General features: G+C 45.7%; 3 protein-coding genes, 2 long non-coding RNA genes and 1 pseudogene across 6 annotated transcripts; 5 read left to right on the top strand and 1 right to left on the bottom strand.

Moving 5' to 3' along the window:
- Positions 1-25697: 25697 nt before the first annotated feature.
- On the top strand, positions 25698-77591 carry LOC123411888 (probable RNA-dependent RNA polymerase SHL2). Its single transcript, XM_045104847.1, has 3 exons — positions 25698-27830; positions 28869-29346; positions 76885-77591. Exons 1-3 carry the CDS (start codon positions 25698-25700, stop codon positions 77262-77264), a joined length of 2991 nt encoding a protein of 996 aa, XP_044960782.1. The 3' UTR covers positions 77265-77591.
- LOC123411889 lies at positions 73873-76229 on the top strand. Of its 2 annotated transcripts, none has more exons than XR_006613349.1 (4): positions 73873-74217; positions 74353-74566; positions 75133-75259; positions 75432-76229. It is a non-coding gene; the product is annotated as an uncharacterized LOC123411889 (long non-coding RNA). The 2 variants fall into 2 exon arrangements; XR_006613348.1 differs by having other exon boundaries at positions 73874-74217; positions 75154-75259.
- Positions 77592-92335: 14744 nt separating the features above from the next.
- LOC123411140 (late embryogenesis abundant protein 6-like) lies at positions 92336-92834 on the top strand. Its single transcript, XM_045104069.1, has one exon. It carries the CDS (start codon positions 92352-92354, stop codon positions 92622-92624), a length of 273 nt encoding a protein of 90 aa, XP_044960004.1. The 5' UTR covers positions 92336-92351; the 3' UTR covers positions 92625-92834.
- Positions 92835-97690: 4856 nt separating this feature from the next.
- LOC123410719 (late embryogenesis abundant protein 6-like) lies at positions 97691-98260 on the top strand. Its single transcript, XM_045103654.1, has one exon. It carries the CDS (start codon positions 97749-97751, stop codon positions 98007-98009), a length of 261 nt encoding a protein of 86 aa, XP_044959589.1. The 5' UTR covers positions 97691-97748; the 3' UTR covers positions 98010-98260.
- Positions 98261-99219: 959 nt separating this feature from the next.
- On the bottom strand, positions 99220-100279 carry LOC123410720 (annotated as a pseudogene).
- A 30810-nt stretch (positions 100280-131089) lies between these two features.
- LOC123411475 lies at positions 131090-132984 on the top strand. The gene is made up of 2 exons (XR_006613271.1): positions 131090-131329; positions 132696-132984. It is a non-coding gene; the product is annotated as an uncharacterized LOC123411475 (long non-coding RNA).
- The last annotated feature ends 11195 nt before the right edge of the window (positions 132985-144179 follow it).

A 144179-nucleotide genomic window follows, 5' to 3' on the forward strand; every position in this document is an offset into this window, starting at 1 on the left:
TTCGTGTGTAATTCTGACTACTGATTCTTCTACTCGCACATATATTAGCAGATAAGAGAGATAGCAAAAACATAGACAGGGGAATACAGGGTAAAAAAAGGAGATATATATATATATGTATGTATGTACGTATTGGAATATAAGAGATAGCTAGGTTCTCGGATGAGTTTTCCCTCCTTGTCCTAGTACTAATAGATTAGATAGACATGAAATTGGCCAGCTCGTTTTTGGTTGAGTCTATATGGAGTTGCCATAGAATGAGTTCAATAGTTTTGAGTTGGGTGTTGGGATTTAGTTTTTTGTGTTGTGTTGCGTCGGTTTGTCGTTGCACATTGTGTATTGCCTGCAAAATTCTAGGCAGGCCACACTGTGTTATCCTGTAACACTTTGGGAACTGGATCCATGATGTGTTACAAGATCATGCTAATTGTAATGTGGAGTGAAGAACGAAAAGGACGGTCCGGTACAGTGGCGAGCTTAGAAATCATGCAAGAGAAAATTCAAAACGGTCAGACATGATATGTTTTATGTAATCATGTCGAAGGCTAACATCTTGCGAATTTGCCAATATAGGATAAGAATTCCAACTAAAACCAGTATGAATAGCAACGAGATCACTAATTTACTACCTATGTTCCGTGTCACACGACAGAGTCAGATAGACTTTTTTTCCAACAAAACAGTTGGTTTTGCCCCTACTGCGACCCAAGGAAACCAAATAAGTGCTAGTATTTGCCTACTTCATTAGAGATTGATGAACTAACTTATTTTAACTCCTATTTGGAGTTTAAAATGACAATAAAATAGTAGAACTCAATACTTGAGCTCCAAGCTGTTACATTTCTTTTGGTTTAATTATTTTCTCCTAGAAGATGGAAGCTCATTTTGTGTCTATGATTCGTGAGGGAAGGGGGTTAATCATGGGATTGTTAACTAAGCAAGCCATATCGGGCTAGTAAGTACAACATAAGATTGCTCTTCCTGAGTTAAGTCACTAATGCGTTGACATTGGTTGTGCCGTAAAATAAGATGGTTGAGGTGGGCAGCAAAATTAGGCTCTGAATGATGTAGTCGTACTGGAAAGCGAGATAGTATTGTGCTCACTGAATGCATCTTCTCTTTGTCTTGTCCAATAAAAGAAATAATCACCTCTTCCTTAGGCTGGCCATAGTGGGAAGTAACATATAGTACTATCATGCATATGATACTATTGTATGATGCTACCTTTATAGTGCACAATATCATAAACTAGTATCATATGTGATCTTATTTATTGCCATGCATGACACAAAGTAGCATTGCATTTAACATGATACGGTATCTACCTATGTTACTCTAACCTTCTCTTTCTTTTTTAATTCTCTGCCACATCAGCATGTTTGCTATTTCCGAGTATATGTTACTAGCTAAGGCTGCCCGTAATGAGAGTATCATAGCTAGTATCATACATGCCAACTAAGCAATTTCGATGAGGTGACATAGAATTAAATGAAGAAAGAGAGGGTTGAGTATCATATTATGATACTGTATCATATTAAATGATGTGCTACTATGTGTCTTGCATGACAATAAATGAACTACCCTATGATACTACCATATAATACTATGCATTACGGATGTGGTATCATACACTAGTATCATATGCATGATACTAGTATATGATACTACCCATTACAACCAGCCTAAGATACCACCACTATGGCTAGCCTAAACGACCTCAACAATCTTATGTGTAGTATCAACTTCCATCCTTCGAGGATTGTGGCCTATTAACTCCCATACTCAAAATATGTGAACTCTTCATACAGTATTCATTGTATAATTCTTGCATGAGTCTTTATGCTACTCATCATTTTCAACACAGAAGGGTAGCTCAAGACTCACACCTATAGGCAATAGCAGGCTGTGTGCATTCATCTCATGGAGAAGGAATAAAGACTCCACCTAACTCTGACACTTGTGTGAGTTATGTTCTCTCCCCATCTCGCCCTTTACATATACCACTCCCAAACTCACCAAACCATGTTGTTCCTCCATGCACAGGTTCTAATCAGTGATTCTCTTTCTGGGCATATATTAGAGTCAATAAGATAGATGGCAACCACGAAACAAAGAGTACACCATGACAAAATAACCAGAGACATATGTATGAATATAATGCAGGAATTGGAGACATCAGGACATTACCAAACACTTTCTGATTGACTCTATCTCCGAGTTGGGTAACTCATGCCTGCCACAGAAACAAAACTGGACGGGAGTGCTACGCTCCATAGGAACCTCAAGCTCAATATCTTTACTAGTACACCTAAACTATTAGTCTCCCACAAGTATCAAGTGGTGGCGGGGAAACAAATTAAGGTTCAAAATGTGGAAAGGGGAGAGAGAATGCTATGGTCATCTAAAAATCATCTGCTGGACTCATAATTGTCAAATTGTGATCCAAATTCTACCGTATTGGACTAGACGTAGTACAAACGGTGTGGGCCTTTGCGTTGGTACCGACGCGTACGAGTACAACTCGTTTACTTGTCCTCCAAGGACTCTCATGTATTGTCCCTCATATATACTCCATGTAGTCGCACCTAAAGACGGCATGTCGTCTCGTGCTTGTAATACTCCTCCTCATAGTGATTGCGCCTTCGTGCGTCCGTGGTTTTCTCCCGCAAGGGTTTCCACGTAAAAATTCGTGTCTCTCGTGTCTCGTTGATCTCGTTTTATCTAACAAGTGGTATACAGAGCTGAGGTTTTACGCATACGAGATTTGTTTGAGACGAGAGATTAGGGTTGTGTCTGGCCGCCGGACGCGACCTAGCGATCGATCCGAAGCCGGATCGATTTAGAAGCCGAGTTCGACTACTGCTGCTGTCGCCGTTCGCTGCGTCATAAGCAGAGCCGCTGCAGCCGCAAGAAGCCGTGCGCTATTCCGCTGTATCGTTGAGTTGTTGCTGCGTGCTGCGTCGACTTGGCCAGAAGCCGAGTTCTGCTGGAGTACCGAGCCGCCGCTATTACTCTGGTCCACAAGCTGCTGTTGCTCCATCTGCCAACGCGAGGCTGTTGCTCCTGCTTTGAGATTTTTGACCGATCCATCTATCCATCAGCACGCACAGGAAGTCAGCATCCCATCAATCTCTCTCTCACGTGAAGGTTACTAGTAGTAATCAGATTTGTTTTCTTCCCTCAAATTGCTACATCTACCGAAGCTACCAGGTGCTACTATTCTTAGTTCTTTGCTCCGCATATTAATTCTATCAAGAATATTTTTTTGCCGGCTTGTACTACTTTGTGTATACAGATTTATCTACTCATGGCATCCATGAAGTACGATCTTCCGCTGCTGGACCGTGACACAAGGTTTACCCTATGGCAAGTCAAGATGCGGGCGTTGTTGGCGCAGGCCGACTATGATGATGCACTGGATAGTTTTGGGAAGAATAGAATTGAGGATTGGATTGCTGAGGAGAAAAGAAGGGATCGTAAGGCTTTGTCACAAATTCAACTCCATTTGCATAATAATATTTTGCAGGAAGTTTTGAGCGAGACAACTGCCGCCGCTCTATGGTTAAAGCTGGAAGGGATTTGCATGTCAAAAGATCTCACCAGCAAGATGCATCTGAAGCAAAAATTATTCATGCACAGGTTACCCGAGGGAGGTAACGTTTTGAATCATATTTCAGAATTTAAAGAGATCATATCCGATCTAGCTGCAATGGAGGTTACGTATGATGAAGAAGATACTGCTTTAATGTTACTTTGTTCGCTGCCAAGTTCTTATACCAATTTTCGAGACACCATATTATACAGTCGTGATACTCTCACGCTTAATGAAGTTTATGAAGCTTTGAACTCTAAGGAGAAGATGAAATTAATGGTGCCTCATGATGGTTCGAGTTCATCCCAAGCCGAGGGATTATCTGTTCGTGGCAGGACAAAGGAGAAGAGCTCACATAATGGAAACCGTGGCAAAAGTAAGAACGGCCAGAGGGGCCGGTCGCAATCTAGAGACAAGAAGCAGTCTTGCAGGTATTGCAAGAGAGACGGGCATGACATCTCAGAATGTTTCAAGTTGCAGAACAAGGAAAAGAGGAATGGCACATACAAACCGAAAGGTAACAAACAAGGTGAAAATTCTGCTAATGTTGCTCGTGATGAAAGTTCTGATAATGCTCTTGTTGTTATTGCTGGATGTGCTGAGACCAATGATGAGTGGGTACTTGACACTGCGTGTACTTTTCATATGTGCCCGCATAGAGATTGGTTTACTACTTTTGATTCTACTACCGCTGCCGATTCCGTTTTGGGTTTTGATAATTCACCATGCAAGATTGAAGGCATTGGTTCCATTCGAATCAAGATGTTTGATGGCACAATCAGAACTTTGACAGATGTTCGGTATATTCCGAAGATGAAGAGAAATCTTATCTCTGTGAGTGCCCTTGATGCAAAGGGGTACAAGTATTCAGGTGGAGATAGCGTTTTGAAGGTCACCAAAGGTTCTCTCATTGTGATGAAAGGTGACTTAAGTTCGACCAATGGTCTTTATTACCTTCGAGGTTCTACCGTTTCAGGTAACGCTACTCCAGTTATTTCAAAGAATTCTGGTTGTGATGCTTTTAATCTTTGGCATATGCGTCTTGGACATATGAGTGAACTTGGTTTGGCAGAGTTAAATAAGAGAGGTCTTCTTAAAGGATACCAAACTGGTAAATTGAAATTTTGTGAGCATTGTATCTTCGACAAGCACAAGAGGGTGAAGTTCAACACTTCGACTCATACAACTGAAGGTATTCTTGATTATGTGCATTCTGATTTATGGGGACCATCTCGCAAAAGGTCATTAGGTGGTGCTCGTTACATGTTGACTATTATTGATGATTATTCGAGAAAGGTTTGGCCTTATTTCTTGAAGCATAAATGGCAAGCTTTCTCAGCTTTTAAGGAGTGGAAGATTATGATTGAGAGACAAACTGAAAAGAATGTAAAAATACTTCGCACTGATAATGGTATGGAATTTTGTTCTAAGCAATTTGGGAATTATTGCAAGTCTGAAGGCATTGTCAGACACCACACCGTTCCTTATACTCCTCAACAAAACGGTGTTGCTGAGCGTATGAACAGGACCATTATTTCCAGAGCCCGTTGCATGTTTCCAATGCAGGTTTGCATAGGCGTTTTTGGGCTGAGGCCGCTTCCACTGCTTGTTATCTCATCAACCGTTCACCATCTATTCCTCTTAATAAGAAAACTCCAATTGAGGTATGGTCTAGTTCAGGTGCTGATTATTCACAGTTGAGAGTTTTTGGTTGCACTGCTTATGCTCATGTTGATAATGGAAAGTTGGAGCCTAGGGCTGTTAAGTGCATCTTTCTTGGTTACAAATCTGGTGTTAAAGGTTTTAAATTGTGGAATCCTGAAACACAAAAGATTGTTATTAGCAGGAACGTTATCTTTAATGAATCTGCTATGTTACATGATATTGCATCTACTAATGTTCCAATTGAGAGTGAACAGCAGTCTACTGTTCAACAGCCTACTGTTAAGGTGGAGCATGTTATTGATTCAGGTGATACTTCTGATAAGGAAAATGCTGATGCACATGATGAACCCGTCTTTGATGATGAACATGTCACTCCAAATCAGCCTATTGTTCCACCCAGTTGGAATCTCGCACGTGCCAGAGTTAGGCGGGGTATTAATGCACCTGAGAGGTTAATTGAGGAGTGCAATATTGTTTCTTTTGCTTTATCTGTTGCAGAAGAAATTGAAGGTAATGCTGAGCCTTCTTCATATTCCGAGGCTATTATTTCTGGTGATAGTAATAAGTGGATGACTGCTATGCATGATGAGATGGAATCACTTGAAAAGAATGGCACTTGGGATTTGGTAAGATTACCTAGAGAGAAGAAACCTATTCGTTGTAAGTGGGTTTTCAAGATAAAAGAAGGTGTTTCTCCCAATGATGAGACAAGATATAAAGCAAGGTTAGTTGCTAAAGGTTATAGCCAAATTCCAGGTATTGACTATAACGAAGTCTTTTCTCCGGTTGTGAAGCATAGCTCTATTCGCACTTTACTTAGTATTGTTGCCAAGAATGATTTTGAGCTTGAACAATTGGATGTTAAAACTGCATTCTTACATGGAGAATTAGAAGAGGATATTTATATGGAACAACCTAAAGGTTTTGCTATTCCTGGAAAAGAAAAGCTTGTCTGTAAGTTAAAGAAATCTCTTTATGGATTGAAGCAATCCCCTCGACAGTGGTACAAGAGATTTGACACCTTTATGCTCTCTCAAGGTTTCAATCGGTCTAATTGTGATAGTTGTGTTTATTTGAAAACAGTCAATGGTTCAGCTATTTATTTGCTCCTTTATGTTGATGATATGTTAATTGCTGCAAAGAGCATGTCAGAGATTGATGAACTAAAGAAGCAATTGAGTAATGAATTTGAGATGAAGGATTTGGGTGCAGCAAAGAAAATACTTGGCATGGAAATATCCAGAGATAGACCATTTGGAAAATTATATCTCAGTCAGAAGGGATATATTGATAAAGTTCTTCGTCGTTTTAATATGCATAATGCCAAGCCAGTAAGTACTCCGTTAGCTGCACACTTCAAATTATCATCAGCCTTATGTCCTGAGTCAGATGCAGATATTGAGTACATGTCTAGAGTTCCCTATTCAAGTGCAGTTGGTTCACTTATGTATGCCATGGTTTGTTCTCGTCCGGATTTATCTTATGCACTGAGTGTTGTTAGTAGATACATGGCTAATCCTGGAAAAGAGCATTGGAATGCAGTTCAGTGGATTTTCAGATACATGCGAGGTACTTTTAATGCTTATTTGCAGTTTGGGAAAACTGGAGATGGACTTGTTGGTTTTGTTGATTCTGATTTTGCTCGTGATTTGGATAAGAGAAGATCGCTCACAGGTTATGTTTTCACCATTGATGGTTGTGCTGTGAGTTGGAGAGCAACTTTGCAGTCTATTGTGGCTTGTTCCACTACTGATGCCGAGTATATGGCTATTTCTGAGGCATGCAAAGAAGTTGTCTGGTTGAGAGGTTTGTACGCTGAGCTTTGTGGAGATTCATCTTGCCCTACCATATTTTCTGACAGTCAAAGTGTTATATATCTTACAAAGAATCCAATGTATCACGAGAGAACAAAACACATTGATGTCAGATTTCACTATGTTCGAGATGTTGTTGCTAAAGGTGATTTAAAGGTATGCAAGATAAGTACACATGATAATCCAGCTGATATGATGACAAAGCCAGTTTTTACCAATACGTTTGAGCTTTGCTCAGGCTTAGTTGGTATTTCTCACTAGTCCTATGGACTTTGACGCACAAGGTGTTTATGCTGATTTGAATGGAGTTATTCACTTTCTTCGACTACTGGAGGGAATTTGGCTCAAGGTGAAGATTGTTAAATTGTGATCCAAATTCTACCGTATTGGACTAGACGTTGTACAAACGGTGTGGGCCTTTGCGTTGGTACCGACGCGTACAAGTACAACTCGTTTACTTGTCCTCCAAGGACTCTCATGTATTGTCCCTCATATATACTCCATGTAGTCGCACCTAAAGACGGCCTGTCGTCTCGTGCTTGTAATACTCCTCCTCATAGTGATTGCGCCTTCGTGCGTTCGTGGTTTTCTCCCGCAAGGGTTTCCACGTAAAAATTCGTGTCTCTCATGTCTCGTTGATCTCGTTTTATCTAACAATAATCTCGTGTTCTCTGTGTAAACTCTAATCATGCAAACACGCGAGTTCTTTTTTTGATCAAAAGGGGTTCCTCTGCCAAAGTCCGGGAATAGTTTCACATTCAGACCAAAGGCAACCCAATCCATATAACGAGAAACCCAGGATCCAAACTAAATCGAACAAAAAAAAGTTTAGCTAGAACCCAAATCAAACTCTATTGAAACAGGTTCTCAATATTGGATTGATTATTTGATTGCTAACAATCAGTTTTTGGTTGTAAAACCTGTTATGTTTCTGTCGTCAGAAAAAAACTAGCAGTGTCCCAGCAACCCGTCCCAGCCAAACTAGTGGTAACTTGGGGGTCAAACAGAGAAACAAAATGAGACTCAGCTCTTAGCCAGAAACACAAGCTGAACGGACAGAAAATATCAGAAAGGGAGCGCTACGCCCCCAGCCGGATACAGCAAGGTTATGTCCTCAAGCTGGCCGGCGAGGCGAAGAAGACATGTATCCTAGTTTTATAGGTACCCTATTGTTTTGTTCCCCGTATGGGGAATACGAAGGATTCAGGCAAAACTGTTCACAGGAAACGAAACCTTATTATATTTTTTTAGGTAGTAGAGATATCGGGAGGTGGACGCCGGACTTTTTTCTCTTCTCTTTAGATATTTTTTATTTTTTGCGACTTCAATTTAGCCTAAAATAACATCTCTATTTTATCATATTATAAGTGGGTAATATGTTGTTCCATTGAACTAGAACGATCTGTTACAACAATTTACACAACTTGATTCGTGTTTTCGCTCGTGGAATATAATCATGTTTTTCGTGTTTGTCGCTTGGAAGAATCTGCCGTTTTAGTAACCTTTAAAAAATTCATGGTATTTTATGTTTACTTTTTTCCTTTTCCTAATTCCAATTTTCTAGTTTATTTCATTTGTTTAAATTTCATCGGATTTCTATGTCTCGTCTAGATAAAATTTAGTAATGTGTCGTCTAAGTTTTGACTGTTCATCTAGATATGTTCTCTGTAAATATCATGCAAATCTTGATTGTGTGTTGTTTTATTGCACACGCCTCATCTTGCTCACTGGGTCTGGTGTCTCGTTAATGCGTGCTTTTTTTGTTCTTTAGTATGTGTCGCAATTTATGTGTAACTTGTCTCTAATTCTTCACATGTTCAGTTCTATATGCACACTCGCACACATGTCTTGCCAATTCCGACCTAGTTGCATATCCATCGTCTACATGCAAATAGACCCTCCCTAGCTCAACCATATGCTGACACGCAACTCCATCGACCCATTTCATGTCCACCCTCTATATGCAACTTGCATCGATCCGGCTCATGCAACTGGAACTGACCTATTTTTTGCATGTCCACCCTTACATGCAACTTCCACCCCCTCGTGACCCCGACCCAGTTGCATGGCCATCATCCATGCACAACTATGTGTCCCGCCCCAGTTGTATATCCACCCGCCAGATGCAACTCGTCGTTCGATCTTTTGTTGCCGTCCGATTTGCTAAACCTTATCTAGATGAAATTTAATCATGTCTCATTTAACTACTTCATTGTTTGATCTTTTGTTTTGTTTTTCGTGTGAGCACTTCATTTCATGTCGTTGGCCGCATCTGATGTCGTTGTTCCTCGCTTCGGCTCATTTTGTTTTCTTGCACATTTTTTTGTTGGACTGCTATCCTTAACCCGGACTTTTGGCCATTTTTGTTTTTTCTGTTTGTTTTCCAACTGGAATATTGCATTGCATGAGAAACTCTGAGACAAAAGGAGGCGCATTTGTGTGTTCCTTTGCACACGCTCTCTCTCTCTTCCTCTGTCTCTCCTTACCATGGTGCATTTCGCATCTATTTGCGAATGATAAGAACCCTTTTGAAATTTTAATTGGGCCTGCCGAGTTACAAGTCCATCGTTAACTTGTCGGAAGGTACAGTTCACATTAATTAGCCACTACAGTCAGTGACCAATTCTTATACTAGTTATAATTCCATTTTCAGTATGCAAAATGTGAGATCCGACCCTTATATTTAGTGGCCCACTTTTCATTTTCCCTTTTTCGATGCTCAATATTCTTTTGTTGTGTATTATTCGAGATCAACATTGTAGTTTGTTTTCATCCTAGTTGCAAGCCCATTTTTGACCGGCAGCCGGGACTATAGTTTGTTTTCCATCCCAGTTGCTGCTCCACACTCGACTCGCAACTAGGGCTCAAATGGAACAATCTATGTTGTATGCATCAACCAATGACTAGTCCAATTTGTGGCTTCTGCTTCTGCATTCACATGGAGAATTCATAAAGTGCGGCAAAAACCATATAGCAACAAGATAAAATATTCAAATTGGGTCAAGAAGTAAAAGTAATTCGGACCAAGCTAGCTAAATGATCGTTACTCCAAACTAAAAAGACTAACCTGGAATATTGAAGCGGACATAACTACAACCATGAGTAAAAACATTTAGCCTATTAACTAGGTTATTTAAACTTATCAGCAAACTATATTTGATTACAATGTATTTTGCGTTACTTTATTTGATGACGATGTACTTTGTAGACAATCTTAATGTACTTCTCGTTCTTTATTTTGAGTTATTACCACTAGTTTTATCCTTGATTTGCTCCCATTTATTGAGAATTGTTCTTTATTTGAGTTAGCTAATGTTGTCGTCGTAGCATAGTATATGATGCCATGGCATCGATTTTTATTCTAGACTGGTGCAATAATCAGCAGCGGGTATTAATATATCCCCCGTGCACATACATCACACAACGGTGACGGGAGTTTGAAGTCGCCGTTGCGGACCTGAGTCTTGAAATACATATTGGCTTGCCCGCTCCTAGGAACGCCTGGGGGGTGAGGGGACAATAGTCCCCGCCCCTTCACGGTATGGATCAATACTGATGTAGGTCACCACGTCTACATATATACTTTGTAAGCCGCCACATGGGATAAGTTCATCATTGTAAATCGCCGGGGGTAACCATGCCTCGAGTGGAGTTCTCCATGACATCCTGTTACCCGACGTGATCGCCCTAGCTTGAACGTCATGATGACCTAGATGGTTGGATGGCCGTCGATTGCGTGCCCTCACATGGCCGTCTTGGCCACACTCGTCAAAAAACTATACATCGACTGGACTCCGGCGATGATACGGTCGGCACCGACGATGACTGCCAAGACCGAGGATAACACCAGGCATGCATGGTGGACAGCGGGGTCGAGAACGTCGTGAACGTGACTACGCTGGTGGACCATGTCGGGCTCGTCCTCCCGCCTCTCTCCTAGCATCATGACTTCGGCACGCGGGACTACTGGACTTCCTCTGCAGCCTCCAGTACAAGGCGCGACAGAATTGGCAGTTCGACCTTGAGTTCACCAACTGCACGTGGGCCCTTCCTCGCGGTGCGGCGAATCTAAACTATCCAACTATTGTGATGATCTTCAACGGAAGCGTCTGCGTGCACATGCTGACCAGGACCCTGATGATGGTCCCTGTCCTCAACTGAGGGTGGACTAACATTGCAGCCGCATACACGGGGGAGACTTCTGTGGGGTCGCACATTAGGTGAGATTAATGAGATTGCTTTTTAATGCATGTTCAAACATTCTGAAATTTTTTGTAGACACACCTCAATGTTTGATGTACATTCTCAAAACAATTTGCTCCCAATTCAACTTACATTAATCAGAGCAAAAATAACCAAATCGGGCATGTATAGTGTCAAAATACTATTCACTCAAAGCTGCCATTATATTCACATTCAAATTTATCTTTTTTGAATCTCTAAATGTACAATGGGTTTTGAGCTGATTTTCGTTGGAGTTACATACCTCGCATGAATGTTGTCAAATAATTCTGGCTTTTCAAAATGTATAAATATGAATTTTTGATCTCACGATCTCACATATGAAATCTTATACCGCGCACATTCTGCAACTTCATTTTTACAAGAGTAGCACGTACATCCCTTTGACAAGAAGAACAGAGAATTCGTCCTACACCACACGTATGGAAATTGAAAAACAAGGCAACCGATAAACTTTTGCAAACCGTAATGATGAATGCCACTATGGCAGCCACTCCATGCGTGCTCTCTCCGTCCTGTAAATGGCACTATGGCAGCATCTCCATGTGTGCTCTCTCCGTGCCGTGAATGGCAGCCACTCAATGCCGCACTCGTTTCACAATCGAGAGCCGAGAACCTCCCATGCTTTCCCTCTTTGATCCTAGAGAAATCGCCTCAGCTGTCCATCGACAGCACCGTAAGGAGCAAGCTTCCTACCGGATTTCTTATCATCTACCTCACCATGGACAGAACAACGGGGCGCTGACGCCGCTGACGCCGGACTTTTTTCTCTTCTCTTTAGATATTTTTTATTTTTTGCGACTTCAATTTCGCCTAAAATAACATCTCTGTTTTATCATATTATAAGCGGGTAATATGTTGTTCTATTGAACTAGAAATATCTGTTACAACAATTTACACAACTTGATTCGTGTTTTCGCTCGTGGAATATAATCATGTTTTTCGTGTTTGTCGCTTGGAAGAATCTGCCGTTTTAGTAACCTTTAAAAAATTCATGGTATTTTATGTTTACTTTTTTCCTTTTCCTAATTCCAATTTTCTACTTTATTTCATTTGTTTAAATTTCAACGGATTTGCTATGTCTCGTCTAGATAAAATTTAGTAATGTGTCGTCTAAGTTTTGACTGTTCATCTAGATATGTTCTCTGTAAATATCATGCAAATCTTGATTGTGTGTTGTTTTATTGCACACGCCTCATCTTGCTCACTGGGTCTGGTGTCTCGTTAATGCGTGCTTTTTTTGTTCTTTAGTATGTGTCGCAATTTATGTGTAACTTGTCTCTAATTCTTCACATGTTCAGTTCTATATGCACACTCGCACACATGTCTTGCCAATTCCGACCTAGTTGCATATCCATCGTCTACATGCAAATAGACCCTCCCTAGCTCAACCTTGAGTTCACCAACTGCACGTGGGCCCTTCCTCGCGGTGCGGCGAATCTAAACTATCCAACTATTGTGATGATCTTCAACGGAAGCGTCTGTGTGCACATCCTGACCAGGACCCTGATGATGGTCCCTGTCCTCAACTGAGGGTGGACTAACATTGCAGCCGCATACGCGGGGGAGACTTCTGTGGGGTCGCACATTAGGTGAGATTAGTGAGATTGCTTTTTAATGCATGTTCAAACATTCTGAAATTTTTTGTAGACACACCTCAATGTTTGATGTACATTCTCAAAACAATTTGCTCCCAATTCAACTTACAGTAATCAGAGCAAAAATAACCAAATCGGGCATGTATAGTGTCAAAATACTATTCACTCAAAGCTGCCATTATATTCACGTTCAAATTTATCTTTTTTGAATCTCTAAATCTACAATGGGTTTTGAGCTGATTTTTGTTGGAGTTACATACCTCGCATGAATGTTGTCAAATAATTCTGGCTTTTCAAAATGTCTAAATATGAATTTTTGATCTCACGATCTCACGCCAATCAGTTCAATCAAACTTCATAGGAAAGATGAGCAACTGAGCCTGAAACAGACATCTCTGCCTAAGACGTGTAATCAGGACGTACATCGGGGTGACATGGAATTTTCGAAGCATACTGATACTTCGGCCGGGCTGATGGGAAACAGTAGCAACGATGTGAGAAGTACAAGCCACTATTCTCACAGTATGTCCCAGGGTGACATGCAATATACGAAGCAAAAGGATGCTTCGGCTGGTCTCAGCGACATAACATGCGCAGCCAGCCATTATAAGTCAGCTCTGTCAGAGAGGGACATGCAAGCCATGCAGCAAAACGTTGCTTCAGCTGGGCTGGTGAGCAACAGCAGCAATGTAAAGGCTGCTTCTGATGGACCGAATCAAAATACAAAGTCTGAATCTTGCTTGTTGAATCAGCAGCAGCAAGACAGCAGTTTCGCAATACTGAAACAGACTTCCGCACCGTCTTCTGGGCAGGACAAGGTTGCTGCTGATTGTAAGGTAAAAGGACGAACACATACAGCTATATCCTCACAAGATGTGATTTCTTTTGGAGGAATTCCAGATCCTTCTTGCGGAGATTTAAGGTTCAGTCAACGTATCCAGGAGCAGCCGGATGCCGATGACATGTTACTCGCGCGTGCTACGAGGGCAGCAAAGCTTTGAGATGTCGAGGCAGCTACAGGTATGCAAATTGATCATAATGCTTCAATACTGCATCTCACCGAATCTGAGATTATGCAAAATGCTAGCGACATAGGAATTACTCTAGGTTCTTCCAGCAAACAATTAGCGAAAACTATTAATGATATTCTTGATATAGAAACGGATAGAACTATAGAGTTTATTCAAAATCTTGCATCGGTCAAGCCTATGAATGAAAAAGATATTAATGAATTAGGAGGGGTAAAATTACAAAAAGTATGTCAAAGTTTATTACACATAGACGGAGAGGAAGAGGAGGGGGATGATACGGGATTGGAGGGGTATACGGCCTCTTTAATTCCGGGTACCCATTCACCATCAATTAATCAAGAAGGTATCACTCAAATGATTTTGGAAAAACCAAAGCGACCTTGGAAAAGGAAGGTTTTTCCCGAATCAGCGGTTAGGAGAAGTGCCAGAGTGAAACAAAAGAAAAAATTCCATGATGATATATGAAAGGAATATTCTGGAATAGCAGAGGTCTAGCAGACTTGGCTAAAAGAAGGTTCCTTAGAGACACATCGATAGAATATAAACTAGATTTTATGGCTCTACAAGAAACTGGAAGAGATAATTTCACACCTCAATTTTTAAATAATTTATCAGGAGGGGTTGAATTTGACTGGCACTGTTTGCCACCAAGGGGTAGATCTGGAGGAATCTTACTTGGTGTCAAATGTGAGACATTGGAGGTGATGAGTGTGGTTTACAGCGAGTTTACCGTTAAGTTTCGAGTGAGATCGAAAATTGATGGGTTCAGATGGGCTTTGATAGCTGTATATGGTGCAGCTCAACCAGAACTAAAACCTAACTTCCTTGCTGATTTAGTAAGAATTTGTGGAGAAGAAACAATCCCAATTATGGTGGGGGGAGATTTTAATATTATCAGGAGGTCTGAGGAAAAAAATAATGATAACTATGATGAACGATGGTCAGTCATGTTCAATATGGTTATTGAGAGTCTCGATCTGAGGGAGATTGACCTTACTGGTAGACAATTTACATGGGCGAATTCTCTACCGGTACCAACATATGAGAAGTTGGACCGAGTACTAACTAGTGTCGACTGGGAACAGAAGTACCCCTTTGTCACAGTACGGGCATTACAGAGAGCCATCTCATACCACACACCCCTCATGGTTGACTCAGGGGAGGCCAATCATGTAGGTAATAAAAAAGCCTTCTCATTTGAATTAAGTTGGTTTGAAAGAGAAGGCTTCATGGATCTCATAGCTCGTGAATGGGCTAGAAAAGTTGGTGGCTCTACGAATATTGAAAGATGGCAGAACAAAATAAGACATCTTCGCCAATTTCTGAGAGGATGGGCGAAAAATCAAAGTGGTATTTATAAAATAGAAAAAGAAAAACTGACTCGTCTGATTGATGATTTAGACATCAAAGCCGAGTCGGCACAGTTAAACATGACAGATAGGAATAATAAGATAAATGCTGAAAAAGAATTGCAAAAATTGTTAAGAGAAGAGGAAATGAAATGGGCACAAAGAGCTAAGGTGAACAAGGTAGTTCATGGAGATGATAATACTAAATTCTTTCACATGATTGCAAATGGCAAGCATAGAAAGAAAAAAATAATTCAACTGGAGCAAGATGAAGGAACAATAGTAGGTCATGAAAACTTAAAATTATACATATCTGAATATTACAAGAAATTATTTGGACCTTAAAAAGAGACGTTGGTCTCACTGGATGAGAGCTTGAATCATGATATACCTCAACTAAATGCAGATGAGAATGAGGTTTTATCTGCTCCCTTTACAGAGAAGGAGGTTTATGATTCAATAGCACAGATGAAACAGAATAAGGCACCGGGACCAGATGGGTTCCCAGCAGAATTTTATAAGAAGTGTTGGTATATTATTAAAGGTGATCTCATGCCTATGTTCCAAGATTTATTCGAGGGCCGGTTGCAGCTTTTCCACCTCAACTTTGGAACAATTACGTTGTTGCCAAAAAAGGTGGAAGCAACACGCATTGAACAGTTTAGACCAATTTGTTTGCTGAATGTGTGCTTCAAGATTTTCACAAAGGTTGGCACAAATAGGTTGACACAGATAGCACATTATGTAGTCCAACCGACACAGACGGCGTTTATGCCTGGGAGACATATCCTTGAGGGGGTTGTCGTTCTTCATGAAACGTTGCACGAAATCCATACAAAGAAATTAGATGGAATTATCTTTAAAGTAGATTTCGAAAAGGCTTACGATAAGGTAAATTGGTCATTCCTTCAACAGGCCTTACGAATGAAAGGTTTTAATGAAAGGTGGAGAGATCAGGTTGATGCTTCCATACAGAAAGGGAGCATAGGTGTTAAAGTAAACGATGACATAGGACATTATTTTCAAACACACAAAGGGTTAAGACAGGGGGACTCAATGTCCCCAGTATTATTCAACATAGTTGTTGATATGTTGACAATACTCATTACGCGAGCCAAAGACAAAGACCAAGTTGGTGGACTTATTCCACACCTTGTAGATGGGGGTGTGTCTATATTACAATATGCGGATGATACAATTCTTTTTCTGGAACACGATATGGCTAAAGCAAGGAACATGAAATTATTATTGTGTTTATTTGAACAATTATCAGGGCTCAAAATTAACTTTAACAAAAGCGAAATCTTATGCTTTGGAAAGGCAAAAGAAGAGCAACACGCGTATAGCCAGCTATTTGGTTGTGAACTAGGATCACTTCCGTTTAGCTACCTTGGAATACCTATTCATCATAGGCGTCTCACAAATAAAGAATGGAAATGTATCGAAGAAAGAATTGAGAAAAAATTAAGCTGCTGGAAGGGTAAACTAATGTCATATGGAGGGAGGCTTGTCTTAATTAACTCGGTGTTAACAAGCTTACCTATGTTTCTATTGTCTTTCTTTGAAATACCAGTAGGGGTACGAAAAAGACTAGACTTTTACAAATCTCGGTTTTTCTGGCAAAGTGATGAAGCTAGAAAGAAATACAGATTAGCTCGGTGGGATATTATATGCTCTCCTAAAGATCAGGGGGGTTTGGGCATTGAGAATCTAGAAGTGAAAAACAAATGTTTGCTTAGCAAATGGCTATATAGATTATCTACAGAATCTGAAGGAACGTGGATTCAGATACTTCAGAACAAATACCTAAATTCTAAAACTTTAGCTCAGGTTACAGCTAGACCAAATGATTCCCCATTTTGGAAAGGGCTAATGAAGATAAAGTTGAAGTTTTACCAGAGGGTAAAATTTATAGTGGGTAATGGTGCCTCAACAAGGTTTTGGGAAGATACTTGGCTTGGGGACACACCACTTGCACTTCAATACCCAATGTTATATAATATAGTACAACGTAAAGAGGATTATGTATCCACGATACTACAATCTACACCGCTTAATATACAGTTCAGAAGGGCTTTAGTAGGAGCTCGCTGGGATGCATGGTTGCATTTGGTTGAAATAATCATGCAGGTGCATTTAGCTGAACAATCAGATAGTATTAGGTGGATATTAACTAAGAATGGAGTACTCTCAGTCAAGTCCATGTATTCACATCTGATAAATACAGGAATTTTACCAACATCTGTACCTATTTGGAGGATCAAGGTGCCCCTGAGAATTAAAATATTTATGTGGTTTATACACAAAGGGGTCATACTAACCAAAGATAACTTACTTAAGCGTAGTTGGAGAGGAAGCCTAACTGTTGCTATTGTGAGCAAAATGAAACAATTAAACACCTTTTTATAGAATGTCCTCTTGCAAAACTGTTATGGAGAACTATTCAAATAGCTTTTAATATCAGCCCACCTATATGTGTTGGTTCAATATTTACAACGTGGCTCAATGGAGTTGACGCTAAAATATCGAAACTTATCGGTGTTGGGATATGTGCTTTGTTTTGGGCAATATGGAATACCAGGAATGACATGATCTTTAATGGCAAGAACTTCAACAATTTTTTGCAGGTTATATACAGAGCAACGTCTTGGATCCGTACGTGGTCGTTACTCAGTCATGCGGAGTACAGGGATCTTATGGATATTGGGTGCAACCGATGGGAGATGGCCGCACGGGTTATCTTCAACCGATTTGGATGGCGTGCTAATAATAGACTAGATGTATAGGCATCGTAGTCTAAGTTTACATACGCCGGATGTGGCTTTTTTCGTGCTTTCTTTTACACTTTCGGCTTTTTCAGCTATTTGGATCTAAGATACTATTTTATCTATCTTTAATAATATGGCTGCATGCATCGATTGATGCAGAGGCCGGGGGCTCGCTTCCTCCTTATAAAAAAAAAACGATCTCACATATGAAATCTTATACCGCGCACATTCTGCAACTTCATTTTTACAAGAGTAGCACGTACATCCCTTTGACAAGAAGAACAGAGCATTCGTCCTACACCACACGTATGGAAATTGAAAAACAAGGCAACCGATAAACTTTTGCAAACCGTAATGATGAATGCCACTATGGCAGCCGCTCCATGCATGCTCTCTCCGTCCCGTGAATGGCACTATGGCAGCATCTCCATGCGTGCTCTCTCCGTGCCGTGAATGGCAGCCACTCAATGCCGCACTCGTTTCACGATCGAGAGCCGACAATCTCCCATGCTTCCCCTCTTTGATCCTAGAGAAATCGCCTCACCTGTGCATCGACAACACGGTAAGGAGCAAGCTTCCTACCGGATTTATTATCATCTACCTCACCATGGACAGAACAACGGGGCGCTGACGCCGCGACCAATTGAAGGTTTCCATCGGGGAATAGAGCACAACGTCTTAGCCTTCCAAATGCTACCTGCAAAGTTGTAGGCAAAGAGGTTAAACATTTTGGCATGTGTAATAAAAGAACAAATTTGAACACAAAATCTTAGCCTAAATTTGTTTTTTCCCAACGAGACACCAATGCTCCGTTTCGTATAAAAGTTGTCAAGCATCCTCAAGACATTAACCCAAACATCCAAAAAATAATTCAGATTTTTCAAAAAACATTTTAACAATTTTTTGTGGCATGTTCATTTGGGGCAAATGCTACCGGGAGCGAAAACACCCCTCATGTCTCCATGCACCAACTAATCTTCAATGTTCCCTCCTCGAGATTGTGAACACGAGTCGGATTCTGTTTATTCTCCACCACTAATTAAGTTCTGAACTTAACTATTTCATGGTCATATCTGAAAAGAAAAGACAGCATGACGCATGTAAATATCATTACCGTCAAGCCTAGCACTATGAGTTCAAAGTTCATCAGCATTTATTTATAGCCAGATGTATTAAATTAAACTTTGCAATCATGAAACCACTTTCAAAAATGAAAAAGAAGAACAGTACTGCAAGTTGTCCATGGAGTAGCAAAACGTAATTGCCTTGTTGTACTTCAAACAAATGCAGTCTATCTTACATTTAGGGAACCAATATGACTTAAAGAACAAAAACAATAATTAAGAATACGCGGTGGTCACATTAGTGCTTAGTGGTGCTATTCAGATGACATGAATGGGTTGTGAAAAGCGACTATTGCTGCCAGCACCAGCTAGAGGGCAGGATGGAAGAGAAGGGCGCCATGTCTGTAAGGACTACCGTATACCTCCTCCTCATCACCGATCTCAGTCCTCCCAGATCTCTCTCCATTGAGCTGCCAGGGATAAGCTCGGTCAGATTAGAAATCACTATGGCTGGCAGCCCAGCGTCACCACCAACTCACCATGGCTTGTCCAGATCGGATGCACCATAGAAGAAGAAATGTAGTGTATTTTAATGTTGTGAATTTTAAATGTGTTTCAATGTAGTGAATTTTAAATGTGTTTCATTTTAAGTGTATTTCATATTTGCTTGCGCTGGCGCCAGATTATTCGGGATCTGATGGCTCGCGAGGCGGTGGATCTTGTAAAAAGATTCGCCAACCGACGCATAGCATACCCCTAACAGAAAATATTGCCAAATAAGAGATTCATGGTACGGTGAAGAAAGAATTGTAAATAATGATGACTGAATGATAGTGTGGAATAAAAATTAAGACGATTGAATCACTACTTGATCGTTGATGGGAATAACATACCTTACGGGCAGGGCGTGGACCAATAAAAACCAATGGAGTATGTCCTTAAAAGAAGAAGGAAGGACTGGAGTTCTAGACGAACGATTGAAGCAAAGCTATTTTCCCGGGAGTGGAAACCTTATTCTTTTATTAAGTAGTAGAGATATCAGGAGGTGGTGGTTGGACTCTCTTCTCTTCTCTTTAGTTTTTTTAGCAGAGTACAATCAAAGTTGCTCACATACACGAGCGTACACTTACCTCTATGAACACTTAGGGGTAAGTATTTTACGAAAATTAAATAATCCCAAAACACTTAGGCGCGATGCATCAACTTTTGCCTTGTTTTTAGTTTTTTGACATAAATAAATGAATCAACTAATAAGAGACGTGGGACGTGTATGTTTTTAATGACTTGAGACAAACTTGCATGACATGCAGTGATCAATTCATTGCATGCAATGATATTAATTAGTAAATTAGTATTTATTTCTCTCGTTTTCTTGTCCGTCTTAGTCACGGTGCACAACCTAAGATGACTTATACATCAGGACGGAGGGAGTATACTCGGTTTATAGGGCATTCACGTGGTTTTAGGTTATTGATTTGACTAACTAAATATGTGTTATATGTCACAAAATTGATATGATTAGTTTCTTAAACGGATGTAGTTTCCAAACATATACTTTTCATATACATATTTAGCTAGTGAAATTATCAACCTAGAACTACATGTATGCCATGTAAACTGAGACGGAGGGAGTATATAAGTGCTCCAGTAAATCAGAACAATAAATACGAGCACAATTTATTTCCAAAAAAAAGCTGAACAATAAATACGATGCTATTGCATTTTTGAGGTTCCCTTTACTAGTTAGTATAATACAGATACTATCCATGGGCCACCTTAGTACATAGAGTTTATTTTTAAACAATTTCAGCACAATAGTACAATGTTCTTGTTTCCATGCGTCACATTACAAGTTAATATAATACTCCCTCCGTTCTTAAATATAAGTCTTTAAAGAGGTATCATTAGTGGACTACATACGGATGTATATAGACATACTATAGAGTGTAGACTCATTTATTTTGTTCTGTATGTAGACTCCTAATGAAATATCTTAAAAGACTTATATTTAGGAACGAAGGGAGTACAATAGATAGACATTCCGACCTTTCCAGTTATTAGCCTCACAGATGGATAGATAGATAGATAGATATGAGATCAACATTGCATTTACTTCCTGCAGCAGAACATGTAACATCTGCCAGCCTCTCAATATATATTCATCCGACGGGTCTCGTCAGCTACGCACGGCTAACAACAAATTAACCCTAACACGGAACAAGAGGGAGGTGGGAAGGAAGGGACTCCTTCTCCAAACCGAATTGGAGTTGGAGTCCCTCCTCTCCCACTTCGGCCGGCGCCCTGGGGGCTCCCTTGAGTCCCAAGGCTATCCCCTCCCCTCCTCCGATATATACTAGCGGTTTTAGGGTTTTTAAGACACAACTTTTGCCACGTGCAACCCTAAACCTCTACCTCATAGTTCTTCCTCTAGATCGGTTTTCTTTCAGAGCTCGGATGGAGCCCTGCAGGAATAGATCATCACCGGCGTGCCGTCACGTTGCCGGAGAACTCATCTACTTCCACGTCTCTCTTGCTGGATCAAGAAGGCGGATATCATCATCGATCTGTACGTGTGCTGAACGCGGAGGTGTCGTCCGTTCGGTGCTACATTGGGACGGATTGTGGGACAACGGTGATTTGAATCACGAATTTGTTCCACTACATCAACCGCTTTTCTTAACGCTTCCCGCTTAGCGATCTACAAGGGTATGTGGATCCGATCTCCCTCTCGTAGATAAACATCACCATGATAGGTCTTGTGTGAGTAGGAAATTTTTTGTTTCCCATGCAACGTTCCCGAACAGCTACTACATATAAAAAGAACTCGACGCTAGCTAGTATAGAAATTAAGAAACCATTCATTACATAACATTGTGATCATGAACATATATAGAGAGAAGTGACCTCTCTTTCTTCGTTTTTGGTCGAACAACAATTTTTCGTATACCTATCTCACGCTACTACACATATACAATACAACATCCCTGACATCATCAAGCTCCAAACTCCCATTGAATTTATGTATGGCATTCTCCCTTTTCATTTATGACGTGGTCAAGAAAGAATCCCGTAAATTCCTCTTGAATTTCTCGTAGTTCATCCCGCATCTGCCAGATCTAGGGGTAGATACGTATATATGAATGAAATTCAACACAATTGATGGTAATAAAATAGAATTGTGAATATTTTTTACGTACTTCCAATTGTTGTGGAGTTATGCCCCGCCGAATGGTCGAGTTGCGAATGAACTCGCAAACGTAGTATCCACATAAATTATTTCCGGAGGCCTGCCACAAACACTTTACCAGAATAGAGTTCAATCAAACTGATAATCAAGCATGATAATAGTATTGAAACTAGAATCAATGAGAGATGCACGGAACTAGCTAGTACTACTTACTTTGGGGTGTATAAATCACAGCTCGTTCTTCAGACCCGGAACCATTCCGGTGAACTTACAGACAGTAGCAAGTCAGGAGTTGTTTGTCGAGGGTCTTTTGATTGAATAACTGAAATAATTGAAGTGAGTCATCCTATATATCTTTTGAGAGAGGATACTTTGTGGACAACCTCTCTCATGCATGTCCTACGTCCCCCCTCATGTCGAAGTTAACGGGGCAATACTTTCAGGAGAGTACACTACGTAACAATGACACTCTTTCTTCTATGGTTTGGGTGGCCTCGATAGTTGGTCAGGCGAGCGGACCGCCTCTCTCTCATGCGTGTCCGACGTCCCCCCTCATGTCCAAGTTATCAGGGAGGGGGGATATCGACAACTACGATGTTTCTTCTAGGGTTTGGGTGGCCTCGATAGTTGGTCGGGCGAGCAGACCGCCTCTCTCTCATGCATGTCCGGCGTCCCCCTCATGTGGAAGTTATCGGGGAGGGGGTAGATCGACAGCGATGCTCTTTCTTCTAGGGTTTGGATGGCATCGATAGTTGGTCGGGCAAGCGGACCGCCTCTCTCTCATGCATGTCCGACGTCCCCCCTCATGTCAAAGTTATCGGGGAGGTGGTAAATTTTAACTTAGTGAGTCTTTTAATTAACCCATTTTAAATATATGAACATTTTAACCTAGTAACATGGTAGCTTGGTAAATTTGAACTAATTTCTATGACCATTTTCTATATATATATATATACATCCGTCCATCCATCCATCCATACATACATACACATACATATGATCATTTTCTATATATATATACATCCGTCCATCCATCCATACATACACATACATATATACATGACCAAAATGCTATGAACAAAAAAATATTCTGTGAACAAAAAAAAAATCATCATATGAACAAAAAACATCGTGGGGGACTCCTCCGGCGATCGTCGGCCAGGACTCATGAATTGAGTGAAGTTTTTGTATATCATAGCAGCAACTTTGACCGAGAAAAAATGCTAGCAGGATCAAACAACAATAAAATTATAGTGCCTGCATACAATGTAACAGGTTTCTTGGAGGACTATGCTTAATAACATTGTTTACTTTTGCTAGGTTGTTAAATGTCCGGTTTGAAACACTAGAAAAAATATCTACAAAAGTAAGTTTTTTCGGTCTCTGTCCTAGTGCACATTCTCTTGTAGGTTCGATAACCCAGGGACACTCTTTGGGAATAAGGGACCTAAACCTTCTGCTATCTAAATCAGATTTCAAAGGAAATTAATGTCCCGGCCTTATGTCATGTATTCAGTCGGTGCTTGTATTCGGTAGATCTGTTTGGATCTAGCTTTCTTCCGTCTTTGTTTTTGTCTTTATAAGTTTGATCATCCCATTCTAGTATTTTTTTTTTCATGGGCGACGGTTGATGATGTGGTGCGCAGGTCATGTGGGAGCCTTAGGACGGCGACAACCCAAACGTTTCCTACATGTTTTGCTCGGCTCCGATGAGGAAGGGGCGACGACAAGGATGCGCCTTTGGGTCACTCCTGTTCTCGTAATCGTCGCTTGGTTATGCACAACCTAGTTATAATCTTCGTTGCATATGATGTTCTACGTACTACCACGATCGATTATGAATAGATGGATAGTTGTTTTTTGAAAAAAGGCCCTTTTGGTTACGGACATTCCATTCCGTTGCCGAATGTTTTTTCTATGATATTTCGAAGACGACTCTATTTGTCCTTTGCCCACGAAAAGGACATTATACTGATCGCGCTACTACTAATAAGTAGTAGCGTAAGTAGTAGTTAAACCGTGCTACTGCTAAAGTCCTATATGTAAGCATTATCCTAGTAGTGATCCTAATAGTGATTGCATATACTGTTCTCCCTACTACCACGATTGATTGTGAATAGATCGAAAGTTGTTTTCTGAAAAAAATGGCCCTTTTGGCTACGCACATTCCATTGTATTGCCAAATGTTTTTTCTATGGTATGCGGGCAACGACTCTATTTGTCCCGTGCCCACCGAAAAGGAGATTATATATACTGATGTATGCTTCATCTATTCTTAAATATAAGTCTATTTAGAGGTTTCATTAAAAGACTACATACGGATATATACATATAGGCATATTTAGAGTATAGATTTACTCATTTTGCTCCGTATATAGTCCTTTAATAAAATTTATAAAAAAAACTTATATTTAGGAAAGGAGGTAGAACCCTGGAGCTTTTTTTCCGGTAGACCTGTAGTGAATGCATGCAGCCTGTTTTCTTCAATGTTATTTCCACCTTTTGTTTGCCGTTTTATCTACTTTTTCACGAAACTGTCTTAGTGTGTACACGCAATAGAAATATGTGGTGAAACAAGCACAGGTACACACTAGCTAGTTAATTACTGGTGTGTACAGGAGGCGCAAGTACTGGTCACTCAAAACCGAGTCGGAGTAGTAGTCAAAACTCAAAACCGAAGCGGCTCGCGATCTCCGTTGATAGGCTGCATGCAACGCGTCGTTAGTTGAAAAAGATCGACCAACGCCAAACGTACACACAAGACACAGCAACGGCCTCTTCATCTCCTCGCCCAACCGCATACCCTCGGCCATGGCATCGCCGGCCGAACCCCCGGTGACGACGCAAGTGATCGTCGCAGGCTTTGACGGCAGCGTCTCGGCGGGCAGCCTCGCCGGCTTCCTGGAGTACATGGATATCGGCCAGGTCTGGCGATGCCGCGTCAAGACCTCCTGGACCCCGCCGGGCTCCTACCCCGACTTCCTCCTTCCAGCACCGTCCCCGCTCCGTTCAACGCCGTCGCCGTCCTGCCGCCGAGCGCCCCCGCACGCGTTCGTCCACTTTGCGCTCCCGCAGGCGGTGCGACGCGCGACGGACGCCGCGGCGAGGTCCGAGCTTCTTCTCCACGGGAGGCCCCTGCGCATCGCCGCAGCCACTGCGTCCTGCCGCGGCAGAACCAACCCATTCCGCTTCCCCGACGCCGGCCTGGAGGTCGGCACACTCTCGTCGCCGGACACCTTCCTCGTCGCCTGGCGCGGACCTGATCAGGGGCTCCAGTTCTCGGTCGACCCGTTCGACCCTTGCTGCCGGCTGGTCTTCGCCCGAGACACCGCGTTCGTGCTTCCCCCGTCGCGGTCCAACTACGGCAACGGCAAGGCCTCCGTCGTCATGCGCTGCGACGTAAAGCTCGAGTTCCCGGTGCGCGACGTCGCCGAGGTACGGGTCTACCGGAGCGACTGCGCGCTGCTCGTCCGGCTGTCGGCCTCGCCCCTGGTGCATTACCGCACGGCAGACGGCGATGACATCCATACTCCGGTGCCGGTCGACTTCGACCTGCCGGACGACGACGACCCATGGATACGGACCGGTGACTTCACGCGGAGCGGCGCTATCGGGCGGTGCTGGGTGTACAGGATCAAGATCTCGCCACGTCGATTAATGAAGATGGACCGCGCACTGGCGTACTTGGAGCAGCAGGGGGTAGCGATCATGGAGTGCGGTTCATGCTACTCAGGGTTGCCCCTCACCGTACGCGCCGAGCATCCAGACTTCTTCTGCTGTGTACAGGAGGCAGAGGGGCTCACGTTCCCGGTGTTGTTCCTGGTGAATGTATTGGTGCACAAGGGGATCATCAACCAGCACCAGCTCACGCCGGAGTTCCTCGGCTTGTTGAGGGGAAGCAGAGACGATGATGACAATGTGGCCGCTTTGAAGGATTTCTGGGGGGACAAGCTGCCAGTGTTTGACGCATGCCGGAGGCTAACCAAAGCCCTAGACAGAGTTAGCCCTAAGCTTCTCGGGCGTGGCATGGATGCGTGTCACAATCACACTGTGGGGGTTCGGCGGCTGGTGATCACGCCCACCAGGGCCTACTGCTTACCACCAGAAGAAGAGCTTTCAAACCGATTGCTACGGCATTACCACCATGTGGCGGACAGGTTCTTGAGAGTTACGTTCATGGACGAGGCGATGGAGCCGCTCAACAACAACTCACTCAACTTTTACGCCGCGCCGATCCTCCGGGAGTTGATGTCGGACTCATTCAAGGAGAAGACCACGGTGCAAATGCGGGTCAGGACGGTCATGACAAAAGGTTTCCAAATGTGTGGGAGAAAGTACTCCCTGCTCGCCTTCTCGCCGAACCAGCTGAGGGATAGATCAGCGTGGTTCTTCGCCGAGGACGGTAACACTACGGTGGAGAGCATCAGGGGGTGGATGGGAAGGTTCACTTGCAGAAACGTAGCCAAGCATGCCGCTCGGATGGGGCAGTGCTTCTCATCCTCCTATGCCACCGTCACCGTTCAGCCGCATGAGGTGAACGAGAATCTTGCCGACGTTGAGCGCAATGGCTACACTTTCTCAGACGGAATCGGCAAGATTGTGCCAGACCTTGCAATGGAGGTCGCCCAGAGGCTGCAGCTCACGGCCGACCCTCCACCATCTGCTTACCAGATCAGGTTTGGTGGCTACAAGGGCGTGATAGCAGTGTGGCAGGGAGATAGTGATGACGGGATACGCTTGTCCTTGAGGCCGAGCATGAAGAAGTTCGACTCTCATCATAACGTTATAGAGGTGCTTGCCTGGACAAGGTTCCAGCCAGGGTTCCTTAACCGCCAAATAATTGTGCTGCTCTCGTCAATGGGCGTCTCGGATGCCGTCTTTTGGCGAATGCAGAAGAGCATGGTGGGAAATCTTGAAAAGATCTTCACTGACAGTGAGGTAGCCTTGGAGACAATAACGAGGTCATGTAGTCCTGAGAATGCAAACAAGGCGGCGCGGATGCTAAGCGCCGGGTTTAGTCCCAGAACTGAGCCACACTTGAGGGCCATGCTATCCGCGATCAGATCTGCACAGCTTCATGATCTTCGGGAGAAATCGAGGATCTTCGTGCCAAAAGGAAGGTGGTTGATTGGCTGCCTCGATGAGCTTGGGATCCTCAAATATGGACAGTGCTTCATCCGTGCCTCGGCTCCGTGGCTTGATCCATGTTTTGTCAAGCATGGTCCAAAGATCATCGTTGGCACTGTAGTAGTTGCAAAGAATCCATGCTATCATCCAGGAGATGTCCGGATACTGGAAGCAGTCGATGTGCCTGAGCTGCGCCACCTGGTTGATTGTTTGGTCTTTCCGCAAAATGGTGAGAGGCCACATCCGGATGAAGCATCAGGGAGTGATCTTGATGGCGATATCTACTTCGTCACATGGGATGAACAACTTATACCTCCACGCAAACAGAGCTGGAAACCAATGGACTATTCCCCACCTAAAGTGAAATTGCTCCGACGTGAAGTAACTCAAAATGTAAGTAGTGAAACCCATCACATTTTTATATGGTATCTTCACTATTCTTTGTATTTGTTATTTTCTCTGACGTAAAGTGAAATGCATGTACCAAACTTACCATGCATGTTCAATTCTTTGTCTAATTAATGTCAACCATAACCATGCCTGTTGAAAAAAAAAATTGATCACGCCACAAGGCTAATGTGATCAGTTGGATTTTAGTGTACTTCAATCGGAACGTGGATAGAGAAGTGCACTTCTTTAGCACGCTCAGCCGAAGTTTATCAGCATCTAGGCAATCCTTCTGTTTAATTTGATGGTGAATGTTGTCACCTACCAAAATATTTACACAGGCTGAAATGAAAATGAGTTGACAAGTCCTGGCATTTAGTATAAGGCTACAGCTCTTGCATACCAGATAATTAAACACCTAACTTTTCCCATCGTTTCTCAAGTAGAATGCTTTATTTGGATATGAATGTCCGTATAGGAGCATATATACTTTGCTACTATTGATGTGGTGCTTTTTGTAACAGAAACAACATCATAACTTCTGTAACAGAAACAATATCACAACAGAAACAATATCATAACAGAAACTTCATTTAATTCCCTGATTTTCATAAGTTCTGAATGACTATTCATGTTGTGAAATGTTACAACAAAAATCACATGAGTACATATCAATACAAACTACGAACCTGCAAATATTCCGTGAGAAATATTGTTTTCTTGAGGTGGTGAGAAATATTTTCTTTTGTGGGCGTGCATATAGTTGAGTATAGTATTTTCAAACAGAAATTGCAAGTGTCCATATTGTTTCAATGTTTAGGTGTATGATGTTAATTTTCTGATTTTTTTATAAAGCCCACTTTATTAATTGTCGTCCAGGAGTAGTCAAACTTGGGTGGTTCCTGTGTGCCAAATGTATTTACTCACATGGCCTGTATCTTAACTTCCACTAATTCTGCAAATGCTTCCTTGATTTGTCGTTAATTCAATGCTTTTTGCGTTAATCCATTGCCTTAGTAAACTAACATATTATATTTGTAACAGGATACCGTTGATTTCTTCTTGGAGAACATGGTGAGTGACAATCTTGGTATGATCTCCAATGCTCATGTTGTTCATGCTGATCTCAGTGAACATGGAGCAATGGATGAGAAGTGCATCTTCTTAGCTCAACTAGCAGCAACTGCTGTAGACTTCCCCAAGACAGGGAAATTTGTCGCGATGCCATGTCATCTTAGGCCAAAAATTTACCCAGACTTTCTACTGAAGGAAGATTCGAAATCATATAAATCTGAGAAGATTCTTGGAAGACTTTATCGGTCAATCCAAGAAGCCTCCGGTGCCGATTGGGTTTCTCACGAAGCTTGGACCCTACACGATCTGCCTTATGACACTTGTCTAGAAGTTACCGGGGCATCAGATTTCCTTGTGAGTGCATGGCAGTGCAAATGCTTATATGATAGGCAGCTGAACGCACTGCTAAATCAATACGGGGTCCGCACCGAAGCTGAACTTGTGACAGGGCACACTACAGAAAAAAACTATTTTACCGTGTGTTAAGCCATAAGTCGAGTGTTTTTTTTCGGGCACTCGGCCTATCGGCATATAAGCCGTGTTCCAAAAACAACACCCGGTAACAACAAGGCACTCGGCTTATGCTATTCTATAAGCCGAGTGACCCGAAAAAACTCTCGGCTTATAGGCGACACACGGTATCTACGCAAAAAACACTCGGCTTCTAGCGCGCCACCCGGTAAAAATACCTGCCACGGGTCTCCAACAGAGGCGGCTAACGGTGCCCTCACGCCGTAAGCTGTACCCGAGTGTGATTCTATAGCACACGGCTTATACAGACTATAAGCCGTGTGCTTGACAAAAATACCCGGCTTACACGCACTATAAGCCGTGTGCTTGACAAAAACACCCGGCTTACTTTTTATAAATTTTAATTCAAAAAAAGTTCTAAAGTGATTTCTCTTGCATTTATGTTTAATACTTGAATATTATTTCATTATCCATTTTACCACAAGAATGGCTCTCATGTCGACTATGGATCGTGTGGGCCCTACGATCCCGTGCATCACCGAAAACCGTGCGAGCGAGGGTAGAAAGACCGCACCCACATCGGTTTTATCCAAATATATGTATGAAATGGTGGTGAGATGTTTAAATACTCAATACAACACTTTTGATGTGAGGGTAGAAAGAGCACACCCACCAACATGTGACCCAAATATATTTATGAAAAGGCGGTGTGATGTATACATAACCAATACAAATTTTTGATGTGCACTAGTGGAAAACGGGCCTTTGTCCGGGACCCTTTAGTCCCGGCCTGCCTCTGGGCCGGGACTAAAGGCCCGACCACGTCGCCCCAATTCTCAATGCCTCCCTCGAGGCTTTAGTCCCGGCCTGTAAGGAGCCTTTAGTCCCGGTTCGTGTCCCAAACCGGGACTAAAGGGCTACGCGATGGGCAGCCCGCATGTGCGCCACCTTTAGTCCCGGTTTGTGTCTCAAACCGGGACTAAAGTCCTCTGCCTATATATAGCACAGCCCCCCTCTCCCCTCTTCCTTGCATTTTTCTTGGATGGAGGATTGTGGGTGTGTGCTAGCTCTTCACTTTTTTTTGATGCACTAGAGGTGTTTGTTGAAATGTGTGTTAGAGCGATGCCGCTTCAGTTCACCGAACACAACTACGATATGAGATGCCTGAGCCACGCTTAAACCTCTTACTCTTTATTTCTACTTATTCTAAAAGGTTACCAACTATATTTCCTCGTTTAGACCGTGCGGTACTAATTTTTAGGATCGTGATTGTATTTGATATACTGTCGTATAACACAGATGAGCCATCCATGGATGTACGGTGATCGACGCACAGCCGCTTATAGAGAAGGCGTGCATTCTTTTCGAGATGCAGCCGATGCGAACAAGCATGGTGGTGGCTTTATGTTTTGTCCATGTGTTGAATGTCGGAATGAGAAAGATTACACTTCCTCAAGAGTCATTCAGAGCCACCTGCTTCGGTCCGGTTTTATGTCGGGCTATAATGTTTGGACCAAGCACGGAGAAAGAGGGGTTACGATGGAAGACGGCGATGAAGAAGAAGAGAACGATGATGACAACTACCGATCTATGTTCCCTGAGTATGCTGATACCGCAATGGAAGACAATGAAGAAGAAGATCAGGATGAAGAACGGGAACCAGATGAGCCCGCTGATGATCTTGGCCGGGTCATTTCTGATGCACGCCTTGTAGGTTTGCAATTTCCAGCGCTGAAACCCCATAAGTGCAATAGATGTCTCAAATATTGCAGGTGGGTCAGGAAAATACAGGGGACTGACACGTGTCATTCAATTGCCTCCTTTGAGAGCACGAGAAGTTTCGCGACCAACGGAGCAACATGACCCGCACGTCCGCACCTCCTTCACAAACCTGATATTTCCCTCTCGATACCAATAGATTACCTCAAAGATGGTGCACTTTAGAACCGGCCTCATGTGAGGCCTACTCAGAACGTGTACAAACTTTTACCACACCCTACAGAGCCATGTGATGACGAGGGCCGAAACTTCTCCTCCCTCGTTTCCAAAAGCGAGACGCATCTCGCTAATACATCACATAGGATTTTCCATGCCGCTTCTGGGAATGATTTCATGTGTAGCCTTGCAAATCTGCAATTTCCGACCTGAAACCCTAGAAATGCAATAAATATCTTAAATATTACACGTGTGTCAGAAAAATGCGGGGGCCTAACACGTCTCATTCGATGGCCTCCTCTGAGAGCATGAAAAGTTTCAAGGCTAACGGAGCAGGAGGACCATCACTTCCTTAACAAACTCGACACCTTCCCTCTCGATACCGAGAGACTACCTCGGAGATGGTGCGGTTTACAAGCGGCCTCATGTGAGGCCTATTCGAAACGCGCCCAAACTGTTTCCACACCCTACAAGGGCCATGTGATGACGACGTGCCACATCTCATGGATTTCTGGCATCATACGTTTTTCCGTGAATTCAATCGGTTGGACGAGTCATGCCGTCGAAGCAAAGTCGCCCCGTGATGGACGAAACTGCCGCTCCCTCGTCTGCAAAAGGGAGACACATCTCGCTAGTACATCACATAGGATTTTCCATGCCGCTTCTGGGATGATTTCATGTGTCGCCTTGCAGGTCTGCAATTTTCTAGCCTGAAACCCTAGAAATGCAATAAATGTCTCAAATATTACAAACGGGCCAGGAAAAAGCGGGGGGCTCACATGTCTCATTCGATGGCCTCCTTTGAAAGCACGGAAAGTTTCGAGGCTAACGGAGCAGCAGGACCAACGCTTCCTTAACAAACTTGACAATTTTCCTCTCGATACCGAGAGAACACCTCGGAGATGGTGCGGTTTACAAGCGGCCTCATGTGAGGCCTATTCAAAATGCACCCGAACTTTTACCACACCCTACAGGGGCCATGTGATGACGTCGTGCCAGATCCCGTGGGTTTCTGGCATCATACAATTTTTTGTGGATTCAAACGGTTGGACGAGTCATGTCGTCGAAGTAAATTCGCCACCTGATGGCCGAAACTTCCCCTTCCTCGTCTGCAAAAGGGAGACGCATCTCTCTAATACATCACATAGGATTTTCCATGCCGCTTCTGGGAATGATTTCACGTGTCGCCTTGCAGATCTGCAATTTCCGGCACTGAAATCCTAGAAATGCAATAAATGTCTCAAATATTACAAACGGGCCAGGAAAAAGCGAGGGGCTCACACGTATCATTCGATGGCCTCCTTTGAGAGCACGGAAAGTTTCGAGACCAACGGAGCAGTAGGATCAACACTTCCTTCACAAAACTGACACCTTCCCTCTCAATACCGAGAGAACACCTCGGAGATGGTGCGGTTTACAAGCGGACTCATGTGAGGCCTATTCGAAACGCGCCCAAACTTTTACCACACCCTACAGGGGCCATGTGATGACGTCGTGCCAGATCCCGTGGGTTTCTGGCATCATACGGTTTTCCGTGGATTCAAACGGTTGGACGAGTCATGTCGTCGAAGTAAATTCGCCACCTGATGGCCGAAACTTCCCCTTCCTCGTCTGCAAAAGGGAGACGCATCTCTCTAATACATCACATAGGATTTTCCATGCCGCTTCTGGGAATGATTTCACGTGTCGCCTTGCAGATCTGCAATTTCCGGCACTGAAATCCTAGAAATGCAATAAATGTCTCAAATATTACAAACGGGCCAGGAAAAAGCGGGGGGCTCACACGTATCATTCGATGGCCTCCTTTGAGAGCACGGAAAGTTTCGAGACCAACGGAGCAGTAGGATCAACACTTCCTTCACAAAACTGACACCTTCCCTCTCAATACCGAGAGACTACCACGGAGATGGTGCGGTTTACAAACGGCCTCATGTGAGGCCTATTCGAAACGCGCCCAAACTTTTACCACACCCTACAGGGGCCATGTGATGACGTCGTGCCAGATCCGGAGGATTTCTGACATCATACGGTTTTCCGTGGATTCAAACGGTTGGACGAGTCATGTCGTCGAAGTAAATTCGCCACCTGATGGCCGAAACTTCCCCTTCCTCGTCTGCAAAAGGGAGACGCATCTCTCTAATACATCACATAGGATTTTCCATGCCGCTTCTGGGAATGATTTCACGTGTCGCCTTGCAGATCTGCAATTTCCGGCACTGAAATCCTAGAAATGCAATAAATGTCTCAAATATTACAAACGGGCCAGGAAAAAGCGGGGGGCTCACACGTATCATTCGATGGCCTCCTTTGAGAGCACGGAAAGTTTCGAGACCAACGGAGCAGTAGGATCAACACTTCCTTCACAAAACTGACACCTTCCCTCTCAATACCGAGAGACTACCACGGAGATGGTGCGGTTTACAAGCGGACTCATGTGAGGCCTATTCGAAACGCGCCCAAACTTTTACCACACCCTACAGGGGCCATGTGATGACGTCGTGCCAGATCCCGTGGGTTTCTGGCATCATACGGTTTTCCGTGGATTCAAACGGTTGGACGAGTCATGTCGTCGAAGTAAATTCGCCACCTGATGGCCGAAACTTCCCCTTCCTCGTCTGCAAAAGGGAGACGCATCTCTCTAATACATCACATAGGATTTTCCATGCCGCTTCTGGGAATGATTTCACGTGTCGCCTTGCAGATCTGCAATTTCCGGCACTGAAATCCTAGAAATGCAATAAATGTCTCAAATATTACAAACGGGCCAGGAAAAAGCGGGGGGCTCACACGTATCATTCGATGGCCTCCTTTGAGAGCACGGAAAGTTTCGAGACCAACGGAGCAGTAGGATCAACACTTCCTTCACAAAACTGACACCTTCCCTCTCAATACCGAGAGACTACCACGGAGATGGTGCGGTTTACAAACGGCCTCATGTGAGGCCTATTCGAAACGCGCCCAAACTTTTACCACACCCTACAGGGGCCATGTGATGACGTCGTGCCAGATCCGGAGGATTTCTGACATCATACGGTTTTCCGTGGATTCAAACGGTTGGACGAGTCATGTCGTCGAAGTAAATTCGCCACCTGATGGCCGAAACTTCCCCTTCCTCGTCTGCAAAAGGGAGACGCATCTCTCTAATACATCACATAGGATTTTCCATGCCGCTTCTGGGAATGATTTCACGTGTCGCCTTGCAGATCTGCAATTTCCGGCACTGAAATCCTAGAAATGCAATAAATGTCTCAAATATTACAAACGGGCCAGGAAAAAGCGGGGGGCTCACACGTATCATTCGATGGCCTCCTTTGAGAGCACGGAAAGTTTCGAGACCAACGGAGCAGTAGGATCAACACTTCCTTCACAAAACTGACACCTTCCCTCTCAATACCGAGAGACTACCACGGAGATGGTGCGGTTTACAAACGGCCTCATGTGAGGCCTATTCGAAACGCGCCCAAACTTTTACCACACCCTACAGGGGCCATGTGATGACGTCGTGCCAGATCCGGAGGATTTCTGACATCATACGGTTTTCCGTGGATTCAAACGGTTGGACGAGTCATGTCGTCGAAGTAAATTCGCCACCTGATGGCCGAAACTTCCCCTTCCTCGTCTGCAAAAGGGAGACGCATCTCTCTAATACATCACATAGGATTTTCCATGCCGCTTCTGGGAATGATTTCACGTGTCGCCTTGCAGATCTGCAATTTCCGGCACTGAAATCCTAGAAATGCAATAAATGTCTCAAATATTACAAACGGGCCAGGAAAAAGCGGGGGGCTCACACGTATCATTCGATGGCCTCCTTTGAGAGCACGGAAAGTTTCGAGACCAACGGAGCAGTAGGATCAACACTTCCTTCACAAAACTGACACCTTCCCTCTCAATACCGAGAGAACACCTCGGAGATGGTGCGGTTTACAAGCGGACTCATGTGAGGCCTATTCGAAACGCGCCCGAACTTTTACCACACCCTACAGGGGCCATGTGATGACGTCGTGCCAGATCCCGTGGGTTTCTGGCATCATACGGTTTTCCGTGGATTCAAACGGTTGGACGAGTCATGTCGTCGAAGTAAATTCGCCACCTGATGGCCGAAACTTCCCCTTCCTCGTCTGCAAAAGGGAGACGCATCTCTCTAATACATCACATAGGATTTTCCATGCCGCTTCTGGGAATGATTTCACGTGTCGCCTTGCAGATCTGCAATTTCCGGCACTGAAATCCTAGAAATGCAATAAATGTCTCAAATATTACAAACGGGCCAGGAAAAAGCGGGGGGCTCACACGTATCATTCGATGGCCTCCTTTGAGAGCACGGAAAGTTTCGAGACCAACGGAGCAGTAGGATCAACACTTCCTTCACAAAACTGACACCTTCCCTCTCAATACCGAGAGAACACCTCGGAGATGGTGCGGTTTACAAGCGGACTCATGTGAGGCCTATTCGAAACGCGCCCGAACTTTTACCACACCCTACAGGGGCCATGTGATGACGTCGTGCCAGATCCCGTGGGTTTCTGGCATCATACGGTTTTCCGTGGATTCAAACGGTTGGACGAGTCATGTCGTCGAAGTAAATTCGCCACCTGATGGCCGAAACTTCCCCTTCCTCGTCTGCAAAAGGGAGACGCATCTCTCTAATACATCACATAGGATTTTCCATGCCGCTTCTGGGAATGATTTCACGTGTCGCCTTGCAGATCTGCAATTTCCGGCACTGAAATCCTAGAAATGCAATAAATGTCTCAAATATTACAAACGGGCCAGGAAAAAGCGGGGGGCTCACACGTATCATTCGATGGCCTCCTTTGAGAGCACGGAAAGTTTCGAGACCAACGGAGCAGTAGGATCAACACTTCCTTCACAAAACTGACACCTTCCCTCTCAATACCGAGAGACTACCACGGAGATGGTGCGGTTTACAAACGGCCTCATGTGAGGCCTATTCGAAACGCGCCCAAACTTTTACCACACCCTACAGGGGCCATGTGATGACGTCGTGCCAGATCCGGAGGATTTCTGACATCATACGGTTTTCCGTGGATTCAAACGGTTGGACGAGTCATGTCGTCGAAGTAAATTCGCCACCTGATGGCCGAAACTTCCCCTTCCTCGTCTGCAAAAGGGAGACGCATCTCTCTAATACATCACATAGGATTTTCCATGCCGCTTCTGGGAATGATTTCACGTGTCGCCTTGCAGATCTGCAATTTCCGGCACTGAAATCCTAGAAATGCAATAAATGTCTCAAATATTACAAACGGGCCAGGAAAAAGCGGGGGGCTCACACGTATCATTCGATGGCCTCCTTTGAGAGCACGGAAAGTTTCGAGACCAACGGAGCAGTAGGATCAACACTTCCTTCACAAAACTGACACCTTCCCTCTCAATACCGAGAGACTACCACGGAGATGGTGCGGTTTACAAACGGCCTCATGTGAGGCCTATTCGAAACGCGCCCAAACTTTTACCACACCCTACAGGGGCCATGTGATGACGTCGTGCCAGATCCGGAGGATTTCTGACATCATACGGTTTTCCGTGGATTCAAACGGTTGGACGAGTCATGTCGTCGAAGTAAATTCGCCACCTGATGGCCGAAACTTCCCCTTCCTCGTCTGCAAAAGGGAGACGCATCTCTCTAATACATCACATAGGATTTTCCATGCCGCTTCTGGGAATGATTTCACGTGTCGCCTTGCAGATCTGCAATTTCCGGCACTGAAATCCTAGAAATGCAATAAATGTCTCAAATATTACAAACGGGCCAGGAAAAAGCGGGGGGCTCACACGTATCATTCGATGGCCTCCTTTGAGAGCACGAAAAGTTTCGAGACCAACGGAGCAGTAGGATCAACACTTCCTTCACAAAACTGACACCTTCCCTCTCAATACCGAGAGAACACCTCGGAGATGGTGCGGTTTACAAGCGGACTCATGTGAGGCCTATTCGAAACGCGCCCGAACTTTTACCACACCCTACAGGGGCCATGTGATGACGTCGTGCCAGATCCCGAACGGTTGGACGAGTCATGTCGTCGAAGTAAATTCGCCACCTGATGGCCGAAACTTCCCCTTCCTCGTCTGCAAAAGGGAGACGCATCTCTCTAATACATCACATAGGATTTTCCATGCCGCTTCTGGGAATGATTTCACGTGTCGCCTTGCAGATCTGCAATTTCCGGCACTGAAATCCTAGAAATGCAATAAATGTCTCAAATATTACAAACGGGCCAGGAAAAAGCGGGGGGCTCACACGTATCATTCGATGGCCTCCTTTGAGAGCACGGAAAGTTTCGAGACCAACGGAGCAGTAGGATCAACACTTCCTTCACAAAACTGACACCTTCCCTCTCAATACCGAGAGAACACCTCGGAGATGGTGCGGTTTACAAGCGGACTCATGTGAGGCCTATTCGAAACGCGCCCGAACTTTTACCACACCCTACAGGGGCCATGTGATGACGTCGTGCCAGATCCCGTGGGTTTCTGGCATCATACGGTTTTCCGTGGATTCAAACGGTTGGACGAGTCATGTCGTCGAAGTAAATTCGCCACCTGATGGCCGAAACTTCCCCTTCCTCGTCTGCAAAAGGGAGACGCATCTCTCTAATACATCACATAGGATTTTCCATGCCGCTTCTGGGAATGATTTCACGTGTCGCCTTGCAGATCTGCAATTTCCGGCACTGAAATCCTAGAAATGCAATAAATGTCTCAAATATTACAAACGGGCCAGGAAAAAGCGGGGGGCTCACACGTATCATTCGATGGCCTCCTTTGAGAGCACGGAAAGTTTCGAGACCAACGGAGCAGTAGGATCAACACTTCCTTCACAAAACTGACACCTTCCCTCTCAATACCGAGAGACTACCACGGAGATGGTGCGGTTTACAAACGGCCTCATGTGAGGCCTATTCGAAACGCGCCCAAACTTTTACCACACCCTACAGGGGCCATGTGATGACGTCGTGCCAGATCCGGAGGATTTCTGACATCATACGGTTTTCCGTGGATTCAAACGGTTGGACGAGTCATGTCGTCGAAGTAAATTCGCCACCTGATGGCCGAAACTTCCCCTTCCTCGTCTGCAAAAGGGAGACGCATCTCTCTAATACATCACATAGGATTTTCCATGCCGCTTCTGGGAATGATTTCACGTGTCGCCTTGCAGATCTGCAATTTCCGGCACTGAAATCCTAGAAATGCAATAAATGTCTCAAATATTACAAACGGGCCAGGAAAAAGCGGGGGGCTCACACGTATCATTCGATGGCCTCCTTTGAGAGCACGGAAAGTTTCGAGACCAACGGAGCAGTAGGATCAACACTTCCTTCACAAAACTGACACCTTCCCTCTCAATACCGAGAGACTACCACGGAGATGGTGCGGTTTACAAACGGCCTCATGTGAGGCCTATTCGAAACGCGCCCAAACTTTTACCACACCCTACAGGGGCCATGTGATGACGTCGTGCCAGATCCGGAGGATTTCTGACATCATACGGTTTTCCGTGGATTCAAACGGTTGGACGAGTCATGTCGTCGAAGTAAATTCGCCACCTGATGGCCGAAACTTCCCCTTCCTCGTCTGCAAAAGGGAGACGCATCTCTCTAATACATCACATAGGATTTTCCATGCCGCTTCTGGGAATGATTTCACGTGTCGCCTTGCAGATCTGCAATTTCCGGCACTGAAATCCTAGAAATGCAATAAATGTCTCAAATATTACAAACAGGCCAGGAAAAAGCGGGGGGCTCACACGTATCATTCGATGGCCTCCTTTGAGAGCACGGAAAGTTTCGAGACCAACGGAGCAGTAGGATCAACACTTCCTTCACAAAACTGACACCTTCCCTCTCAATACCGAGAGAACACCTCGGAGATGGTGCGGTTTACAAGCGGACTCATGTGAGGCCTATTCGAAACGCGCCCGAACTTTTACCACACCCTACAGGGGCCATGTGATGACGTCGTGCCAGATCCCGAACGGTTGGACGAGTCATGTCGTCGAAGTAAATTCGCCACCTGATGGCCGAAACTTCCCCTTCCTCGTCTGCAAAAGGGAGACGCATCTCTCTAATACATCACATAGGATTTTCCATGCCGCTTCTGGGAATGATTTCACGTGTCGCCTTGCAGATCTGCAATTTCCGGCACTGAAATCCTAGAAATGCAATAAATGTCTCAAATATTACAAACGGGCCAGGAAAAAGCGGGGGGCTCACACGTATCATTCGATGGCCTCCTTTGAGAGCACGGAAAGTTTCGAGACCAACGGAGCAGTAGGATCAACACTTCCTTCACAAAACTGACACCTTCCCTCTCAATACCGAGAGAACACCTCGGAGATGGTGCGGTTTACAAACGGCCTCATGTGAGGCCTATTCGAAACGCGCCCGAACTTTTACCACACCCTACAGGGGCCATGTGATGACGTCGTGCCAGATCCCGTGGGTTTCTGGCATCATACGGTTTTCCGTGGATTCAAACGGTTGGACGAGTCATGTCGTCGAAGTAAATTCGCCACCTGATGGCCGAAACTTCCCCTTCCTCGTCTGCAAAAGGGAGACGCATCTCTCTAATACATCACATAGGATTTTCCATGCCGCTTCTGGGAATGATTTCACGTGTCGCCTTGCAGATCTGCAATTTCCGGCACTGAAATCCTAGAAATGCAATAAATGTCTCAAATATTACAAACGGGCCAGGAAAAAGCGGGGGGCTCACACGTATCATTCGATGGCCTCCTTTGAGAGCACGGAAAGTTTCGAGACCAACGGAGCAGTAGGATCAACACTTCCTTCACAAAACTGACACCTTCCCTCTCAATACCGAGAGACTACCACGGAGATGGTGCGGTTTACAAACGGCCTCATGTGAGGCCTATTCGAAACGCGCCCAAACTTTTACCACACCCTACAGGGGCCATGTGATGACGTCGTGCCAGATCCGGAGGATTTCTGACATCATACGGTTTTCCGTGGATTCAAACGGTTGGACGAGTCATGTCGTCGAAGTAAATTCGCCACCTGATGGCCGAAACTTCCCCTTCCTCGTCTGCAAAAGGGAGACGCATCTCTCTAATACATCACATAGGATTTTCCATGCCGCTTCTGGGAATGATTTCACGTGTCGCCTTGCAGATCTGCAATTTCCGGCACTGAAATCCTAGAAATGCAATAAATGTCTCAAATATTACAAACGGGCCAGGAAAAAGCGGGGGGCTCACACGTATCATTCGATGGCCTCCTTTGAGAGCACGGAAAGTTTCGAGACCAACGGAGCAGTAGGATCAACACTTCCTTCACAAAACTGACACCTTCCCTCTCAATACCGAGAGAACACCTCGGAGATGGTGCGGTTTACAAGCGGACTCATGTGAGGCCTATTCGAAACGCGCCCGAACTTTTACCACACCCTACAGGGGCCATGTGATGACGTCGTGCCAGATCCCGTGGGTTTCTGGCATCATACGGTTTTCCGTGGATTCAAACGGTTGGACGAGTCATGTCGTCGAAGTAAATTCGCCACCTGATGGCCGAAACTTCCCCTTCCTCGTCTGCAAAAGGGAGACGCATCTCTCTAATACATCACATAGGATTTTCCATGCCGCTTCTGGGAATGATTTCACGTGTCGCCTTGCAGATCTGCAATTTCCGGCACTGAAATCCTAGAAATGCAATAAATGTCTCAAATATTACAAACGGGCCAGGAAAAGCGGGGGGCTCACACGTATCATTCGATGGCCTCCTTTGAGAGCACGGAAAGTTTCGAGACCAACGGAGCAGTAGGATCAACACTTCCTTCACAAAACTGACACCTTCCCTCTCAATACCGAGAGACTACCACGGAGATGGTGCGGTTTACAAACGGCCTCATGTGAGGCCTATTCGAAACGCGCCCAAACTTTTACCACACCCTACAGGGGCCATGTGATGACGTCGTGCCAGATCCGGAGGATTTCTGACATCATACGGTTTTCCGTGGATTCAAACGGTTGGACGAGTCATGTCGTCGAAGTAAATTCGCCACCTGATGGCCGAAACTTCCCCTTCCTCGTCTGCAAAAGGGAGACGCATCTCTCTAATACATCACATAGGATTTTCCATGCCGCTTCTGGGAATGATTTCACGTGTCGCCTTGCAGATCTGCAATTTCCGGCACTGAAATCCTAGAAATGCAATAAATGTCTCAAATATTACAAACGGGCCAGGAAAAAGCGGGGGGCTCACACGTATCATTCGATGGCCTCCTTTGAGAGCACGGAAAGTTTCGAGACCAACGGAGCAGTAGGATCAACACTTCCTTCACAAAACTGACACCTTCCCTCTCAATACCGAGAGAACACCTCGGAGATGGTGCGGTTTACAAGCGGACTCATGTGAGGCCTATTCGAAACGCGCCCGAACTTTTACCACACCCTACAGGGGCCATGTGATGACGTCGTGCCAGATCCCGTGGGTTTCTGGCATCATACGGTTTTCCGTGGATTCAAACGGTTGGACGAGTCATGTCGTCGAAGTAAATTCGCCACCTGATGGCCGAAACTTCCCCTTCCTCGTCTGCAAAAGGGAGACGCATCTCTCTAATACATCACATAGGATTTTCCATGCCGCTTCTGGGAATGATTTCACGTGTCGCCTTGCAGATCTGCAATTTCCGGCACTGAAATCCTAGAAATGCAATAAATGTCTCAAATATTACAAACGGGCCAGGAAAAACGGGGGGCTCACACGTATCATTCGATGGCCTCCTTTGAGAGCACGGAAAGTTTCGAGACCAACGGAGCAGTAGGATCAACACTTCCTTCACAAAACTGACACCTTCCCTCTCAATACCGAGAGACTACCACGGAGATGGTGCGGTTTACAAACGGCCTCATGTGAGGCCTATTCGAAACGCGCCCAAACTTTTACCACACCCTACAGGGGCCATGTGATGACGTCGTGCCAGATCCGGAGGATTTCTGACATCATACGGTTTTCCGTGGATTCAAACGGTTGGACGAGTCATGTCGTCGAAGTAAATTCGCCACCTGATGGCCGAAACTTCCCCTTCCTCGTCTGCAAAAGGGAGACGCATCTCTCTAATACATCACATAGGATTTTCCATGCCGCTTCTGGGAATGATTTCACGTGTCGCCTTGCAGATCTGCAATTTCCGGCACTGAAATCCTAGAAATGCAATAAATGTCTCAAATATTACAAACGGGCCAGGAAAAAGCGGGGGGCTCACACGTATCATTCGATGGCCTCCTTTGAGAGCACGGAAAGTTTCGAGACCAACGGAGCAGTAGGATCAACACTTCCTTCACAAAACTGACACCTTCCCTCTCAATACCGAGAGACTACCACGGAGATGGTGCGGTTTACAAACGGCCTCATGTGAGGCCTATTCGAAACGCGCCCAAACTTTTACCACACCCTACAGGGGCCATGTGATGACGTCGTGCCAGATCCGGAGGATTTCTGACATCATACGGTTTTCCGTGGATTCAAACGGTTGGACGAGTCATGTCGTCGAAGTAAATTCGCCACCTGATGGCCGAAACTTCCCCTTCCTCGTCTGCAAAAGGGAGACGCATCTCTCTAATACATCACATAGGATTTTCCATGCCGCTTCTGGGAATGATTTCACGTGTCGCCTTGCAGATCTGCAATTTCCGGCACTGAAATCCTAGAAATGCAATAAATGTCTCAAATATTACAAACGGGCCAGGAAAAAGCGGGGGGCTCACACGTATCATTCGATGGCCTCCTTTGAGAGCACGGAAAGTTTCGAGACCAACGGAGCAGTAGGATCAACACTTCCTTCACAAAACTGACACCTTCCCTCTCAATACCGAGAGACTACCACGGAGATGGTGCGGTTTACAAACGGCCTCATGTGAGGCCTATTCGAAACGCGCCCAAACTTTTACCACACCCTACAGGGGCCATGTGATGACGTCGTGCCAGATCCGGAGGATTTCTGACATCATACGGTTTTCCGTGGATTCAAACGGTTGGACGAGTCATGTCGTCGAAGTAAATTCGCCACCTGATGGCCGAAACTTCCCCTTCCTCGTCTGCAAAAGGGAGACGCATCTCTCTAATACATCACATAGGATTTTCCATGCCGCTTCTGGGAATGATTTCACGTGTCGCCTTGCAGATCTGCAATTTCCGGCACTGAAATCCTAGAAATGCAATAAATGTCTCAAATATTACAAACGGGCCAGGAAAAAGCGGGGGGCTCACACGTATCATTCGATGGCCTCCTTTGAGAGCACGGAAAGTTTCGAGACCAACGGAGCAGTAGGATCAACACTTCCTTCACAAAACTGACACCTTCCCTCTCAATACCGAGAGACTACCACGGAGATGGTGCGGTTTACAAACGGCCTCATGTGAGGCCTATTCGAAACGCGCCCAAACTTTTACCACACCCTACAGGGGCCATGTGATGACGTCGTGCCAGATCCGGAGGATTTCTGACATCATACGGTTTTCCGTGGATTCAAACGGTTGGACGAGTCATGTCGTCGAAGTAAATTCGCCACCTGATGGCCGAAACTTCCCCTTCCTCGTCTGCAAAAGGGAGACGCATCTCTCTAATACATCACATAGGATTTTCCATGCCGCTTCTGGGAATGATTTCACGTGTCGCCTTGCAGATCTGCAATTTCCGGCACTGAAATCCTAGAAATGCAATAAATGTCTCAAATATTACAAACGGGCCAGGAAAAAGCGGGGGGCTCACACGTATCATTCGATGGCCTCCTTTGAGAGCACGGAAAGTTTCGAGACCAACGGAGCAGTAGGATCAACACTTCCTTCACAAAACTGACACCTTCCCTCTCAATACCGAGAGACTACCACGGAGATGGTGCGGTTTACAAACGGCCTCATGTGAGGCCTATTCGAAACGCGCCCAAACTTTTACCACACCCTACAGGGGCCATGTGATGACGTCGTGCCAGATCCGGAGGATTTCTGACATCATACGGTTTTCCGTGGATTCAAACGGTTGGACGAGTCATGTCGTCGAAGTAAATTCGCCACCTGATGGCCGAAACTTCCCCTTCCTCGTCTGCAAAAGGGAGACGCATCTCTCTAATACATCACATAGGATTTTCCATGCCGCTTCTGGGAATGATTTCACGTGTCGCCTTGCAGATCTGCAATTTCCGGCACTGAAATCCTAGAAATGCAATAAATGTCTCAAATATTACAAACGGGCCAGGAAAAAGCGGGGGGCTCACACGTATCATTCGATGGCCTCCTTTGAGAGCACGGAAAGTTTCGAGACCAACGGAGCAGTAGGATCAACACTTCCTTCACAAAACTGACACCTTCCCTCTCAATACCGAGAGACTACCACGGAGATGGTGCGGTTTACAAACGGCCTCATGTGAGGCCTATTCGAAACGCGCCCAAACTTTTACCACACCCTACAGGGGCCATGTGATGACGTCGTGCCAGATCCGGAGGATTTCTGACATCATACGGTTTTCCGTGGATTCAAACGGTTGGACGAGTCATGTCGTCGAAGTAAATTCGCCACCTGATGGCCGAAACTTCCCCTTCCTCGTCTGCAAAAGGGAGACGCATCTCTCTAATACATCACATAGGATTTTCCATGCCGCTTCTGGGAATGATTTCACGTGTCGCCTTGCAGATCTGCAATTTCCGGCACTGAAATCCTAGAAATGCAATAAATGTCTCAAATATTACAAACGGGCCAGGAAAAAGCGGGGGGCTCACACGTATCATTCGATGGCCTCCTTTGAGAGCACGGAAAGTTTCGAGACCAACGGAGCAGTAGGATCAACACTTCCTTCACAAAACTGACACCTTCCCTCTCAATACCGAGAGACTACCACGGAGATGGTGCGGTTTACAAACGGCCTCATGTGAGGCCTATTCGAAACGCGCCCAAACTTTTACCACACCCTACAGGGGCCATGTGATGACGTCGTGCCAGATCCGGAGGATTTCTGACATCATACGGTTTTCCGTGGATTCAAACGGTTGGACGAGTCATGTCGTCGAAGTAAATTCGCCACCTGATGGCCGAAACTTCCCCTTCCTCGTCTGCAAAAGGGAGACGCATCTCTCTAATACATCACATAGGATTTTCCATGCCGCTTCTGGGAATGATTTCACGTGTCGCCTTGCAGATCTGCAATTTCCGGCACTGAAATCCTAGAAATGCAATAAATGTCTCAAATATTACAAACGGGCCAGGAAAAAGCGGGGGGCTCACACGTATCATTCGATGGCCTCCTTTGAGAGCACGGAAAGTTTCGAGACCAACGGAGCAGTAGGATCAACACTTCCTTCACAAAACTGACACCTTCCCTCTCAATACCGAGAGACTACCACGGAGATGGTGCGGTTTACAAACGGCCTCATGTGAGGCCTATTCGAAACGCGCCCAAACTTTTACCACACCCTACAGGGGCCATGTGATGACGTCGTGCCAGATCCGGAGGATTTCTGACATCATACGGTTTTCCGTGGATTCAAACGGTTGGACGAGTCATGTCGTCGAAGTAAATTCGCCACCTGATGGCCGAAACTTCCCCTTCCTCGTCTGCAAAAGGGAGACGCATCTCTCTAATACATCACATAGGATTTTCCATGCCGCTTCTGGGAATGATTTCACGTGTCGCCTTGCAGATCTGCAATTTCCGGCACTGAAATCCTAGAAATGCAATAAATGTCTCAAATATTACAAACGGGCCAGGAAAAAGCGGGGGGCTCACACGTATCATTCGATGGCCTCCTTTGAGAGCACGGAAAGTTTCGAGACCAACGGAGCAGTAGGATCAACACTTCCTTCACAAAACTGACACCTTCCCTCTCAATACCGAGAGACTACCACGGAGATGGTGCGGTTTACAAACGGCCTCATGTGAGGCCTATTCGAAACGCGCCCAAACTTTTACCACACCCTACAGGGGCCATGTGATGACGTCGTGCCAGATCCGGAGGATTTCTGACATCATACGGTTTTCCGTGGATTCAAACGGTTGGACGAGTCATGTCGTCGAAGTAAATTCGCCACCTGATGGCCGAAACTTCCCCTTCCTCGTCTGCAAAAGGGAGACGCATCTCTCTAATACATCACATAGGATTTTCCATGCCGCTTCTGGGAATGATTTCACGTGTCGCCTTGCAGATCTGCAATTTCCGGCACTGAAATCCTAGAAATGCAATAAATGTCTCAAATATTACAAACGGGCCAGGAAAAAGCGGGGGGCTCACACGTATCATTCGATGGCCTCCTTTGAGAGCACGGAAAGTTTCGAGACCAACGGAGCAGTAGGATCAACACTTCCTTCACAAAACTGACACCTTCCCTCTCAATACCGAGAGACTACCACGGAGATGGTGCGGTTTACAAACGGCCTCATGTGAGGCCTATTCGAAACGCGCCCAAACTTTTACCACACCCTACAGGGGCCATGTGATGACGTCGTGCCAGATCCGGAGGATTTCTGACATCATACGGTTTTCCGTGGATTCAAACGGTTGGACGAGTCATGTCGTCGAAGTAAATTCGCCACCTGATGGCCGAAACTTCCCCTTCCTCGTCTGCAAAAGGGAGACGCATCTCTCTAATACATCACATAGGATTTTCCATGCCGCTTCTGGGAATGATTTCACGTGTCGCCTTGCAGATCTGCAATTTCCGGCACTGAAATCCTAGAAATGCAATAAATGTCTCAAATATTACAAACGGGCCAGGAAAAAGCGGGGGGCTCACACGTATCATTCGATGGCCTCCTTTGAGAGCACGGAAAGTTTCGAGACCAACGGAGCAGTAGGATCAACACTTCCTTCACAAAACTGACACCTTCCCTCTCAATACCGAGAGACTACCACGGAGATGGTGCGGTTTACAAACGGCCTCATGTGAGGCCTATTCGAAACGCGCCCAAACTTTTACCACACCCTACAGGGGCCATGTGATGACGTCGTGCCAGATCCGGAGGATTTCTGACATCATACGGTTTTCCGTGGATTCAAACGGTTGGACGAGTCATGTCGTCGAAGTAAATTCGCCACCTGATGGCCGAAACTTCCCCTTCCTCGTCTGCAAAAGGGAGACGCATCTCTCTAATACATCACATAGGATTTTCCATGCCGCTTCTGGGAATGATTTCACGTGTCGCCTTGCAGATCTGCAATTTCCGGCACTGAAATCCTAGAAATGCAATAAATGTCTCAAATATTACAAACGGGCCAGGAAAAAGCGGGGGGCTCACACGTATCATTCGATGGCCTCCTTTGAGAGCACGGAAAGTTTCGAGACCAACGGAGCAGTAGGATCAACACTTCCTTCACAAAACTGACACCTTCCCTCTCAATACCAAGAGACTACCACGGAGATGGTGCGGTTTACAAACGGCCTCATGTGAGGCCTATTCGAAACGCGCCCAAACTTTTACCACACCCTACAGGGGCCATGTGATGACGTCGTGCCAGATCCGGAGGATTTCTGACATCATACGGTTTTCCGTGGATTCAAACGGTTGGACGAGTCATGTCGTCGAAGTAAATTCGCCACCTGATGGCCGAAACTTCCCCTTCCTCGTCTGCAAAAGGGAGACGCATCTCTCTAATACATCACATAGGATTTTCCATGCCGCTTCTGGGAATGATTTCACGTGTCGCCTTGCAGATCTGCAATTTCCGGCACTGAAATCCTAGAAATGCAATAAATGTCTCAAATATTACAAACGGGCCAGGAAAAAGCGGGGGGCTCACACGTATCATTCGATGGCCTCCTTTGAGAGCACGGAAAGTTTCGAGACCAACGGAGCAGTAGGATCAACACTTCCTTCACAAAACTGACACCTTCCCTCTCAATACCGAGAGACTACCACGGAGATGGTGCGGTTTACAAACGGCCTCATGTGAGGCCTATTCGAAACGCGCCCAAACTTTTACCACACCCTACAGGGGCCATGTGATGACGTCGTGCCAGATCCGGAGGATTTCTGACATCATACGGTTTTCCGTGGATTCAAACGGTTGGACGAGTCATGTCGTCGAAGTAAATTCGCCACCTGATGGCCGAAACTTCCCCTTCCTCGTCTGCAAAAGGGAGACGCATCTCTCTAATACATCACATAGGATTTTCCATGCCGCTTCTGGGAATGATTTCACGTGTCGCCTTGCAGATCTGCAATTTCCGGCACTGAAATCCTAGAAATGCAATAAATGTCTCAAATATTACAAACGGGCCAGGAAAAAGCGGGGGGCTCACACGTATCATTCGATGGCCTCCTTTGAGAGCACGGAAAGTTTCGAGACCAACGGAGCAGTAGGATCAACACTTCCTTCACAAAACTGACACCTTCCCTCTCAATACCGAGAGACTACCACGGAGATGGTGCGGTTTACAAACGGCCTCATGTGAGGCCTATTCGAAACGCGCCCAAACTTTTACCACACCCTACAGGGGCCATGTGATGACGTCGTGCCAGATCCGGAGGATTTCTGACATCATACGGTTTTCCGTGGATTCAAACGGTTGGACGAGTCATGTCGTCGAAGTAAATTCGCCACCTGATGGCCGAAACTTCCCCTTCCTCGTCTGCAAAAGGGAGACGCATCTCTCTAATACATCACATAGGATTTTCCATGCCGCTTCTGGGAATGATTTCACGTGTCGCCTTGCAGATCTGCAATTTCCGGCACTGAAATCCTAGAAATGCAATAAATGTCTCAAATATTACAAACGGGCCAGGAAAAAGCGGGGGGCTCACACGTATCATTCGATGGCCTCCTTTGAGAGCACGGAAAGTTTCGAGACCAACGGAGCAGTAGGATCAACACTTCCTTCACAAAACTGACACCTTCCCTCTCAATACCGAGAGACTACCACGGAGATGGTGCGGTTTACAAACGGCCTCATGTGAGGCCTATTCGAAACGCGCCCAAACTTTTACCACACCCTACAGGGGCCATGTGATGACGTCGTGCCAGATCCGGAGGATTTCTGACATCATACGGTTTTCCGTGGATTCAAACGGTTGGACGAGTCATGTCGTCGAAGTAAATTCGCCACCTGATGGCCGAAACTTCCCCTTCCTCGTCTGCAAAAGGGAGACGCATCTCTCTAATACATCACATAGGATTTTCCATGCCGCTTCTGGGAATGATTTCACGTGTCGCCTTGCAGATCTGCAATTTCCGGCACTGAAATCCTAGAAATGCAATAAATGTCTCAAATATTACAAACGGGCCAGGAAAAAGCGGGGGGCTCACACGTATCATTCGATGGCCTCCTTTGAGAGCACGGAAAGTTTCGAGACCAACGGAGCAGTAGGATCAACACTTCCTTCACAAAACTGACACCTTCCCTCTCAATACCGAGAGACTACCACGGAGATGGTGCGGTTTACAAACGGCCTCATGTGAGGCCTATTCGAAACGCGCCCAAACTTTTACCACACCCTACAGGGGCCATGTGATGACGTCGTGCCAGATCCGGAGGATTTCTGACATCATACGGTTTTCCGTGGATTCAAACGGTTGGACGAGTCATGTCGTCGAAGTAAATTCGCCACCTGATGGCCGAAACTTCCCCTTCCTCGTCTGCAAAAGGGAGACGCATCTCTCTAATACATCACATAGGATTTTCCATGCCGCTTCTGGGAATGATTTCACGTGTCGCCTTGCAGATCTGCAATTTCCGGCACTGAAATCCTAGAAATGCAATAAATGTCTCAAATATTACAAACGGGCCAGGAAAAAGCGGGGGGCTCACACGTATCATTCGATGGCCTCCTTTGAGAGCACGGAAAGTTTCGAGACCAACGGAGCAGTAGGATCAACACTTCCTTCACAAAACTGACACCTTCCCTCTCAATACCGAGAGACTACCACGGAGATGGTGCGGTTTACAAACGGCCTCATGTGAGGCCTATTCGAAACGCGCCCAAACTTTTACCACACCCTACAGGGGCCATGTGATGACGTCGTGCCAGATCCGGAGGATTTCTGACATCATACGGTTTTCCGTGGATTCAAACGGTTGGACGAGTCATGTCGTCGAAGTAAATTCGCCACCTGATGGCCGAAACTTCCCCTTCCTCGTCTGCAAAAGGGAGACGCATCTCTCTAATACATCACATAGGATTTTCCATGCCGCTTCTGGGAATGATTTCACGTGTCGCCTTGCAGATCTGCAATTTCCGGCACTGAAATCCTAGAAATGCAATAAATGTCTCAAATATTACAAACGGGCCAGGAAAAAGCGGGGGGCTCACACGTATCATTCGATGGCCTCCTTTGAGAGCACGGAAAGTTTCGAGACCAACGGAGCAGTAGGATCAACACTTCCTTCACAAAACTGACACCTTCCCTCTCAATACCGAGAGACTACCACGGAGATGGTGCGGTTTACAAACGGCCTCATGTGAGGCCTATTCGAAACGCGCCCAAACTTTTACCACACCCTACAGGGGCCATGTGATGACGTCGTGCCAGATCCGGAGGATTTCTGACATCATACGGTTTTCCGTGGATTCAAACGGTTGGACGAGTCATGTCGTCGAAGTAAATTCGCCACCTGATGGCCGAAACTTCCCCTTCCTCGTCTGCAAAAGGGAGACGCATCTCTCTAATACATCACATAGGATTTTCCATGCCGCTTCTGGGAATGATTTCACGTGTCGCCTTGCAGATCTGCAATTTCCGGCACTGAAATCCTAGAAATGCAATAAATGTCTCAAATATTACAAACGGGCCAGGAAAAAGCGGGGGGCTCACACGTATCATTCGATGGCCTCCTTTGAGAGCACGGAAAGTTTCGAGACCAACGGAGCAGTAGGATCAACACTTCCTTCACAAAACTGACACCTTCCCTCTCAATACCGAGAGACTACCACGGAGATGGTGCGGTTTACAAACGGCCTCATGTGAGGCCTATTCGAAACGCGCCCAAACTTTTACCACACCCTACAGGGGCCATGTGATGACGTCGTGCCAGATCCGGAGGATTTCTGACATCATACGGTTTTCCGTGGATTCAAACGGTTGGACGAGTCATGTCGTCGAAGTAAATTCGCCACCTGATGGCCGAAACTTCCCCTTCCTCGTCTGCAAAAGGGAGACGCATCTCTCTAATACATCACATAGGATTTTCCATGCCGCTTCTGGGAATGATTTCACGTGTCGCCTTGCAGATCTGCAATTTCCGGCACTGAAATCCTAGAAATGCAATAAATGTCTCAAATATTACAAACGGGCCAGGAAAAAGCGGGGGGCTCACACGTATCATTCGATGGCCTCCTTTGAGAGCACGGAAAGTTTCGAGACCAACGGAGCAGTAGGATCAACACTTCCTTCACAAAACTGACACCTTCCCTCTCAATACCGAGAGACTACCACGGAGATGGTGCGGTTTACAAACGGCCTCATGTGAGGCCTATTCGAAACGCGCCCAAACTTTTACCACACCCTACAGGGGCCATGTGATGACGTCGTGCCAGATCCGGAGGATTTCTGACATCATACGGTTTTCCGTGGATTCAAACGGTTGGACGAGTCATGTCGTCGAAGTAAATTCGCCACCTGATGGCCGAAACTTCCCCTTCCTCGTCTGCAAAAGGGAGACGCATCTCTCTAATACATCACATAGGATTTTCCATGCCGCTTCTGGGAATGATTTCACGTGTCGCCTTGCAGATCTGCAATTTCCGGCACTGAAATCCTAGAAATGCAATAAATGTCTCAAATATTACAAACGGGCCAGGAAAAAGCGGGGGGCTCACACGTATCATTCGATGGCCTCCTTTGAGAGCACGGAAAGTTTCGAGACCAACGGAGCAGTAGGATCAACACTTCCTTCACAAAACTGACACCTTCCCTCTCAATACCGAGAGACTACCACGGAGATGGTGCGGTTTACAAACGGCCTCATGTGAGGCCTATTCGAAACGCGCCCAAACTTTTACCACACCCTACAGGGGCCATGTGATGACGTCGTGCCAGATCCGGAGGATTTCTGACATCATACGGTTTTCCGTGGATTCAAACGGTTGGACGAGTCATGTCGTCGAAGTAAATTCGCCACCTGATGGCCGAAACTTCCCCTTCCTCGTCTGCAAAAGGGAGACGCATCTCTCTAATACATCACATAGGATTTTCCATGCCGCTTCTGGGAATGATTTCACGTGTCGCCTTGCAGATCTGCAATTTCCGGCACTGAAATCCTAGAAATGCAATAAATGTCTCAAATATTACAAACGGGCCAGGAAAAAGCGGGGGGCTCACACGTATCATTCGATGGCCTCCTTTGAGAGCACGGAAAGTTTCGAGACCAACGGAGCAGTAGGATCAACACTTCCTTCACAAAACTGACACCTTCCCTCTCAATACCGAGAGACTACCACGGAGATGGTGCGGTTTACAAACGGCCTCATGTGAGGCCTATTCGAAACGCGCCCAAACTTTTACCACACCCTACAGGGGCCATGTGATGACGTCGTGCCAGATCCGGAGGATTTCTGACATCATACGGTTTTCCGTGGATTCAAACGGTTGGACGAGTCATGTCGTCGAAGTAAATTCGCCACCTGATGGCCGAAACTTCCCCTTCCTCGTCTGCAAAAGGGAGACGCATCTCTCTAATACATCACATAGGATTTTCCATGCCGCTTCTGGGAATGATTTCACGTGTCGCCTTGCAGATCTGCAATTTCCGGCACTGAAATCCTAGAAATGCAATAAATGTCTCAAATATTACAAACGGGCCAGGAAAAAGCGGGGGGCTCACACGTATCATTCGATGGCCTCCTTTGAGAGCACGGAAAGTTTCGAGACCAACGGAGCAGTAGGATCAACACTTCCTTCACAAAACTGACACCTTCCCTCTCAATACCGAGAGACTACCACGGAGATGGTGCGGTTTACAAACGGCCTCATGTGAGGCCTATTCGAAACGCGCCCAAACTTTTACCACACCCTACAGGGGCCATGTGATGACGTCGTGCCAGATCCGGAGGATTTCTGACATCATACGGTTTTCCGTGGATTCAAACGGTTGGACGAGTCATGTCGTCGAAGTAAATTCGCCACCTGATGGCCGAAACTTCCCCTTCCTCGTCTGCAAAAGGGAGACGCATCTCTCTAATACATCACATAGGATTTTCCATGCCGCTTCTGGGAATGATTTCACGTGTCGCCTTGCAGATCTGCAATTTCCGGCACTGAAATCCTAGAAATGCAATAAATGTCTCAAATATTACAAACGGGCCAGGAAAAAGCGGGGGGCTCACACGTATCATTCGATGGCCTCCTTTGAGAGCACGGAAAGTTTCGAGACCAACGGAGCAGTAGGATCAACACTTCCTTCACAAAACTGACACCTTCCCTCTCAATACCGAGAGACTACCACGGAGATGGTGCGGTTTACAAACGGCCTCATGTGAGGCCTATTCGAAACGCGCCCAAACTTTTACCACACCCTACAGGGGCCATGTGATGACGTCGTGCCAGATCCGGAGGATTTCTGACATCATACGGTTTTCCGTGGATTCAAACGGTTGGACGAGTCATGTCGTCGAAGTAAATTCGCCACCTGATGGCCGAAACTTCCCCTTCCTCGTCTGCAAAAGGGAGACGCATCTCTCTAATACATCACATAGGATTTTCCATGCCGCTTCTGGGAATGATTTCACGTGTCGCCTTGCAGATCTGCAATTTCCGGCACTGAAATCCTAGAAATGCAATAAATGTCTCAAATATTACAAACGGGCCAGGAAAAAGCGGGGGGCTCACACGTATCATTCGATGGCCTCCTTTGAGAGCACGGAAAGTTTCGAGACCAACGGAGCAGTAGGATCAACACTTCCTTCACAAAACTGACACCTTCCCTCTCAATACCGAGAGACTACCACGGAGATGGTGCGGTTTACAAACGGCCTCATGTGAGGCCTATTCGAAACGCGCCCAAACTTTTACCACACCCTACAGGGGCCATGTGATGACGTCGTGCCAGATCCGGAGGATTTCTGACATCATACGGTTTTCCGTGGATTCAAACGGTTGGACGAGTCATGTCGTCGAAGTAAATTCGCCACCTGATGGCCGAAACTTCCCCTTCCTCGTCTGCAAAAGGGAGACGCATCTCTCTAATACATCACATAGGATTTTCCATGCCGCTTCTGGGAATGATTTCACGTGTCGCCTTGCAGATCTGCAATTTCCGGCACTGAAATCCTAGAAATGCAATAAATGTCTCAAATATTACAAACGGGCCAGGAAAAAGCGGGGGGCTCACACGTATCATTCGATGGCCTCCTTTGAGAGCACGGAAAGTTTCGAGACCAACGGAGCAGTAGGATCAACACTTCCTTCACAAAACTGACACCTTCCCTCTCAATACCGAGAGACTACCACGGAGATGGTGCGGTTTACAAACGGCCTCATGTGAGGCCTATTCGAAACGCGCCCAAACTTTTACCACACCCTACAGGGGCCATGTGATGACGTCGTGCCAGATCCGGAGGATTTCTGACATCATACGGTTTTCCGTGGATTCAAACGGTTGGACGAGTCATGTCGTCGAAGTAAATTCGCCACCTGATGGCCGAAACTTCCCCTTCCTCGTCTGCAAAAGGGAGACGCATCTCTCTAATACATCACATAGGATTTTCCATGCCGCTTCTGGGAATGATTTCACGTGTCGCCTTGCAGATCTGCAATTTCCGGCACTGAAATCCTAGAAATGCAATAAATGTCTCAAATATTACAAACGGGCCAGGAAAAAGCGGGGGGCTCACACGTATCATTCGATGGCCTCCTTTGAGAGCACGGAAAGTTTCGAGACCAACGGAGCAGTAGGATCAACACTTCCTTCACAAAACTGACACCTTCCCTCTCAATACCGAGAGACTACCACGGAGATGGTGCGGTTTACAAACGGCCTCATGTGAGGCCTATTCGAAACGCGCCCAAACTTTTACCACACCCTACAGGGGCCATGTGATGACGTCGTGCCAGATCCGGAGGATTTCTGACATCATACGGTTTTCCGTGGATTCAAACGGTTGGACGAGTCATGTCGTCGAAGTAAATTCGCCACCTGATGGCCGAAACTTCCCCTTCCTCGTCTGCAAAAGGGAGACGCATCTCTCTAATACATCACATAGGATTTTCCATGCCGCTTCTGGGAATGATTTCACGTGTCGCCTTGCAGATCTGCAATTTCCGGCACTGAAATCCTAGAAATGCAATAAATGTCTCAAATATTACAAACGGGCCAGGAAAAAGCGGGGGGCTCACACGTATCATTCGATGGCCTCCTTTGAGAGCACGGAAAGTTTCGAGACCAACGGAGCAGTAGGATCAACACTTCCTTCACAAAACTGACACCTTCCCTCTCAATACCGAGAGACTACCACGGAGATGGTGCGGTTTACAAACGGCCTCATGTGAGGCCTATTCGAAACGCGCCCAAACTTTTACCACACCCTACAGGGGCCATGTGATGACGTCGTGCCAGATCCGGAGGATTTCTGACATCATACGGTTTTCCGTGGATTCAAACGGTTGGACGAGTCATGTCGTCGAAGTAAATTCGCCACCTGATGGCCGAAACTTCCCCTTCCTCGTCTGCAAAAGGGAGACGCATCTCTCTAATACATCACATAGGATTTTCCATGCCGCTTCTGGGAATGATTTCACGTGTCGCCTTGCAGATCTGCAATTTCCGGCACTGAAATCCTAGAAATGCAATAAATGTCTCAAATATTACAAACGGGCCAGGAAAAAGCGGGGGGCTCACACGTATCATTCGATGGCCTCCTTTGAGAGCACGGAAAGTTTCGAGACCAACGGAGCAGTAGGATCAACACTTCCTTCACAAAACTGACACCTTCCCTCTCAATACCGAGAGACTACCACGGAGATGGTGCGGTTTACAAACGGCCTCATGTGAGGCCTATTCGAAACGCGCCCAAACTTTTACCACACCCTACAGGGGCCATGTGATGACGTCGTGCCAGATCCGGAGGATTTCTGACATCATACGGTTTTCCGTGGATTCAAACGGTTGGACGAGTCATGTCGTCGAAGTAAATTCGCCACCTGATGGCCGAAACTTCCCCTTCCTCGTCTGCAAAAGGGAGACGCATCTCTCTAATACATCACATAGGATTTTCCATGCCGCTTCTGGGAATGATTTCACGTGTCGCCTTGCAGATCTGCAATTTCCGGCACTGAAATCCGAGAAATGCAATAAATGTCTCAAATATTACAAACGGGCCAGGAAAAAGCGGGGGGCTCACACGTATCATTCGATGGCCTCCTTTGAGAGCACGGAAAGTTTCGAGACCAACGGAGCAGTAGGATCAACACTTCCTTCACAAAACTGACACCTTCCCTCTCAATACCGAGAGACTACCACGGAGATGGTGCGGTTTACAAACGGCCTCATGTGAGGCCTATTCGAAACGCGCCCAAACTTTTACCACACCCTACAGGGGCCATGTGATGACGTCGTGCCAGATCCGGAGGATTTCTGACATCATACGGTTTTCCGTGGATTCAAACGGTTGGACGAGTCATGTCGTCGAAGTAAATTCGCCACCTGATGGCCGAAACTTCCCCTTCCTCGTCTGCAAAAGGGAGACGCATCTCTCTAATACATCACATAGGATTTTCCATGCCGCTTCTGGGAATGATTTCACGTGTCGCCTTGCAGATCTGCAATTTCCGGCACTGAAATCCTAGAAATGCAATAAATGTCTCAAATATTACAAACGGGCCAGGAAAAAGCGGGGGGCTCACACGTATCATTCGATGGCCTCCTTTGAGAGCACGGAAAGTTTCGAGACCAACGGAGCAGTAGGATCAACACTTCCTTCACAAAACTGACACCTTCCCTCTCAATACCGAGAGACTACCACGGAGATGGTGCGGTTTACAAACGGCCTCATGTGAGGCCTATTCGAAACGCGCCCAAACTTTTACCACACCCTACAGGGGCCATGTGATGACGTCGTGCCAGATCCGGAGGATTTCTGACATCATACGGTTTTCCGTGGATTCAAACGGTTGGACGAGTCATGTCGTCGAAGTAAATTCGCCACCTGATGGCCGAAACTTCCCCTTCCTCGTCTGCAAAAGGGAGACGCATCTCTCTAATACATCACATAGGATTTTCCATGCCGCTTCTGGGAATGATTTCACGTGTCGCCTTGCAGATCTGCAATTTCCGGCACTGAAATCCTAGAAATGCAATAAATGTCTCAAATATTACAAACGGGCCAGGAAAAAGCGGGGGGCTCACACGTATCATTCGATGGCCTCCTTTGAGAGCACGGAAAGTTTCGAGACCAACGGAGCAGTAGGATCAACACTTCCTTCACAAAACTGACACCTTCCCTCTCAATACCGAGAGACTACCACGGAGATGGTGCGGTTTACAAACGGCCTCATGTGAGGCCTATTCGAAACGCGCCCAAACTTTTACCACACCCTACAGGGGCCATGTGATGACGTCGTGCCAGATCCGGAGGATTTCTGACATCATACGGTTTTCCGTGGATTCAAACGGTTGGACGAGTCATGTCGTCGAAGTAAATTCGCCACCTGATGGCCGAAACTTCCCCTTCCTCGTCTGCAAAAGGGAGACGCATCTCTCTAATACATCACATAGGATTTTCCATGCCGCTTCTGGGAATGATTTCACGTGTCGCCTTGCAGATCTGCAATTTCCGGCACTGAAATCCTAGAAATGCAATAAATGTCTCAAATATTACAAACGGGCCAGGAAAAAGCGGGGGGCTCACACGTATCATTCGATGGCCTCCTTTGAGAGCACGGAAAGTTTCGAGACCAACGGAGCAGTAGGATCAACACTTCCTTCACAAAACTGACACCTTCCCTCTCAATACCGAGAGACTACCACGGAGATGGTGCGGTTTACAAACGGCCTCATGTGAGGCCTATTCGAAACGCGCCCAAACTTTTACCACACCCTACAGGGGCCATGTGATGACGTCGTGCCAGATCCGGAGGATTTCTGACATCATACGGTTTTCCGTGGATTCAAACGGTTGGACGAGTCATGTCGTCGAAGTAAATTCGCCACCTGATGGCCGAAACTTCCCCTTCCTCGTCTGCAAAAGGGAGACGCATCTCTCTAATACATCACATAGGATTTTCCATGCCGCTTCTGGGAATGATTTCACGTGTCGCCTTGCAGATCTGCAATTTCCGGCACTGAAATCCTAGAAATGCAATAAATGTCTCAAATATTACAAACGGGCCAGGAAAAAGCGGGGGGCTCACACGTATCATTCGATGGCCTCCTTTGAGAGCACGGAAAGTTTCGAGACCAACGGAGCAGTAGGATCAACACTTCCTTCACAAAACTGACACCTTCCCTCTCAATACCGAGAGACTACCACGGAGATGGTGCGGTTTACAAACGGCCTCATGTGAGGCCTATTCGAAACGCGCCCAAACTTTTACCACACCCTACAGGGGCCATGTGATGACGTCGTGCCAGATCCGGAGGATTTCTGACATCATACGGTTTTCCGTGGATTCAAACGGTTGGACGAGTCATGTCGTCGAAGTAAATTCGCCACCTGATGGCCGAAACTTCCCCTTCCTCGTCTGCAAAAGGGAGACGCATCTCTCTAATACATCACATAGGATTTTCCATGCCGCTTCTGGGAATGATTTCACGTGTCGCCTTGCAGATCTGCAATTTCCGGCACTGAAATCCTAGAAATGCAATAAATGTCTCAAATATTACAAACGGGCCAGGAAAAAGCGGGGGGCTCACACGTATCATTCGATGGCCTCCTTTGAGAGCACGGAAAGTTTCGAGACCAACGGAGCAGTAGGATCAACACTTCCTTCACAAAACTGACACCTTCCCTCTCAATACCGAGAGACTACCACGGAGATGGTGCGGTTTACAAACGGCCTCATGTGAGGCCTATTCGAAACGCGCCCAAACTTTTACCACACCCTACAGGGGCCATGTGATGACGTCGTGCCAGATCCGGAGGATTTCTGACATCATACGGTTTTCCGTGGATTCAAACGGTTGGACGAGTCATGTCGTCGAAGTAAATTCGCCACCTGATGGCCGAAACTTCCCCTTCCTCGTCTGCAAAAGGGAGACGCATCTCTCTAATACATCACATAGGATTTTCCATGCCGCTTCTGGGAATGATTTCACGTGTCGCCTTGCAGATCTGCAATTTCCGGCACTGAAATCCTAGAAATGCAATAAATGTCTCAAATATTACAAACGGGCCAGGAAAAAGCGGGGGGCTCACACGTATCATTCGATGGCCTCCTTTGAGAGCACGGAAAGTTTCGAGACCAACGGAGCAGTAGGATCAACACTTCCTTCACAAAACTGACACCTTCCCTCTCAATACCGAGAGACTACCACGGAGATGGTGCGGTTTACAAACGGCCTCATGTGAGGCCTATTCGAAACGCGCCCAAACTTTTACCACACCCTACAGGGGCCATGTGATGACGTCGTGCCAGATCCGGAGGATTTCTGACATCATACGGTTTTCCGTGGATTCAAACGGTTGGACGAGTCATGTCGTCGAAGTAAATTCGCCACCTGATGGCCGAAACTTCCCCTTCCTCGTCTGCAAAAGGGAGACGCATCTCTCTAATACATCACATAGGATTTTCCATGCCGCTTCTGGGAATGATTTCACGTGTCGCCTTGCAGATCTGCAATTTCCGGCACTGAAATCCTAGAAATGCAATAAATGTCTCAAATATTACAAACGGGCCAGGAAAAAGCGGGGGGCTCACACGTATCATTCGATGGCCTCCTTTGAGAGCACGGAAAGTTTCGAGACCAACGGAGCAGTAGGATCAACACTTCCTTCACAAAACTGACACCTTCCCTCTCAATACCGAGAGACTACCACGGAGATGGTGCGGTTTACAAACGGCCTCATGTGAGGCCTATTCGAAACGCGCCCAAACTTTTACCACACCCTACAGGGGCCATGTGATGACGTCGTGCCAGATCCGGAGGATTTCTGACATCATACGGTTTTCCGTGGATTCAAACGGTTGGACGAGTCATGTCGTCGAAGTAAATTCGCCACCTGATGGCCGAAACTTCCCCTTCCTCGTCTGCAAAAGGGAGACGCATCTCTCTAATACATCACATAGGATTTTCCATGCCGCTTCTGGGAATGATTTCACGTGTCGCCTTGCAGATCTGCAATTTCCGGCACTGAAATCCTAGAAATGCAATAAATGTCTCAAATATTACAAACGGGCCAGGAAAAAGCGGGGGGCTCACACGTATCATTCGATGGCCTCCTTTGAGAGCACGGAAAGTTTCGAGACCAACGGAGCAGTAGGATCAACACTTCCTTCACAAAACTGACACCTTCCCTCTCAATACCGAGAGACTACCACGGAGATGGTGCGGTTTACAAACGGCCTCATGTGAGGCCTATTCGAAACGCGCCCAAACTTTTACCACACCCTACAGGGGCCATGTGATGACGTCGTGCCAGATCCGGAGGATTTCTGACATCATACGGTTTTCCGTGGATTCAAACGGTTGGACGAGTCATGTCGTCGAAGTAAATTCGCCACCTGATGGCCGAAACTTCCCCTTCCTCGTCTGCAAAAGGGAGACGCATCTCTCTAATACATCACATAGGATTTTCCATGCCGCTTCTGGGAATGATTTCACGTGTCGCCTTGCAGATCTGCAATTTCCGGCACTGAAATCCTAGAAATGCAATAAATGTCTCAAATATTACAAACGGGCCAGGAAAAAGCGGGGGGCTCACACGTATCATTCGATGGCCTCCTTTGAGAGCACGGAAAGTTTCGAGACCAACGGAGCAGTAGGATCAACACTTCCTTCACAAAACTGACACCTTCCCTCTCAATACCGAGAGACTACCACGGAGATGGTGCGGTTTACAAACGGCCTCATGTGAGGCCTATTCGAAACGCGCCCAAACTTTTACCACGCCCTACAGGGGCCATGTGATGACGTCGTGCCAGATCCGGAGGATTTCTGACATCATACGGTTTTCCGTGGATTCAAACGGTTGGACGAGTCATGTCGTCGAAGTAAATTCGCCACCTGATGGCCGAAACTTCCCCTTCCTCGTCTGCAAAAGGGAGACGCATCTCTCTAATACATCACATAGGATTTTCCATGCCGCTTCTGGGAATGATTTCACGTGTCGCCTTGCAGATCTGCAATTTCCGGCACTGAAATCCTAGAAATGCAATAAATGTCTCAAATATTACAAACGGGCCAGGAAAAAGCGGGGGGCTCACACGTATCATTCGATGGCCTCCTTTGAGAGCACGGAAAGTTTCGAGACCAACGGAGCAGTAGGATCAACACTTCCTTCACAAAACTGACACCTTCCCTCTCAATACCGAGAGACTACCACGGAGATGGTGCGGTTTACAAACGGCCTCATGTGAGGCCTATTCGAAACGCGCCCAAACTTTTACCACACCCTACAGGGGCCATGTGATGACGTCGTGCCAGATCCGGAGGATTTCTGACATCATACGGTTTTCCGTGGATTCAAACGGTTGGACGAGTCATGTCGTCGAAGTAAATTCGCCACCTGATGGCCGAAACTTCCCCTTCCTCGTCTGCAAAAGGGAGACGCATCTCTCTAATACATCACATAGGATTTTCCATGCCGCTTCTGGGAATGATTTCACGTGTCGCCTTGCAGATCTGCAATTTCCGGCACTGAAATCCTAGAAATGCAATAAATGTCTCAAATATTACAAACGGGCCAGGAAAAAGCGGGGGGCTCACACGTATCATTCGATGGCCTCCTTTGAGAGCACGGAAAGTTTCGAGACCAACGGAGCAGTAGGATCAACACTTCCTTCACAAAACTGACACCTTCCCTCTCAATACCGAGAGACTACCACGGAGATGGTGCGGTTTACAAACGGCCTCATGTGAGGCCTATTCGAAACGCGCCCAAACTTTTACCACACCCTACAGGGGCCATGTGATGACGTCGTGCCAGATCCGGAGGATTTCTGACATCATACGGTTTTCCGTGGATTCAAACGGTTGGACGAGTCATGTCGTCGAAGTAAATTCGCCACCTGATGGCCGAAACTTCCCCTTCCTCGTCTGCAAAAGGGAGACGCATCTCTCTAATACATCACATAGGATTTTCCATGCCGCTTCTGGGAATGATTTCACGTGTCGCCTTGCAGATCTGCAATTTCCGGCACTGAAATCCTAGAAATGCAATAAATGTCTCAAATATTACAAACGGGCCAGGAAAAAGCGGGGGGCTCACACGTATCATTCGATGGCCTCCTTTGAGAGCACGGAAAGTTTCGAGACCAACGGAGCAGTAGGATCAACACTTCCTTCACAAAACTGACACCTTCCCTCTCAATACCGAGAGACTACCACGGAGATGGTGCGGTTTACAAACGGCCTCATGTGAGGCCTATTCGAAATGCACCCAAACTTTTACCACGCCCTACAGGGGCCATGTGATGACGTCGTGCCAGATCCGGAGGATTTCTGACATCATACGGTTTTCCGTGGATTCAAACGGTTGGACGAGTCATGTCGTCGAAGTAAATTCGCCACCTGATGGCCGAAACTTCCCCTTCCTCGTCTGCAAAAGGGAGACGCATCTCTCTAATACATCACATAGGATTTTCCATGCCGCTTCTGGGAATGATTTCACGTGTCGCCTTGCAGATCTGCAATTTCCGGCACTGAAATCCTAGAAATGCAATAAATGTCTCAAATATTACAAACGGGCCAGGAAAAAGCGGGGGGCTCACACGTATCATTCGATGGCCTCCTTTGAGAGCACGGAAAGTTTCGAGACCAACGGAGCAGTAGGATCAACACTTCCTTCACAAAACTGACACCTTCCCTCTCAATACCGAGAGACTACCACGGAGATGGTGCGGTTTACAAACGGCCTCATGTGAGGCCTATTCGAAACGCGCCCAAACTTTTACCACACCCTACAGGGGCCATGTGATGACGTCGTGCCAGATCCGGAGGATTTCTGACATCATACGGTTTTCCGTGGATTCAAACGGTTGGACGAGTCATGTCGTCGAAGTAAATTCGCCACCTGATGGCCGAAACTTCCCCTTCCTCGTATGCAAAAGGGAGACGCATCTCTCTAATACATCACATAGGATTTTCCATGCCGCTTCTGGGAATGATTTCACGTGTCGCCTTGCAGATCTGCAATTTCCGGCACTGAAATCCTAGAAATGCAATAAATGTCTCAAATATTACAAACGGGCCAGGAAAAAGCGGGGGGCTCACACGTATCATTCGATGGCCTCCTTTGAGAGCACGGAAAGTTTCGAGACCAACGGAGCAGTAGGATCAACACTTCCTTCACAAAACTGACACCTTCCCTCTCAATACCGAGAGACTACCACGGAGATGGTGCGGTTTACAAACGGCCTCATGTGAGGCCTATTCGAAACGCGCCCAAACTTTTACCACACCCTACAGGGGCCATGTGATGACGTCGTGCCAGATCCGGAGGATTTCTGACATCATACGGTTTTCCGTGGATTCAAACGGTTGGACGAGTCATGTCGTCGAAGTAAATTCGCCACCTGATGGCCGAAACTTCCCCTTCCTCGTCTGCAAAAGGGAGACGCATCTCTCTAATACATCACATAGGATTTTCCATGCCGCTTCTGGGAATGATTTCACGTGTCGCCTTGCAGATCTGCAATTTCCGGCACTGAAATCCTAGAAATGCAATAAATGTCTCAAATATTACAAACGGGCCAGGAAAAAGCGGGGGGCTCACACGTATCATTCGATGGCCTCCTTTGAGAGCACGGAAAGTTTCGAGACCAACGGAGCAGTAGGATCAACACTTCCTTCACAAAACTGACACCTTCCCTCTCAATACCGAGAGACTACCACGGAGATGGTGCGGTTTACAAACGGCCTCATGTGAGGCCTATTCGAAACGCGCCCAAACTTTTACCACACCCTACAGGGGCCATGTGATGACGTCGTGCCAGATCCGGAGGATTTCTGACATCATACGGTTTTCCGTGGATTCAAACGGTTGGACGAGTCATGTCGTCGAAGTAAATTCGCCACCTGATGGCCGAAACTTCCCCTTCCTCGTCTGCAAAAGGGAGACGCATCTCTCTAATACATCACATAGGATTTTCCATGCCGCTTCTGGGAATGATTTCACGTGTCGCCTTGCAGATCTGCAATTTCCGGCACTGAAATCCTAGAAATGCAATAAATGTCTCAAATATTACAAACGGGCCAGGAAAAAGCGGGGGGCTCACACGTATCATTCGATGGCCTCCTTTGAGAGCACGGAAAGTTTCGAGACCAACGGAGCAGTAGGATCAACACTTCCTTCACAAAACTGACACCTTCCCTCTCAATACCGAGAGACTACCACGGAGATGGTGCGGTTTACAAACGGCCTCATGTGAGGCCTATTCGAAACGCGCCCAAACTTTTACCACACCCTACAGGGGCCATGTGATGACGTCGTGCCAGATCCGGAGGATTTCTGACATCATACGGTTTTCCGTGGATTCAAACGGTTGGACGAGTCATGTCGTCGAAGTAAATTCGCCACCTGATGGCCGAAACTTCCCCTTCCTCGTCTGCAAAAGGGAGACGCATCTCTCTAATACATCACATAGGATTTTCCATGCCGCTTCTGGGAATGATTTCACGTGTCGCCTTGCAGATCTGCAATTTCCGGCACTGAAATCCTAGAAATGCAATAAATGTCTCAAATATTACAAACGGGCCAGGAAAAAGCGGGGGGCTCACACGTATCATTCGATGGCCTCCTTTGAGAGCACGGAAAGTTTCGAGACCAACGGAGCAGTAGGATCAACACTTCCTTCACAAAACTGACACCTTCCCTCTCAATACCGAGAGACTACCACGGAGATGGTGCGGTTTACAAACGGCCTCATGTGAGGCCTATTCGAAACGCGCCCAAACTTTTACCACACCCTACAGGGGCCATGTGATGACGTCGTGCCAGATCCGGAGGATTTCTGACATCATACGGTTTTCCGTGGATTCAAACGGTTGGACGAGTCATGTCGTCGAAGTAAATTCGCCACCTGATGGCCGAAACTTCCCCTTCCTCGTCTGCAAAAGGGAGACGCATCTCTCTAATACATCACATAGGATTTTCCATGCCGCTTCTGGGAATGATTTCACGTGTCGCCTTGCAGATCTGCAATTTCCGGCACTGAAATCCTAGAAATGCAATAAATGTCTCAAATATTACAAACGGGCCAGGAAAAAGCGGGGGGCTCACACGTATCATTCGATGGCCTCCTTTGAGAGCACGGAAAGTTTCGAGACCAACGGAGCAGTAGGATCAACACTTCCTTCACAAAACTGACACCTTCCCTCTCAATACCGAGAGACTACCACGGAGATGGTGCGGTTTACAAACGGCCTCATGTGAGGCCTATTCGAAACGCGCCCAAACTTTTACCACACCCTACAGGGGCCATGTGATGACGTCGTGCCAGATCCGGAGGATTTCTGACATCATACGGTTTTCCGTGGATTCAAACGGTTGGACGAGTCATGTCGTCGAAGTAAATTCGCCACCTGATGGCCGAAACTTCCCCTTCCTCGTCTGCAAAAGGGAGACGCATCTCTCTAATACATCACATAGGATTTTCCATGCCGCTTCTGGGAATGATTTCACGTGTCGCCTTGCAGATCTGCAATTTCCGGCACTGAAATCCTAGAAATGCAATAAATGTCTCAAATATTACAAACGGGCCAGGAAAAAGCGGGGGGCTCACACGTATCATTCGATGGCCTCCTTTGAGAGCACGGAAAGTTTCGAGACCAACGGAGCAGTAGGATCAACACTTCCTTCACAAAACTGACACCTTCCCTCTCAATACCGAGAGACTACCACGGAGATGGTGCGGTTTACAAACGGCCTCATGTGAGGCCTATTCGAAACGCGCCCAAACTTTTACCACACCCTACAGGGGCCATGTGATGACGTCGTGCCAGATCCGGAGGATTTCTGACATCATACGGTTTTCCGTGGATTCAAACGGTTGGACGAGTCATGTCGTCGAAGTAAATTCGCCACCTGATGGCCGAAACTTCCCCTTCCTCGTCTGCAAAAGGGAGACGCATCTCTCTAATACATCACATAGGATTTTCCATGCCGCTTCTGGGAATGATTTCACGTGTCGCCTTGCAGATCTGCAATTTCCGGCACTGAAATCCTAGAAATGCAATAAATGTCTCAAATATTACAAACGGGCCAGGAAAAAGCGGGGGGCTCACACGTATCATTCGATGGCCTCCTTTGAGAGCACGGAAAGTTTCGAGACCAACGGAGCAGTAGGATCAACACTTCCTTCACAAAACTGACACCTTCCCTCTCAATACCGAGAGACTACCACGGAGATGGTGCGGTTTACAAACGGCCTCATGTGAGGCCTATTCGAAACGCGCCCAAACTTTTACCACACCCTACAGGGGCCATGTGATGACGTCGTGCCAGATCCGGAGGATTTCTGACATCATACGGTTTTCCGTGGATTCAAACGGTTGGACGAGTCATGTCGTCGAAGTAAATTCGCCACCTGATGGCCGAAACTTCCCCTTCCTCGTCTGCAAAAGGGAGACGCATCTCTCTAATACATCACATAGGATTTTCCATGCCGCTTCTGGGAATGATTTCACGTGTCGCCTTGCAGATCTGCAATTTCCGGCACTGAAATCCTAGAAATGCAATAAATGTCTCAAATATTACAAACGGGCCAGGAAAAAGCGGGGGGCTCACACGTATCATTCGATGGCCTCCTTTGAGAGCACGGAAAGTTTCGAGACCAACGGAGCAGTAGGATCAACACTTCCTTCACAAAACTGACACCTTCCCTCTCAATACCGAGAGACTACCACGGAGATGGTGCGGTTTACAAACGGCCTCATGTGAGGCCTATTCGAAACGCGCCCAAACTTTTACCACACCCTACAGGGGCCATGTGATGACGTCGTGCCAGATCCGGAGGATTTCTGACATCATACGGTTTTCCGTGGATTCAAACGGTTGGACGAGTCATGTCGTCGAAGTAAATTCGCCACCTGATGGCCGAAACTTCCCCTTCCTCGTATGCAAAAGGGAGACGCATCTCTCTAATACATCACATAGGATTTTCCATGCCGCTTCTGGGAATGATTTCACGTGTCGCCTTGCAGATCTGCAATTTCCGGCACTGAAATCCTAGAAATGCAATAAATGTCTCAAATATTACAAACGGGCCAGGAAAAAGCGGGGGGCTCACACGTATCATTCGATGGCCTCCTTTGAGAGCACGGAAAGTTTCGAGACCAACGGAGCAGTAGGATCAACACTTCCTTCACAAAACTGACACCTTCCCTCTCAATACCGAGAGACTACCACGGAGATGGTGCGGTTTACAAACGGCCTCATGTGAGGCCTATTCGAAACGCGCCCAAACTTTTACCACGCCCTACAGGGGCCATGTGATGACGTCGTGCCAGATCCGGAGGATTTCTGACATCATACGGTTTTCCGTGGATTCAAACGGTTGGACGAGTCATGTCGTCGAAGTAAATTCGCCACCTGATGGCCGAAACTTCCCCTTCCTCGTCTGCAAAAGGGAGACGCATCTCTCTAATACATCACATAGGATTTTCCATGCCGCTTCTGGGAATGATTTCACGTGTCGCCTTGCAGATCTGCAATTTCCGGCACTGAAATCCTAGAAATGCAATAAATGTCTCAAATATTACAAACGGGCCAGGAAAAAGCGGGGGGCTCACACGTATCATTCGATGGCCTCCTTTGAGAGCACGGAAAGTTTCGAGACCAACGGAGCAGTAGGATCAACACTTCCTTCAAAAAACTGACACCTTCCCTCTCAATACCGAGAGACTACCACGGAGATGGTGCGGTTTACAAACGGCCTCATGTGAGGCCTATTCGAAACGCGCCCAAACTTTTACCACGCCCTACAGGGGCCATGTGATGACGTCGTGCCAGATCCGGAGGATTTCTGACATCATACGGTTTTCCGTGGATTCAAACGGTTGGACGAGTCATGTCGTCGAAGTAAATTCGCCACCTGATGGCCGAAACTTCCCCTTCCTCGTCTGCAAAAGGGAGACGCATCTCTCTAATACATCACATAGGATTTTCCATGCCGCTTCTGGGAATGATTTCACGTGTCGCCTTGCAGATCTGCAATTTCCGGCACTGAAATCCTAGAAATGCAATAAATGTCTCAAATATTACAAACGGGCCAGGAAAAAGCGGGGGGCTCACACGTATCATTCGATGGCCTCCTTTGAGAGCACGGAAAGTTTCGAGACCAACGGAGCAGTAGGATCAACACTTCCTTCACAAAACTGACACCTTCCCTCTCAATACCGAGAGACTACCACGGAGATGGTGCGGTTTACAAACGGCCTCATGTGAGGCCTATTCGAAACGCGCCCAAACTTTTACCACGCCCTACAGGGGCCATGTGATGACGTCGTGCCAGATCCGGAGGATTTCTGACATCATACGGTTTTCCGTGGATTCAAACGGTTGGACGAGTCATGTCGTCGAAGTAAATTCGCCACCTGATGGCCGAAACTTCCCCTTCCTCGTCTGCAAAAGGGAGACGCATCTCTCTAATACATCACATAGGATTTTCCATGCCGCTTCTGGGAATGATTTCACGTGTCGCCTTGCAGATCTGCAATTTCCGGCACTGAAATCCTAGAAATGCAATAAATGTCTCAAATATTACAAACGGGCCAGGAAAAAGCGGGGGGCTCACACGTATCATTCGATGGCCTCCTTTGAGAGCACGGAAAGTTTCGAGACCAACGGAGCAGTAGGATCAACACTTCCTTCACAAAACTGACACCTTCCCTCTCAATACCGAGAGACTACCACGGAGATGGTGCGGTTTACAAACGGCCTCATGTGAGGCCTATTCGAAACGCGCCCAAACTTTTACCACGCCCTACAGGGGCCATGTGATGACGTCGTGCCAGATCCGGAGGATTTCTGACATCATACGGTTTTCCGTGGATTCAAACGGTTGGACGAGTCATGTCGTCGAAGTAAATTCGCCACCTGATGGCCGAAACTTCCCCTTCCTCGTCTGCAAAAGGGAGACGCATCTCTCTAATACATCACATAGGATTTTCCATGCCGCTTCTGGGAATGATTTCACGTGTCGCCTTGCAGATCTGCAATTTCCGGCACTGAAATCCTAGAAATGCAATAAATGTCTCAAATATTACAAACGGGCCAGGAAAAAGCGGGGGGCTCACACGTATCATTCGATGGCCTCCTTTGAGAGCACGGAAAGTTTCGAGACCAACGGAGCAGTAGGATCAACACTTCCTTCACAAAACTGACACCTTCCCTCTCAATACCGAGAGACTACCACGGAGATGGTGCGGTTTACAAACGGCCTCATGTGAGGCCTATTCGAAACGCGCCCAAACTTTTACCACGCCCTACAGGGGCCATGTGATGACGTCGTGCCAGATCCGGAGGATTTCTGACATCATACGGTTTTCCGTGGATTCAAACGGTTGGACGAGTCATGTCGTCGAAGTAAATTCGCCACCTGATGGCCGAAACTTCCCCTTCCTCGTCTGCAAAAGGGAGACGCATCTCTCTAATACATCACATAGGATTTTCCATGCCGCTTCTGGGAATGATTTCACGTGTCGCCTTGCAGATCTGCAATTTCCGGCACTGAAATCCTAGAAATGCAATAAATGTCTCAAATATTACAAACGGGCCAGGAAAAAGCGGGGGGCTCACACGTATCATTCGATGGCCTCCTTTGAGAGCACGGAAAGTTTCGAGACCAACGGAGCAGTAGGATCAACACTTCCTTCACAAAACTGACACCTTCCCTCTCAATACCGAGAGACTACCACGGAGATGGTGCGGTTTACAAACGGCCTCATGTGAGGCCTATTCGAAACGCGCCCAAACTTTTACCACGCCCTACAGGGGCCATGTGATGACGTCGTGCCAGATCCGGAGGATTTCTGACATCATACGGTTTTCCGTGGATTCAAACGGTTGGACGAGTCATGTCGTCGAAGTAAATTCGCCACCTGATGGCCGAAACTTCCCCTTCCTCGTCTGCAAAAGGGAGACGCATCTCTCTAATACATCACATAGGATTTTCCATGCCGCTTCTGGGAATGATTTCACGTGTCGCCTTGCAGATCTGCAATTTCCGGCACTGAAATCCTAGAAATGCAATAAATGTCTCAAATATTACAAACGGGCCAGGAAAAAGCGGGGGGCTCACACGTATCATTCGATGGCCTCCTTTGAGAGCACGGAAAGTTTCGAGACCAACGGAGCAGTAGGATCAACACTTCCTTCACAAAACTGACACCTTCCCTCTCAATACCGAGAGACTACCACGGAGATGGTGCGGTTTACAAACGGCCTCATGTGAGGCCTATTCGAAACGCGCCCAAACTTTTACCACGCCCTACAGGGGCCATGTGATGACGTCGTGCCAGATCCGGAGGATTTCTGACATCATACGGTTTTCCGTGGATTCAAACGGTTGGACGAGTCATGTCGTCGAAGTAAATTCGCCACCTGATGGCCGAAACTTCCCCTTCCTCGTCTGCAAAAGGGAGACGCATCTCTCTAATACATCACATAGGATTTTCCATGCCGCTTCTGGGAATGATTTCACGTGTCGCCTTGCAGATCTGCAATTTCCGGCACTGAAATCCTAGAAATGCAATAAATGTCTCAAATATTACAAACGGGCCAGGAAAAAGCGGGGGGCTCACACGTATCATTCGATGGCCTCCTTTGAGAGCACGGAAAGTTTCGAGACCAACGGAGCAGTAGGATCAACACTTCCTTCACAAAACTGACACCTTCCCTCTCAATACCGAGAGACTACCACGGAGATGGTGCGGTTTACAAACGGCCTCATGTGAGGCCTATTCGAAACGCGCCCAAACTTTTACCACGCCCTACAGGGGCCATGTGATGACGTCGTGCCAGATCCGGAGGATTTCTGACATCATACGGTTTTCCGTGGATTCAAACGGTTGGACGAGTCATGTCGTCGAAGTAAATTCGCCACCTGATGGCCGAAACTTCCCCTTCCTCGTATGCAAAAGGGAGACGCATCTCTCTAATACATCACATAGGATTTTCCATGCCGCTTCTGGGAATGATTTCACGTGTCGCCTTGCAGATCTGCAATTTCCGGCACTGAAATCCTAGAAATGCAATAAATGTCTCAAATATTACAAACGGGCCAGGAAAAAGCGGGGGGCTCACACGTATCATTCGATGGCCTCCTTTGAGAGCACGGAAAGTTTCGAGACCAACGGAGCAGTAGGATCAACACTTCCTTCACAAAACTGACACCTTCCCTCTCAATACCGAGAGACTACCACGGAGATGGTGCGGTTTACAAACGGCCTCATGTGAGGCCTATTCGAAACGCGCCCAAACTTTTACCACGCCCTACAGGGGCCATGTGATGACGTCGTGCCAGATCCGGAGGATTTCTGACATCATACGGTTTTCCGTGGATTCAAACGGTTGGACGAGTCATGTCGTCGAAGTAAATTCGCCACCTGATGGCCGAAACTTCCCCTTCCTCGTATGCAAAAGGGAGACGCATCTCTCTAATACATCACATAGGATTTTCCATGCCGCTTCTGGGAATGATTTCACGTGTCGCCTTGCAGATCTGCAATTTCCGGCACTGAAATCCTAGAAATGCAATAAATGTCTCAAATATTACAAACGGGCCAGGAAAAAGCGGGGGGCTCACACGTATCATTCGATGGCCTCCTTTGAGAGCACGGAAAGTTTCGAGACCAACGGAGCAGTAGGATCAACACTTCCTTCACAAAACTGACACCTTCCCTCTCAATACCGAGAGACTACCACGGAGATGGTGCGGTTTACAAACGGCCTCATGTGAGGCCTATTCGAAATGCACCCAAACTTTTACCACGCCCTACAGGGGCCATGTGATGACGTCGTGCCAGATCCGGAGGATTTCTGACATCATACGGTTTTCCGTGGATTCAAACGGTTGGACGAGTCATGTCGTCGAAGTAAATTCGCCACCTGATGGCCGAAACTTCCCCTTCCTCGTATGCAAAAGGGAGACGCATCTCTCTAATACATCACATAGGATTTTCCATGCCGCTTCTGGGAATGATTTCACGTGTCGCCTTGCAGATCTGCAATTTCCGGCACTGAAATCCTAGAAATGCAATAAATGTCTCAAATATTACAAACGGGCCAGGAAAAAGCGGGGGGCTCACACGTATCATTCGATGGCCTCCTTTGAGAGCACGGAAAGTTTCGAGACCAACGGAGCAGTAGGATCAACACTTCCTTCACAAAACTGACACCTTCCCTCTCAATACCGAGAGACTACCACGGAGATGGTGCGGTTTACAAACGGCCTCATGTGAGGCCTATTCGAAATGCGCCCAAACTTTTACCACGCCCTACAGGGGCCATGTGATGACGTCGTGCCAGATCCGGAGGATTTCTGACATCATACGGTTTTCCGTGGATTCAAACGGTTGGACGAGTCATGTCGTCGAAGTAAATTCGCCACCTGATGGCCGAAACTTCCCCTTCCTCGTATGCAAAAGGGAGACGCATCTCTCTAATACATCACATAGGATTTTCCATGCCGCTTCTGGGAATGATTTCACGTGTCGCCTTGCAGATCTGCAATTTCCGGCACTGAAATCCTAGAAATGCAATAAATGTCTCAAATATTACAAACGGGCCAGGAAAAAGCGGGGGGCTCACACGTATCATTCGATGGCCTCCTTTGAGAGCACGGAAAGTTTCGAGACCAACGGAGCAGTAGGATCAACACTTCCTTCACAAAACTGACACCTTCCCTCTCAATACCGAGAGACTACCACGGAGATGGTGCGGTTTACAAACGGCCTCATGTGAGGCCTATTCGAAATGCACCCAAACTTTTACCACGCTCTATAGGTTCCATGTGATGGCGGCATGCCAGATCCGGAGGATTTTTGACATCATACGGTTTTCCGTGGATTCAAATGGTTGGATGAGGCCAACGGAGCAGCGACGACGATGAGAGGGAGGTTGGACGGCGGATATGGGGTTTCTCCCCTCGAGTCATCAGAGAAGGGTGACGCAGGGGTCCGCTTTTGGATGAGGGGGGGGGGGAGCTCTCTCTCACCTTGAAGACGTTAACCGTAAATATGCACTCGGCTTTATAGCGGTATAAGCCGAGTGCTGTTCGAAAAACACTCGGTTTATAACCTTGCATTTTAATTGGTCACACTGACTTCACTCGGATCGCTAGTCGTGAGCATCGGATGCTCCGAGATCAGACGGCTTCCACTATCCCTCCCTCCATCCTTCTCTGATTGGCCGTGAGGTGTAATGAGCAGAGAGCAGCGCGGGATCTTTCTAGAAAAGGAGCAGCAGCGCGGGACTTGGCGAAATAACCGGCGCCTTCTCTCTCATTTTCCCCCAAAACACGGCGCGCCGCTGAAATCCCAAATCCTCTTACCCACGCGCCCTCCTCCTCTAGATCGAATCCTAATCCATTCCCCTCCTACTCTCACGCTACTTGCAGCGGCTCCTGGCGCGGCGACGGGAAGCGGCCATTGGCTGCGGACGGCGACGGCGGTCTGAGCAGTTCCCGGCGTCCCCGTCCCGAGGTCGTCCCCTCCCCTTCCCCAAGTCACTGGTCGGCCTGCCCTTCCCACAGGTCGTTCGCATCCTCACCTTAGGTCACGCGCCGCCGCTCGTCTCCCGCTACTTCGCTGACCATGACTTCAGCGTTGACATCGGCAGCCCTGTTCGCACCGTGTACGCCCAGTTTTCTCCTATCTGCTTCCCTGTTTCACCGTGTATGCATCTTGGTTATGAAACCTGTGATGGCTTGTGCTGAATTTCGTCCAGTGAGGCAATGATTACTGAATCTGAATTTGCTTGTGCATGCAGGCTCTAAATTGCTCTAGGATGGAATGGTGTAGATGTTTACTGAGTCTGAATTTGCTTCTGCTGTTGATTTGCTTGTGCTGTAGATTGCTCTTGACAATATACAGTAAAGTTTTCAGAGTAACAAATCTTTGTTAACCACTACAGCAAAGTTTTGTTCAGTTCAGTAAATTGTCCAATGAGCAAACTTTTGTTCAGTTCAGCAAAATTTTATTCGGTAAGTGCCCATGGAGTATGATTATTGTAGGAAACCTAACATTTCTGGATTGAAATTACAGCAAAGTTTGATATCGCTCACTCTTGTTAAGAAAATAACTTGATACTGAAAACTTTGTAAAACTTGATACTGTACATGAGTAAAGCAAAATTTTAGTAAGATTTTTCACTGTCAAAACTGAGAACTGAAACCTGCAGGATGTGGTGTACTCCTTTAAATTAGCAATTAACTGAAAACTGAAAAACAGTTAACTGAAACTGTTTTTGTTAGGAAAACTGAAACTGTTTCTGGGATTTAAAAAATCAAAACCTTTTAGCAAGGTATTCAAAATAAGTGCTAAAATTGGAGTAATAGTTGTCAATATTCAGAAGAAGAAAAAATAAGTGTTGAAATTTTGTCAACATCTCAAGACTTGCTGCTTATATTGTTTGCTACACAAACAATACACATCATAGAAAAATCGTCTTGGTTGGTGGGACACCATTATGTTGGATCATCCAGAAAGCCAGGAACTCTACATGTTTTGACAAGAAGATGCCTGATGATCTTGTTGCTGTTTTATTCAGTTTCTGCCATTATCTTTCTAGTTGGCCAATATTGCACACAAAACCCAAGACAAGGAGACATGGATGATGGAATGGCGAAGATCAAGAGGATGATGTTGGAGATCTTCAACAGAAACTACTCTAATGGGTACAATCTCTGCTTCCTTCCTTCCCAAGCTTCCATTTGATGAAATAACGAATGAGCTTCTTCCTTTTCAACAAAATTTTACCTGTAAATATCTGCATATTTTGAGGGACAAGTATCCTCTTTAGCTAATACAGTATGCTGCTTGTAACTGGAAATCTAAATCAATTTAAAGATCAGAGATCAACAAGAACAGATATTACAACAAGCAACAACAGCAGCCGCTACAGTTCAATCTACAGATTAGAGATGAACAACAACAAGAAGAAGGTACCTTCTTCTTGAGAGATGATCAGCAGCATCACGAAGAACAGCAGCACAACACTAGCACCACCGGCGAGCGTGCAGCATGGTCGAGTGTGCACGCGCCTGAGCATGGGCCACACTTGGGTGGCGGCGCTGCCGTTTTGGTCACCGGAGGAGCTACGTGACGAGCTCCCAGCGGCGGCACAGAGATGCTCCCACACAGTGGCCTGAAGGAGCGTCGCCTGGGCCTGGAGGAGGAGCGGCGCTTGGTCGTGGAGAGGAGGCGCTGGGCGTGGAGGAGTAGCTCGCCTCCGTGGACGCCAGCGGGGGTGGGCAGTGGAATGAGGACGTGGTCGCGGACGAAATCGAGGCGCAGGTGGACAAAATCGAAGCTGTGTCGCTGGTGGACGACAGCGGGTTGTTGAGGTGCGCTGCGAACGCCGGAATCGTCAGCACGGCCATGGAATCCCACGTGTTGCCGACACACTCAGGATGCACCAATGGTTTTTTCTTGATGCGCTATTGCTACTGTTATCTAATTGTTCGCAAGACACACTCGATTATCTAGATATTGTTTGGTAATATTCCTTGCTATGTTGATGGACCTTAATGCCAATCATTGAAAAAATTAGAGATTTCTCACACCAATATGTTTAATATGTATGTAGTCCTTTTCTCAAAATGGAAGGGCGTAGGAGCGCGCGCCATCATGATCTAGTTATTTATACTTCTTAGCTTCAATTTGAATCTTATATGTTGATGCTTGTTGACTCTTGTGCCTTATCGATTAGCACATGTTATTGCTGCTTCTTGAAGCAAACAAATAAAATGCGATTGGCAAGCTGTAAGCCGTGTGTCTCAGGGATCAGGCACCCGGATTATAGGGCATATATCCACTGGTGGGCTCTAACCCGTGTGTCTCATGGACTAGCACTCGGCTTCGTTTATGCCACGACCTTGTCAAATGTAAGCTGGGAGGTGGGCCCTTAGTTTATATATAAACTGTGTGTATGGCCTCGGCCCTCGGTTTATATGTAAACTGGTTTATATATAAACCGTGTGGTCATTGGCCCTCGGTTTATATATAAGCCGTGCGACTGTTGGCCCTCGGCTTACGTAAACGGTGACGTGGCTTGCCGTTAGGGCTGAGATGCCGTCAGGTATAAACCATGTGCGTGCTGACACTCGGCTTACAGGTCGTTGCTCGGCTTATATATAAGCCGAGTGCTTTCGCAAAGGCTCTCGGCTTACACCTGATAGCCCGGTCCCCAGTAAGCCGTGTGGTGTAAACCGGGGAAAACACTCGGTTTATATATAAACCGAGTGCAAACCGGTATAAGCCGAGTGTTTCGGGCACTCGTTTATAAGTTTTTTCCTGTAGTGGCACATCTGGTCCATTCCCAGGAACAACTGCAGAAAGCTAGTGGATGTAAAGGACAGGCTCAAGAATGCGTACAATGCGTTGCAGAAGGAGTATTGGTCTGTCTTCCAAAGACTCGCATCATATGAGGCTGAGAATTTCAATGACGATGAGAAGGATTGGCTGTATGAAATGAAGGCCTCTGCGTGGTACCAGGTAACCTATCACCCCAAATGGACTGAGAAGTCGAGGGCCTTACTGGATCCAGATGATGAAGAAAGAATGCCGGTGAGGCTTAGCTTTGCATGGATCGCGGTGGATTACTTGGCGCGCATAAAGATAAGGTGCCATGGAGGAATGGAAGTTGGAGGACGAAGGCCAGCTGGAAGGCTGGCGGCGTAAATTTCTAAGAGAATATGAGGACCGACCTTGATGCAAGATTGCAGCAAGACCACTCTGCCATTTTATCTTTACGGCTCCATTTGAAGTATGCCTAGCATTGCCCAGTTTGTCACCATTCTGGGTCAATTATGTTGTTTTGATGCTGAACTTATTAGTCCAAGAATGTTTGTACCTACCAACATTCTCTTGTTTCTGCCGTATATATCGATGTTTGGCTTGTGATGGCTGGCTGTTTCTGTGTGAAGTGCAGCGTGTGAAATTAATTAGTGTATCCATATATGTAAGACTGCCTGAATCTGCGCGATGTATACTTGAGAGAACAGTAAAAGGGTGGTGGTCCCTGCATGTCAGTGTGGCTATGTAAGCATCCAACTTCTCAGTGGTAAATATTTCCTTCATTTTCCATTTCTATTCGATCGAATCATTTGTGTTTAACTCATTGCGAAGACCTAAGTCGGGTACTCCGCAGAAAAAATATCACTTAACGGACCGAGTTAATTGCAGAAAACATTGACATTGAAGACTAGAGTTGCAAGAATCACACTTCTTTGCAATTGTGCATAAATTGCAATTGTGCATAAAACTACAAGTTCCTAGGCTATTTTTTTTATAAATAAATCACAAGTCCCTCGGTTCGGCCCTTTTAAGTATGATTATGATATGTGGGTCCGTTTTTGTCGACGTGGTGATACAGTTCACCTCACAGAGCTGTTACACGCCGTTTGACGCGCCGCGTCGGGCGGGTTCGATCTAACCTTGTCTCCTTCCCTTGGCCCGCTCTCCTCACTATCTCTTTCCCTCCCCCCCCCCCCCCCCGCCCTCTCCTCTCCTCTTAGATATTGCGACGGCGAGTGGTGGCGGTGACTACGATGGCTCTGTTGGCGGTGGCGAAGAACCGGAGGCGGATCTCTACGGCAGCTCAAACCCCGTCCCTTCGGACAGCAGCCCAAGCCCCAGCAGTCGCTCGAATTCGCCGCGGCTAGATCTTGGGCCAGGGCCGTGAAGGAGAATCCAAGAGAAAGACACGAATGGGGCTCGTCATTCGTCGGCGTCTAGTAAGTTTCCATCTGCATTTGACCTAGTTTCAAATGATTTCTAGGGTTAGGGTTAGGGTTAGGCTTATTCGAATTTGGGCAGTATGTGTTGTTAATTAGATAGGTTGGCACTATTAGAGTAGTCAATGAGCTACTCAATGTGTTGTTAATTAGATATTCACTTAAGTCACTCTCTTATATTCAGTGAAGGCACTGTTCAATATTCAGTTAAGTGTTAATTAGAAAAAAATCTTTTAACTTTCATATTAATTGTTGTATTTTCTTCCTGTGTAGTTTGGATGATGCTGTTTGGGAAGTCAGAATGCACTTCCATGACAAAGACAACTTGAAGAGATCAATCTGTCTTTTAGACATCACTTATTGCAATTTGGTAGCACTAATAAAAGAGAGGGATATGGGCTAAATGATTACATTTACTTTGTGAAGGATCCCGGTGTGGGTGTTGCAGGATTGGAAGAAATTTGTGATGATGACAAGGTGGATGAAATGCGTGATCATATTGCTAATAAAGGTCACACTGTAGTTAACTTGACAGCGGTTAGGGCCACTCATACAAGACCTGCATATTTGAATTCAAGCTATGTTTATGAGAAGCAGGTTCCTTTGAGTCAAAGAGGAGAGAAACTGTCTATGAAGTCAATCCTTATGGTGTTCTGTTCGGATCACCAGAAAAATGCAAGGAACAAAAGCAGTCAGAGCCACTACAGTTCTTCTCCACACAACAAAGCACAAACTGGGGTGTAGCTTTAGATGCTGTTATGGAGCAGGATGAACAGGATGAGCCGGAGACACTAATGGAGCTTAAGAAGAGAACAAAAAGTTCCAAATTCAGGAAACATAAGAAGGCAATTGTGCATGTTCAAATGGTTAGGCAAAAACTACCAGTTCTTCTAACTGGAGATGATTCAGATCTGGATGGAGATGAGGACTTTCTTAAGAGGCTTAATGAGATGAGGAGGTAGAGAGAGGACCCACTCCTTCATTTTGAAGGAGACACGGATGTCGATGAAGTGTATGGAGAAGAAGAGCAAGAGGAGCAGGTTGGGGAAGAGCAAGAGGAGCAGGTTGAGGAAGAGCCAGAGGAGCAGGTGGAGCAGCAATGTGAACCAACAAAGGGAGCAACAAAGAAGAAGAAAAATAGAAAAGGGCCAACCAAGAGGTCACATGCTCACTTGGAGCAAAGGTTTGAGCATGTGTCGGTGCCATTATCGGATGAGGAGCCAGATGTAGGTTATTTGAATCCAGAATATGATGATGGGGTTGAGGAAGAACATTTTTTTCTGCCTAGTGGAAGGAAGAGTAGAGCATATAAATCTTTCCCAAGGAAGTGGTATAGTGAAGAAAGAGAGAGCCCAGAGGAGGGGTTTTGTAGAAAGATTTGTTTCCTTCATGTTTACCAATTTAGGAGAGCACTTGAGACATTTCACATAAGTCGGAATAGGAACTATGAGTTGCATAGAAACTGCAATGACAACATCATAGTTGTGTGCACTAATGTTAGATGCCATTTCTACATTGGAGCTTTTGTAATTGCAAATGAGAGCACTTTCTACATAAGAAAGGCTAATTTTCTGCACACATGCCCAACGGTAGCACAGAACACCAAGGTCACAGGAAAATGGGTAGCACACTAGTGTGAGGCCATGATGAGAATTGATATTGGTACACCAATCACCACAATAATCCAGAATTTGAAGAAGAAATATGGAGTAGAGATCTCAACCCATATGGCCTACAGGGCTAGGAAGCAAGCAGTGAAGGTTGTCCAGGGAGATGAGAGAGGACAATACACTAGGATTAGAGATTATTTGCAGGTTGTGTTGGGTACAAATCCAGACAGTAGATGTGGTGTGACCAAAAATCACATATAAGAACACCCAAATAAAAACCCAAGGTTCCATGGACTGTTCTTCTGTCTTAATGCTTGCAAAGAAGGGTTTTTAAATGGATGCAGACCATTCATAGGTAATTTGTGTTTAATGTAACTTGTGAAGTGTTTTTGTGCTCACATTGCGAAGTATTTATGCGCTCATTGGTCACATTGCAGGGTAGATGAGTGTTTTATCAAGCTATCAACAGGACAACAAATTCTTGTTGCAACTCGAAGGGATGTAAACAACAATATATAGCATTTGGAGTTGTTGAAAAAGAGGACACAGATAGCTGGACTTGGTTCTTAACACGGCTGAAAGATGCACTTGGTGGAGAAAGTGGACCATTTAGCTACTATATATTCACTAGCTGGATGTCCGTGCGTTGCTACAGAACAACAAAAATGTATACAAAGATCAACGGAATAATTATTGAACTATACAAATGCACATGCCAAGCATGATCGATGTGTTGTTTATGACCATAACGCCATAAAATAATGACATCTTGCTCATGTTATCATTTTTCATCAAGCACCACATATCCGGTAAATATCTTTACTCAGCCCCACCGAGAAGGAAATGAGTCATTGCCATTTACATGTTCCTTATCTTCCCTTTACTCTATTTATGTTGCTTCATCACTTTGCTCTAACATTACTCCAGGTCAAATCTGATTTGTTCTTGAACTCCACATACATGCAATAAAGATTTTAACATAGCTGTCCTACTTCAGAGTCTAGGTTCGCCATCCCACACTCTTTGACCGCATCTTCGCTTTATGGCCGCTGCATTTCCACTTTGCTTCTTCGTTGTTGAATTGTGATCCAAAATTTACTGTCTTGGACTAGACGTAGTACAAACGATGTGGGCCTTTGTGTTGGTACGAACGCGTACGAGTACAACTCGTTTACTTGTCCTTCATGGACTCTCATGTATTGCCCCTCATATATACTCCATGTAATCGTAGACGTCATGTTGTCTCGTGCTTGTAATACTCTACTCTCATAGTGATTACGTCTTCGTGCGTCCGTAGTTTTTTCTTTCGCAAGGGTTTCCACGTAAAAATCCGTGTCTCTCATGTCTCGTTTATATATCTCGTTTTATCTAACAGATGTGGTATCTCGAGCCAAGTTTGCACATACGAGATTGAGACGAGAGAAGCTAGGGTTCTGCGTCCTGTGCGCCACCGCCGACACAACCTGGCGATCAGACAATCCGAAGCCAGATCGATTAACAAGCAGAATCCCACAGGTATTCCATCTGTAAGCGTTTATATCCCAGTGCAGCCGTTCTTGTCCGATCCGCCGAGCCGCTGTTGTCGCGTACGTCTCGCGAGTTCTATTGCTGCTGGAGATCAAGTATGGCTGCTGCTGCTACTTCCCAACGGCAGAGCATAATCCGCTGCTGCCTCCACATATACGCCTGGAGCCCCAAGGCATTCGTTCGCTACGTGAAGATCAAATCCATCGGTAATACTTCTTGTGCTTGCACGCACAGGAAGAGATCTGATTTATTTCTCTCACGTGAAGGTCAAGCTGAGCTACTAATTTAGATTTTTTTTCTCTCCAATTGCTACATCCATTGTCGGATACTATCTGGTGCTATTTGTCCTATTTTTTCGTCCGTCCTGCAAGTTAATTCCACGAGAATTATTTCTTTCGTATTGTATTACTTTGTGTACACAGATTTATCTACTCATGTTATTCATGAAGTACGATCTTCCGTTGCTGTATCGTGACACAAGGTTTATCCTATGGCAAGTCAAGACGCGGACGTTGTTGGCACAGGCCGACTACGATGATGCACTGGACAGTTTTGGGAAGAATAGAATTTAGGATTGGACCGGCGAGGAGAAAAGAAGGGCTCGTAAGGCTTTCCACAAATTCAACTCCATTTGCATAATAATATTTTGCAGGAAGTTTTGAGCGAGAAAACTGCCGCCGCTCTCGCTTAATGAAGCTTTGAACTCTAAGGAGAGGATGAAATTAAGGGTGCCTCATGATGGTTCAAGTTCATCCCAAATCAAGGAATTATCTGTTCGTGTCAGGTCAAAGGAGAAGAACTCACATAATAGAAACCTAGGCAAAAATAAGAACGGCTAGAGGGGCTAGTCGCAATCCAGAGACAAGAAACAATCTTGTAGATATTGCAAGAGAGATGGGCATGACATCTCAAACTGTTTCAAGTTGTAGAACAAGGAAAAGAGGAATGTCACATACAAACCAAAAGGTAATAAAGAAGGTGAAAATTATGCTAATGTTGCTCGTGATGATAGTTCCGATGATGTTCTTGTTGTTATTGCTAGATGTGCTGAGACCAATGATGAGTCGGTACTTGACACTGCATATACTTTTCATATGTGTCCGCATAGAGATTAGTTTACTACTTTAGATTCTACTACTGCCGTTGGTTCCGTTTTGGGTTTTGATAATTCACCATGCAAGATTGAAGGCATAGGTTCCATTCGAATCAAGATGTTTGATGGCACAAACAGAACTTTGACAGTGTTCGGTATATTCCGAAAATGAAGAGAAATCTTATTTCTGTGAGTATCCTTGATGCAAAGGGCTACAAGTATTCATGTGGAGATAGAGTTTTGAAGGTCACCAAAGGTTCTCTCATTGTGGTGAAAGGTTACTTAAGTTTGACCAATGGTCTTTATTACCTTCAAGGTTCTACAGTTTCAGGTAACGCTACTCCAGTTATTTCAAAGAATTATGTTTGTGATGCTGTAACCTTTGGCATATGCGTCTTGGACATATGAGTGAACTTGGTTTGGTAGAGTTAAATAAGAGAGGCCTTCTTAAAGAATATGAAACTGGTAAATTGAAATTTTGTGAGTATTATATCTTCGGCCAGCACAAGAGGGTGAAGTTCAACACTTCCACTCATACAACTAAAGGTATTCTTGATTATGTGCATTCTGATTTATGGGGACCATCTCGCAAAAAGTCACTAGGTGGTGCTAGTTACATGTTGACTATTATTGATGATTATTCGAGAAAAGTTTGGATTTATTTCTTGAAGCATAAATGGCAATCTTTCTCAGCTTTTAAGGAGTGGAAGATTATGATTGAGAGACAAACTGAAAACAAGGTAAAAATACTTCGCACTGATAATGGTATGGAATTTTGTTCTAAGCAATTTGAAAATTATTGCAAGTGTGAAGGCATTGTCAGACACTACATCGTTCCTCACACTCCTCAACAAAACAGTGTTGTTGAGCGTATGAACATGACCATTATTTCTAGAGCCCGTTGGATGTTGTCCAATGCAGGTTTGCATGGGCGTTTTTGGGTTGAGGTCGCTTCCACTGCTTGTTATCTCATCAACCGTTCAACATCTATTCCTCTTAATAAGAAAACTCGAATTGAGGTATGGTCTGGTTCACCTGCTGATTAATCACAATTGAGAGTTTTTGGTTGCACTGCTTATGCTCATGTTGATAATGGAAAGTTGAAGCCTAGGGCTGTTAAGTGCATCTTTCTTGGTTATAAGTCTGGTGTTAAGGGTTTTAAACTGTGGGATCCTGAAATACAAAAGATTGTTATTAACAGAAATGTTATCTTTAATGAATCTTCTATGATACATGATGTTCCATCTACTTCCATGTTACATGATGTTCCATCTACTAATGTTCCTATTGAGAGTGAACAACATCCTACTGTTAAGCAGCCTACTATTCAGGTGGATCATGTTATTGATTCAGGTGATACATATAATAAAGAAAATGTTGATGCACATGATGAACCCATCTTTGATGATGAACATGTCACTCCAAAACAACCTATTGTTCCACCCGGTTGGAATCTCGCACGTGACAGAGTTAGGCAGGGTATTAATGCACCTGAAAGGTTAATTGAGGAGTGCAATATTGTTTCTTTTTCTTTATCTGTTGCAAAAGAAATTGAAGGTAATGCTGAGCCTTCTTCATATTCTGAGGCTATTATTTCTGGTGATAGTAATAAGTAGATGACTGCTATGCATGATGAGATGGAATCACTTGAAAAGAATGGCACTTGGGATTTAGTAAGATTACCTAGAGAGAAGAAACCTATTCATTGCAAGTGGGTTTTCAAAATAAAGGAAGGTGTTTCTCCTAATGATGAGACAAGATATAAAGCAAGGTTAGTTGCTAAAGGTTAGCCAAATTCCAGTTATTGACTATAACGAAGTCTTTTCTCCTGTTGTGAAGCATAGCTCTATTCGCACTTTACTTAGTATTGTTGCCATGAATGATTTTGAGCTTGAACAATTGGATGTTAAAACTGCATTCTTACATGGAGAATTAGAAGAGGATATTTATATGGAACAACCTCAAGGTTTTGTTATTCCTGGAAAAGAAAAGCTTATCTATAAGTTAAAGAAATCTCTTTATGGATTGAAGCAATCCCCTCGACAGTGGTACAAGAGATTTGACACCTTTATGCTCTCTCAAGGTTTCAAACGGTCTAATTATGATAGATGTGTTTATTTGAAAACTATCAATGGCTCAACTATTTATTTGCTCCTTTATCTTGATGGTATGTTAATTGCTGCAAAGAGCATGTAAGAGATTAATGAACTAAATAAGCAATTGAGTAATAAATTTGAGATGAAGGATTTGGGTGCAGCAAAGAAAATACTTGGCATAGAAATATCCAGAGATACACCGTCTGTAAAATTATATCTAAGTCAGAAACGATATATTGATAAAGTTCTTTGTCATTTTAATATGCATAATGCCAAGCCAGGTACTCCTTTAGCTCTACACTTCAAATTATCATTAGCCCTATGTCCTAAGTTAGATTCCGATATTGAGTACATGTCTACAGTTCCCTATTCAAGTGCAATTGGTTCACTTATGTATGCCATGGTTTGTTCTTGTCCTGATTTATCTTATGCACTTAGTGTTGTTAGTAGATACATGGCTAATCCTGGTAAAGATCATTGGAAAGCAGTTCAGTGGATTTTCAGATACCTGCGAGGTACTTCTAATGCTTATTTAGAGTTTGGAAAAACTGGAGATGGACTTGTTGGTTTTGTTGATTTTGATTTTGCTGGTGATTTGGATAAGAGAAGATCACTCACAGGTTATGTTTTCATCATTGGTGGTTGTGCTGTGAATTTGAGAGCAACTTTGCAGTCTATTGTGTCTTGTTCCACTACTGATGCCGAGTATATGGCTATTTCAGAGGCATGCAAAGAAGCTATCTGGTTGAGAGGTTTGTACGCCGAGCTTTGTGGAGATTCATCTTGCCCTACCATATTTTCTGACAGTCGAAGTGCTATATATCTTACAAAGGATCCAATGTATCATGAGAGAACAAAGAATGCTGATGTCAGATTTCACTATATTCGAGATGTTGATGCAAAGGGTGATTTGAAGGTATGCAAGATAAGTGCTCATGATAATCCTGCTGATATGATGACAAAGCCAGTTCCTACCAATAAGTTTCAGCTTTGCTCAGGCCTAGCTGGTATTTCTCACTGACGCACAAGGTGTTTATGCTGTTTTGGATGGAGTTATTCACTTTCTTCGACTACTGGAGGGAATTTGGCTCAATGTGGAGATTTTTAAATTGTGATCCAAATTCTATAGTGTTGGACTAGACGTAGTACAAACGATATGGGCCTTTGCATTGGTACCGAAGTGTACGACTACAACTCGTTTACTTGTCCTCCAAGGACTGTCATGTATTGTCCCTCATATATACTTCATGTAGCCGTACCTAAAGACGTCATGTCGTCTCGTGCTTGTAATACTCCACCCACATAGTGATTGCGCCTTCGTGCGCCCGTGGTTTTTTCCGCAAGGGTTTCCACGTAAAAATCCTGTCTCGTGTCTCGTTTATCTCGTTTTATCTAAAAGTTGTGGTCTACATTTTCTTTCTCCTGAGAATTGCCACATTCTCCATTTTTTATTGAACTTAGATCGTAGTTTTATTTGCTTCTGAATAATGGTACTTTAAGCCCTTCTCATAAATATGAATAATGTAGAAAGACATGCGACAAGGTTATAAAAAATACATGTAGCAGGAACTTCCACACCCCACTTCTATCAGAACGCACTTCTCGTAGATGAAAAGTTATCTGATAATGTTATATCAACCATTCAGTCTATTTAACGGTTTAACCTGATAAGTCCTTCAAAATTGTTGTATGAATCATGCAGTTCAATAGGATATTACATAGGAAAAGTACATACCCATTGTGATATTATAGTAAGGGAGAAAAATAGAAAGAAGAAAGGAGACATTAACTTCTCAACTTCCAAGATTTGTTTTGGATTGTTTCTCATTATGACAGTCAAGAATTAGATGGCATGAAAACAAGCAGGAGCTATCGTAAACAAAAAAAATTTAGTAACTAAAAGGTTGCCTTATTCATATTCGTGCATTAATCTCACTGTAAGAACTGGGTGACTAACTAAAAACTTGTTACATACATAACACTTATGCAAGGAAACAAAGCTCTAGATTACAGTATCAAAGAATAAAGGAACCAACACCATACCATCAACATTCCAAATGGGTTGACCCCAACAAATCTTCCATGACCTAGAAGTATTACAACTAGGTTTAAAGCAAGGCAACTGTTTTCATTTCTCAACATGTATGACACCAAATGACAGTCTGAGTTATGTATCCTGAAAGTACAATGTTAGCCTCGGATTAGAAAACTGGTAGGTAAGTTGCAGAACACTTCCCTAAATTTACATTACAAAATCAAGCAAGAAATAATTGCCTGGTCACTGCCTATTTGTAGTCGGAAGTGTTGTCCATATACTTCGTTTATCATGCTTCGTTTGTGAAAACACAGACGGTAGACAATTCATTTAGAAGATATATGAATACCTTGGAACACATGAAACAAACTAATCAGGTGCATCTCTATGAGAAAAAAATGGCAGTCCGGAATTTATGGGATATCCCATATGAGATGTATATAAACGTTCTAGAATATCTTCACTTTCTTGCAGAAACTGAATATTGGTCTATGAACTAAAAACTCAGTGCAGAACATTACCAAAATGAGTAACCAATAATGCAGCAAACTTATACTTTTATTCCAGAAGATCCACCATAAGATGCAGCTGCATAAGGTTACAACTTGCAACCTGATACTTTTACTCCATCATCGCCTACACAATCAGAAGAAGGCTTTGTCAAAAATAGACATAGAAGCGTGCTAATGAAATTCATATTGGAGGGAATAAATATAAGCATACATTTACTCGACCAGGGGACATGCATGCACCAAGCGGACATGCCTAGATAAACATTGGATTGGTACCATTGTTGTCAATGCCATCAGATCATCATGAATTGTAATCAATGATTGTTGAACCCACGACATGCCTACTAACCCTATGCCATAGCTCTGAGTCGTCACCTCACTACCTTTGTCTTCGGTTACCCTCAGGACATGCCACACCTTGCCATGCGGTGAGCAAATCACAGATCGGATATGGCTGGTGTATAACATACGGCTTTAAGCTGCCACCGCCGACGTTGGTCAGTGGAATTAGGGATGGTGTAGCAACCTGGAAGAGGAGTGGGAGGTTCTACATCACTTCACATCGTACGGGTACAGCCACGGCCGCGCCACCATTGCCTTTGTGCCGATGGTCCTTGGTCACATGGTTCCAGATGACAGACACATTGCCTTGATGTAGGCGAGGACCTCCCCGTTCCAGCACCACATCGTGAGTTCCTCAGCTCCATACAACAAGAAAGAAGGAAACTGCAGCCCAAAAGAAATCCTGGGGGCGTGGGGTAAACCCAATGGCACATGTGGGTAAATTAAAATTCACGTGAGGGAGGAGCAGGCAACTGGATTTTCTTCCCAGCGCCATCCGATCACGACGCTGGAGGAGCTGCACTGGCGACAAAGCGGTGTGCGCCTCTGGGTCGCCACGGCCAAACGGACCTTCTCCTTCTACAGGGACGGGGTGTTCGGGTGCTGAGACGAGGAGGAGACGCTGGCACGAACGAGAGGGCGTCGTCGCATCATTTTTGGAGCAAAGGAGGAGTCATCGATGAAGGGGGCGCGGGAGATGGATCCGAAGATTTAGATGCGTCATGGCGGCAGTGGGCAGAGGCGCCGACCATGAGCACCAAGCGGGATGCGCGAGAGGATAGAAGGAGGAAGAAGAACGAAAAGGGAGGGGCGGTGTGCTATGGGGTGGACGAGGAACTGCTTCCATGGCCCCTGCGATTGGGTGGGTTGGGAGAGGAGAAGAGAAGAGAGATCGTGGGGTTTGGGAGGATATGCGGATGTTGCCTTTTTCCCTCTTCGATGGAGTAATCTTGCGAGGGGGAACGGCAATGTCGGGAACGTGCGTGCGTCGGGAAAGAAGGAATTATCGATAGTGCGATCGGGGAGGGGGTGCGGGGGCGCAGGATCGATAGGTTGAACCATCACGACAACGACAGATTTTTCTTAAATAATAGAGATTTGTGATAGGCAGAAGGTAAACTTCTCTTTTCATAGTTGTGTTGTCTCATAACTATCTTAAAGTCTTGCACATGCTTTGCTATAAGTCCTCTTGTGCAAACAGGGCCTTTTAAATGCAGTCGACCATGTTTTTCCAAATCTCCCCTAATAATAAAGCACGGAGCGCTTCTTCCGTCCGTCGTGACGTTTTTGCAAAACAAACCTCCTGTTTTTGGTAAATCAACCCGCAGTCCCTTCTGAAGTGGATCTGAGAAAACGCTTCATTGTTTCAAAAAGCCCCCTACATTTGTAAGAATTTCAAATGCGATCCTATGTTTCATCTTATCCAGACGCTCTCTCCAGCAACGGCGAGGTGAGGGGCGGCGCGGACACGGCGGGGCGTGGCGGGAGCCGGAGCCGGGGCGAGGGCGAGGGCGACGACGGCGGCCATGGGGTCCGGCACCTGGCGCAAGGCCTACGGCGCCCTCAACGACTCCACCAAGGTTGGCCTCACCAACTTAACGGCGAGTACAAGGTCAGCCCTGCCCATCCTACCACCAACGCCTCCCCTTGCATCTCCTCCCAACCTGCACTTCGTTCCTCTGATTATCCTGCATATTGACACCAGGAATTTCGGATCTTTGCACGACCTGCACTTCGTTCCTCTGATTATCCTGCCAGGAATTTCGGATCTTTGCAGGATTTGGATATCGCCATCGTGAAGGCGACGAACCACGTGGAGTGCCCGCCCAAGGAGCGGCACTTCAGGAGTGAGCGATTCCCCCTCCCTCACCATACAATGCAGCATCTATGCGGCCTTGGTAAAATCTTTTTTGCTGGATGTTGCAAGGATAATGTTTTCGACCTCGGTGAATCGCCCGCGGGCCGACGTCGCCTACTCCATATGTACATTAGCGAGGAGACCGTCCAAGACCAAGAACTGGATAGTGGGTCTTGTTGGAGTTAAAGATGGGCTCCTACTTGGGAGTTGCTGCAGCTTCTGTAAATCCTCCTCACTTCATCCACTTGTGCTACAAGCCCGTTGGTGGCAATGTCAAGAGAAAGTTGGCTATTGTTGGGAAGGGTCTAACATTTGACAGGTTTGTACCGTAAGCATATTTTATGAATTACACTACTGTACTGGGTAGATTTGTCATCTTCAATATGCTTTGTCATGCTGGTAGAATGCAGTGATATTAATAATTCATGACTGTTAAATCTTAACACTCAATTCACCAATTTATCTGCAGTGGAGGCTACAACATTAAGACTGGACCAGGCTGCAGTATTGGATGGACGGCAGAAGCGCGGGTACTTTGAAGTTGTAGTTTTAGTAGCCGAACTAGGTACTTACAGAAGGAAAGTTCAGGGGCGAAAGTAATACGATGGTGGACAGGAAGGGTCTGCAATCTAAACATGAGAAGTGCTACAACGACAGTGTGGCAATGCAGTTGTCTGAACCTTCCATTATAATTCATGCCGATCAGACCTTAAACCATGAGGTCAGGGTGGCAATGCAGTTGTTCAAACCTTCCATTATAATTCATGTCGATCACACCTGAAACCATGAGGTTAGCGTTCCTTACAACTGCTCCTCAAAAGTCTACAACATTTATTTCACTTTTAAGAACTATTATGTGTATATATGTGCATGCAGACATGCTTCTTAATCTCGGCATACTACTGGAAATTTAAAACTAAGAATTCTTATATGTATACTACCCTATCATGGTTATTTTTCATATACTCTATATTTGCACACGGATTCTAAACAAATTACATCTGTGGCTGAACTTCAAATTAACAGCTTCTACGTAATTTGAGAGGGGAGATAACACTAACGCTGAAGGGAGGCTTACGCTTGCTGATGCTTTGGTCTATGCTTGTAATCAAGGTGTTGACAAGGTAATAAATTGCTTTTTTAGACATCATATTCTGTTCATACAAATTTGGCGGCTTTGACGATTGATGTAGAGAACTTTAAGTGGAATATCAACCAGATATTGTTGTAGTAGTTGTAATGCGGATATATTGAAAAATTTGTAGTAAAACTCATATCCTTATTCAGCATCGAGGGACACTACTTTATTTGCTCAGTCCACTTACAAAAGCATGATTTATCATTTTTCCTTTTTAGCTTGCCATATAAGGAGTTATGCATCGCACTACATGACCTAAACAATCAATTATGCTTATCATATCTGTTGAAAGAGAAAGATAACTTAGAACAGATAAGTGATGTTCATTAGTTTGCTTTGAACTTTTTACTCAGTTGCCTTGCGACTTAATGTAATTATTGTGACATGCAGATTATTGATCTGGCAACATTAACCGGTGCATGTGTTGTTGCACTTGGGCCTAGCATTGCTGGTAAGCTCAAACACATATTTTTCTCTCAGCCAACTTCAATTTTGTGTGCTTCTAAGATGGAAATAGTGGAGTACTCTGAAGTCATGCATACTAATGGACATGTCTCTTCAGGAATCTTCACACCAAGTGATGAACTAGCCTAGGAAGTCACTGCTGCATCTGAGTTATCCGGGGAGAAGTTCTGAAGATTGCCTATGGACGAAAGCTACTAGGAGCAGATGAAGTCTGGTGTGGCTGACATGGTCAACACGGGCGGTCGACAGGGCGGTTCCATCACAGCTGCCCTGTTTTTGTACAGAAAATGTTTGGAACATTGAAAATAAATGTTTGGCAAATAATAAAATATTCATGATTTTTTTAAAAGTTCTTGTGTAAAAAAATGTTAATGAAATTGAATAAATTTTTACCAATCCAAGAAATTTTTATCGATGGAAAATATCCTAAAAATTCAAAAACTGTTCGTGACTTACAAAAGAGTTTATTCATTCAAAAAAATGATCATGCATTTCAAAAAATGTTTTTTAATTTCAAAAAATATTTGTTAAATCAAAAAAATGTTTGCGAATTTCAAAAATTGTTCCAATAAATTTCAAAAAAATGTTCGTCGATTCCAGAAATGTTCGTCAATTCAAGAAAATTGTTTAATTTTTCCTAATTTCAAAATTATCTTCCAATAGTATTAGATATTCATGAATTCAAAAAATATTCTTACTTATAGAAAATGGTTATGAATTAATAAGTGTTCACTAATTTAGAAAAGTTTCACGCTTTCAAATATGTGCACGATTTTAAAAAAATGTTCAAGATTTCATGAAATTGAAAGTAATAGTGTATCCTGATGATTCAGCAAAATGTGTTCGTCCATTGAAGATTATAATCTTTTTTTTCTTCCGTTGCGACGCACGGGCCCTTTGCTAGTTGTTCAATAAAGAGTTGTATATGCTTAGCTATAGTTTCTACCATGTGAAAGGATCTACAGCCGGATTTGCAAGTAGATGCTCTTTCAACTTAGACTTAGATATCTTCGGGAGAAAATGAGTGGACACGTGTGTCAGTCCATTGCAGGTTGCCGACTTCAGTTGATTCTTAAAAGGTAGCCGACAAGACGCATGCGGCCACGGTTCCGTGTCCAGTCCCTAACGAATCATCCAGCTTAAACAATCCACCCACTGAGCAACGGCGAACCTGCCGTTGATCCATCTCTATCCGACCGACGCCACGTCCTTGTCGGCACGTGACTCGGCTGGTTCATCTACCGCTCGTTTCCATACACGCGACGTCGTCCACATGATGGGGAAGTAATAGCCCGGCTATATAAGGAAAGCAACCAAGCACGAAGAAGCTAGCACCGAGCTCTAACCCAAATCAAGATGAATCACGCCAAGGAGAAGGTGAAGGACGCGGCGAGCGCGGCCAAGGCCAAGGCCAAGATCACGCAGGCCAAGGTGGCCGAGAAGACCGAGGCGGCGACGGCGAGGTCACACGACGAGCGCGAGCTGGCGCACGAGCGGGGCAAGGCCAAGGTCGCCGCCGCCGAGGCTGAGCTTCACCAGGCCAAGGTGACCCACCGCGAGGAGGCCATGGAGCATCGCCTCCACAAGCACGGCGCTGGCATCGGGCACAAGCACGGCGCTGGCCACTGATGTATATATAGGGAGAAGTTGCACGGCTGGCCGCTGATGTACCGGTTTACAACTCCTTTTCCATTCTCATTTTTTTACTGCCAGTCCAAATGTCTAATGTTCATTGACGTCGGGCTTAATTTCGAGAGTTGAGAGCTGCCTGCCCCATGAGCATATGCATGTATTTTGGCTTCTTGAATAATTAATAATAGACTGACATAAGTTTCTTCATACTATGTATTTTGGCTTCTTGAATACTACTTTCATTCCAAGTACAAAATTAGTATCAAATTAAGTCATTTACTTTAAGATTGAGTGACTAATTACTAACAGACTGACATAAGTTTTTCTTTCTATATACTTATTTTGGTGGAACGAACCGCAAAACTAAATTGTAGAGAGACAGATACAACACGCCCAAAACAAAAGAAAATTATTTACTTCCGATCACAAATCGATGATTTTCTTTTCAGCTATCGGCTAAATTTAAAAACTTGGGAGAACATCTCTAGCAGAATTTGTTCAGCGAAATTGAAAAACCGCGAGCTAAGGACATCTCTAGATGATCCTATAGGATCCATTATAATGCTCTGTTTGGAACCACCCAAATTATAAAGAGAAAACAATTTTACTTAAATGATTAGAGGTTGCTTGGATAGATTAGGAAAATGGAGGCCTCCATCGGTCCCACACCTCAGACGGGCCTCGCAGACGCTACAATCATGCAGTCTGCAAGGAATAGCCACGACGTCGTATGCTTCCACTCCTCCTCCTTGGTCGGCAGCGCGAGAGCGAGACAACACGACCGCCTGAGCACACATGAACCAACCATGGCACAACCTGAAGTACTTCGGCGACACAACGCCTCGGCTCATCCTCTTTCATGCACCGCGCTTGGCTCCTCCTCGGCAACACGGAGCCAGCATGTGGGAATTGTGCAGGAGGCGTTGCGGGTGGACGAGGAGAGCGTGTCGGGTCTCCCTGCGCGTGCCCGGTGCAGTCATTGTCGATCTCTGGATCTGATGTTTGGGCAGCATGTGTGAAAATCAAGGAAAAAGTTCATTTTAAACCTTAAATTTGTAATGATCGGACGAAATGAACCCCCAAATCGAAATCCCGGTCGATCGTACCTTGAACTATGTAATCCCGATCTAAATCGAACCCTAGCAAATTCTAACCGGGATTCATCTTATGGGCCGGCCTGCTTTATTTATTTTTTGATTTAAAATTTGTTGGGCCGCGCTACTCGAGGCTTGCAACGCCATCGCTGCCCGCGTTGATCGCCTTCGTCGCCGCCGCCTCCTCTCTTGCCTCGCGCCCCACCTCGTCTCGTCCTCGCCCCCGTCCCCGTCCTCCGTCAGCCGCACGCCCGCCATGCTCGTGTACCGCGACGGCCACGGCGAGGGGGCCGTCGCTTCCTCCCCTGCCCTGCCGACGCTCCCTTCCATCCCATTCATCGACCCGCGGTGGGCGCGGCCATCAGCTCACCGCCACCGCGCGCGTCGCCAAATCAGCGACCAGCAACGAGATCGATGCCGTGGACGAGGCCGTCGGCAAGCTCGCGGCGGTCCTTGACACCAGCGGCGAGGGCGAGGGCGCCACCCTGAAGGAGTCGGCGCTGCGCGCCGCCACGCAGGGGGCGGTTGAAGCGGGTGTCGGACTTCGAGGGCTGGTACTCCTCGCTGCTTCATCTCATGATCAGTTCGAGGCGGAGACGGATGAGGTTGTGCGTCACGGCCACCGCGAAAGGAGGAGATGGGGAACCGCGTCATTGACGTCCGGTCGAAGCAGCGCCATTGTACCGTTAGACCGTCCTCTCTGTTTCTCTTCTCTACTCACCGCAGAGATCTGTATGGCCCCGTTTGGCTTGGGTAGGGTTCATGTGGTAGGCCAACCATTGATTCAGTCGCATATGGGAAAAAATCAGAAAAGAAAAAGGAAAAACAGAAAATGAAAGGAAAAAACATAAAAGAAAAACAAAAAAACAAAACAAAAAAACAAACGAAAAAACGCGCTTCCATGAACTGGGCCGGCCCAATCCCGGTCATCGTATGCCACATCAACGATCCCTGTTTGGAAAATGGCGAAAATGTTTGATTTAGACCAGGATTGCATAGTTCAGGTACAATCGATCAGGATTTTGACTTGAGGGTTTATTCCGGCCGACCTTTACGAATTCAGGGTTTAAAATGAACTTTTTTCCGAAAATCAATGACAAACTCACTCATGGTCATCTCCATGGCCGCGCTACGAGTGACGTTTTTGGTAGCTTTAATCACACCGAACCATGATTGCACGATGCAAAAGGAGCCCGTTTGCTAACATGTCCTGCATCCAAAGCACCTCCGTGGCAAGCACGCTTAGAACGACCAAATCGACTGTTTCCTCTCAGGTCGGCTTGCGGCGTGATATGGCGCGAGCTCCTGCGCTTCCCTGAAAAAGTGGCAGCAGGAACTATGCACCCGCAACCGAATCGGTCACCCTATTTGGCCACCTTTGGCTCACTGCCAAAACCCCCGCCACCCCACCCCTATGGGCCGGACCGGGCCTGAAAAAGCCCATAGCAGAAAACTGAAGCCCAGGCCCAGCCCTGGCCCTACCACCGGGCATACTTTTGAAGCCCAAGTCTGGCCCATTGGTTGAAAACCCCGTCGGGCCTCAGGCCGCGGGCTAGGCATCTTTCTTAAAATCTCAATATGCCAAGCCCAAGCCCGGCCAGGCCCTATTGGCAGGCTCAAAACTCAGGCCCAAGCCCGGCCCACGGGCAAGCCAGTCAGGCCTAGGCCCTAGATTTTCGGGTCGGGCCTGGCCGGGCCGGCCGGCCGAGCCGAAGATGGCCAGGTATGACTCCGTCCCACGGGGATTCTTCACCGCCAAGTAAGTAGTGGTGCATGTTTCCACCGGACGAACCCATGCTCTTTAAATGTGTTGCAGACGATCGCCAGAGCACGGTTTATTATGACCTGGGAAATCTGGAATACACGTCCAATGCAGTGGCTGGCTGAAATCTCGTTAAGGCTGTCTGGTCCAGATTTCGGGATCATTTGAACCCTAGAGCCGAATTGCATATTCGTACCTCTCCATCCTTCATATCTGAACACAGAAGTCCCTCCACATCGTGTTTGGAGGTTGCTGGTGTGGTATCCGTGTCTTTGCCTGCTTGCTCAGACGGTGGGATTGCCGTTGTGTTCAGCACGGGTAGGGCAGCAAGTGGCTCCTCATTTTTCAGGTATTCTACTGCCTTAACTTGGAACATGTAGAAATCAAAATCGAGCGAAGCCTCTTGCATCACAGCTGTTAGAATGAATCTTTTGCTCGAGAGTTGTTCCAGTTCACTAGATCTATCAATTATTTTATATTTCATCTATTCAACACAATTTCGATTGGGTTGTAAAAATGTTTAATTGTCTTTTTATTTGAATGTGGAACTATTTTGATTGTAAAAGTATTTGTACTTTCTTATTTATTTGGTTATTTGCATAGTCATAGGGTCTTTCCCAGCGGTGGCGGACTATATGCGGTCATGTGTCGGGCGCAAGACCGATGCATCAAAGAAAATATCTGGATGAGGCCCCATTATCATAACCAAACGGATAGAATCTAGATAAAACAGACGTATGTTTAAGGTCATGTGTTAGAGCGTTCCTAAGCACTGGATCCCATTGGTAGCGGTGGCGCGGATTTTGTGGCTTGGACGTGAAAGAATAGTGAGGGATATGAGAGGAGGGACGTTTTTAATGATGGCATATGTGTGTATTGAAATATTATTTGAAGGACAAAGGTTGGTAATTTCGCCGTTTTAATGATGATGGAAATCACGTACGCCAATGGTGGGTAATTTCGTTTTGCTTTTGAGATACTAGCACAAATACCCGTGCGTTGCAACGGGAGAAAAATGAACAATGAAAAAAGTGTAGTCCATTGATAAAAACGCGCGTGGATACTGTAAAAAAAAGGCACGTACGTAAGGTCTTAGATTATAAAATATGTACAAAGAAAAAACCTAGTGCAAGTACATCATGTTCAAAGATTATAACATTTCTCAAATATTGATGCTTAAGTTAACCTGTTACAACACAAATAGTCGGTACGAAATAAAGATAAATATTGATTAGCATTGTATCCTATATACTCCCCCCGTCCGGAAATACTTGTCCTAAAGATGAATGTATCTAAATTTATTTTAGTTATGGATACATCCATTATATCCATTTCTAGGACAAATATTTTCGGATAGAGGGAGTAGTATTTTTAAAAATAGTTAACATGTAAAATAACAACATATTCAAACTCTACACATTTTTTTAATCAAGTTTCATATATAACATGTTTAAATTGAATTTACAGTTTAAAAGATATTGTTATTTAAAAATACATATTTATTCTGAATGGACTTCGAGGTTATTATCGCATATGCAAGGGGTTTACGTAAAAAAATTTAAAAACAATTCACTCTGATTATAATTTGGACCATGGATTATTTAGCATGAAAGTAAGGGGGTCTTGTGTAAAATGTGAAAAAAAAGGTCCAGCCTCACTTATAAACGAACTACGTGTTAATTAAAAGAAACTACAGAGGCTTTTCTACAAAAACGCCACGACGGACGGCAGAAGCCATCGTTGCTTTATTATTGGGGAGAGAAGAGATTGGAAAAATAAATGATTGTGATTGTCTAATTAATCGAATAAACTTCAGATGTTTCTAATTTTTGTGAATTTTTCTAGCTTAATTATCTTTTTTTAGTTAGCCCGTCAAATACTGTTAATACTGTATAAAATAGATTACCACACTTTAGAATCCGTATGAAGCATTGGCCAAAAATAACGAGTGGACACGGCTCAGTCGTCCATTGCACTTGCAGGTGGCCGACTTCATCTCTTTTTTAAAAGGTTGCCGACTTGAGGACTCATGTGGCCACGGTTCCCTATCGAATCAAACCCAGCCTAAACAATCCACCCACTCAGCAACGGCGCAACGGCAGTTGATCCACATCCATCTCGCCGACACCAAGTCCTTGTCCTCCAGCGAGCATCGTCCGGACACCGGCGGCTATATAACCTCGCTCACTCACCACCATACAAGGAAAGCAACGAGAAGAAGCTACTACTAACAACTCTTAACCAAATCAATAATACTACATCAAGATGAATCTCGCCAAGGAGAAGGTGAAGGACGCCGCGAGCGCCGCCAAGGCCAAGGCCAAGATCACGCACGCCAAGGTGGCCGAGAAAACGGAGGCGGCGACGGCAAGGTCACACGACGAGCGTGAGCTGGCGCACGAGCGGGGCAAGGCCAAGGTCGCCGCCGCCGAGGCGGAGCTGTACCAGGCCAAGGTGACCCACCGCGAGGAAGCCATGGAGCACCGCCTCCACAAGCGCGGGCATAAGCACAGCGGCGGTCACTGATGTGAGCCGAACAGCCGTCCGTAAGGCTATGAAGATGTGCGTCGTTCATGCGAGCAAGCCGGCCTATCCTGGTTTCGTACTCTTCTTCCATTTCTTAGTTCCATTCCAAATGTGTGTTATTTGACGTCGGGCTTAATTTGGAGAGGTGAGAGGTGCCTGCCCCGTGTGCATATGTACTTATATACGTACTGTATGTGTGATGCGTTTTTGCTTCTTGAATAATTAATACTAACGGTATGTTATATCTACAACAACATATGGAGTTTGAACTTTGCAAGTCAAACAAACTTTATACCCCTTTTCGAAAAAAACCAAAAGAAAAATTAGAATCTCAATGTGTGAAGAGACTTTCAGATTTTTTGGTCCGACATAAACATACGAAATAAGATTATTTTTTTGAGTAAAAAATTTATTTTAAGTATTTAAGATGCATGAAAAAATCTGAAAGTTTTTTCCCACATTGTAATTAATTAGAATGTTTCGTTGTCCTGTAAAGTTTGAAGTTTATTTGTCGTTTCATTTAAGGGAAACATAAAAGAAAAACTTAACTGCACGGATTGTGATGCAAAAATTACCTGCATGGAGCTCGACCTACTACAACTATGTTTCAGCTTAGGGCTAAGTTTAAAATCTTCGGAAAACCTCTCGAGCAGAAAGTGCTCAGCTATATTGAAAGACTGCGTGCTAAGGGTTTCTCTAGCAGATACTTTACAAGTTCTATTTGAGAGGATATTCTTTTATTAAAGATGAAGGGTGTTCTAATAGATCCCCTAAAACCAAAATACTCTCAAATATTTCATTTTCGCTCTAAAGGTTATGGTTGTTGAATATGATGTTCTTGAAATTGATATCCGCTCAATGGTAGTTGAATAGATGTTGATCTTATTAATGCACTTATATTTGTCAACTTGTGCTGCTATCAAAATGTGGAATATGGTGTTGATGTTGAACATGAATTCTATCAACTTGTTGCGGTGTTATCAATAGGAGTCGCTGATCTCACCCTCGTACACCGTGGCACGTCGACGGCGGCAGCGGACTGCTCGGTGGGCGGCTACGAATCGAAGACAGGAGGGTGAGAGTGAGGCGAGCGGCTTGGTTCAACCCAGCCTAGCCTTTTACACCGATCGACCAGCCTCGTTCTAGTTAGCGGAGCGGCACGCGTCGCTTGGCCAGCGTGTCACCTGACAGGTAGGGCCGCATGGTCAAATACACTGTTAATATTAATACGTTGTTATACGGTGGTTGGGCCGTTATGCAACAACTAGGCTCTGAGTTGATACTGGCTTGCAAAAAAAGTGACTAGTGATACCAATCCGTTACAGTCGTGCCGAATTGTGGTAGTTTCATGCAATTAACTCGATTAAAAACGATGTACATACACTTCCATACGAATTCAATAAACCTCCACTTAAAAATACTTCCGTTTGTGCACAAGTTTATGCATGTGCACTACCAGTAATGAAGTACGTACGTGTAAACATTCTAACTGATCCAAGCCTTATACAGGTAAAGAAAAGGCATGCTCAGTGCATGACGATGGTATATTGAAACAGTTGAGGCCGTCGAAGGATATCTGGAACCCAGCATGCCGCTGCAACGTCGGACCGCCGGAGTATCCCTGCTTCTTCTCCTCAGCATCCACCTTGTGAGCCGCCGGTTTCGACGTGCCGCCGGAGACCAGCTTGCTAGCGGAGCCGGTTGTCATCACAGACGTGCTGTATCCGTCGAGGGGCGCCTCGCGCGCAGAAGACAAGCGCCGTCAAGAACCTCTCCATGGCCATGGATCCTCGGCAAGCTTGCTTCGACCTGGAACCTACACGACTCCCTTATTCGGATCTCAGGGTCAGCTGCTGCTTGCCGGATCGAGAGATGTTTGCTTGTTTGTTAGATCGGGCGCTAATTGCCTGCACTGTTTGTGCTGTGGCGGAACGGAACGCCGGGGTGGAGATTTTATAGGTTCGCCTCCGGATCGAAAATTCAAAATCGGATCGAGCGGTCAAACCTGCAGCCGGACTGCCGCCGGCACGCGCGAACGGGGAAGCTTCAAGGACCACCTCACATATAGTGGACTAGGTCAGAGATCAACTTCTTGACTGTTGAACCAGCAAATCATGGCTGTTCCCTCCGATTCAATGGTTGTAGAATTTAAAGTGAACTTTTTTTTTAAGTACCCGGTAAGAAGCAACAATATCTCACTGTTCATTCCCCGGTGCATATACTACCCTATTTAGGGCATTTCTTACGATACCATAAAGATAACGGAGGATCCCACGGAGTAAAATAATCCTTCGTGGAGTATTTTTACTTCATTAAGTTTTGGCCAGACCTAGTCGATTTCCTAAATATAATGGAGTAAAACTTATTTTTGGCTCGTACATTTCATTGAACATCAAGAAATGAATCCTGCAAAATGGACAAAAAGAAAATCTCCAAGAATCCAAAAGCCTCAAGGGAAACGTATAAAAGGAAAAATTAGGGGCATTGTCAAACCATGCTGCGGCCTTTGCCGTGAAATCGGTGCTTCGCCCTTGCCATGTCCCAGCGTCGTTACTTTTGCACCTAGAGAAACTCTAGCGGACCCCGCATAATGCCCCGACCCGTAAAATAACCGTTAAAGTACGGATCAGGACGAAAAAACCTGCCCGATCAGACCACGCATCTTGTCCCGATCCGTAAATATTTTTGCCGGCCGCGGCAAAACTTCTCCCCAACCTCTAGTTTCACGGGCCGAGAGGCCGACTCGAGCTCAACCTCTATCCGCAGCAAGATTTGGCGGGAGGGACATTTCCGCACGGCCTTTCCCGCTCCCCCTCACCCGCCGCCACCATTGCCTCGCCACCGCGCGCTCCGGTGCGTCCTTCGCGGCCATCCCTCGCCGCCATGGACGCCTCCTTGCTGCCCCCCGTCACCCTCGAGGTCGCGCACGCTCCTTCCCCTCGGGCGGATCTCGTCGCCGGCCATGTTGGCCCCGCCGTCGCTCAAGCTAGCGCCGTGCCTGCCCGCAAGCGACAGGGCAACGTGGTCGTGCCGGGCGGAAATCCGACAGCCCCCGCCGCGAAGGCTCGCGCTCCGGGCGCTAACGTTGTTGTGCGATCTCGGCCGACGGCGGAGAAGGTCACCAAGGCCGCGGGCGTAAGAGGAAGAGGATTCTGGCTCCTTCATCCTCTCTCTCCATCCCGGAAAGAGATGCCCCGGCGATGCCGTTCAACGGTGTCGCTCCCCCGCAAGCGAGGTGTTCGACGAAATGGCCGGAAGGTATGCGACTTCGGTCATGGTCATTTTCTTTCGTTTTCGTCATTTGTTGCGATAGCTCGTGACTTGTCAATCGTTCCATATAGCCAAAGATCGAAGAACTACACAATCTTGGAAGATCAAGCTTTGATCCAAGCATGGAGTGTGGTGTCTCTTGATGTATGCACGGGTACTTCTCAAACCGCCAAAAGATATTGGCAAAGGATCGAAGATCAATACTTCCGCATTATGGCAAAGTATCCCAATAGGACTTCACGCATATTTCGGTCGCTTGAAGGGCGTTGGGAGAATATCAAGTGCAGCCGTTGGGCAGCTTGCTTGGAGCAAGTACGCAATGCACTTCCAAGTGGGACCGTGGAATCCGACTATGTGAGTTTGTTTTGCCTTTGTTCAAGTTGTGCGTAATCATATTTGCATCATGAGAATTGATTACATCACTTTGTTTCGGAAGGCATGGAAGTTTGCCCAACATAGATACAAAGACATGGAAGTTTCGGAAGGCAAATTCTTCAAACTACAACATTGTTGGGAGTTGCTCCAAAAGTGCGAGAAGTGGAAATTGATCGACAAAGAATCTTTGTTGCTCGCCGAAGAGAACAAGATCATGTCAATGAACTGCGATGACATAGACGACCTCACAAAAACATGGCATGATATGGCAAGGAGAGAGATCTTGAAGAGGAGAGTGGTCTTCTCTGCTCCATATGGTGGCAATGCCGATGAAATTCAAGATGGACTCGATGGCGCCGAGTGAAGATCGACCAAGATGATGCAAGACCCTCTTTTGCGTTTGTCGTACTGAACATGGCTTTTATTTGCGTGTAAAATTGTGTTATGTTTGTTTGAATTTGAACTTATTGTGAGAACTTATGTCAAATGCGAGAATTTAGCGTTTTCTATTTTCGGGGCGACGCGGCCGTGTCCGAACTGATCCCGCAAAACCCTATATGTATAAAAGCATATTCAACAAATATACTTTTGTACGGGTCCGTTTGGGAGGTCTGCATCCATGTCAGCCCGCGCCGGCCCGTAAAAGGGGTTTTGCGCTAACTGCAAACGCGTTTTGCGGACCGGCATTATGCGGGGTCTGCTAGAGTTGCTCTTATGCGCCCAAATTAACGGAATCCTCAGCTACTCCCTTTTTATCTAAATAATTATAGTTAGAAAAAACTAGACTAGTTTTTTTCAACTATAATTATTTAGGTATAAAAGGAGCACTTGGTGTTTGGAGAGATCGGATATTCCTTGCATTTGTGCGAAGACGATGCGTTTGAAGACATGGATGCCCCTACACAGCCCGGCGGCATCAGCACATAGGGTCATGTGTCAAGTAAGACCAACGATGCTCCCTGCATACACGAACTAGTAACAAAATCTATGACTACTTGACAGCAACAGATACGTAATAAATGAGAAAACAACCAGGTTAAAACATGTTGTTACTAATAATGCTAGAGCCGTTGGTAACGTCCGAGCTCTCACTAAGGCCCTCCTTGTGGTCATCATTGACAACCTCTCACAATTAGGAAGCACATTCAGATGAGAAGATATGAATTCAGACAGTTCTTCTACAACATGTCAGTGCAGCCAGTCAATTAGAGCAAATACAATAAGGTGACATAAGCAGGCTATAAGAATTAGAATATTATATCCTTGCTTAGTTGGAGGAGAGGAAGGAGGAGAGAGAAGAGAAGCGGGCTCTTGATGAGTAGCCAGCTGCAGCACAAGACCCAAGACATTTTATGAGATTGTAAAGTGGACGAACTACTACTAAAATAGTACACATCTAAAACTTACATTGTATATGCCGATTATTAGGTTGGCTCTATATGACATGACAACTCTTTATAACCGATTGTTGAATATATTATTAACCATGCTCTTACTATCATAAGGCATGTCTCCTACCATCTATAAACACAACACTGACCATGAAGTTCACTAAATTCCCTTTGTAATGATTGTGTCTCTCGTGATGCCTCTGAGTCTCACATGTTGATGCATCTTTTTAAAAAAATTCATATATTGTGACCTTTTTATGTTCTAACATGTCACATAGAAGGAGCAGCACAACGTAGGCACGGTGTGGTCGAATTACTAAACCTTGCTATCGGCTCGGGTGAAAGTAGAGTTATATATTGGGTTAATTGGGAGTGACAGCAAAGAGCGTGTGCTCCAAGTTGAAAACTGGTTCTTAGTTAAATAAAAGCATCTTCAATAGCCGCGCGCTTGCGCGGCACGCTAAAATAACATTTACAGCCCAAAATAGCAATATTTTATGTGCATCAGAGAACAGGCTCCAACGGCCGCTCCAAAATATTACGCGTGCGAGCAGTTCTAACAGGTGTTGCAAAAAACGGCGCGCGAGCGGGTTGACGCCGGTGATGAGGACGGCGCGACGACGAGCCGCTGGAGCTGGAGACGCGGGAGGGGAGCAGGGAGTGGAGGAGAGGAGATGCTGACCATCTCCTGCGCCGCCACCATCGTCGGGATCGAGCTCCGACGTGTTGCACCGGGCGCGGCCCGTCGATGCATCGCCGCCCCTCGCTCGTGCGCGCCACCAGATGGCCCTCTGCGGGGCGTGCGGGGCCGGGGACGGCGACGAGGAGCTGCGCCTCTGCGACATCTGCGACCGTGGTCGCCACACCTTCTGCCTCCGCCCTGGCTCTGCCCCGACTATGCCCCGACCTCCATCATCCATGCGTCCCTCCGCCACTCAATCTCGTCGCGGGCTTGAAGGGGACGAGCTCCATGGCGCCCGCGTGCGGCTGCGCATGAGGCTGTCGCCGTTCCCGCTCTCCGTCGACACGTCAACAGGGCTAGAGTTTGGCGGCGAGGCACGCAACTCACGATGGGGAGGAGATGAGAGCGGACGGAGAGGGGGATGGGGACGCGACGGAGTAAATGTTCAGCGCACGGAAGCGGGCGCACGAAATAAGCGACGTGCGATGCCATTTTGATCCCCGTGCCGAACCAAATATAGCGCGCAATGTGTTTTTTCGCGTCCGCTGGAACGTCCAAATCGACTGCACGCGCGCAAAAAGGACGATTTTTCCATCGCGGCGTTAAAATCGCGCGGCTGTTGGAGATGCTCTAAGTATGTAGAAAGATCTTGTGTTTTCTCCATAGCGAGTGAACTCTATAACAGTTCTGAAACTATATATTTCGCAAATTAAAAAAAGTTCAAATTTACATCCTCGGTAAAAACAAAGTTCAGTACTTTAAACTGAATTTTGAGTTTCTTTACGTGGGTAGGTAAATGTTCATGTTTTTCATGAACATTGCATGCACACAAAACAAGAAAATGTACATATACATATTTAAAAATGTTCGGTTTACCATTCAGTCGTTACACCCTTGCAGAGTTCTTGAGTATATTTCTACAACTACTTATTTTCCATTTGGCATTATATTGGACAAATGCTAGTACGTTCATAAAAAGATAAACTCAGTCCGTAATAAAGAAGCAATAATTAAATGTTTTTTTTCGAGAAAACGTAAAAAGCCTTTGCGTTTCATTGCATTGAGGGGGGAGAACATCCTCCTATAAGAGGCCAGTACATCGGTGTTACAAGTGGATCAATGGACGTCCCAGGAGGAAGACAGGATGACTCTAAGCCCTTTGGCTTCTGCCTTAGCCCAATTTCTGGACTCGTCCTTGATCGCAGCGTCTAGCTCGACTAAGGATGGGGTTACATGGTCGAATACACACGCATTTCTATGCTTCCAGATCATCCAAGGGACTAGGAGCGCTACGGAGGACAACGCTTTGCGGAGCAGGGGGAGTAGCATCGCGAGCCCGCAGCCACCAGTCGTGGAGCGTGGCGTCCTGGTCGGGCACCGACGACGGGAGACGCAGCCAGGACATGATGCCGTGCCAGGTCTGCCTCGCGAATGGGCATGCGAGCAGCAGGTGTTGCATGGATTCCGGCTCTTCATCACATAAGAGGCACCGAGGGTCGTGAGTGAGGCCATGGCGGGCGAGGCGCTCCGCAGTCCAACAGCGGTCCTGGCTGGCGAGCCAGTGGAAGAATCTAACCTTCGGCGGGGCCCAGCTCTTCCATATCAGCTTCCAGGAACGACAAGTGATAGATCCGTGGAAGGTGGCCTGGTAGCAGGACCTAGCTGTGTAGCTGCCGTTGGCCGTCCATTTCCAGATCAGCTTGTCTGGCTCGTGGGAGAGGGTGGCGCGAGACACCAGCATCCAGAGTTGGAGGTACTGCCCTATCTCCTGGAGGCCAAGGGTGCCGCGGATGTCCCGCGCCCAAGCATTGCCGTGAACGCCCTCCGCCACCGTCCGTGAATTCTTGCGACTCTTGGGGATGCACATGTACAACGCGGGCGCGTGCTCGCGGATGGAGAGGCCGAGAAGCCATCAGTCCTCCCAGAAGAGCGTTGTGGTTCCATCCCCGAGCTGCATAGTGGTGGAGGCGTGGAAAAGGCCGTGCTCCTCGGGGGTGAATGCATGTCGAGGCCATGCCAAGCGCGACCAGTGTCTGTCCGCGAGAGCCATAACCATCTGAGCCGAAGGGCGAGCCCCGTGCGCTCGAGGTCTCAGACTCCCAGGCCACCAAACTCGATCGGACGACATACCCGGCGCCAGTTCACGTGGCAGTGCCCTCCGTGGGCTGCCTGGCGTCCTGCCCAGAGGAACCCGCGCTGAATCTTCTTGAGCTGCTTCAGGGTTTTTTTGGGGGGGGCGAGGGCGAGCATTTGGTGCGTGGGAATGGCGCTTAGCACCGATTTGACGAGCGCCAGTCGCCCAGCTTTGTTCATGAGCCACGCCTTCCACGACGGGAGGCAGCCTGCCACCTTGTCGACGAGTGGTTGCATCTGGGCCGCGGAGAGGCGGCGTGTGGAGAGGGGGATGCCCAGGTATGAGATGGGCAGGTCCGCCATCTGGCAACCCAGGGTCTCCAGCACTGTGGCAGTCGTCTCGTCCCCATGCAGTGTCGTGGCGGAGCTCTTCCCGTAGTTCACGTGTAAGCCAGAGGCGGCACCAAAGAGTCCTAGGATGCCCTTCACGGCCCTGACCTCGCTGGTTGTGGCATGACAGAACAGCATCACATCATCGACGTATAGCAAGATGGCCGGCACCTCTCGACGGGGATGGAGGCTCCGGAGGATGCCGGTCTGGAGCGCTCGTTGCATGAGGCGACTGAGGGTGTCGACGGCCAGGACGAATAGCTGCGGAGACGTCGAGTCACCTTGGCGCAGCCCGCGGCGGTGCCATATCGGGGGCCCAGGCACTCCGTTGAGAAGGACCCGGGTGCTGGCCGAGGAGATCAGAATGGCCAGCCACTCCCGAAACCTTGCTCCGAACCCATATTGGCGCAGGGTCTCGAAGAGGAAGGGCCAAGATAGGGAGTCGAAAGCCCGGGTAAGGTCGAGCTTGAGCATGATTCTCGGAGCTCCCAATTGGTGCAGCAACCTTAGAGATTGCCGGACTAAGATGAAGTTGTCGTGGAGGGTGCGCCCGACAATGAATGCATTCTGATATCGGCTCACCAGGGAATCAAGCTTCGGGGCTAAGCGCAAGGACAGCACCTTCGCGAAGAGCTTCGCCACGATATGTATCAAGCAGATCGGCCGATAGTCATTCAGCCTGTGGGCGTCGGCGCGCTTCGGCAATAAGGTGAGCAGCGCTTGATTGAGCCTGTGGAATCCACGCCCTCGCAGAGCATATAGCAGCTCGAAAACCTCAAGAATGTCGTGCTTGATGATGGTCCAGCAAGCGCGGAGGAACTCCGCGGTGAAGCCATCCGGTCCTGGCGCCTTGTGTCCGGGCATGCGCCTCACAGCCTCCCAAATCTCCTCTGGGCTGAAAGGCGCCTCGAGGCTTGTTAGGTCAGTAGGCTCAATGAGGTGCTCGAGGTCTAGCGTGTGTGCTCGGTTTGACGCGGTGCCGAGCAGCCCGTCAAAGTGATCATATGCTGCCTGGGCCATCTCGTCGTGCTCTACTAATGTCTGCCCATCCACAAGCAGGCTGTGCACATGGTTCTTCTGACGACGGTAGGTGCATTGCCGATGGAAGAAGCTCGTGTTCGTGTCACTGTCCTTGAGCGAGGCGAGGCGGGCACACTGCCGGGCGATCGTGCGCTCAAGCGAGGCCAAGCCCAGGTAGGACATCTTGAGCTGCTTACGCAGCCAGTCTTCCGGGGGCGTGAGTGTGCGCGTCTCCATGGCCTGATCAAAGCGCAGGATGAGTTCGCGGGAGACGGCGAGCTTGTCCCTGATGTTGCCCGTGGATTTGGCGCTCCAGCTCGTGAGGGCACGGCCCGTGGCCTGCAAGCGCCCGACAAGCCGCCTGAAGGGGTCAGTGTCCGACACCGAGCTCCAGGCTGCAGCCACCGTGTCATGAAACCCGTCTAAGCGCAACCAGAACTCCTAAAAGTGGAAGCGCCGATGAGCCGTGGGCATGGGCGAGCAATCCAGGAGCAGGGGACAGTGGTCGGAGACGACGGATGCCAGGCAGCGAAGGTGGCACTCGCCATGGCAATCCTCCCAGTCCGCGGTGCAGAGCACCATGTCAAGGCGCACGAGCATAGGAGGCGACTGCTCATTGGACCACGTGAAGCGGCGCCCGTTGAGGTACACCTCCTTAAGGGCGAGGTCGTTGATCACGCGGCGAAATCTACCCATCATGCGATGATTCACGTTACCCGTGCTCTTGTCCAATAGCTAGAACTGAATGCGGAAAGTATGGAAAAACATCTTGTAATGTATTTAACTCATAGATAGAGATTGATCTGTTTGCTCTCCGCTTAGTGGTTTCTTACTCGGTCTCCTCATCTGAATAGATGGTCGCACGCTTCAACTAGAATCCAAACCATAGTAGAACGGGGGCTCAAAAGGAAACTTCAGAGCTGGAATATATAATCTCCAGTAGTACACTTAGCCCTTCGGCCTTATTTCAACTTGAACATGAATTTGCAGCACATTTTGGCATATCAAGTTAAAATCCCCGCACAACATCCATGGTCCTGGGCTGGTGGCGCGTATGTCGCGCAGCTCCTGCAGGAACGCCAGTTTGTCCTGGTCACTCTGGGGTCCATAAACCGTGGTGAGCCACCAGGGGTTGCCACCGGGCACGCACACCTTCGCGGTCACCGTGTGCTGTGTGAACTGGAGGTCGGAGATCGTGACGACCCTGGTGTTCCAAGCGAGAAGGATGCCGCCACGCATGCCATCAGCCGGGAGATAGGTGGACCCATCAAATTCAGACCCCAACGTATCCAACACAACAGACAACGAGATCAAGGCCATCTTTGTTTCTTGGAGGCATACAATGGCCGCACGAGTGTTACAGAGCAGCGAACGGATAGCGCAGCGCCGAGCGTGCGAGTTAAGGCCTCTAACATTCCATACAACGATTTTCAAGTCGTGATCCATGAGCAAGGGGTCGACGGTGGAGGAGCGACGACGCTAGCGCACGCAGGCAGCAGCGTTTGGTGCAGCAGACAGGCATTCTGGGATCACCCTGTCCACGAGGGAGGCCAGGCCTGCAGCACGGGCAGCCAGATCGGTGCAGCGAACAGATCATCGTAGGCCTTCATCTCGGTCGCGGAGATGTGCTGGTCGATGCCGACTATGCCGAGGATACGCAGAATCTGGACTTGGCCTCGCCTCTCGGTCCTGGGCGGCGTTGCAGTGGCCGCAGGAGATGCCGCAGATCGTCCTCGTCGGGGACTGAAGTTCAGAGGCAGCCGCGGGCGCTTCCCGGGGGATGGCAGGGTGGCATTGAGTTGCTTAGTGGCGGTTGCCAGGAACTGTCCCAGCGTCCAGGAAGAGGGGCATGTGGCAGTCCGGCTGCGTGGCCGTTGCATGGTGATGGGGGGAGGCGAATCTGCTCGTTGCCGTCGCGCGGGGTGCTGAAACCGGGGCGCCTTCGGGTCGCTGTGTGTGGGCCGCTGCAGAAGGTGAATCTGCTGGGGCTATTGTGGCATCTGACCTCGTCGGGCGCTGCGCGGGGGGGGGGGGGGGGGGGGCAGGAGGGTGGGCCTCTTGCGCTGCTGGCACGGGGAGGGTGCGCACGGCCGGGGGCGCCTCTGCAGCGTGCTGGTCACTGGCCAGGGGCCCAGGCGCCAGGGCCGTTTCGGCAGCATCGGCGTCCTTGATTCCCGCACATGCAAAAGCAGTTTCCGCGCATGACCACGGCGTCTGATCCGGTGCATCATGCGGGTCCCTCGCCGCAGGGGTGAGCGCAGCGCCACTTTGCCCCGACCAGGCGGCAGGCGAGACTAGCAGGGTGGGGCCGACCGGTTGCGAGTCTGGGACCTGGCTGACGAGCGCAAGCTCAGCCGAAGCCGAAGTGGCCCCAGTCGTGTTTTGGTCCGGCGCGGGGAGAGCGCGGGGGCGCGCGGTCTCAAGTCCTTGTAAGAAAATAAAAAAACACTAATGCTTTTAACACCAAGTATGCAAGACGAAGGAGGAGGAAGATTTTGGCAACCCCAAGGATTTTGATGTATTTTTCAGTTTCTTTATTGTGTTTTCGTAATGGTTTAGAATACTTAATATATGCCTTTGAACCTTTCACGGAAGAAACGCATGCTCGGAGGTGGAAATTGTTTTAAGTGAATGTCAATACCATTCTTACATTTGTTTTTGAGCAAATAGAAAAATCTTACATAATTGGGGTTTTTTCACTGTTCTGAGCCACGGGTCGTAAATTAATCATGGAACGAACTCGTTGTACCGCCTGGCTCATCCATTTGGTATTTCATTTCAGCGTTATCGAAACAAGTGGCTCGCTGCATGGCTGACTTCTCTTTTTGAAACTTCAGCCACTCGGCAACCTTCTTCGGATAGATCTCATTGGGAGGCTTCTCACTCTCACCAATCAACTTATCAATTTCTTCGGAGTGCTTCAGAAAATACTCATTGAGCTTGTAAAAGGTATATTCAGCTATTGCCGTCACCGGCAACTGACGTGCCCCCTTCAAGACAAAGTTGAAGCACTCAACAAGATTGCTTGTCATGTCGCCATATCTCATGCCTCCTTCGGTCACATGCCCGTGACCACTTATGTCTCTTATCTATATTCCTTTGTAGGAATTCTTTCCCACCTTCATTTGCCTTCTCATATATTTTGTTCAATCGTTTCGTGAACGACTCAACGGAGAAGAACACACATGCGAGTTAAGTGTTGGGGAACGTCGCATGGGAAACAAAAAATTTCCTACGCGCACGAAGACCTATCATGGTGATGTCCATCTACAAGAGGGGATGTGTGATCCACGTACCCTTGTAGACCGTACAGCAGAAGCGTTAGTGAACGCGGTTGATGTAGTGGAACGTCCTCACGTCCCTCGATCCGCCCCGCGAACTATCCCGCGATCAGTCCCACGATCTAGTGCCGAACGGACGGCACCTCCGCGTTCAGCACACGTACAGCTCGACGATGATCTTGGCCTTCTTGATCCAGCAAGAGAGTGTTGGAATTATGCCCTAGAGGCAATAATAAATATGGTTATTATTATAATTCCTGTGTCAAGATAATAGTTTATTATCCATGCTATAATTGTATTGAATGAAGACTCATTTACATGTGTGAATACATAGACAAAACACCATCCCTAGCATGCCTCTAGTTGGCTAGCCAGTTGGTCAATGATAGTCAGTGTCTTCGCATTATGAATAAGGTGTTGTTGCTTGATAACTGGATCACGTCATTGGGAGAATCACGTGATGGACTAGACCCAAACTAATAGACGTAGCATGTTGATCGTGTCATTTTGTTGCTACTGTTTTCTGCGTGTCAAGTATTTATTCCTATGACCATGAGATCATATAACTCACTGACACCGGAGGAATGCTTTGTGTGTATCAAACGTCGCAACGTAACTGGGTGACTATAAAGATGCTCTACAGGTATCTCCGAAGGTGTTAGTTGAGTTAGTATGGATCAAGACTGGGATTTGTCACTCCGTGTGACGGAGAGGTATCTCGGGGCCCACTCGGTAATACAACATCACACACAAGCCTTGCAAGCAATGTAACTTAGTGTAAGTTATGGGATCTTGTATTACGGAACGAGTAAAGAGACTTGCCGGTAAAATGAGATTGAAATAGGTATGCGGATACTGACGATCGAATCTCGGGCAAGTAACATACCGAAGGACAAAGGGAATGACATACGGGATTATACGAATCCTTGGCACTGAGGTTCAAACGATAAGATCTTCGTAGAATATGTAGGATCCAATATGGGCATCCAGGTCCCGCTATTGGATATTGACCGAGGAGTCTCTCGGGTCATGTCTACATAGTTCTCGAACCCGCAGGGTCTGCACACTTAAGGTTCGACGTTGTTTTATGCGTATTTGAGTTATATGGTTGGTTACCGAATGTTGTTCGAAGTCCTGGATGAGATCATGGACGTCACGAGGGTTACCGGAATGGTCCGGAAACGAAGATTTCTATATAGGATGACCTCATTTGATTACCGGAAGGTTTTCGGAGTTACCGGGAATGTGCCGGGAATGACGAATGGGTTCCGGGAGTTCACCGGGGGGGGGGGGGGCAACCCACCCCGGGGAAGCCCATAGGCCTTTGGGGAGACACACCAGCCCTTAGTGGGCTGGTGGGACAGCCCACAAGTGCTCTATGCGCCAAGAGAAGAAAAATCAAGAGGAAAAGAAAAAAAAAGGAGGAGGTGGGAAGGGAGGGGGACTCCCTCCCACCAAACCTAGTCCAACTCGGTTTGGGGGGGGAGAGTCCTCCCCCTTGGCTCGGCCGACCCCCTTGAGGGTCCTTGGACCCCAAGGCAAGGCCCCCTCCCTCCCACCTATATATACGGAGGTTTTAGGGCTGATTTGAGACGACTTTTCCACGGCAGCCCGACCACATACCTCCACGGTTTTTCCTCTAGATCGCGTTTCTGCGGAGCTCGGGCGGAGCCCTGCTGAGACAAGGTCATCACCAACCTCCGGAGCGCCGTCACGCTGCAGGAGAACTCTTCTACCTCTCCGTCTCTCTTGCTGGATCAAGAAGGCCGAGATCATCGTCGAGCTGTACGTGTGCTGAACGCGGAGGTGCCGTCCGTTCGGTACTAGATCGTGGGACTGATCGCGGGATTGTTCGCGGGGCGGATCAAGGGACGTGAGGACGTTCCACTACATGAACCGCGTTCTCTAACGCTTCTGCTGTACGGTCTACAAGGGTACGTAGATCACTCATCCCCTCTCGTAGATGGACATCACCATGATAGGTCTTCGTGCGCGTAGAAATTTTTTTGTTTCCCATGCGACGTTCCCCAACAGTGGTATCAGAGCTAGGTTTATGCGTAGATGTCTTCTCGAGTAGAACACAAAAGTTTTTGTGGGCGGTGATGTGCGTTTTGCTTCCCTCCTTAGTCTTTTCTTGATTCCGCGGTATTGTTGGATTGAAGCGGCTTGGACCGACATTACTCGTACCCTTACGAGAGACTGGTTTCATCGTTACGAGTAACCCCCTTTGCTCAAAGATGACTGGCAAGTGTCGGTTTCTCCAACTTTAGTTGAATCGGATTTGACCGAGGAGGTCCTTGGATGAGGTTAAATAGCAACTCATATATCTCCGTTGTGGTGTTTGCGTAAGTAAGATGCGATCCTACTAGATACCCTTGGTCACCACGTAAAACATGCAACAACAAAATTAGAGGACGTCTAACTTGTTTTTGCAGGGTATGATTGTGATGTGATATGGCCAACGATGTGATGTGATATGTTGGATGTATGAGATGATCATGTTGTAATAGAAATATCGTCTTGCACGTCGATGGTACGGCAACCGGCAGGAGCCATAGGGTTGTCTTTATACTAACGTTTGTGCTTGCAGATGCGTTTACTATTTTGCTAGGACGTAGCTTTAGTAGTAATAGCATAAGTAGCACGACAACCCCGACGGCAACACGTTGATGGATGATCATGGTGTGGCGCCGGTGACAAGAAGATCGTGCCGGTGCTTTGGTGATGGAGATCAAGAAGCACGTGATGATGGCCATATCATGTCACTTATGAATTGCATGTGATGTTAATCCTTTTATGCACCTTATTTTGCTTAGAACGACGGTAACATTATGAGGTGATCTCTCACTAAAATTTCAAGACGAAATTGTGTTCTCCCCGACTGTGCACCGTTGCTACAGTTCGTCGTTTCGAGACACCACGTGATGATCGGGTGTGATAGACTCAACGTTCACATACAACGGGTGCAAAACAGTTGCGCACGCGGAACACTCGGGTTAAGCTTGACGAGCCTAGCATGTGCAGACATGGCCTCGGAACACATGAGACCGAAAGGTCGATCATGAATCATATAGTTGATATGATTAGCATAGGGATGCTTACCACTGAAACTATACTCGACTCACGTGATGATCGGACTTGGGATAGTGTAAGTGGATCATGAACCACTCAAATGACTAGAGAGATGTACTTTTTGAGTGGGAGTTTAGCATATAATTTGATTAAGTTGAACTCTAATTATCTTGAACATAGTCTAAGTCCACTTTGAATATATTTGTGTTGTAGATCATGGCTCACGCGACAGTCACCCTGAATTTTAATACGTTCCTAGAGAAAGCTAAGTTGAAAGATGATGGAAGCAACTTTGTAAACTGGGCTCGTAATCTTAAGCTAATCTTACAAGCTGGGAAGAAGGATTATGTCCTTAATGCTGCGCTAGGAGATGAACCACCCGCTACGGCTGATCAGGATGTTAAGAACGCTTGGCTAGCACGTAAGGAGGACTACTCAATAGTTCAATGTGCAGTCTTGTATGGCTTAGAACCGGGACTTCAACGTCGCTTTGAGCGTCATGGAGCATTTGAGATGTTCCAGGAGTTGGAGTTTATCTTTCAGAAGAACGCCCGGATCGAGAGGTATGAGACCTCCGATAAATTCTATGCTTGCAAGATGGAGGAAAACTCGTCTGTCAGTGAACATGTGCTCAAAATGTCTGGGTACTCAAACCGTCTAGCTGAGCTGGGGATTGAACTCCCGCAAGAAGCTATCACTGACATAATCCTTCAATCACTGCCGCCAAGCTATAAAGGCTTTGTGTTGAACTACAACATGCAAGGGATGAACAAGTCTCCCGGCGAGTTGTTTGCGATGCTGAAAGTTGCAGAGTCTGAACTCCGTAAAGAGCATCAAGTGTTGATGGTGAGCAAGACCACTAGTTTCAAGAGAAACGGCAAAGGCAAGAAGGGCAATTCGAAGAAGAGCGGCAAGCCTGTTGCCAATCCACCGAAGAAACCCAAGGCTGGACCTAAGCCTGAAACAGAGTGCTTCTATTGCAAGGGTATGGGTCACTGGAAGCGCAATTGCCCCAAGTATCTGGCAGATAAGAAGGCGGGCAAAGAAAAATCAGGTATATTTGATATACATGTTATTGATGTGTACTTAACCGGCTCTCGTAGTAGTGCCTGGGTATTCGATACCGGTTCTGTTGCTCACATTTGCAACTCGAAGCAGGAACTGCGGAATGGACGAAGGCTGGCAAAAGACGAAGTGACGATGCGCGTAGGAAATGGTTCCAAGGTTGATGCAATCGCCATCGGCACAGTGTCACTTCAGCTACCATCGGGATTAGTGATGAACTTAAATCGTTGTTATTTAGTGCCTGCGTTGAGCATGAACATTATATCTGGATCTTGTTTATTGTGAGACGGTTACTCTTTTAAGTCTGAGAATAATGGTTGTTCTATTTCTATGAGTAACATCTTTTATGGTCATGCACCGAATGTGAGAGGATTGTTCATATTGAATCTTGATAGCGATACGCATATACATAACATTGAGACCAAAAGAGTTAGAGTAAACAATGATAGCGCCATATTTTTGTGGCACTGCCGCTTGGGTCATATTGGTGTAAAGCGCATGAAGAAACTCCATGCTGATGGACTTTTGGAGTCACTTGACTTTGATTCACTTGACACGTGCGAACCATGCCTCATGGGCAAGATGACTAAGACTCCGTTCTCCGGAACAATGGAGCGTGCAAGTGACTTGTTGGAAATCATACATACCGATGTGTGTGGTCCAATGAGCGTAGAGGCACGCGGCGGATATCGTTATTTTCTCACCTTCACTGACGATTTAAGTAGATATGGTTATGTCTACTTGATGAAGCACAAGTCTGAAACATTTGAAAAGTTCAAGCAATTTCAGAGTGAAGTGGAAAATCATCGTAACAAGAAGATCAAGTTCCTATGGTCTGATCGTGGGGGTGAATATCTGAGTTTCGAGTTTGGTGCTCACTTAAGACAATGTGGAATTGTTTCGCAGTTAACACCGCCTGGAACACCACAGCGTAATGGTGTGTCCGAACGTCGTAATCGTACTTTGTTAGAGATGGTGCGATCTATGATGTCTCTTACTGATTTGCCGTTATCATTTTGGGGTTATGCATTAGAAACAGCTGCATTCACTTTAAATAGGGCACCATCAAAATCCGTTGAGACGACACCATACGAACTGTGGTATGGCAAAAGGCCAAAGTTGTCGTTTCTTAAAGTTTGGGGATGTGATGCTTATGTCAAAAAGCTTCAGCCTGAAAAGCTGGAACCCAAAGCGGAAAGGTGCGTCTTCATAGGTTACCCAAAAGAGACAGTTGGGTACACCTTCTATCTCAAATCCGAGGGCAAAGTGTTTGTTGCTAAAAACGGAGCTTTTCTCGAGAAGGAGTTTCTCTCGAGAGAATTGAGTGGGAGGAAGATAGAACTTGACGAGGTTGTCGAACCTCTCATCCCTCTGGATGGTGGCGCAGGGCAAGGGGAAACCTCTGTCGTTGCGACGCCGGTTGAGGAGGAAGTTAATGATGATGATCATGAAACTCCAGTTCAAGTTTCTGTTGAACCACGCAGGTCGACGAGATCACGCGCTGCTCCAAAGTGTTACGGTAATCCCGTCTTATCAATCATGTTGTTAGACAACAATGAACCTGCAAGTTATGAAGAAGCAATGGTGGGCCCAGATTCCAACAAATGGCTAGAAGCCATGAAATCCGAGATAGGATCCATGTATGAGAACAAAGTGTGGACTTTGGAGATACTACCTGAGGGCCGCAAGGCTATTCAGAACAAATGGATCTTTAAGAAGAAGACGGACGCTGACGGTAATGTGACCGTTTATAAAGCTCGACTTGTGGCAAAGGGTTTTTCACAAGTTCCAGGAGTTGACTACGATGAGACTTTCTCACCCGTAGCGATGCTTAAGTCCGTCAGAATCATGTTAGCAATAGCTGCATTTTTCGATTATGAAATCTGGCAGATGGATGTCAAAACGGCGTTCCTTAGCGGTTTCCTTAAGGAAGAGTTGTATATGATGCAACCCGAAGGTTTTGTCGATCCTAAAAATGCTGACAAGGTGTGCAAGCTCCAGCGATCCATTTATGGACTGGTGCAAGCATCTCGGAGTTGGAACAAACGCTTTGATGAGGTGATCAAAGCATTTGGGTTTATACAAGTGGTTGGAGAATCTTGTATTTACAAGAAAGTGAGTGGGAGCTCTGTGGCGTTTCTAATATTATATGTGGATGAAATATTGCTGATTGGAAACAACGTAGAGTTTTTGGAGAGCATAAATGATTACTTGAATAAAAGTTTCTCTATGAAGGACCTAGGAGAAGCTGCTTACATTCTAGGCATTAAGATCTACATGGATAGATCAAAACGCCTGATAGGACTTTCACAAAGCACATACCTTGATAAAGTTTTGAAGAGGTTCAAAATGGAACAGTCCAAGAAAGGGTTCTTGCCAGTTTTACAAGGTACGAGATTGAGTAAGACTCAGTGCCCAGCAACTGATGAAGATAGAGAGCATATGCGCTCCGTCCCCTATGCTTCAGCCATAGGTTCTATCATGTATGCAATGTTGTGCACTAGACCGGACGTTAGCCTGGCCATAAGTATGGCAGGTAGGTTCCAGAGTAATCCAGGAGTGGATCACTGGACAGCGGTCAAGAATATCCTGAAGTACCTGAAAAGGACTAAGGAGATGTTTCTCGTGTATGGAGGTGACGAAGAGCTCGCCGTAAAAGGTTACGTCGATGCAAGCTTTGACACAGATCCGGACGACTCTAAGTCGCAAACCGGATACGTATTTATTCTTAATGGGGGTGCGGTAAGCTAGTGCAGTTCCAAGCAAAGCGTCTAGCAGATTCTACATGTGAAGCGGAGTACATGGCTGCCTCGGAGGCGGCTAAGGAGGGTGTCTGGATGAAGCAATTCATGACGGATCTTGGAGTGGTGCCAAGCGCACTAAATCCAATAACCTTGTTCTGTGATAACACGGATGCCATTGCCCTAGCAAAGGAACCACGGTTTCACAAGAAGTCCAGACACATCAAACGACGCTTCAACCTCATCCGCGACTACGTCGAAGGGGAGGACGTAAATATATGCAAAGTGCACACGGACCTGAATGTAGCAGACCCGCTAACTAAACCTCTTCCACGGCCAAAACATGATCGACACCAGAACTGTATGGGTGCTAGATTTATAACAATGTAATTCACATGGTGATGTGAGGGCTGGATTATTGACTCTAGTGCAAGTGGGAGACTGTTGGAATTATGCCCTAGAGGCAATAATAAATATGGTTATTATTATAATTCCTGTGTCAAGATAATAGTTTATTATCCATGCTATAATTGTATTGAATGAAGACTCATTTACATGTGTGGATACATAGACAAAACACCATCCCTAGCATGCCTCTAGTTGGCTAGCCAGTTGGTCAATGATAGTCAGTGTCTTCTGATTATGAACAAGGTGTTGTTGCTTGATAACTGGATCACGTCATTGGGAAAATCACGTGATGGACTAGACCCAAACTAATAGACGTAGCATGTTGATTGTGTCATTTTGTTGCTACTGTTTTCTGCGTGTCAAGTATTTATTCCTATGACCATGAAATCATATAACTCACTGACATCGGAGGAATGCTTTGTGTGTATCAAACGTCGCAACGTAACTGGGTGACTATAAAGATGCTCTACAGGTATCTCCGAAGGTGTTAGTTGAGTTAGTATGGATCAAGACTGGGATTTGTCACTCCGTGTGACGGAGAGGTATCTCGGGGCCCACTCGGTAATACAACATCACACACAAGCCTTGCAAGCAATGTAACTTAGTGTAAGTTACGGGATCTTGTATTACGGAACGAGTAAAGAGACTTGCCGGTAAAACGAGATTGAAATAGGTATGCGGATACTGACGATCGAATCTCGGGCAAGTAACATACCGAAGGACAAAGGGAATGACATACGGGATTATACGAATCCTTGGCACTGAGGTTCAAACGATAAGATCTTCCTAGAATATGTAGGATCCAATATGGGCATCCAGGTCCCGCTATTGGATATTGACCGAGGAGTCTCTCGGGTCATGTCTACATAGTTCTCGAAACCGCAGGGTCTGCACACTTAAGGTTCGACGTTGTTTTATGCGTATTTGAGTTATATGGTTGGTTACCGAATGTTGTTCGGAGTCCCGGATGAGATCACGGACGTCACGAGGGTTTCCGGAATGGTCCGGAAACGAAGATTGATATATAGGATGACCTCATTTGATTACCGGAAGGTTTTCGGAGTTACCGGGAATGTGCCGGGAATGACGAATGGGTTCCGGGAGTTCACCGGGGGGGCAACCCACCCCGGGGAAGCCCATAGGTCTTTGGGGAGACACACCAGCCCTTAGTGGGCTGGTGGGACAGCCCACAAGTGCTCTATGCGCCAAGAGAAGAAAAATCAAGAGGAAAAGAAAAAAAAAGGAGGAGGTGGGAAGGGAGGGGGACTCCCTCCCACCAAACCTAGTCCAACTCGGTTTGGGGGGGGGGGGAGAGTCCTCCCCCTCTGCTCGGCCGACCCCCTTGAGGGTCCTTGGACCCCAAGGCAAGGCCCCCTCCCTCCCACCTATATATACGGAGGTTTTAGGGCTGATTTGAGACGACTTTTCCACGGCAGCCCGACCACATACCTCCACGGTTTTTCCTCTAGATCGCGTTTCTGCGGAGCTCGGGCGGAGCCCTGCTGAGACAAGGTCATCACCAACCTCCGGAGCGCCGTCACGCTGTCGGAGAACTCTTCTACCTCTTTGTCTCTCTTGCTGGATCAAGAATGCCGAGATCATCGTCGAGCTGTACGTGTGCTGAACGCGGAGGTGCCGTCCGTTCGGTACTAGATCGTGGGACTGATCGCGGGATTGTTCGCGGGGCGGATCGAGGGAGGTGAGGACGTTCCACTACATCAACCGCGTTCTCTAACGCTTCTGTTGTACGGTCTACAAGGGTACATAGATGACTCATCCCCTCTCGTAGATGGACATCACCATGATAGGTCTTCGTGCGCGTAGGAAAATTTTTGTTTCCCATGTGACGTTCCCAACAGAGAGACGGAGAGGTAGAAAAGTTCTCCGGCAGCGTCACAGCGCTCCGGAGGTTGGTGATGATCTCGTCTCAGCACGGCTCCGCCCGAGCTCCGCAGAAACGCGATCTAGAGGTAAAACCGTGGAGATATGTGGTCGGGCTGCCTGGGCAAAGTTGTCTCAAATCAGCCCTAAAACCCCACTATATATAGGAGGAGGAGGGGTGAGCCTTGCCTTGGGGTCCAAGGACTCCCTAGGGGGTCGGCCGAGCCAAGGGGGAAGGTATCCCCCCCCCAAACCGAGTCCTACTTGGTTTGGAAGGTGGAGTCCTTCTTCCCTTTCCCACCTCCTTCCTTTTTTCTCTTTGATTTTTCTTCCAATGCGCATAAGGCTCCTTTGGGCTGTCCCACCAGCCCACTAAGGGCTGGTGCGGCACCCCCAATGCCTATGGGCTTCCCCGGGGTGGGTTGCGCCCCCCCCCCCCCCCCCCGGTGAACTCCGGGAACCCATTCGTCATTCCCGGTACATTCCCGGTAACTCCGAAAACCTTCGGGTAATCAAATGAGGTCATCCTATATATCAATCTTCGTTTCCGGACCATTCCGGAAACCCTCATGACGTCCGTGATCTCATCCGGGACTCCAAACAACATTCGGTAACCAACCATATAACTCAAATACGCATAAAACAACGTCGAACCTTAAGTGTGCAGACCGTGCGGGTTTGAGAACTATGTAGACATGACCCGAGAGACTCCTCGGTCAATATCCAATAGCGGGACCTGGATGCCCATATTGGATCCTACATATTCTACGAAGATCTTATCGTGTGAACCTCAGTGCCAAGGATTCATATAATCCCGTATGTCATTCCCTTTGTCCTTCGGTATGTTACTTGCCCGAGATTCGATCGTCAGTATCCGCATACCTATTTCAATCTCGTTTACCGGCAAGTCTCTTTACTCGTTCCGTAATACAAGATCCCGCAACTTACACTAAGTCACATTGCTTGCAGGTCTTGTGTGTGATGTTGTATTACTGAGTGGGCCCCGAGATACCTCTCCGTCACACGGAGTGACAAATCCCAGTCTTGATCCATACTAACTCAACGAACACCTTCGGAGATACCTGTAGAGCATCTTTATAGTCAACCAGTTACGTTGCGATGTTTGATACACACAAAGTATTCCTCCGGTGTTAGTGAGTTATATGATCTTATGGTCATAGGAACAAATACTTGACACGCAGAAAACAGTAGCAATAAAATGACACGATCAACATGCTACGTCTATTAGTTTGGGTCTAGTCCATCACGTGATTCTCCTAATGACGTGATCCAGTTATCAAGCAACAACACTTTGTTCATAATCAGAAGACACTGACTATCGTTGATCAACTGGCTAGCCAACTAGAGGCTTGCTAGGGACAGTGTTTTGTCTATGTATCCACACATGTATATAAGTCTTCATTCAATACAATTATAGCATGGATAATAAACGATTATCTTGATACAGGAATTATAATAATAACTATATTTATTATTGCCTCTAGGGAATAATTCCAACAGTCTCCCACTTGCACTAGAGTCAATAATCTAGCCCTCACATCACCATGTGAATTACATTGTTATAAATCTAGCACCCATACAGTTCTGGTGTCGATCATGTTTTGGCCGTGGAAGAGGTTTAGTTAGCGGGTCTGCTACATTCAGGTCCGTGTGCACTTTGCATATATTTACGTCCTCCCCTTCGACGTAGTCGCGGATGAGGTTGAAGCGTCGTTTGATGTGTCTGGACTTCTTGTGAAACCATGGTTCCTTTGCTAGGGCAATGGCATCCGTGTTATCACAGAACAAGGTTATTGGATTTAGTGCGCTTGGCACCACTCCAAGATCCGTCATGAATTGCTTCATCCAGATACCCTCCTTAGCCGCCTCTGAGGCAGCCATGTACTCCGCTTCACATGTAGAATCTGCTACGACGCTTTGCTTGGAACTGCACCAGCTTACCGCACCCCCATTAAGAATAAATACGTATCCGGTTTGCGACTTAGAGTCGTCCGGATCTGTGTCAAAGCTTGCATCGACGTAACCTTTTACGACGAGCTCTTCGTCACCTCCATACACGAGAAACATCTCCTTAGTCCTTTTCAGGTACTTCAGGATATTCTTGACCGCTGTCCAGTGATCCACTCCTGGATTACTCTGGAACCTACCTGCCATACTTATGGCCAGGCTAACGTCTGATCTAGTGCACAACATTGCATACATGATAGAACCTATGGTTGAAGCATAGGGGACGGAGCGCATATGCTCTCTATCTTCATCAGTTGCTGGGCACTGAGTCTTACTCAATCTCGTACCTTGTAAAACTGGCAGGAACCCTTTCTTGGACTGTTCCATTTTGAACCTCTTCAAAACTTTATCAAGGTATGTGCTTTGTGAAAGTCCTATCAGGCGTTTTGATCTATCCATGTAGATCTTAATGCCTAGAATGTAAGCAGCTTCTCCTAGGTCCTTCATAGAGAAACTTTTATTCAAGTAATCATTTATGCTCTCCAAAAACTCTACGTTGTTTCCAATCAGCAATATTTCATCCACATATAATATTAGAAACGCCACAGAGCTCCCACTCACTTTCTTGTAAATACAAGATTCTCCAACCACTTGTATAAACCCAAATGCTTTGATCACCTCATCAAAGCGTTTGTTCCAACTCCGAGATGCTTGCACCAGTCCATAAATGGATCGCTGGAGCTTGCACACCTTGTTAGCATTCTTAGGATCGACAAAACCTTCGGGTTGCATCATATACAACTCTTCCTTAAGGAAACCGTTAAGGAACGCCGTTTTGACATCCATCTGCCAGATTTCATAATCGAAAAATGCAGCTATTGCTAACATGATTCTGACGGACTTAAGCATCGCTACGGGTGAGAATGTCTCATCGTAGTCAACTCCTTGAACTTGTGAAAAACCCTTTGCCACAAGTCAAGCTTTATAAATGGTCACATTGCCGTCAGCGTCCGTCTTCCTCTTAAAGATCCATTTGTTCTGAATAGCCTTGCGGCCCTCAGGTAGTACCTCCAAAGTCCACACTTTGTTCTCATACATGGATCCTATCTCGGACTTCATGGCTTCTAGCCATTTGTTGGAATCTGGGCCCACCATTGCTTCTTCATAATTTGCAGGTTCATTGTTGTCCAACAACATGATTGATAAGACGGGATTACCGTACCACTCTGGAGCAGCACGTGGTTTCGTCGACCTGCGTGGTTCGACAGAAACTTGAACCGGAGTTTCAGGATCATCATCATTAACTTCCTCCTCAACCGGCGTCGCAACGACAGAGGTTTCCCCTTGCCCTGTGCCACCATCCAGAGGGATGAGAGGTTCGATAACCTCGTCAAGTTCTATCTTCCTCCCACTCAATTCTCTCGAGAGAAACTCCTTCTCGAGAAAAGCTCCGTTTTTAGCAACAAACACTTTGCCCTCGGATTTGAGATAGAAGGTGTACCCAACTGTCTCTTTTGGGTAACCTATGAAGATGCACTTTTCCGCTTTGGGTTCCAGCTTTTCAGGCTGAAGCTTTTTGACATAAGCATCACATCCCCAAACTTTAAGAAACGACAACTTTGGCCTTTTGCCATACCACAGTTCGTATGGTGTCTGCTCAACGGATTTTGATGGTGCCCTATTTAAAGTGAATGCAGCTGTTTCTAATGCATAACCCCAAAATGATAATGGAAAATCGGTAAGAGACATCATAGATCGCACCATCTCTAATAAAGTACGATTACGACGTTCGGACACACCATTACGCTGTGGTGTTCCAGGCGGTGTTAACTGTGAAACAATTCCACATTGTCTTAAGTGAGCACCAAACTCGAAACTCAGATATTCACCCCCCACGATCAGAACGTAGGAACTTGATCTTCTTGTTACGATGGTTTTCAACTTCACTCTGAAATTGCTTGAACTTTTCAAATGTTTCAGACTTGTGCTTCATTAAGTAGACATAACCATATCTACTCAAATCGTCAGTGAAGGTGAGAAAATAACGATATCCGTCGCGTGCCTCTACGCTCATCGGACCACACACATCGGTATGTATGATTTCCAACAAGCCACTTGCACGCTCCATTGTTCCGGAGAATGGAGTTTTAGTCATCTTGCCCATGAGGGATGGTTCGCACGTGTCAAGTGAATCAAAGTCAAGTGACTCCAAAAGTCCATCGGCATGTTGTTTCTTCATGCGCTTTACACCAATATGACCTAAGCGACAGTGCCACAAAAATATGGCGCTATCATTGTTAACTCTAACTCTTTTGGTCTCAATGTTATGTATGTGTGTATCACTATCAAGATTCAATATGAACAATCCTCTCACATTGGGTGCATGACCATAAAAGATGTTACTCATAGAAATAGAACAACCATTATTCTCTGACTTAAAAGAGTAACCGTCTCGCAATAAACAAGATCCAGATATAATGTTCATGCTCAACGCAGGCACTAAATAACAATGATTTAAGTTCATAACTAATCCTGACGGTAACTGAAGTGAGACTGTGCCGATGGCGATTGCATCAACCTTGGAACCATTTCCTACGCGCATCGTCACTTCATCTTTCGCCAGCCTTCGTCTATTCCGCAGTTCCTGTTTCGAGTTGCAAATATGAGCAACAGAACCGGTATCGAATACCCAGGCACTACTACGAGAGCCGGTTAAGTACACATCAATAACATGTATATCAAATATACCTGATTTTTCTTTGGCTGCCTTCTTATCAGCCAGATACTTGGGGCAATTGCGCTTCCAATGACCCATACCCTTGCAATAGTAACACTCTGTTTCAGGCTTAGGTCCAGCTTTGGGTTTCATCGTCGGATTGGCAACAGGCTTGCCGCCCTTCTTCGAATTACCCTTCCTGCCTTTGCCGTTTCTCTTGAAACTAGTGGTATTATTCACTATCAACACTTGATGCTCTTTACGGAGTTCAGACTCTGCGACTTTCAGCATCGCAAACAACTCGCCGGGAGACTTGTTCATCCCTTGCATGTTGTAGTTCAACACAAAGCCTTTATAGCTTGGCGGCAGTGATTGAAGGATTCTGTCAGTGATAGCTTCTTGCGGGAGTTCAATCCCCAGCTCAGCTAGACGGTTTGAGTACCCAGACATTTTGAGCACATGTTCACTGACAGACGAGTTCTCCTCCATCTTGCAAGCATAGAATTTATCGGAGGTCTCATACCTCTCGATCCGGGCGTTCTTCTGAAAGATAAACTTCAACTCTTGGAACATCTCAAATGCTCCATGACGCTCAAAGCGACGTTGAAGTCCCGGTTCTAAGCCATACAAGACTGCACATTGAACTACTGAGTAGTCCTCCTTACGTGCTAACCAAGCGTTCTTAACATCCTGATCAGCCGTAGCGGGTGGTTCATCTCCTAGCGCAGCATTAAGGACATAATCCTTCTTCCCAGCTTGTAAGATTAGCTTAAGATTATGAGCCCAGTCTACAAAGTTGCTTCCATCATCTTTCAACTTAGCTTTCTCTAGGAACATATTAAAATTCAGGGTGACTGTCGCGTGAGCCATGATCTACAACACAAATATATTGAAAGTGGACTTAGACTATGTTCAAGATAATTAGAGTTTAACTTAATCAAATTACTCGCTAAACTCCCACTCAAAAAGTACATCTCTCTAGTCATTTGAGTGGTTCATGATCCACTTACACTAGCTCAAGTCCGATCATCACGTGAGTTGAGTATAGTTTCAGTGGTAAGCATCCATATGCTAATCATATCATCTATATGATTCATGATCGACCTTTCGGTCTCATGTGTTCCGAGGCCATGTCTGCACATGCTAGGCTCGTCAAGCTTAACCCGAGTGTTCCGCGTGCGCAACTGTTTTGCACCCGTTGTATGTGAACGTTGAGTCTATCACACCCGATCATCACGTGGTGTCTCGAAACGACGAACTGTAGCAACGGTGCACAGTCGGGGAGAACACAATTTCGTCTTGAAATTTTAGTGAGAGATCACCTCATAATGCTACTGTCGTTCTAAGCAAAATAAGGTGCATAAAAGGATTAACATCACATGCAATTCATAAGTGACATGATATGGCCATCATCACGTGCTCCTTGATCTCCATCACCAAAGCACCGGCACGATCTTCTTGTCACCGGCGCCACACCATGATCTCCATCAACGTGTCGCCATCGGGGTTGTCGTGCTACTCATGCTATTACTACTAAAGCTACATCCTAGCAAAATAGTAAACGCATCTGCAAGCACAAACATTAGTTATAAAGACAACCCTATGGCTCCTGCCGGTTGCCGTACCATCGACGTGCAAGTCGATATTATCTATTACAACATGATCATCTCATACATCCAATATATCACATCACATCGTTGGCCATATCACATCACAAGCATACCCTGCAAAAACAAGTTAGACGTCCTCTAATTTTGTTGTTGCATGTTTTACGTGGTGACCATGGGTATCTAGTAGGATCGCATCTTACTTACGCAAACACCACAAAGGAGATATATGAGTTGCTATTTAACCTCATCCAAGGACCTCCTCGGTCAATTCCGATTCAACTAAAGTTGGAGAAACTGACACCCGCCAGTCATCTTTGAGCAACGGAGTTACTCGTAGCGATGAAACCAGACTCTCGTAAGCGTACGAGTAATGTCGGTCCAAGCCGCTTCGATCCAACAACACCGCGGAATCAAGAAAAGACTAAGGAGGGAAGCAAAACGCACATCACCGCCCACAAAAACTTTTGTGTTCTACTCGAGAAGACATCTACGCATGAACCTAGCTCATGATGCCACTGTTGGGGAACGTCGCATGGGAAACAAAAATTTTCCTACACGCACGAAGACCTATCATGGTGATGTCCATCTACGAGAGGGGATGTGTGATCTACGTACCCTTGTAGACCGTACAGCAGAAGCGTTAGTGAACGCGGTTGATGTAGTGGAATGTCCTCACGTCCCTCGATCCGCCCCGCGAACTATCCCGCGATCAGTCCCACGATCTACTGCCGAACGGACGGCACCTCCGCGTTCAGCACACGTACAGCTCGACGATGATCTCGGCCTTCTTGATCCAGCAAGAGAGACGGAGAGGTAGAAGAGTTCTCCGGCAGCGTGACGGCACTCTGGAGGTTGGTGATGATCTCGTCTCAGCAGGGCTCCGCCCGAGCTCCGCAGAAACGCGATCTAGAGGTAAAACCGTGGAGATATGTGGTCGGGCTGCCGTGACAAAGTTGTCTCAAATCAGCCCTAAAACCCCACTATATATAGGAGGAGGAGGGGGAGCCTTGCCTTGGGGTCCAAGGACTCCCAAGGGGGTCGGCCGAGCCAATGGGGAAGGTCTCCCCCCCCAACCGAGTCCTACTTGGTTTGGAAGGTGGAGTCCTTCTTCCCTTTCCCACCTCCTTCCTTTTTTTTTCTTTTCTCTTTGATTTTTCTTCCAATGCGCATAGGGCTCCTTTGGGCTGTCCCACCAGCCCACTAAGGGCTGGTGCGGCACCCCCAATGCCTATGGGCTTCCCCGGGGTGGGTTGCCCCCCCCCCCCCCCCCGGTGAACTCCTGGAACCCATCCGTCATTCCCGGTACATTCCCGGTAACTCCGAAAACCTTCCGGTAATCAAATGAGGTCATCCTATATATCAATCTTCATTTCCGGACCATTCCGGAAACCCTCATGACGTCCGTGATCTCATCCGGGACTCCGAACAACATTCGGTAACCAACCATATAACTCAAATACGCATAAAACAACGTCGAACCTTAAGTGTGCAGACCCTGCGGGTTCGAGAACTATGTAGACATGACCCGAGAGACTCCCCGGTCAATATCCAATAGCGGGACCTGGATGCCCATATTGGATCCTACATATTCTACGAAGATCTTATCGTTTGAACCTCAGTGCCAAGGATTCATATAATCTCGTATGTCATTCCCTTTGTCCTTCGGTATGTTACTTGCCCGAGATTCGATCATCAGTATCCGCATACCTATTTCAATCTCGTTTACCGGCAAGTCTCTTTACTCGTTCCGTAATACAAGATCCCGCAACTTACACTAAGTCACATTGCTTGCAAGGCTTGTGTGTGATGTTGTATTACCGAGTGGGCCCCGAGATACCTCTCCGTCACACGGAGTGACAAATCCCAGTCTTGATCCATACTAACTCAACGAACACCTTCGGAGATACCTGTAGAGCATCTTTATAGTCACCCAGTTACGTTGCGACGTTTGATACACACAAAGTATTCCTCCGGTGTTAGTGAGTTATATGATCTTATGGTCATAGGAACAAATACTTGACACGCAGAAAACAGTAGCAATAAAATGACACGATCAACATGCTACGTCTATTAGTTTGGGTCTAGTCCATCACGTGATTCTCCTAATGACGTGATCCAGTTATCAAGCAACAACACTTTGTTCACAATCAGAAGACACTGACTATCGTTGATCAACTGGCTAGCCAACTAGAGGCTTGCTAGGGACAGTGTTTTGTCTATGTATCCACACATGTATATAAGTCTTCATTCAATACAATTATAGCATGGATAATAAATGATTATCTTGATACAGGAATTATAATAATAACTATATTTATTATTGCCTCTAGGGCATAATTCCAACATTAAGATCCTTCGCCAGATCTTTGTTCTTACAAGCCCTATAAAAGTTTGCAACGAAGTGCCTCATGCACCATCGATGGTGAAGCCTCGCATGCCCTAGAATGTGAACATCCACGGCCTTCAATATGCCTTGGTGCCGATCGGATATGATGCATACCTCCCTATTGGGAGGAATCACCGTGCTTCTCACAAGTCTCATGAACCATTCTCAGTTGTCTTGGTTCTCCACTGACACCAAAGCAAATGCCACCGGCAACACCTGATCATTAGCATCATGTGACATTGCTATCATTAGTGTGCCCTTGTATTTGCCAGTCACGAATGTTTCATCTATAAACAAAACCGGACGACAATGCTCAAAAGCTGCAATGCATGGGCCAAACGTCCAAAAGGCACGACGGAACACTCCTTCAATATCTTGGACATAGTGGTACATTCTGGGGTTTCTATAGGCCATCGCGCCCAGCAACCGGGGTAGCATGTTGTACGCCTCTTCCCATCCACTGTACAACATTCTAAAAACGACCTATTTGGCCTTCCATGTCTTCCCGTACTTGACCTTATATCCAAATCTCTCGAAAACCCAACTCATCAACAACTTCACTTTAATGGTTGGATCCTCAGCTATATGTTTCTGGTATTTATAACCGATGAATTCCGAGGTTAACTGACGGTGTGTATCTGGTGCTTCATCTGTCGGCGGTGTGCATTGGTGAGTTGCAATGCAACTACTTATCTTCCACGAACCATCTTTCCTGAGTCTTGCATTGACTTTCCATTTGCATTTTTCTACCTCGTATTTCATGGTGTATCGCTTGTGGCAGTCCGAGTGCACAACTCTGAAAGGCATGTAGTGTTTGACGGCATACTCACACAACCACATCTTCAATTCTAGAATGTCCTCGAACATCAAACCTTTCTTTAGGTAAGACGTACAAATCGCGTTGGGTGTGCTACTTGGGAACATTCTAGCCTCAACTGTCTTGCTCATGCCACCGTTGACTAAAGCCTTAGCTGCAAGGCTAACATCACAAAACAAGGGAACTTTGTGATCCCTACCGGTGATTTTTGTATACCACTCCGCTTCTTTCTCAGTGAAGCCATCCTCATCCAACTCATTCACCGGGCCTTCATCATCCGACTCATCCACACAAGCACGCTGATAAACAATGTCAGGATCCATGTCATCATGCCTTACTTGAGCATCTACGTCACCAACAATGTTGTGTTGCCTCTCATACTCTTCGTCGAAGTCATGACCATCATCTTTGATCGGTGCACTACCTCCAAACTCATATTGGGGATACTCATTGACTTGCACTTCTACTTTATGCTCAACAATAGGTGCCACACCACTATACGGGCTCAAATCATCTACTAAGGGTTGGTTCAAGTCAACATGAAGAGGAGCATTGACCACCATACTAGCAAACACTTCGAGTGACTTGTCTATCGAGGATGCAACAGCCTCCTTGTATGCAACCCAATGCAAATTGGACTTGATAGGCATTGTCTTCATTCGACACTTGTGTGCCGACCCAACATCATATCTTCCTAATAATTCTACTTGGTCACTTGGATCAACCCACTTCAATCTTATCCGAGTTTCTGCCACAACCTCTTCATAAGTAGGACTATTGAGAAATATCAACACTTCCTCATATTTGTCAACAATATCAACATTCATGAATGCCTCTTTGTCAACATAATGAATATTCACAATCTTGTCCATCTAAAAAAGGGGACAAAATTACCAATTCTAAGTATAACAAAACATTACCCTAACCATTGTCCATCCAAATTAGGCATAACACAAACCCTAACCCTAACCCTAACCCTTGTCCATCCAAATTAGGCATAGCACAAAACCTAACACTAACCCTAACCCTTGTCCAATCAAATTAGGCATAACCCTAACCCTAACACTAAATCTTATCAATAATAATAAACCAACCAATACAATGCAACATAAATGGAACACCTAGTGCAAAAAAAAGCTACACAAATACAAAGTCATTGCAAAAACTAATTGGAGGGATTGGAGGAGCTTACCGGCCTCTTCGATTTGCCCCAAAGAACCAACAAAAAGGTTGAGGAAGGAGGGAGATCAAAGGGGGGATCTTGAGGAGAAGAGAGAGCTTTTTCGTCAAAGGAAGAACAAGAGAAGAGGAGAAATGGTGGTTGGTGGGCGAGGGGGTCGGGGTGGGCAGATATAAAGCCCAGAAACGTCAGTGCGCTTGGCGTTGCACAGAAGGACTGCAACGCCACACTAGACTGTCGTTGCACAGAAGGGTTGCAACGCCACAGTAGAGTGACGTTTCTCTGTAGAGCTGCAACGCCACGGTTTATGGCGTTTCAAGAAAAGGGTCAAAACGTGAAAATGTTTTCAAACGAGTTCGTTCCATGATTAATTTACCCCCCCGGGTCAGAAGAGTGAAAAAAACCCACATAATTGTGCATGTAAGTGTGTGTCTCTTTTCCTGTAAATTTTTAAATAATTTCCTTTTATTTTGGGCCACACCATATGGCCCTTCGGCTGCGAGTGCTGTTCGTTGTGGTATTTTTCTTTTGAGAGGGTGAGTGGGCTGAATTCAGGCCCTAGTCTCTCGGTTTATCATTGACTCTAAGCGTGGAAGTAGTTAGGATAATTTTCCACCGAAACCGCTTTTGAATCCGTTTTTATACGATCTGTAGATTTTTTATATCTCAGCACAATCCGGCCTGAGCCTGACACGATGCGGTATAGAATATGGTATTACCAATATATGATGCCAAAAGCTAATCCTTCTCTCTTTGTTATCTCAATTCTTTTTGCAACTGTAGATGCTTGCAGGCAGGGATTCTTAGCTGTCCCCACATCCTTCTCCTACCCGAGTCCATGCAAGGAAACACTGATCCAGCGACATGACTAGGTTGATTGAAGCTGGCTCCTTGCCAAGTTGCCATGGCGAAGCTGTGATGTGGGATGGCGCCATGGCAGTGGTACTCCATCCCAAAGCCAAGATGCAAGAAGGACCACTCAATATTTCGTCAGGTTTAATCTTCTTCGTCAATCTTCAGTCTGAACCTTGTTGCCGATTCTCCATGTAGCCTTGCTGGTTCTGAATCCAAAGTGCATGGTTCTGAATCTTCAGTTTGACTCTTCGAATGAGAGAACCAATGCTATCTAGCACTAATCCCCACATTAACTTGGCCTGCATGCAGTCGTGTTTTGGGAGTGGAGAAAGAGAGCAAGAATTCCACGTACGCACCTGGAGATCTGAGTTAATTGCAGAAAACCACCACAATGAAGCGAACTTTTGCGAAAAAACACCCTCTTACGCATTCGTTGCAGAAAACACACAAAAATCGCCTAATTTTTTGCAAAAACACAATCCCGTCGGTTGGAGCGTTTTAAGCATGACTATGCCATGTGGGTCCCATTTTCGATGACGTGGTGCACGGATCCGTCACTAACACCGTCGCTAGCTCCTTCGATGCGCTAGCTAGCCACGGGGGAGGCGCTCCGGCAGTCTCCAAGCTCCATACCAAGATCCCTGCTTTGCTCTCCTCTGCTCCTACAAACACCCAACCTGAGAGAGGCGACGACCACGACCATGACCTCCCTCCCTCCCGATGCCCAATCGCCGGCCGAAGCGCGGCGCCGACAACGGACGGAACCCTGCTGATGGTGCCGGTGGCGCCGACGAGGATGAGAGCACGAGGGATTTGGATTTGCGCTTCACCACTTTTCAATCTATCCTTCAGTAGCGGGCAATAGGAGGGTGATTTTTTAATGCTATCTTTGGGCTTCAGTTTCTTGTATAGTGGTTGCCAAGGGATGAATCTAGAAGCTTCAGTGCAGCCTTATTTCCACATACAAAGTTTTCTCTGTTGAGAACCTGAGACAACCTGCAACCTGCATGCACTCAACTTTCCAGTGTGTTTCTGTATGAAAATCAGTTTCTGGATTAATTTGTCAAAGCCCAAAATGAAGTACAAGTGTGGAGCACATTGCATTTCTCTTTCTACTTCCTCTGATCCTATGAACTGTAACTGCACTTACCCTGCCTTTTTTAGCTCCAACTGAAAATATGGTTAATCAAGTATTGTTTTGTGGTTGGTTCATGACATCAATGGTTGACAAAACTTTTTTAGCTCCAACTGAAAATATGGTTAATCAAGTATTGTTTTGTGGTTGGTTCATGACATCAATGGTTGACAAAACGATAGAAAGAGGTTGATGCATCTGTTATGTTCCTTTTCTTCATAAAAGGTACTACTCCCTCCTCCCAAAATAAGTGTCTCAACTTTGTACTAGTTCTAGTACAAAGTTGTACTAGGCTTGAGACAGTTATTTTGGGACGGAGTGAGTATTTCTTTGCCAAATTATGGTTTTGTGATCCTTGCTTGTTTTTTAGAGAGCGAATGCCTTCTCCACTTCTGCCAATGCTACCGCTGGGAAAACGGCTGATGACAACGTGCATGAAGATGCCCCAAAGAAGGACATCGATGATCAGATAGCAGATATTCAGATCCTTCAAAACCTTTGGAAGTACTTAAGGATGAACAATAGCCGTGATTTCAACATCAGGATTGTGTTGTTATTGGGTATCTTAGTCGGCGCGAAGGTAGATGTTACTGGTCGAAATTGTTACCTATACAAATATTGTTCGAGCTAAAATAATGCAACCCACTTTTGTTAGCAAAGGCTTTTGTTTCTGTTGTACTCATTAAGTACTAGCGATCTGTGATATATTAGTAACCCCATTTGGGCTAACACTTTTTTGTAGAGTCTACCATTGACCATCATGCAGTAGGCGTAAGATTGATAGTCTCCTTACCTCACTTCGTTGGAATGCAGTCCATTTGCATTACTCATAGTGTACTGAAATTCTTGGCTTCTATACAAATGACCCTTTTGACCTATTCTGATGCAATGTGGTAAATTCAGATGCATCCTGTTTGTTGGATGCATATTTCTTTTGAAAACAAAATAGGTAACGTCTTCTTGTTTAATTGTTCAACAAGGTCTCAAATAGAAATAGTCAACTATCGTCATTCTTAAATCAAAGGAAAAAATATTGCCCTTGCAGTTATGATATATGCCATGATGAACTTAAAACATGGAAGTCGTTACATGAAGTTTTTCTTTTTCTTTTTCTTTTGAAATTTTCATCGGGTGGAAGGGCTGCCCATCTGAATTGATCTCATTTCAAAAAGAGAATTGATCCATTGTTACATGAAGCTTTCAACTTTATCAACTGGCCTTTTGTATTTACAATGAACACCAGGTTATAAATGTTCAAGTGCCTTTCTTGTTTAAGCTTGCTATCGATTGGCTTGCAGCATTTGGTGGCGCTGAAGCCTCACTAGCATCATTTACAGATGCTAATGCAACCCTGTTGGCTCTCTTTGCAAGCCCAGGAGCAGTTCTGATAGGATATGTTTTGTTTTTAAATATTTTTTAAATCATTTTGTAAATTTATGAATAATTTTACAACTAGCAAAAATATTTTAGAAAATTCTTAAACATTTTTCAAACCACAAGAAAAGTAGGTCAGTATTTTTCATATGTGTGAATATTTAAAGGAAATCTGACCCTATTTTAAATTCACAAACAATATCTTTATAGCCAATGGGTAATGTTGTTTTCTTTGGCCGGACTGGCCACTAATTCACCCAGTAGCCTTGCCATCCCAGCGCGTCCTCCCAAATGAGACAAGAGAACCAAATGTAGCCACGACCAACAGGGTGTTTCTCACGTCGATCGTACCACCCATCATCGTAATGTTAGAGGTCGTGCCCTGAATCTAATTCACCAAGGAGTATGCGGAATTGCACATGTCTCTATTGACATCTTGCAACTTGGCATGGTTTGACAAAAATCTGTTGGTGCATACGAAAATTTGGAGAAATCAATGGATCTTCTACTTGCGATGCACTTTTGAGAAGCGGACAAAGAAAGAAAACTAATCAATGGTGTCATGACATGACATACTAAGTACTCCGCTACTACATACTCCCTCCGTCCGGAATTACTTGTCACACAAATGGATAAAAATGGATATATCTAGAACTAAAATACATCTAGATACATCCATTCCTATGACAAATATTTCCGGACAGAGGGAGTATAAGATATGCTTTCAAGTGAGCCTAATTACAAGTAACTACAGATAAGATCTTGCCTTCATGGACAATCACAATCTTCCAAGCATGTGGTATATCAAAAGTACATGGCCCCTCCTTGATGTCTCCTTGCTTGGTACAACTCTAAAGTATGTCTATATACATCCGTATGTAGTCCCCTAGTGAAACATCTAAAAAGACTTATATTTAGGAACGGAGGGAGTAGTGCGAAAGGTGAAAATCTTGTAGTGAGACCAAGAATCTAATTCCTTCCATCCTCCATCCCATAAGAACACACATTGTTATCACTAGGGAATTGGAGACATTTGGAGAGAATCTAGGGAATTGGATAGGTGGCAATATGAGATGTATGGTGAACACTAGGGAATTGGAGACATTGGGAGAGAATCTCTTCGACCACTCCAGCACCTGAGTATCTTCTCCAATTCACTACATAATCTAGCAGACATTGCTCCAAGTAGCGCTTGGTATACCGCCATGGCTTCTAAGAGTGTGTTTGGTTTAAGAACAGAATAAAATGGATTGTCATGGTTTCATTCCACGGGAATGGGATTATTCTGTTCATATCTTTGGTTGGGGGTAAAATGTGGAATGTAATGGTTATATTTTAATGTTTGGTTGGAAGAATTGGAATGGAATGGATTTCAGATTACCACTAACATGCAATTGTATAATATGAACAATTACAACCATTTTATGTTTACAGAAAAATATATGAAATACATTTTGATTGCACAATACATTACTATGAAAAACCCTAATAGTAGCACGGGACGGAGACCTAGCAGTAGCGCGGGTATCTGCGCTATTGCTGGCTCGCTACAGCTAACATTTGGTAGTAGCGCTGGGCCTTCCCTGCGTTACTGCGATTTATAATAGCAGTAGCATGGGCTTGGACCGGCGCTACTGCTAAATACAATCAACGCCATTTGTGGCCCCACACCACAACTATTACTCTGTATTTATTTTCTAATATTTATACTGTATTTTATAATTCCTAAACACGATTAACAAGCATTTTTGAAATTAGTGATCAATTTCCAAAAACAATAAATATTTTGAAAACTTTTATGATTAATTTTTCAAATCCGTGAATTTTATCTAAATTCATGATTTTCTGAAATCGATGAAGTAATCTATGAAAAAAAATCAAACTAATGAAAAACAAATTCCCATGAGATTTGACGAATTTGCACACTCTTTGTAATACTAATGGTCATTGCTTGTAAAACCTTACAGAATATTTAAAACCATAATTTTGGTAAACTAAAAGACAAAATCAACAACTTCATTATGTTTTTCAAATCTGCATTTTCTTCAATTGCTTGAGCTTTTTAAAACTCACGGTCATATTTTCAAAAAGTTCATGAATATTTCACCAAATTTATTTACTTTTTCAAATTTAGATATAGTTTGTTATATGAACTTTATTAAATCTGCCTACATATTTATAATTCATGAAAAAAAATCCGTAGTTTTTTGAAAAAATTGGCAAACTTCCAGAGCAATCATGCTTTTTTCAAAACCGAGAACTTTCTCAGATCTATAAAAAACGAGCTGTTTTTATTTCTGTGCTGATGGGGAATTTTTTTCGCATGTGAGAGTGGTAGAAAAATAACACAAACAAAAAGAATTTGTTGTGCGGAAACTAGTTTTCTACAGTTTTCCCAAGCCAACAAAGCAAGAGTTTGCTACAGTTTGAAAAAAATATCATAGAGAAGGTATATGGCAGCAAAGAATTTGTCATTTTTCTTAATCTCAAGATTCATGCGCTGCTTGGCAGAATAAGATGTCAACTGATTTGTTACACAACAATACATGCATGGCATGGCCCATTATGGCCAAGTTTTTGTCAGACTTTCGTCAGGTAAAGAGAGTGTAAGAGAAGAGAATGATATATGACTTTAGACTGACTCTCTTCACCTGACTTTAACCTGTGTACACACTGCACACAGGTTACTCTCTTCACCTGTGTGTATATTATTTTTCATGTGGCGTTTTGAGCGACTCATAACTTTTGAACAAAATAGCTGTTTTTAGATGTATTTCAGGATATATTATTCAGGGCCTTTAAAATTAGACCTATCTTGCATACAATTCTGGAAAGTTTGAATTTTACAGTTTCATCAATTCCACATTTGGAAAAAGAAATATGTCGTTTACTCATTTCAAAAGAATGATTTCAAATATAGGCTAGTGAAATAAGTGGACTGAATTATTAAACTGAAACATGTTTAAAATATACCCAAGATTGGTCTTGTTCTAAAATTCTTGGCACCATGAATTTAAATATATAAATTATTTTAAAAACAAAATTATAGTTTGAAAGATATGAATAATTAAAATTGTCGAAGAGAGAATAGCAGAGGGTTCTTTTCTCCGTGACTTCATGTACATGACGGGGGATGTCTTATATGGCGCATTTTGCGGCAGATCAACGAGGCTTCACACATGCGCCCTCAGCCTGGGCCGGCCCACACATGCAAAAAACAACTGTGTAAAAAAGAAATGATAACTGCAGAGGAACCTCCGCGTAGCGGGTCCATAACAACTCGATCTGGTTAACTTTCCTGATCAAAGTGGGATGCCAATTTTTTAGAACTCAAAATACCAGCAGTTCCATGAAAATTCCAAATATTTTTTTTCTTTTTTTTCTATTTTTCAAACATCTCATCAAAATTCCGAATACTTTTTTAATAATTCTGATTTTAAAAATGCGAACAAGTTTTGGAAGAATTGTAACAAATTTTAAAATTCTAAAATAGGATGAATGTATGAATTTGTTTTTTTTAAAAGGAACATTTATTAAATTCCAAAAAATTAAAAAGCACGAAGAAGTTTTAAATATGTGAAACAAAAAATATAATATATTAGTAACAAGTTCATAATTACAAATAAATAAAATTGAATCTGTGAATTTTTTTGGAAAAAGTGGAACATTTTCTAAATGTGTACAAATGTTTGTGTTTTTTGGAAAATTCTGAACATTTCGTAAAATGTGTACACATTTCGGAATTTTCAATAACTTTTGAATATGTTGAACAATTTTTTAAAGCACGAACATTTTTTGAATCTTGAGAAAAGAATTTGGAACGGAGAACAATTTTGAAAAACCCGAACAATTTTGAAAGCGCGAACAAATTTTTAACACATGAACATTTTTTGAATCTTAAGAACAACTTTTGAAACCGAGAACAAATTTAGAAGCACGAACATTTTTTGAATTTTTAGAACAAATCTTGAAAACAAGAACAATTTTTAAAAAATATGAACAAATTTGGAAAGACGAACAATTTTTGAAAGCACGAACATTTTTTGAATATTGGGAACAAATTTTGAAACCGAGAACAAATTTGGAAGCGTGAACAAATTTTTATAGCGCGGAAAGTTTGTGAATTTTGAGAACAAATTTTGAAAACGAGAACATTTTTTTTTAAAAAGTGAACAAATTAGGAAGCGCGACATTTTTTTAAAGTACGAACATTTTTTGAGTCTTGAGACCAAATTTAGAAGCGCGAACAAATGTCTAAAGCACAAACATTTTTTTGAATTAGGAGAAGAAATTTTGAAACCAAGAACAAAATTTTGAAAAGGAGAACAATTTTTAAAAACCCCGACCAAATTTGAAAGCACGAACATTTTGAAATTTTGAGAACAAATTTTGAAATCGAGAACAATTTTGAAGAATCGTGAACAAATTTGAAAGCACGAACAATTTTTTAAAGCATGAACATTTATTGAAACTTGAGAACAAATTTTGAAAAGGAGAACAATTTGGAAAAAAAATAACAAATTTGAAAGCGCGAACACATTTTTAAAGCACGAACATTTTTGAATTATATGAACAAATTTTGAAATCGACAACAATTTTAAAAAATCGCCAACAAATATGGAATCGCGAACAAATTTTTAAAGCATGAACATTTTTTGAATATTGAGAACGTATTTTGAAACTGACAAAACTTCTTGAAAACCCCAAACAAATTTTGAAGCACGAACAAAATTTTAAAGCACGAACATTTTTGAATTTGGAGAACAGTTGTGAAAAATCCTGAACAAATTTGAAAGCACGAACAATTTTTTAAAGCATGAACATTTTTTGAATCTTAAGAATTGTTTTTAAAACTGAGAACAAATTTGAAATTGAGAACATTTTTCGAAAATACAATTTTTTTTTTGAAAATTGCGAACAGTTTTTGAAACGGAAACAGAAAGGAAAAAAGAATAAAGAAAAATGAAAAAGAAAAAAACCGGTTCAGGGAACCTTCTAGAAGTTTGCCAAAACCGGAGAAAACCGTCTAAGAAAGTCTAGAAGGTTCCCAAAAGCATGCACTCGCTTCATACAGAGCGGCAATACACCGCTTCGTACAGAGCGGCAAATAGGGTTTTTCGGGTACTTCATATGGCCACCGAGTAATTGGCCTTGTCCTCACAGGAATCTCCAGCATGACGAACGGCGACAAATGTGTTGTTACACGGTGGTGGAGCTTGGCCCAAATTTCTGGATGGGCAATGGGCTGAGTGGGAGGGAAATTATGAGGTCTGGCCTTGTTTTCTTGTACTTATGGCCCAAATACCAATGGGTAGTGAGGTATTTGCTCAACAAAAAACCTCCCCATAAAACAAAAAAAGTCCACATAAAACAAGGTTGCGGCTAGAGTTGCTGTTTTTTCTTGCAAGATCAAAAGGTTTTAGATCCATCATGGTAGATCTACAATCCTTGAACAAGAAATCCGCAATACATAGGGGCCCTTTGTCGAGCCACGCAGCTGTAGATCGCTCAGAACGACTATACCTTGGCAAGCAATCGGCAACACTATTTTGTGACCTATGAAGTTTCTGCGGGACAAAAAACCCTATCAATCATTACAACATTAATTTCAGCCACTACCTGACCATACACCGAACGATCTAAAGTAGAACTAGAAAGACAAGATAAGGCAGTCAATGAATCTGACTAAACCAACACCAGAAGCTCTATATGTTGTGTAGCAAGCGTCATATCAATCAGTAGGGCATCATTGTAGTTAAATATACGTCGATAAGATGCAAAGATGACCGAACCATGCATCATACTCCCTCCGTTCCTAAATATAAGTCTTTTTAGAGGTTTCATTAAAAATCTACATACGGATGTATATCACTAGTGGGGACGGGGCCTTTAGCCCCGGCCCGTAAGGGGCTTTAGTCCCGGTTCACCAACCGGGACTAAAGGGGCGGGACTAAAGGCCTAACCTTTAGTCCCGGCCCTGTTACAAGCCGGGACTAAAGGTGCTCCAGGTGGGCGCCTCGTAGCGCCCCAGGGGCAGGACCTTTAGTCCCGGTTCGTTACACGGACCGGGAATAAAGAGTTTCAGATTTTGCTTATTTTTTGGGTTTTTTTGAATGAAATTATTTTTAGGTTTCAGGATTTTACGGTTTAGGTGTTCGGGAGATTAACGTGATGCCTCGTTTGGTGTTCGGGAATTAGTTTTCATATAATTTAAATAGAAATAATTATGCATATCTATATAAGATTAACTTATCTTACAAGCGAGCATATATATACAATTATATGGAGATCTGAATTATCGGGACTAGAGCCCGTCTATTCGATTACATGGACGAACATCAGTAATGGCCCCTAGCTACACTAAATCGTCATTTGTCATCTATAGCTTCCGTCCTCAGAAATCCTGCAAGCTCCTCTGCAACAGCAATCGCGCGTTGCTATGGTAGGACCTTCGTCCTCATGGTCGTGTGCTATATAAGAAGAGGAGATGAATATGAATATCAATCATGATAACAAAGAATGACGGGTAAAAATAGAGGTGTGAATGTTCATTGCTTACATCGAATCTGTGATCCTTGTGCTCAGAGGTAAACGTGCGAATGGTCTCGCAAACATAGTATCCGCATAGATGCGTTCCCCGTGGCTGCTGGTCGCACTTTACGAGAATAGAATATATATAATCAAAATAATAATCTAGCATCATAAATGTATTGAAAATAGAAGTATATCATACTACTACTTACCTGAGCCGCTCTAAAGGTCAGCTTCTCAGGAAAGTTACCGGGAGTCACGCACTTGAACCGCTTCCAAACCCTGCCCGACAAGGATAATGATTTGCTAAGTTTTTCATTAATTGATATATCAGAAAATCATCGAAAGAGACCGATAGAGCGCAAGAATGATTGAAATTACCCTTGGAGCATGTCCTGCAGGCTTTGGAACTGTTTCAACGGTCTCGATAATGGGTCGAAGGCATCAACTCTTCGCTTATCAATTTGAATGTCCAACAGAATCCAATGGAAGCTGCACATGTGTGTGTGTGTGTGTGTATATATATATATATATGTATATATATATATATATATATATATATATATGTATATATATATATATGTATATATGTATATGTCAGTAACTTATCAATTACACTTATAAGTGAATGGACACAACAGAGTAAAGACCCTCACGTGAAGTTGTATGGAAACAGTATGTGGTCATAGAAATTTTAATCTATTAGAAAGCTTAGAAGGTTTTCCTCCGTCTCCTTGGGTTTATCAGTTAGCGTCGCTATATGTATTTTATCTGGGTCAATAAACCCAATATTTAGGATGTTCTTACTTTTACAATCCAGAATCTTCATTCTGCATAATAGAGTACAAGTTATATATAGACAATGAATTGAAATAACTAAACAAGTTATATGTAGACAACGAATTGAAAAACTTACAGACAATAGCAACTCATTAGCGATTTGTCGAGGGCGTCGCCATTGTACATCTGGAAGAGTTCATCAAAGTCGATATGGATTTCTTCGGGGCGGCCGTAGTACTCCCGTGGGACACTCAACACGATCATCGTTCTCCCATTCTTTGACTCACTTAAGTACCATTGATGCAAGTAACGCATATTTGTTGGGAGATCATCTTTGTTGACCAAAGGCTCTCCCATGACAAACTGTGGCTTAGGGGCTACCACAGCCTTGGGTATCCTGTCGTCTTGGGAAGCCAGCAAATCTTCAACCGAGACACCACATTCAGCCGCCCACTCCTTTGCTATTTCAAAAGCTTGCCCCTGCACCGGAGGGGGAACATTCTCGGTTAAAACCTTGATGGGTGGGATCGACTGTTTGGCCTGTTGTCCAAGCTGAGGAACGTCTGATTTTTTCTTGCTTGTAGTTGAACTTGATTTGCTCCCGCTTGCACTTGCACGTGATCTGCTCTTTTTCACTTCCTTCTGCAATGTGCGTGTATAGTCATCAGGCTTATGGTGTAAGTCATACTGTGATGGAAGGGTCGTGAAGTATTTTGCAAATGCTATTTTCTTCTCGGTGTATTCCGGGCGGGGCTCGGGTTCCTTCTTTTTCATCTGCGCATCATGATGTTCCTTTGCTATCCTGGCGTTTTCCTCGGGGGTACGATCATAAGGTGTGATAGGAAGATTAGCATGAGGTACCTTTGGGAGGGGCGACCGTTTGCGCTTTGGGGGGCTCCGTCGCTTAAAAATCGTCGGCGGAGCGTTCTTGCTGGCACGCTTCCGCTTAGTATCCGGAGCAGGCGGCGGCGGAGACGGACGACCCAAGTCCGGCGGCGGTGATCGAGATGGACTCGTCTTGTGCTGGCCGACGTCATGTGGAGGGCTTGGAGGTAATGGAGGTGTAGGTGACCTGCGACGACTCGGAGGCGGTGTTGTCTTTGGGGCCGAGCCTGGAAGCTTGATGTAGTTCTTGTCCTATAGGATGACTCCACCCAGTACTTCTCCGAGTCTCCTCTCATATTCGGGTCCAGCTATGTCGAGCTCCATATCATGAAACCCCGTCATGATTTCATCCACCCCGACTTTAGCAAAGCCAGCTGGAATCTCACGGCCATGCCAGCGTGCATCAGGGCCAGAAGGTAAAGCTTGTCCGACGGTCACCTTCATGGATATGTTCTTGAATTTTTGATGGAGTTCACATGATGTTGACTCCTTGATTCCATCCACGGGGTAGCCGGGACCGCCCTCTATCATTCTTCGTGCATCGTCGGGCGGGGCCTCAGATTCACCCACTCTGCTTTTCCGCTTAGGCGGGGCGCCGGTAATATCAAGTGCAGGATCTTCCTGGCGCGTTACTCCTCTAAGCTCATCAATCTGCTTCTGTTGCTCGTTAATCCTGGCAAGCAACTGGTTGAACTTGTCATTCTCCTCATCCTGCTGCTGCTTCTTTGCTCTCTCTCGGCTTCTGTAAGTGTCTTGGTCTCTGGCAAACCCAAGCCACCACGGGTAAGAAGGACCGAAGCCTCGCGTTCGTCCTCCATGTTCGTCATTGCCGAGGACCAGTGTGAGAAAATCTTTCTCTCTATCTGCAGTGAACTTTCTTTTTCCCTCCTTAATTTCTTTCACTATCCTTTTCCAATTCTCCCTGGGTATCCTAAGACCGTCACTGCAGATGAGGTCCCCTGTTTTTTCGTCGTACGACCCACCATGCGCAATGAACCAATTTCTTGCTCTCAATTCCCACTCATCACGGAGTGGTTCAGGTACGATGCCTTTATCTAGCAGATCTTGCTCTTTCTTATCCCACTTTGGGATGGCAGTCTCATAGCCCCCTGGCCCCAGCTTGTGGTGATATTTCTTCTTGTCGGCATTTATCTTGTTCTTTTCTGATAATGCCTCGACATCTTCTGACTCCTTGTACTCTTGAAATGCCTTCCAGTGATTCGCCTGCTTGGCTAGATACCCCTCGAATACTGGCACTTTCTTTGTCTTCATATAGTTTTTCCATAGCTTCTTCTTCCAGCTACGGAACAGTTCGGCCATCTTCTGTAGAGTCCATTGCTTGACTTTGGCCCTCAGTTTGTCTGCGGCGTCTTCATTCTCACATTCTGCCAGGTTGAAATGTGACATGAGATCATTCCAAAGATTATCTTTGTACCTTTCGGCGACATAGTCACTATCGGCTGCCCCTTTGCGCTTGTTCCACTCCCGAACGCTGATCGGGACGTGATCCCTAACGAGAACTCCGCATTGCTTATTGAATGTGTCAGCAGCATCCTTAGGAAGCTTGGGTTCGCCCGTAGGCAATATCACCTCAAAGATGTAATGCGTCCGTGCATCCAACTTTCTAGTCAGGCCTCTTTCGTAGCTTTGCTCGATGTGGAGGCCTAAGAGGGAGAAACATTCGTCAAATGAATGTATATGTATACAATATAGAGCTATCTCCAATATTTTTCACATATTACAAGTGATTGTCAAACTTCATATGTATACCTCGCCGGACTTTATTATTTCTCCACCGGCTTCTCCATCAGTGGAGCTATCACCTTCTCCGTCATTGGACCTATCTCCTGCCCCATCGGCTTCATCTTCGTGTCGCTCGACCTCCATTCCAACGCCGGGGTTTAGATATGACGACGGAGATTCAGCTGGTTCAACGTCGGGGCCGTCTTTGATTATATCTTCGAGAAGTTCTTTCTCTTCGAGGTTCCTGATATGTGGATCCATAGTTCTGCAAAAAACGGATTCTCTTAACCTTTGTACCAAAAAAGAATTATTCTATCAGGAACTCCGTTCCAAAACAACTTTAGTCCCGGGTCGTCGCTCCACCCGGGACTCCTAGATTTCTACATAGTATTCAAAGTAGGAGTACTTTTCCAATTTGAGCATTCAATAAGCAAAACCAAATCGTAAAATAAAGTAGTATTTAAATTAGCATGCATTCAATTATAAGCAAATACATCATCTCTTTTGTCCGTACATCGTCGAATATTATCACTAATACTCC

This window comes from Hordeum vulgare, chromosome 7H (genome assembly GCF_904849725.1).
Source record: "Hordeum vulgare subsp. vulgare chromosome 7H, MorexV3_pseudomolecules_assembly, whole genome shotgun sequence".
Classification (NCBI taxonomy): domain Eukaryota; kingdom Viridiplantae; phylum Streptophyta; class Magnoliopsida; order Poales; family Poaceae; genus Hordeum; species Hordeum vulgare.

Coding starts and splice junctions, on each gene's coding strand:
- LOC123411140 (XM_045104069.1), top strand. CDS start 92,352: ATGAATCACGCCAAGGAGAAGGTGAAGGACGCGGCGAGCGCGGCCAAG.
- LOC123410719 (XM_045103654.1), top strand. CDS start 97,749: ATGAATCTCGCCAAGGAGAAGGTGAAGGACGCCGCGAGCGCCGCCAAG.
- LOC123411888 (XM_045104847.1), top strand. CDS start 25,698: ATGCGCTGCGACGTAAAGCTCGAGTTCCCGGTGCGCGACGTCGCCGAG. Junction 27,831..28,868: donor GACGTGAAGTAACTCAAAAT/GTAAGTAGTGAA, acceptor TATTTGTAACAG/GATACCGTTGATTTCTTCTT. Junction 29,347..76,884: donor CGAAGCTGAACTTGTGACAG/GGCACACTACAG, acceptor TTTTCCTGTAGT/GGCACATCTGGTCCATTCCC.